Source organism: Lagenorhynchus albirostris, chromosome 16, assembly GCF_949774975.1.
Source record: "Lagenorhynchus albirostris chromosome 16, mLagAlb1.1, whole genome shotgun sequence".
NCBI classification, from domain to species: Eukaryota; Metazoa; Chordata; class Mammalia; order Artiodactyla; family Delphinidae; genus Lagenorhynchus; species Lagenorhynchus albirostris.
In genome coordinates, this window is record NC_083110.1 from 83,505,394 (window position 1) to 83,645,796 (window position 140,403).

General features: G+C 55.8%; 1 protein-coding gene across 1 annotated transcript; it reads right to left on the reverse strand.

Moving 5' to 3' along the window:
- Positions 1 to 384: 384 nt before the first annotated feature.
- On the reverse strand, positions 385 to 89,908 carry CFAP46 (cilia and flagella associated protein 46). Its single transcript, XM_060126142.1, has 59 exons — positions 89,833 to 89,908; positions 89,239 to 89,363; positions 88,955 to 89,086; positions 88,235 to 88,299; positions 86,494 to 86,658; positions 85,291 to 85,414; positions 84,730 to 84,824; positions 83,688 to 83,798; positions 80,530 to 80,629; positions 74,328 to 74,426; positions 72,309 to 72,499; positions 67,597 to 67,825; positions 67,316 to 67,436; positions 65,934 to 66,057; positions 65,593 to 65,723; positions 64,928 to 65,055; positions 63,775 to 63,908; positions 62,297 to 62,509; positions 60,999 to 61,164; positions 60,141 to 60,290; positions 59,182 to 59,289; positions 58,517 to 58,683; positions 50,430 to 50,561; positions 49,894 to 50,056; positions 48,026 to 48,110; positions 45,785 to 45,923; positions 45,238 to 45,421; positions 42,357 to 42,546; positions 41,698 to 41,903; positions 40,545 to 40,826; positions 39,782 to 39,931; positions 34,744 to 34,892; positions 33,623 to 33,721; positions 32,851 to 32,983; positions 32,001 to 32,147; positions 30,164 to 30,364; positions 29,957 to 30,063; positions 28,569 to 28,730; positions 27,564 to 27,699; positions 23,814 to 24,002; positions 22,895 to 23,083; positions 21,092 to 21,226; positions 20,831 to 21,010; positions 20,232 to 20,402; positions 15,556 to 15,653; positions 14,990 to 15,066; positions 14,699 to 14,829; positions 14,281 to 14,405; positions 13,424 to 13,503; positions 12,332 to 12,493; positions 5,817 to 5,887; positions 5,655 to 5,715; positions 5,549 to 5,584; positions 4,957 to 5,059; positions 4,330 to 4,442; positions 2,984 to 3,065; positions 2,201 to 2,337; positions 2,022 to 2,102; positions 385 to 1,254 (listed from the first exon to the last, which is right to left on the reverse strand). Exons 1-59 carry the CDS (start codon positions 89,879 to 89,881, stop codon positions 1,130 to 1,132), a joined length of 7,938 nt encoding a protein of 2,645 aa, XP_059982125.1. The 5' UTR covers positions 89,882 to 89,908; the 3' UTR covers positions 385 to 1,129.
- Positions 89,909 to 140,403: the final 50,495 nt, after the last annotated feature.

Here is a 140,403-nt window from a genome sequence, read left to right on the forward strand (position 1 = left end):
AGGAGGCTCTGCTGCATGTCCCGTAGTAGTGGGGGCTCTGAGATCAGGGATGGGGCCCCTCCCCACTCCCGTCTCTGGAAGCTGCAGTCACCCTGCAGCCCGTGACGCCCTCAGCCTCCTGGGCTCAGCCTCCGAGGTGCGCCCGCTCATCCCTTCGCTCTGCAAGCACCTGCTGGCCCCGCCACGGCCTGGCGCTGGACAGTGCCCCTCTCCAGGGATTCCCAGCCCGGTGGTTGGAGGTGACCACAGACTGTGACGCACCAGGAGTGGTCAGCGAGGAACAGAACAAGCAGGGCGTCGCAGGCCCGCCCCCGCCTCCCCGAGGATTCCTGGCATGTTCACACGGCCATTTCTGGTCCCGTGATTCAGGGGAAATGAGGTCCTGGACCCAGTCTGCCCACTGGCTCTTCCCACCTGCCCCCTGCCCGGGACGCCAGGGCTGGCAAGGGTAGTGCCGGCCACTCCACTGAGAGGCATTTGCAGCGGACGTCCCACCCCCTCACATCTCCTTGGCAAAGCCCCGTGGAACTGAGTGGGCGAGGTCCCGGGCTGGGACCCTGGGAGCCCTGAGGATACGGTCGCCTCTGCCCGGGACCGTGAGTCCCCACCCCGTGGAAAGCTCTGGGCAGGGAGGGGAGGCCTGGGGGCTCATTTCACACAGCCACTTCCTCTCTTTGAGTTTTGAGGTGCTGGGCAGTGCTGGCGTCTGCGTCGGCCGGGGGTGCAGAACCAGAGCTGGTCCCTGCTTCCAGGGGCACAGAAACACAGCTCGGAGGTGACGCAGCTGTTTACTAAGGCACTTCAACAGACTCTGCCTCCCAGCGATTCTGGTCTAGCAGCCGGGGCACAAGGGACCCGGGGGCCCAGGCCGCTGTGGGGTGGGCCTGGACGCATTCCTCCCCCAACCTGTGCTGCCGAGCCCCCCAAGATGCTCTCCTCCTGCCGACAGGGCCCTGGCTTCACCGTGGAGGGAGAAGCAGGTTGCTGCCCTGTGCAGAACGGGGGCCGGGCGGGGTGGGGGTGGGCTCTGGCAGCGCAGCCTGGGAGGAGGTCACGGGCGGAGGGGCCGGGGACACCAGGGAGGGGGATGGCGGATGGTGGGGACGGGCTGTGGGGAGGCGCGGCCCCATCACACGATGGCCTGGTGCGGCAGCCCGTAGAGGACCAGGTTGAGGGTGACGGGGAGCCGCTCCGAGCCCTGCGGCTGCGGCCGGAAGAGCACCAGCCTGTCCTCCCAGGTCTGCAGAGCCTCATCTGTGGGGAGAGCAGGCGGGCTTGTGAAACGCGGGGCTCACGGGGACAGGATGCCTGCGGCCCAACCAAGGCTCACGGCGCATGCGGGGAGCACAGCAGAGGTGAGGGTGCTGCCGGCCCTGCCGCTGGTCGCAGCCCGGACGGGGACGCCGGGCGCGGAGGCAGCAGCCAGAGGCCAGCGCTCGCCCACCCCTCACACCTTCACTCGCTCATCTGCGCGCTCGCTCCACGAGCTTTTGTTGTTCGGCAACTACCTCCCGGGCACCCGTGGGCCATGTGAGTTTTGAATTTGAAGCCCCTTTCGCCTTGTATATTTGAAAATTTCATGATTTAAATGACCCTGGGATGAACCTTTCGTAGTTACGGTAGATTCTCCATCAACGTATTGCTAAAGCTCAGACTCCCTCGCGCTGCATTTAAGGCTTTTACACCAGAATCCGCGTGTAAGGCCGCTGCCACGCATGGCTTCAGGGCTCCATTTGCCTTGAAGGGGGAGTGGGTGGGCTCCCCGCCCCCCAGAGAACACACCAGGGCTTTTGGATTTGTGGGACTCGAGCTGTTTTGAAGATGAAGACGTGCCAGTGACCCATGTGTGTTTCCGTAAAGACATTCGAAGCCAGATCTCACTGTAGGCAGTGGCCTGTAGGAGGCTGAAGGTCTCTGTCAGGCAGGCTGACCTTCGGAGGCTGCACAGAAACGGGAGAAGTGGGGGACCCCGACCCTGCAGCCCGAGGGACGAGCAAGGAGGGAGGGCCGTTTCTAATCACCGTGGTGGACCGTTTCACCGGTTCCCCTCTTCTGAAGGAGGCGGGTCGTTCTCCCGATCGGCTTGCCAGCTGTCAACAGATCTGGAGAAGAAGCAGCCCTTCAGAGGGACCGTTAACAGCCCACAGGCTTCCGGGAGCCCCGCGGGGCTGCAGGACGGGCGGCTGCCGGCACGACTCACTTTCCCACAGGATGCTGGCCCGCGTTGCGTTGTCCCGCAGGACCGTCGGCCACTGGTTCGCCACAATGCTCCTGACCCCCACCAGACTCAGGAGGACGGCCGTCTCGATGGGCCCCTCCAAGGACAGTCGGGGTGCGCTGCAGGGGACCGAGCTCCTGGGGGCCGGGCCAGCACCAAAGGGCCCGGTCCGAGCCCTCCTCCACCCACAGCCCGAAGAGCGCCAAGTGTTGGACCGGGTATTTGGACTGACAGCTCTTAGGGTTCTCGAAAGAACCGAGAATTCCTCCCCCGCCCCCACCCCCGCCCCACACACAATTAAATACCATTTAACAAGAAAAGTCATTTCCAAGCCCTGCCAAGTCCCCCTGGGCGCTCCCAGTCATGGGGTGTGGGGCCAGGAGGGGAACCCCGCCAGAGGGTGTCCTCTGCTCCGCCCGCCTGCAGCCCACAGAGGCCCTGGGTGGGGGGGGTGACAGGTGACACGGGGAGCCCTGAAGCCAGGGTGTCCTCCCAGTTGCCAGCCATCTGCTTCCTGGCCCAAACCCAGCTGCCTGAGGTTCCAGGCAGGCCTGTGGTCTGTGCCGGCGCCGTCCATCCATCCCCCCGCCCTGGGACTCTGCCAGGCAGGGTCTGGGGGCCGGATGACGGCATCCCAGCTGCCCAGGGGGTGCAAGGACAGTGCCCCAGGCGGACAGCCGTGGCTCATATGCCCCCCCAGGTCCCTCGTCAGCTGCCGGAGGCCAGGCTGCAGGCTTGAGCCCGAGCGGAGGGGACCCCGGGCACCTCTTGTTCTGCGAGGACTCCACGTGGCGCCGCGTGCTCTCGCAGGACCGCGCCAGGTCCAGCAGCACCACCATCTGGCACTCTGTGGTCACAGGAGGGGCGGCTCAGTGGCAGGGCACCCAGGGTGAGGGCGCCGTGCAGGCGGGGGTGTCGCCCAGGGCGAGGAGGATAGCGGGAACTCGGCCTGACCCGACCGAGGCTCCGACACCACTCGTCCCCGTCCTGGGTCGCGTGGGCTGCACGGGCAAGCCGGCCGTTATTTGCCTTGGCCGACCCACACCCTTCACGTCCTCCTTGGGTGACCGGGCCGGGCGAGGGAGGGAAGCCCACCCCGGGGCCTGCCACAGCTCTCCCTGCCTCGCAGAGGGGTCTTGGCTCCCAGAGGCCACCCATGAGGCACTCCGGCTTGCCAGGGGCTAGGCGTCGGTGGCCCTGGCCCCGTGTGCCCACTGAAACGGGGCCAGTGTCCAAAACGCAGCTCTTGGATGTGGGTGTGCGGAAAGCCCCACAGATGCTGAGGCCAAGCGTCAGGGGCCGTCCCCAGAGGGGGCAGAGCCTCCAGCTGTGTGAGGACAGGCCTGGCTGGGAACGGCGGGGCACCCAGCGATGCTGTCACCCCTACAGGCGCCTGGGAGCCTATGATTTCTTCAGTGTCACTCACCGCTCGTCTGAGAAGGTCTAGAATTCAAGTTTCAGAGAAGCCTGTTTCTACCTTCTCCTGGGGTAAGAACGTGCGGACCCCGCCCATATCGGCAGGGCCTAGGGAGGAGATGGGGTGACGGGCTGGGTTCAGGTATCCCGACCACGGACCGTGTCCACCTGTGCCACACAGCCCAAGGGTAGGGGCCTCTCTGAGGGGTCCCTGAAAAGGCCCCCACTCAACCGTGCACAGTGGCCAGCTACCCAGCAATCCCCTCAGGAGAAGGTCACCTGAGGGCAGGCCAGACGACACTCACGGGCACCCTGGGGTGGGCTGGGTGGCGCAGGGGCCAGTGGACAGCGGGAGGGAAGACGGGGCCAGAGTGCCCGCATCTCAGGTAGAACAACTGGTGGGAGGGGCTGCGGCCAGCACTTTCCAGAGACGCCCACCCGGCCTTGCTGCGCTCTGCAGGCCCAGCCCTAGAGGGGCGGCCCCTCCAACGCCTGACCCTGGCCAGGCCTCTCAGAGGAACGGAGGAGGGGCCCCCAACCCAGGCCCCGCTGTGCCTTCCTAAAGCGCCCCCCAGCCCTCCATCAGAGCACAGGGGAGACACCTGATAAGACACGGGCGCCCTGCTCTGTCCCCGTGTGGATTCGACTTGTACCGGCGGGTCTGGCAGAGAGGCGGGCTTTTGGGGGGGTCTCACCTTCCAAGTTCATGGCGGCCAACCTTTCTACCAATATGTGGGACAGGAAGCTCTCCATCCCGTAGAAGAAAAAGCCTCCGCAGCTGCCCAGCAGCTGCTCCCACTCTGCCTGGCTGCCAAGGGAAGGAGAGAGACCCGGGGTGGGTGCCTGCGAGAGCCGCGGGCTAAGGACGCGATCCGGAGCAGACTGTCCCCGCGTTCCGTTCCACACCCTGCCCCCGGGGCGGTTGCTCTGAAAAGCCGCAGAGGGCCTTCCATCCGGCCAAGGAGCGCAGGTCCCTGCCCCAGAGGGCCCCGCCCCTCCTGGGCCCCGCCCCGACAGAGCCCCTCCCCTCCATCGCGCCCGGCCCTCTGGGGCCCCCGCCCCTCCGCGAGGCCCCGCCTGGAGGGGCCCGGCCCTTGTGCAGGGGCGCACACACGGCGGGGGCCCAGGTCCGCATCCAGGATCTGGGGATCTAGGTGCCTCCATGCACCAGAGGGAAGGGTCTGACAGGACAGAAGTGGGGGTCAGGGCAGGAGGGAGCCTCGGCGGGACGGGGAGGGGGGAAGGGGCCGCATGCGGAGCGCCCCTCGGGCTGGCGCACCCCAGCCACCGCAGGACGGCGTCCCAGGAACCCAGATGCCAACCTGGGAAACTGCTTCTTCCCCAGATGCCCCGCCCATCTCGCAGTGAACGTGTCTCGGTATCTTTCCAAAATTTCCCGGGTCACGGAGACAGGAGTCAGCATTTCTGCAGCCAGAATCGGATGGTGAGAAAACTTAGGCGCACCGCGCGTGTGGGCACGGGCCGTCCCGGTGCCCTTGGCGGCTCTTGGCGTGGCAGGGCGGCCTGGGCCTTGGGCCCTCACAGACGGGGGCCCCGGGGGAGTGGAAATCTTAGTACTCCTTCCCTCCTTTGTGGAGAGATGAAAACACCAGCTCAGCAAAAGAGGAGCTGAGGAATCCTGTCCCCGAGCGGCAGAGGCAGCCCTCAGCCACAGCCGCAGGCCCGGAGTGGGGCACGGCGCCGCCTCGGGCCCAGGTCACACAGCTGTCGCCCTGACTGGCTGCAGACGGTGAGGGCGGGGTCTCGGGGCACACCAGTGTCCCCCTCCCGCCCACCGTCAGTGTAGCAGGAGGTGACGGAGGGCCGGGTGGCAGCAGAGGCCGAGGCACCCGGTCCACGATGCTCCGAGTGCTGTGGGCAGCGTATGGCTTGTGCGTGGGCGGGAGGGCTCACCTGGGCCTCGGGCCTCCTCGTAGGGGTCCACAACGACTGGGCCTTGGTTAAGGAGAAACAGGACCCCACGCTCGCTGTCTGGGGCAGAAGCAGCAGCAAAGGATACATCTGAAGTTGTCCGCATCGACCGCGATGCAGTCAGGGGGGATGATCCGGGACACGACGCGCTGCAAAGACAGGCAGGCGTCCTTGGGGATGCGTCCTGGGGGCACGGCCGGACCTCCGGCCCCGCCCGGCTCTCCGCCTCAGCGGGGCCTCGACCACCTACCTTTGCTCCCTTCTTTGCTGTGCCTCTCTTTCTGTGATCTTTACCTCTGCTCTCCTTTTTCACATTCCCTTCTGTTGAGACAATAACAAGAAGTGGTGATGTCCTGGAACTAGACAGAGGCCGTGGTACACGACGTTCGAATGCTTAAATGGTTAATTTTATATTACGTGAATCTCACCTCAATGAAAAAAACAAGAAGTTGTGTGAACAGTTGATTTCCATTTTTGTGAAGTTGAAATGGCAGTAATCTCTCAAAGGTAAAGGCTCACAGGGTTGGGAAAGGCCCGGGCCAGGAGACCTCAAGAAAGGAACGGCCGCCAGAGGTTCCCGGGCCCATGCGGCTGCCCAATCACACACCACGCTGGGCACCTACCGGTGCACCTGCTGAGCTGGCCCAGTCGCAGAGGGCTGGGCCCTGCTGGCCCCTCTCCCTCTTGCAGGAGTATTTACACCTGCCCCCGCTGTGCTCCCATTCTGGTGAAGGTAACCGAAAATAATGCCAATTTCCTTCATTCCCGTCTGGCCGCCTCAGAGATGTAAGCGCTGATGTGGGCCTCTCTGCCGTGTCCCAGCCTTATGGGGGCACCGCTGGGAAGCAGCTTGCCCTAGATTTGGATGGCTTTCTCCACCAGGATGAGAAGAACTCCTGGTTTGTTAAGAATTTCTATTACGGATGCATGCCTTTTTTTTTTTTTTTTTTTTTTGCGGTACGCGGGCCTCTCACTGTTGTGGCCTCTACTGTTGCGGAGCACAGGCTCCGGACGCGCAGGTTCAGCGGCCATGGCTCACGGGCCCAGCCGCTCCGCGGCATGTGGGATCTTCCCGGACCAGGGCACGAACCCGTGTCCCCTGCATCGGCAGGCGGACTCTCAACCACTGCGCCACCAGGGAAGACCCGAATGCATGCATTTTATCAAATGCTTTTTTTCCTGCATCATCTTGGATGTTTGTAAGTTCGATTTCCCTTTAATCTGTTCCTCTGTGATACCTGTAAGTTTTTAAGGTCAGACTGGGTGATGAAATGTTACATGTTTCTTTCTTTCTTTGCTACTCCTGAGAAGTTTGGGTGTCAGGGTCTGGACTGGCCAGCAGAAGGATGGCTTTTTTTTCTTCTACCTGGGGAGACATGTATAGACTGACATGAACGGTTTCTTGAAATTTTGGTAGAATTCAACAGAAAAATGGTAAAAGCAATATTTTTTGTGGGGAAATGTAAATGTATTGATCGTCCTTTCTTCGCTATGAGGCCGCTGGGTTTTCTTTCCTTCTTGAGTCTCCGAGTATTTTTGAATATATTGTCGAAAAATTGTTCATAATATTCTCTTAAATCTCTGATGCTCTTTAGAGCTGGTGTCTCTTGTATTTCTCACATTGTTTATTTATGTCTTGTCTGTTTTTTTCTGGATCATTCTCACCCAAATGTGTCTATTTTATGAGGTTATTTTTTCCCAAATAACTAATTTTTGTCTTTGCTTCCTATTTTGTTTTAGGGTCTGTTCGTGATCCTTTAAGCATTTAAAGCTAAAGGATCCTTCTAGATTCTGCTGTGGTAACATCCAGCCATCTTTGGCATTCCTATCATTGCTTCTTCTGAGTCCCGGGAGTTTTTAGAAGTCAGTGTTTTAAAATTTCCAGATGTATGGGAGTTTAAAAAATCCGTCTTTTGGGAATTGGTTTCTAACCTAATCACATGTGGCCTCAGCCAGTTTCTGTGATTGTTTCACGTGCACCTGAAAAGAATGGGAGTCTCTAAGTTTTAGACGCAGGGCCCACGTGTCTGTTAAGCCAAGTCTGTTAAGCGTGTTGCCGCAATTCTCGCTGTTGGCGCTCTTTCTGCTTGTCTGACCTTTCAGTTGTGGGGGCGTGCGGGAATCTCCCATCGCGGGAGTGGCCACCAGCCTCGCCCCCGGTGCTTGTTACTTGCTGCCTCCCGTATCGAGGCTCTTTGATCCTGCCACGAACTTCACCGCTATCACTGTGTGATGACCCTACGGACGCCCGCGGCGGTGAAGTCGGCTCCGGCGGACAGTGCGACGGAGGCCCTTTTGGGGGCTCGCCCGCCCGGCTCCTCTTTCCGCTCTTCTGCTTTCTGGCTTTTGTGCCCCCTTTCTGTTCAGGAGAGTCTCACGTGGCCGGCACCCTATCTACGTGCTCTTGTTTACGGTGTCTTTAGTCGGCAGGTGTGCTGCACTCACTGGTTCGGTTCCTGATCTAATGGATGGGCCACAGCACCTTTTCACCCGTGGGTTCTCCGTCCTCCCTGCTCCGTGTGTGCGTCTCCACCACTGGCTCTTTGTAACTCGACTGAGGGGTTGGTTCACTTGTTTTTCTTATTCATTTTCCCTCTTTACTGGTTTGGAATTTATACACCAGTTATGCTCTTTCGTGATTATCCTTAAAGGTTTGCCATGAATATTTAACACTCAAAGGGCATTCCTCCAGCCTGAAGGGTTCAAGGCTCTGAGAACACTTCACTCTGGGACCTGCAGAATCCTTTTTATCCCCACTCCGTAATGCATTGAAAAGACTTCACTCACATTTATGCAGTATTTTTGTTACTTTATGGTGAGAGTTTGTATTAGGGTCTAGTTGCTGCTGTAACAAATTACCACAAATGTTGGGACTTAAAACAACACCAATTTATTACCTTACAGTCTGGAGGCAGGAGTCGAAAGGGGTCCCCCTGGATTAAAGTCCAGGTGCGAGGGAGGCTGTTTCCCTTGGGAGGCTCCGGAGGAGAATCGGCTCCCTTGCCTTTTCCAGCCTCCAGAGGCGCCACGAGCCCCTTCCGCTACCGCCGCACCCTCCTGCCTCCCTCTTTTCAGAACCCTGGCGATGACACTGGGCCACCCAGACAATCAGGACTGTCTCCCCATCTCAGGACCCTTCACTGAATCACATCTGCAAAGGCCCTTTTGTCACATCAGGGCACCTCCTCTGGGGCCCGGGGTCAGGGCGTGGGCACCTTTAGGGCCGCTATTCTGCTAACCCCACCAGGGGGTGGTCTGCTCTTCCAGACAGCGCTGGCGGCGCAGAGCGGTGGGGACAGGAAGGCCCTTTCAGTAAATGGGGCGTGCACAGCGGGGGACTCACGTGGGAAAGAGAGACCTGCCCCTTATCTCACACTGTGTGCAAAACCGATTTCGGATGGAAGGTACGTGAAGACGTGAAGGACAAAAAGAGAGACACATTTAGAAGACATCATAGAACCTTCATGATCTTCAGGTAAGAAAATATTCTTTATAAAAAGACCCCAAAAGCATCAGCTGTTAAGAGAAGATGGATACATTGGACTATATTCAAATATTTTGTTCACCAAGAGGTACCACGTAAAGGAGTGAAAAGACCAGCTGCAGACTGGGAGGACATCTGTAGTTCATAAAATGATCAGAAAATTTATACAAACCTAAAGAACAAAAGGCAGATAACCCAAGAGAAAAACTGGCCAAAGACTAGAACGGATTTTCACAAGTGAGGACATCAAACGGCCCATAAAATGTGGAAGGGCTGGGCTCGCCAGCAGCAGGGGCTGCAGATAGGCGGGGCTTGAGCCCGAGGCCCCGCCCGCAGCTCCTGGTGAGCCCAGCACCGTGGCCTCTTGGGGGCGCAAGACCTGTTCTCTCTCCGTCCTTTGTATCTGGCCCATTAGCGTCCTTTTATTTACGCTGGTTTCCTTAAAGAAGCATGTTTGGGACCTTGCGTTTCCATTCCCAAAGGTGATCTTTACCTTTTAACTGGGATGTTTTGACCTTGTGCGGAGACTGTGATTACTGATGTGGTTGGGTGGAAACACACCATCTTGCTGTTTGTTTTCTATTTGTCCTGTCTCTTCTTTGTTCCATGTCCCTTCTTTTTTCTGCCTTTTTCTGATTAATCATATTTTTTTTTATGATTCCATTTCGACTTCCTCGTTGTGTACTAGCTGTACCTCTTTGTTTCTGTTTTCAGTGGCTGTGCTGGTCCAGTAGCCCGAGCCTCCATTCTCCACCCCCCACCAGCCTTTGCTGCCCCACAAGTTACATTTATATAATGCTGTAGAACCCCACGACACGTTGCTATTATTTTTCACTCCAAGCTGTCAAAATCTTTTTTTTTAATTAATTAATTTATTTTTGGCTGTGTTGGGTCTTCATTTGTGTGCGAGGGCTTTCTCCAGTTGCAGCGAGTGGGGGCCACTCTTCATCGCAGTGCGCGGGGCCTCTCACTGTCTCGGCCTCTCGTTGTGGAGCACAGGCTCCAGACGCACAGGCTCAGTAGTTGTGGCTCACGGGCCCCGTTGCTCCACAGCATGTGGGATCCTCCCAGACCAGAGCTCGAACCCGTGTCCCCTGATCGGCAGGCAGACTCTCAACCACTGTGCCACCAGGGAAGCCCCTGTCAAAATCTTTTAAAGAGATTTTAAATTAAGAAAAAAGCTTTAAATATTGACCCACCTAATTCCAGTTTCTGGTGTTTATTTCTCTGTGCAGATGCAGGTTCCCATCCTTTTTTCTCCTGCCTGGAGAACACTCTGCAGCATTTCTTGTGGGGTAGGCAGGCCTGCTGGGGAAGAATTCTTTCAGCTCACCTATTTCTGAAAAAGTATTTCACCATTGTTTTTGAGAGTTATTTTCAAAAATATCTGCATTGATAGATATTTTCTTTAATAATTTAAAGCCGTTCCTCACGGCTTGCATTGTTTCAGCCGAGAAGTCTGCTAACTCTCTTGTATTTTTTTCTGGATATATAATGTGTCTCTTTTCTTGGCTGCCTGGAAAATACTCTGTCACTGGATTTAATCACCCTGACCACAATGGTCCCTGGTATGGTTTTATGTCTTGTTGGGGATTCATTGAACTTCTTGGGTCTGCAGGATTACAGTTTCCATCAAAATTGGGAAAAGTTGGCCATTATTAACTCAAATGCTCCCCCGGCAAAGACTCCAGTTACAGGCAGGTCCGGCCGCTTCACTTTGTCCAGCAGCGCACTGGTGCTCTGTCTCTGTTTCTGTTTTTGTTTTTTTTCAGTTTTTTCCTGCTGTTACTTCTTCAGGCTCACTAGTCTCTTCTCCTGTCGTGTCAAGTTGCATGAATGCTGCCCAGGGCATGTCCCTCCTCAGCAGAAGTTCAGTTCTGGTCCGTTTTACATCTTCCGTGTCTTTGCTTACCACCTCCTGGAACACCTGGATTATAGTTCCAGGAACTGTCACCTGGGTCACCTCTGGTTCGCTTTCGATTGGCTTTTCTCTCAACCACGGGTCTTTGCATGCCAGGTGGTTTTTGATCGGACGTCAGACATTTTGAATTTTCCCTTGTTGGGTCCTGGATTTTTAAAAACACTCTACCCATCTTGAGCTTTATTTCGAGATGCGGTTAAGTTACCTGGAAATAGTTCGATCCCTTGAGGCCTGTTTTTAAGTTCTGTTGGTGGGACTAAAGCCAGTCTCCCTAGTGCAGACAGGCAATGCCCTCTGGTTCCCGTACCTGATAGCTGTGAATTATAAGATGTTCCATTCTGGCTGTAGTCTCCACACACGCTTGCACTGACCGGCTCTCAGCAGAAGACTGAGGGGGACCCTCTGCAGGTCTCTCCTCCCAGGACCGCCTTGGGTGCCCAGTCCCTCATCTCCTCACCTCGGGGAGACCGCCAGGCTCTGCCTGGTCCCCCCACCCCCGCCACCATGTGCTACAGCCTGTAGACTCTCTCCAGGCAGAAAGCTGGGGCTCACCTGCTTGTTTCTCTCTCTTGGGGATTTCTGTCCCCCACTGCCTGTTCTCCAATATCTGAAAACCGCTGTTTCATATATTTTTCAAATTATTTATTTATTTATTTTTTGATGTGGACCATTTTTAACGTATTTATTGAATTTGTTACAATTCAACATTAGCTCCCCGACCAGGGCTCGAACCTGCACTCCCTGCATTGGAAGGTGAAGCCTTAACCACTGGACTGCCAAGGAAGTCCCTGTTTCATGTATTTTTGTCTGAGTTTTTGTTGTTCCAGCTGGAAGGGCAAATGTGGTCCCTGTCACCTCATCTTGGATGAAAACAAAAGTCCAATCTATCTACTTTTAATGTAATTTGATATTTATCGTAGTGCAACATACATGCAGAAAACTGCACACAGCACCAGTGTACATCCTGGAGAATTTTCACACCCCAGGCACATCCAAGTCACAGAACATGATCATGCCTGAGTCCCCAGCCACCCCCAGGCCAAGCCAGGTCCCCCTTGTCCTCTCCCTCATTGCCTCTCATCATCTGATTGATGACTAACTGTGTAGTTGGTTGGTTAGCACCAGTCCCCTCCTTTGAAACAGAAGTATGTGAGGCCAAGAACAAAGTTAAATTTCCTGTTCAGGGCACGTTTGGCACCTAACAGAGCACCGGCTCATAGCAGGTGTTCTCTGAATGAACCAGGGCCTCGAGAAGTATGGTAACATCTGATAACTATTTTTTGACAAGAGTTACATTCTCTTATCGTGAAAGTCACTTAAATATTTGCATTTTAAAGTCAAGTATCAGTGTAGCTCTTACCTGTCTCCTTTCTATGCAGGCGGTTCCACAGCATCTGGAGAGAAAACTCTCGTGACACGGAGGAGACCATCCCTTCATCGAACACAGAGAGACCTTCTAACGGCAGCTCCAGAAGGTGCCTGTCAGCGATCAGGATGACGTTGTCTGCGACCTCGGGCTGCACTGTGGGCGGGAACGCCAGCGGCTACCAAGGCAGCGGCAGACACCTGAGGGCCAGGCTCTGCCCCTCGCCACTGAGGCCGTCTGGCTGCTGCGCAGCCCCCGCCTGGCGGGAGACGTGGAAAGGATCTGAGCCGGGCACAGCTCGCAGGCACGCCAGCGCCGTCTTGGGGGTACACGCTGGTTTTGACGGTGCGGCCGGGTCACAGCCAGGACCTGGACAGAGGCCAGGCCATGGGGACATCGGGTCTCCTGAGGTTCTGAGGGCCGCCCAGGCTCCGCGGCCTCACCAGGGAGCCCCTTCAAGGGACGAACATCTGCACGAACCCCCCTCCCCGAGGGCCGTCCAGGCAGGGGCCACGGCCTCTGGGGACAGCTCCATTCAAGGAAGGGTAGTGGCGCTCCCCTGACACCACGGCTTCTCCAGCCGTCGGGAAACCGGTGCAAAGGCTGAGGCCACCAGACATGTCAATGGAATTGATGTGTTTGCAAAGTCAAGTTACTTAAAGTCCAGCGGGTTTTCATCTGGGAACGTTTAGGGCAGAAGCTCCGTCACACAAGTGGTCACTGGGCTCCCGGCAGCTGCACACCTCGGCGTGGCCTGGGACCTCGGGCACCGGGTGGCTCAGCCACGGGGCAGGTGGCGGGGAGCAAACAAGAGCACTTCATCTTCCACGTAGGAAAGCAGCAGACTGCTGACCTGGGAGGCCCGTCTGCCCTCCTGCCGTCTGACGTGCTCAGGAGGGTGACGGCGACGTCACCATGGTTTCTGCCTGGGCATCCGGCAGGGCAGGGGCATCTGCGGTCGCGTGGGCAGTGGCGGGGTGGCGCGAACCTTCCGGGAAGGCTGCCCCCGGCGGCCCCGCTGCAGCCCCAGAGAGCGCAGCTCTGCCGGCCTCCATCCCACAGACACGGACCTGGGGCCCCACTCACCCTGCGGCAGGGACTCTTCCCTCTCCTTGTCTTTGCCCTTGTATTTTCCCAAATCCGCAACAACTGTGGGAATCGGCGCTCTGAAAGGCAAAGGCAGAGATTCAGTTTTAAAAACTCCATGAAAATCACTGAGAACAGGGACAGCATCTCCTCAGGCTGTTCCCACCAGGGCAGTGAGGGCCACAAGACTCTCCCGGCCCGCTGTTGGGGACCGGTCTCCTGAGATGCGGGCAGGGACAACAGGCAGGATGTGAACACACAGGATTCAGGATGCTCTGGCCTGCTGGCCAATCAGGGAAGTTCACCGGCCCGACCCCTACCTTCTCTCCCACCAAACACAGACCCAAGGGGCCAGGTACTTCACCGTGCTCTCCCCTCCTTCTCACACCCAGGCCAGCGGCTCAGAGGGCGGCAGGGGCCCGTACAGCGGGGACGCCCCCAGAAAAGGTTTCAAGCAGGGCCAGACTTCCTCCCGACGGCAGGCGGACAGAGCCCGGGCTTCTGTTCTCAAAGAGCCTGTGCACGTCTCCCGTTTAATCGAACGGTCCGATTCAGCGCAGAAAGAATCCCACCAAGCCTACGGCGCTGTGGCCTTAGAGATGCGAGTTTCCACGAAGGAAACAGCTCTGACTTTCCCACGCCCACAGCCAGTCGCTCAGTTGGCCCTGGGACTCAGGGAGTGCTTGCAGGCCGCGCCCCGCAGCCCTGGGTGTCCCTGTACCTGTGCACACCTGGGTGCACCTGTGGGGACAGAGAGACGACACGGCCCTGTACCTCGAGGGCTCGGGCAATCCAGACGGCGCCTGCTCTCCGCACCCTGTCCCTGAGCTCCTCAGGAATCAGCCCTCGATGGGTACCTGGCTTCCGGGGGGCAGCTGAGCAGCGGGAACAGTGGCCTCAGATACTCCTCCATGGGCTTCACGACCTCCGCGAGCCTCTGCACAGCGTGTTCTTCCCCTCTCAGGGCCGCGCCCTCTGACTCCTTCTTGCCCCAAAGACAGCCGCAGTCAGAGGCGTCAAAGGGGAAGAGGGGCGAGACCCTGCAGGCGACCCCCCAGGACAGGCCCAGCTCAGCAGCCAGCAGCCCCCCACCCCCGACTCCTCTGCCAGCATCGCGGAGGCGTCTGCAACAGACTTGGCTCAAGGATTGGTCCCGTGCCTGGTCGGGGAGCCTGACCCGGCGTCCAGCAGCGCCTGGGGGGTGGTCCTCGCCCAGGCCTCCCCACCCTGCCCTGTGGGGTGGAAGCAGCCCTGGCACCGGGCTCGGGGCCTCACCAAGCCTGGGCTCAGGGCCGTGTCCTCACTGTGTGCCTCAGCCTGGGTGTGCTCCCGGAACTGCTGGGCGCTGGCCAACAGGGAGGAGAAGGCGGCTGGGCTCACGGCCATACGAGTCACCTTGCAGGAGCCTGCAGAGACAGACGCCGCCGCTGTCCCCACACGCGGCTTCGCAGAACGCCCCCCGGGGCTGAGGGGACCGCGGGTGGGAACGGGTGCGCACGCTCGGCCTTGGTGCCGGTGGGCGCACCCCTGCACACACCCCGAGGGTGGTGCTCCGGCAGAACTCACCCCCGACCTGGGGCAGTTTGCCTTTGGCTGCGGGGATGAACTTGGATTTCTCGTAGGCAGCGCCATACAGATGGGTCCTGTTGGCAGGACGTAGGGTGGGGTCAAAGCCCGGCTCCGGGGATCCCAGAGGAGCCCCGACGACGAGGCCGACTCTGTGCCACATACCCACCCTGCTGGGAACAGGAGCCTCCTCCCTGCGGTGCCCCAGCCAAGTCAGACACAGGGTTAAAACCGGCCCCTGGGGGGGGTCTGTGTGCGGTGCTGTCAGAGGCTGGGACACCAGCTTCTCCCCAGACCAGTGGGTTCTGCGCCACTTGAGCAGTGAACTTCAGACCAGGGCCACGTGCTGGCGGGAGGTGGCACCGTGCCCTCTCCCCTCCCCGGGTCGTACGGGCCAGCCTGGCCATCGTGGCAGAGGGACAGTTGCCCCCCGCCTCCCCCCTGAGCGGGCAGCCCCCGCCGGCCTGTCTGTCCCTCGGCTTGGCAGCCCCGTGCTGTGTCCACAGGGACCTTAGCGGACAGAAGCCTGGGTAGCAAGCCCGAGAACAGGAGAGAGAAGGCCTCACCTGTCCCGTGAGTGGTGCAGAAAGAGGATCCGAAAAGTGGGAGGGATTTCACTCAAGAAGTTGAAGTGCTGTTCGGTGACCCAGAGATTCTGCCAAGCCTGCGGGGGGCAGTCAGGAGTCAGCGCCGGGCGGCGGCTGCGGGGCCGGGCGCCGCCACAAGGGGGCAGCAGACGCACGCGGACTTCACCGCTGCCCTGGACACTGGCTCCGCCGGTACCGCCAGAGCCCGACCCGCCGCCGCACACCCGCAAAGGCACCGAGTCCAAAGGCGCACGGAAAAGCCCCGGCACGTCCTGCAGCACAGCTGGCGCCCTCTCCCCTCCCCGCGGTCCCAGCGCCCCCCGCGCAGACACCGGCAGGGCACGCGCAGGACCCGCGCTGCCGGCCCGCAGGCCGCGGGGGGCGGGGGCGGCCGGCGGTTCAGCCTGCCCGGACCCGGGTCCCCCTTCTCTGCGGGGAAGGGTCCGCAGCGGGGGCCACACAGCACCCCGCGGGCCGCCTCCCCGAAGAGCAGCGGTCGCTCAGAAGCCCATTCCCCACTTCCGGATGAAATGAGCTTCAGCTTTGCCCAAGCCGACCAGCGTCGGCACTCAAGCCCACGGAGGTGCGGAGGGGCTTCTGGGACGCTTGCCCCGGCGGCGAGCGGACACACGGAAGCCGTGGGAACGGCGCTCGGGAGGCTGCGGGCTGCTCACAGGGGCCACGGCCTCGCTCCAGGGGAGGCGCCGGCAGGCTTCCGCAGCTCGGGCGGCCCGCTGTGCGAGGCCCGGGCCCTCCGCGCTGGCGCACGTGGCGGCTGACCCCGCTGCCCTTTGCTGCCTGCAGAGTGTCCCATCGGTGAGGGCACCGCTTCTCGTCCCTTCTGTGGCCACTGGGCACCTGGGTGGGCTCCCTTTTTGGGCCACAAATGCTGCTGTGACGTCTGTTCTTTGGGGACCACCGGCCGCAGGGGAGTTGCTGGGGGACGTCGCTTCCAAAGGGGCCACCGGGCCCCACCCCCGCCAGGGCCCCGCCTGCTCTCCCGCCCTTGGGGTTTGCACCTGTTCCCTTTCGGCCCTTCTGGTGGGTGTCTAGCAGTACCTGAACGGGGCTTTAAGTTTTCCATCTTCCTGATGAGCAGTGAACTTGCGCGTCATTTACAGAGTTTACTGGCCACTTGGGTATCTTTTGTGAAATTCCAGTCTTGTGATTGTTTTCTGTGGGACAGTCAGTCTTTCTCCTGCCGAGAGGGGACACCTCCTGTCTACACACAGGACACCAGCCCCTGGCCCCCCGCGTGTGTTGTATCTCCTCTGGGGCTTGCCTTTTGACTCCTGGGCTATGGTTTTGATGAACACAAGTTCTTACTGTCAGTGCAGTACAACTGATCATTCCCCCTTTGATGGTTAGCACCTCTGTCTCCTGCGTAGTAAGTCTTCCCTACTCCGAAGGCATGAAGAGGTCCCCTTAAAGCTTATTCTGAAAGCTCTGCTGTGTTACCTTCTCAGGTAGAGCTGCCCTTCGTGCAGGGCTGCACCATCCGCTCTTCTGCCCTAAGTGTCGTGCTTTTCATCTGTCAGGTGTGGGTGGTGGGTCTGTTTCTGGGCGTTTTCTTGTCCCATCGGTCATTTTCTCCATTTGTGTGCCAATGCCACGCTGTCTTACCTTCTATAGTTTTAAATACGTCTTGGTATCTTGTGTAGTAAGCTGGCGTTTCCTTACAAACATCTTAGTATGGAGCCTTCCCCCACAAATACAGCTGCCTCTGGGCTTACTTAGTTCTTCTTGAATTTTCCTTCGGATAGGTTTGCAGTTTTCAGGGTAGAAGTCATGTGTATCTTTTGTTAGATTTCCCTTAGGTATTTGATTGTTTTTGATGTTACTGAAAACGGTATTATTCGGACATTGTCATTGCTTGTTTGTAACTGGCATGTAGAGATACAAGTCATGTTTACAGCCTTCAGCAGTGACCTGCCAAATCTGCATGTTAAATCTGTTATCGAGAGACTATGATTTTCAAGGCCCACAATCATGCTGATTGTGAATAATCAGTTTTACTTCTTCCTTTTCAGTGCTTCCGCCCTTTATTCGTTTTTTGAGTCTAATTGTTCCATTGAATAGAAGCAGTGATAGCTTTCTTGTGTCATTCTGACTCAAGGAGAAAATTTTTCAAAATTTTAGTATATAGTATGATGTGGGGGTTTTTTTGCGGTACGCTGGCCTCTCGCTGCTGTGGCCTCTCCCGTTGCAGAGCACAAGCTCCAGATGCACAGGCTTAGCAGCCATGGCTCACGGGCCCAGCCGCTCCGCAGCATGTGGGATCTTCCCAGACCGGGGCACGAACCCACGTCCCCTGCATCGGCAGGCAGACTCTCAACCGCTGCGCCACCAGGGAAGTCCTGTAGTATGATGTTTGATATGGAGTTTTAAAGACATTCTTTATCAAATTAAGAAAATTATCTTCTATCTTGATATTTTGAAATCACAGACTGGTGCTGAATTTTGACAAATGTTTTTTTTGCGTCTATCAAGATGATCTTATGATTTTCTCCTTTTCCTCCTGTTAATACGGTGAATTATATTGAATGATTTAAAAGTATTAAACCACATGGAACACAGCCATTTGATCCTCATGTATTATCCCTTTTATAACCGCTGGATTTTACTTGCTAATACTTTGTGTCCACGTTGATGAGAGAGATTTTCCTCCCATGTAACGTCCTTGCTAGGTTTCTAGTATCGAGGCTCACTGGGCCTCTTTAAAGACAGTTAGGAAGTATTCCTTTTATTCCTATCCTCTGGAAGTGTTTTGAAGGATTACTTTTTCCTTCAATGTCTGGAAGAATTTATTGGCGAAGCCAGTTGGGTCTGGGATTTTCTTTGTGGGAATGTTTTTAATAAAAGCTGCCATTTCTTGAAGCGATATTATTCAGATTTTCCATTCTGTCCGCTTTGGTAGGTAATATTTTTGGGGGAATTTGTCCATTTCATCCAAATTGCCAAATTTATTAGAGTAAGGTTATAAAAAATAGTCTCTTACTAGCTTCTTGATGTCTGAAGGATCTCGTGATGTCTTTTTATTACCGATACCGAAATTTTTGTTTTCTTTCTCTTTTTTCTTTATCGGGTCTTTCTAAGTGTTTATCAATTTTATTAGTCTTCTCTTTGGAACCAACACTTGTCATGATGATTTCCTCTGCCGTAAGTGTGTTTTAATTTCATGGCTTCTGCTGCTCTCGTTCTTATTTGTTTTCTATTTTTCTTAGGTGTTTTTACTCTAGCTTCTTGAAATCACAGCTTAAATCACTGTAAGACTCTCTTTTGTATTCAAGGCTGTATTTTTCCTCCACGCCCTGTTCTGGACAAGTCTCCTAGGTTTTGATATACAGTATTTTTATTCTCCAAGTCAATTTAAAATATTTTATAAATTCCATCGTGATTTCCTCTTTGACAAACTGATGATGATAGACATGCTGGTTAATTTCAAGGCAGTTGTGTGTTTTACAGGTATCTCTTAGTTACTGATTTCTGTTTTAATTTCCTTGTGGTTAGAAAACAAAGTGAATGACTTCAGTGCTTTGGAACTTGTTGAGGCTCCCGTGGCCCAGGGCTGGTCACATTCCAGGCCGGGTCTGTCCAGGCCGCCTGCACGCACAGATGCCCCACGCGCCCTGCGGCCACTGCCCTTCGTCTGCGCATCGTGCCAGCAGCCAGGAGGGCGGCTGCAGCCCCCCCGCAGAGCCGGGGGTCCGTCTGCAGCTGCTCCGTCTCTGGCGGTTCTCTTCTGCGCCTTTGAAGCTGCATCACCGGTGCTCATGGATTCAGGACGGTGGTCCGCGCTGCCCGGCTCCTGGGCCGTTTCCCTCCAGTAAGGCATCTTAGCAGAACGCTCACTGCTTCTCACCTGGTAGTGTTTTCACGGTTCATGTACTGCTTCTCACCTCCTGCAGGCTGGCCTGGCCCAGAGCAGCCTGCACCCCGTCTTGCCTCCGCCCCATAGGAGGGAGGATTCCCATCCCTGGGTCACGGCACTGGCTCTCGGCCTGGTGACTTTTTTGGTTGTCACACCTGGGGAGGTGCTGGAGGCCAGGCTGCCGCTGAACACCCACGGCGCACAGGATGGCCCCACCACAGAGGGTCATCCTGTCCTCAGAGGTCAAAAGGAGGAAAGCAGCCGGGTCAAGGGATATGAGGTCGGCCCATGCAAGTAACCGTGGAAGCCCCATGAAGGAGGAGGGTGGGCTTGACCAGAGCATCCGGGCCTGTTTTCTCTGTTGAGTTGCATCAAGTTTAATTTCTTTAAATCTCCAATTCATATTTGCTAGTCCAAATAAAAGCAGAGGTGCTATTAGCTACCATGCTCTGCAAATTTCTTTCAAAATTAAACTCTAAGACTTGACTGAGTATAAAACTTTTCTTCAAACACAGTGAGGGCTGAAAGCAGAGCCCCGGGGTACTGTCCCCCTCGCGGCCTGCTGCAGCCCCTGGGCATTTGTACTTGCGAGCTCGCTGACTCTCGCTGTCACCGAGGAGGTGGGCTGCTATCCCCCCACCGGGCCCATGAGGAAGCTGCAGCTCAGAGAGGTTGAGTGACCCTCCCAGAGCCACACAGCAAGCCAGGATTTGGACTCGGTCCGAGTATGTCTGCAGAGCCGCGGGGCCAGGGGCAGGGTCAGGGGCGTCCCTAGCTTGGTCACCTTGGATATGGCGGCCAGTCTCTGCTCCACGCTGGCAAACAGGTTGGTGGACGTCCTCTCCTGGCACCTCAGCCTGTGCTGCAGCTGCAGCAGCGCGGCCAGCTGTGAGCTGCTGGTGTTGGCCGTGGCCGTGAGCAGGACGTCTCGCATGCCCTCTGAGGCTGAGCAGCTCTGAAACAGACCACGGAGGCTGCAGAGGGGCCCGGGCGCCGTCCAGCGCGGGTGGGCGCCCAGGTGCTCCTCCTGGCAGCCGGCACAGCTGCGGGGCGAGGCCAGGCCGGATCTTCACCGCTGTGCCCGCAGGCCTGCAGCTCAGGACGCAGGGAGGAGGGCTCGACGCTCTTGCCCTACGTCGCAGGAACACGAGCTTGGAGGGCTTCTGCTGCTCGTGCACCCGTGAGCCTCCGGGCAACCTCGGGGGGCCGGCCCCCTTCTCCTGGTGCCCACGGTGCTTCCTCCAATGAGCGCCACCCTTGAGGCAGAGCCCAATTGCAGCCTGGCTGGCAGGGCCACCAACGGAGGGAGCACCGGGGTCTCGGGGACCCTCCTCCCCAGTGGCTAAGAGGGACCTCGTGGAAGGCGCCCAGAGCAGAGCGCACCTGAGACAGCGCCAGGAACTGGCAGGTGGCCGCAGGGTCCAGGGTGCCGACACACTCCACCATCTCCAGGCTGGCGGCTGCGGCGATGTCCAGGAGGTTGCTGCCCAGGGCTACCTGCAGGCACTGCAGCAGCACCTCGGACGCCTGGGCCAGGTACCGCTGGGCCAGCGCCATCCTCCTCTGCGGGGAGAGGCTCAGGCTCAGGCCGGCTCCGCAGGCAGGGCGCGCCCGGGGCGGGGCTGGGGGCTGGGGCAGGGGTACCTTCAGATCCCAGCCTTTCCTGCTGTGCCCCTCGGGGGTGGCCCTGAGGGCCACCAGGCCGCCGTAGGGCCCCTTGCGGTCCTCGTCCTCCTGGATGACCTCCAGACACTCGCGGCTGTTCAGCTCAGCGCCCCCCTACGGAACACGCACCTCCAGTTGGCCCGCACGTCAGCACGGACGGCAGTGCCCGCCGTGGCCAGGCATCTCTGTAGGACCCCTGGGTGAGGGCGCTGTGGGCACTGGGTCGGCATCTCGCTGATTTGGGTGACCGGCAGGACTCTGGCCCAAGAGCCTGGCGTTCGGCAGGTACAGCCAGGGTGGGGCCTCGGCGCGCTCAGGTCAAGGGCCTTCTGTGCTCACTGCCCTTCAGTCCTTCAGAATCACCTCCCCCGGCATCAGGCCGGCCAGGACCCGGGGAGCCAGCTGCCAGTCTGCCCCAGGGGCCCGGGGGGCGAAGGCACAAACAAGGCCCTCCTGTCTGCAAGACAAGCCCCCTGACGGGGTCCTCAGGGTGCCAAGGGAAACTGCCCCTAGGGGGCAGCAGGCCCAGGAGGACTCGGGTTGAAGGGGAGCCCTGGGTTTGAGGGGACATGACACGAAGCGAGGCCTGGGGGGCACGTTTCCCCAGCGGCCCCTGCGAGTTGGGGTGTGGTGAGGGCCGCTTCATAGATGGGATGCCCGCTCAGAAAGGAGCTGTGTATCTGGTCCACGTCTGCCTGACTCAGAGCCACCTGCTCTGGTGCTCAGTAAATACAGGTTGAACGAGGGGCCAAACGCCATCAATTCACTCAAATGTGAGTCACGTCCTGCGGCCTGGAGACCCAGGACAGACAGTCACGGGCTGACCCCGGGGCCTGCACACCCAGCTGGGTCAGGGAAGTGGAGGCACCAGCCCCAAATCACACAGGGGTGTGGCGCCTGGCTGCTCGGGGCTGGGGGTCTCCTGAAAGAGCAGGGTCTACGGGGATAAGCCTGGCTGCACCGCCAAGCAGGTGCCTTCCAGTTGGAGGAGGTGGCATCTGCAGAGGTGGTTAGGACGGTGACCTGGAGCTTCCACGGCCAGCGGTGGCAGTGGCTGTCACCAGAGCTCCTTCCGAGGGGCGCCAGGCCTGCTGGGCAGCCTTGTGGGGGGTGAGGAGTGCTGGAGAGAAGGGTGTGGGCTTCTGTGCACTGATGCAGCTGCTGGGGTCAGGGCTTCACCTGACCGTATGGGTGGGGAAGGGGAGTGAGGGGGCGGGGCAGGGGAGTGAGGGGGTGGGGGAGGGGAGTGGGGGGAGGGGAGTGAGGGGGCAGGAGAGTGAGGGGGCGGGGCAGGGGAGTGAGGGGGCGGGGGAGGGAGCGAGGTGGGCGGGGCCCCCCACTGTGCTATAGGATGCAGGTCCAGTGCTCAGGTGCAGGCCAGACGCCCAGGTGCAGAGCTGCCAGGGTGAGGGAGACACCAGGGACACCCACATTTGGGGTGGGGTGGGATGCCCCACTTAGGATGGGTCCGTCCTGCCCTCAGACCAGGACCAGCCGTGTGCCTGCCCTTCCTCTCCCACCCGTTCTTTGCAAAGGGCGGCCGCCCCTCCTCGGGCCTGTCCCCAAAGTCCCTGTCTCCGTCCTTCCCTGCAGGCCCCGGGCAGGGCTGCTGCCGCCCTTTCCTTCCTTCCATAGCCCACATCGCCCTTCTTGACGGGGATGATCAGAGACCTGTTTGCTACCTCAGTTCTTACTGAGGTCAGGTGAGCTCTAAATATCTTGTTTCTGTTTTTTAAGCGCAGGTGGTAGGTTTGTGAACCAGCCAGAAGCAGAAGCACATACCAAGAGGCTCTCCTCCCAGTAGAAGGCGGGGTGCAGGGGGTCTGCGTGCACGGCCAACAGGTGCAGGGCCTTCCCGGCCAGGCTCAGGAGCTGGGCACGGAGCTCCATGCAGCCGGTGCACAGTGGCTGCAGGCTCCCCAGCTGGGCCAGCACGGTGTGCGCCAGGGTCCGCTTCAGGGTGAACCACTTCTATAGGGACACAGACCGCCTCAGTTACTCCACCCCCGCCCCAGAAACGCAATAGGCCCGCCACTGCTGCCCCTCCCCAGTGGGACCCACCCTCTAACACCCCATGCATTGTGGCGAGGGTCTCCAAGGGTCAGGTGTTGGGAGGGTCTGAAGTCTGCTGATGGAACCTTCATTTGGGGCTGACTGACAAGGACATGAGTTTGTATGCAGCTCCATTTCAGGACTAATTTGATCCATTTAGAGTTACATCAAATTATTTGATTCATACTTCATGAAATCTAAGACAACGTCTAAAATGCCAGGACATGTTTCCCTAAAACAAATATTTTGCAAATGTAACTTATTTTCTCAACAGACTGCAGCTGACCTTTATGGACTCCTTACTGTGACGACATGACCGTCAGAGCAAACTCGCGCCTTGGGAAGGGAAGCCGTCTGTGCACGGGGGTCTCCCCCTAAGTACGACCCCCGCTTTCATTAGCCAGTTAGACGGGGCCTTTCTGAGGCCCACCGAGCTGCCGGGGGCTGCCGGGGGCTGCCGGGAGCTGCGGGGGCAGGGGACCCACTCTGAGGGTTCAGAGACCTCGGGGGAGGCCTGTGAAACCCGGCCTCCGGGACTCCCACTGGCTGGCCTGCAGTTCAGGCACACGGAGGCGGAGGCCCCACCGCAGCAGGGCAGCCCCCGTTGGTGGGGGCCCCGGGGGACTGGTGAGTGTCCGCGGACGGCTACCAGGCCGACAGGAGTGTAGTCACTGGGGCTCTGCAGGTAGTCGGCCAGCAGCTTGTCCACCGAGCCCTGCTCCAGCTGCCGCTCCAGGGTCTCCTCCCACGTGCGCTGGAGAGTGTCCAGACACACCTCCACGAGGCTGAGCTTGAGGTGCGCCAGCCTCCTCCCCAGAGGGGTGCTGACGTGCTGCAACTGAGACGCGCGCAGGCAGTCACGGCACGGGCGCTCCCGCCAAGGCTCCGCCTCCACCCAGTCAGCCCCGACGGGCGCGCGCGTGCCGACGTACGGATACGCACGAAGATGGCGGCTGCACCCTCGCCCCCAAACCCCCTGCCCCCTCCGACTCCACCTCCTCCTTCTCAGGCAAACACGTGGCTACTTTCTGGGTCTACAAGTTAGCTTGCACTTTCTCGGAGTTTACACGAATGGAATCGTATAGCATGTACTCCGCCTGGCGAGCTTCACTCGGCGTGGTTACGTTAGGGTCCAGCCACGTTGCGGCCTGTATGTTAATCCCTTCGCACAGCTGAGCAGCGTTCTGTCGTGTCGACGTGCCAGTGTGCTTACCCACTCACAGTCCGGGGTTGTTACAAATGCCCCTACGTGTGTGTGTGAACACGTGCTTTCACGTCTCCTGCGTAAACAGCTAGGGGCGGGACGGCTGGGGCATACGGCGGGCCTGTGCTTAACTCTTCCGGAAGCTGCCAAACCACCTCCCAAGGTGGCTGCACACGTTGTGTCCCCACGGCAGCGTAGGAGAGTCCCAGTTCCCCAGGTTGTTCTAATATTCAGTGTGGTCGGTCCTTCAAGTTGTAACCATGTTAACAGGTGTGCGGCGGTTTTTCACTGTGGTTATAATCGGCATTCCCCTGACTCACTAATAACGTTGGCCATCTTTTCACCTGATTATCTACCATCCACATATTTTCTTTGGAGAAATGTCTGTTCAAATGTTTGGTCTGTTTTTATTGGGTTGTTTATGTCTTACTAAGTTTTGAAAGTCCTTTGTATACTCTGGAGACAAGACATTTGTCAGATAAATGATTTGCAAACATTTTCTCCCCGTCATTGACGTGTCTATTTGTTCTCTTACTAGTGTCTTTTGAAGAGCAGCGTCCAATTTATACATTTATTGTTTGATGGATCACACTTTTGGTGTCACACGTAAGAAAGCTTTGCTAAACCTAAGGCCACAAAGGTATTTTCCTGTTTTCTTCTAGAAGTTTGATAGTTTTAGCTCTTACATTTAGGCCTATGATCCATTTTTGAGTTAATTTTTACATATGGTGTGAGGTAAGAATTGAAGTTTATTTTTTGGATGCGGACGTCCAGTTGCTCCAGCACCACTGTTCTAAAGATGGGACTTTGTTCACTGAACTCTCTGCACCTTTGCTGAAAGTCAGTTTTCTGTCTCTGTGCGTGTATCTATTTCTGGATTCTCTATTACGTTCCACTGATGTCTGTGTATTTTTAACCCTAAAACCACACTGTCTCAGTTCCTGTAGCTTTTATAGTGAGTCAAAATCAGGTGGTGTCAGTCCTCCGACTTTGTTCTTCTTTTTCAAAGTTGTGTTGGCTATGTTAGGTCTTTTGAAATTCCATATAAATTTAAAAATCACTTTGTCAATTTCTAAAAAACAAACAAACCCTGCAGTATCTTGATCAGGATTGCAGATAATTTAGGGGGGAACTGACATCTTAATAACGTCAAGTTTTCTGAGCCATGCACTTGATATATCTTTCCATTTATCTAGGTATTGTTTAATTTTTCTCAGCAATGTTTTGTAGTTCTCGGGGTACGAGTTTTCACTTTTTTGTCAAATTTCATATTTATGCTGTCATAAATGGTGTTGTTTTAAAATTTTTAATATCCAATTGATCATTCCTAGTATATGGAAATACACAATAATATTTGTATATTGTTCTTGTATCCTGCAACCTTACTAAGCTCATTCCTTAGTACTAACAGCTTTATTATTTTGTAGATTACAGAGGATTCTCTATACAGATGGCCATGTTAGCTGTGAACAAAGACAGTTTTACTTCTTCCTTTCCAGTCTGGATGCCTTTAATTTCTTTTTCTTGCTTTGTTGAATTGGCTAGAACTCTAATAAAATTCTGCATCAAAGTGGTGCAGGACGCATTGCTGTCTTTTTCCTCACCTAAGGGGAAAGCATTCAATCTTTCAACATGTGAGCTCTAGTTCTTTTCATAGATGCCCTTTATCAGATTGAGGAAGATCACTTCTATTAATAGTTTACTAAGAGTTTTTTTTTTTAATCAGAAATGGATGTTGGATCTTGCCAAATGCTTTTCCTGCATCTATTAAGATGATCATTTATTTTTAATTTTTAAAAATATATGGTGAGGGCTTCCCTGGTGGCGCAGTGGTTGACAGTCTGCCTGCCAATGCAGGGGACATGGGTTCGGGCCCTGGTCTGGGAAGATCCCACATGCCGCAGAGCAACTAGGCCCGTGCACCACAACTACTGAGCCCGTGAGCCACAACTACTGAGCTTGCACGTCTGGAGCTTGTGCTCTGCAACAAGAGAGGCCGCGACGGTGAGAGGCCCGCGCACCGTGATGCAGAGTGGCCCCCACTCGCCGCAACTAGAGAAAGCCCTCGCACAGAAACAAAGACCCAACACAGCAAAAATAAATAAATAAATTTTTTAAAAAAAGAAAATTCTAAAAAAATATACGGTGAACAAAATTGATTGATTTTTGAATGTTAAACAAGTCCTGGGATAACCTCAACTTGGTATATAATCCTTTTTATACATTGTTGGACTTAATTTTCTAAATTCTGTTTAAAATTTTTCCATCTATATTCATGAAGAATAATGGCCTGTAGTTTTTTTTTTTTTTTTTTTTTAATATCTTTACCTTGTTTTGGTGTCAGCCTCATAGAAGAGTTGGGATGTATTCCCTCCTTTTCAATTTTCTCAAAGAGTTTGTGCGGAACTGGTATTAATTTTCCTTAAATGTTTGGTGGGATTCACCAGTAAAGCCATATGAGTCTGACATTTTCTTTGTGGAAAATCTTTGAACTACAAATTCGATTTATTTAGTAGACAGAGGGCTATTCAGTTTCTGTTTCTTTTTGAGTGAGCTTTGGTAGTTTGTGTCTTCCAAGCCATTTTCCATCCATTTCATCTAATTGTCAAATATATTTTGGCATAGAGTTGCTCATGATACTCCCTTATTATCTTTTTAATGTGTGTAGAGTCTGTGGTGATGTCACAGCTCTTATTTCTGATATTGCTTATTTATGTCCTCTCTCTCTCTTTTTTTTTTTTTTGATCAGTCTGGCTACAAGTTTATCACTTTACAGATCTTCTTAAAGAGACAGCTTTTGGCTTTATTGATTTTCTTTTTAATTTTTGTGTTTTCTATTTCATTGATTTGTACTGTGATCTTCAATTTCCTTTCTTCTACTTATTTTGAGTTTGATTTGCTTTTTCTCCTTTCACATTGCAGAGGGTGGTGAGATCATTGATTTGGGATCTTTTTCTCTTCTCATACAGGTGTTTAGTGCCACAAAGTTTCCCCTAAGTATTGCATTAGAGATATCTTAAACATTTGGATATGCGCCCCCTGCAGCACTGCAGTTCAAAATAATTTCCCTTTTGATTTCTTCTCTGGCCCATAGTTATTTTGATGTACGCTACTTACTTTCCAAACATTTGGGCATTTCCTCCATAGCTTTCTAGGTTTTTTAAAATTGAGGTAAAAATCACATAACACACTTACACCCTGAAGGGACAGTAAGCCCTGAATACGGTGAAATAGCTCTTCCTCTTCGGCAGCAGCTCTCTGGACCAGGTCGTATGCCTCCAAGTAACACGCAGTCTTCTGTTCTGCATCTTTCTCATTTTGGGCAGATAACCTTTATTGGACGGAAGAGTGGAACTTAGAACAAAAATGTCAAAGCATTACGTCGTCAGTACTAACAAAATGTGTAGCATGTAATTTTCTTGTAATTATGATGTATATTTTATTAGTACTTTAAATTTTATAATTAGATGTTTTACCTGGAAATATATTCTCAATATATCTCAGAAAAAAATAAAAAAACAGGAGCGATCTGGAGGAATGCAGTAAGCACAGCATGACACTATGCTCATAACTAAACTGGTGCTGATACATCAGGTGAAGCAATGCCACAACATTAGCTGTGCTGGTTTAAACCCCTAATTTTCCTGTCTGGGTTTTTTTGCATTTTTTAAAGTTCTACATATACTGCTTCTATGATAATATTGTGTTAGGTTGGGTTTCACAGGCGTCAGGTTGCTTTTCCCGCATAAAGGCTGTTTGTAATACCCTGCCCTTGGTTTGCTTGTTGTGTCTTGGACGCTTGCGTGGCCCCGACCGCGGGGGGGCCCTGGGCGGGGTGCGGGGACAGGGGAGCGTCACGTGGGAGGGTTGTCGGCCCGCTGGAGCGGGGGCAGCGCCCGGGCCTCCCGAGGTGACGTGCGTGTGGCCGCGTGTGCACACTCGTGTCCGCGCCCGTATGGTCGTGGGAAGACGCGCGCGCCTGGGGCCAGGGCTGGGCCGGGACGATGTGGGCGGACGCCCCCCAGAGGCTGCGGACCCCAGTACGTGTCTCTGGGGGAGGGTCGCGGAACCCCGCGGCCAAGCCAAGCCGTAGGGAGGCCCTGCTGGCGGCCGGCGGGGGTGGCCCGGGAGGAAAGCTGGGCGCGTGGGGGAAGCAGGGAAGCGCTGCGGAGGGCCGGGAGGGGGCGTGGGCCCACCCACCTCTTCATCTTGGCGCGCTCCAGCTTGATGTCCACACACTTCTCCTTGTGGCCAATGCTGGTAAACTTCTCCTCCATTTCCAGCAAGCGATTTTCCATTTCCATCAGCAGAGGCTCAGAGTCCCCCGGCTCCTGGGCGGCTTGGAGCTGGAGGCTCACACACCTGAGGGGGGGGGCGGGGCGGGGAGGCGCTTCCCTGAGACTCGTGGTCAAGGCCACCACCCACCTCTAGCTTCCCTCTGGGCGCAGGGAGAAACACTTTCCCCAGCGTTTCTTGACACCAGAAATCCTACAAGACACGCACGTTCTTTGGTCACAATGCCATAAAATTAGAAAGTAACAACTCCCCACCCCACCCCTCTCTTAAAACACTCAGGGGCAGAAAAGAAAACCCACTGGAAATGGAATCCGTTCACAGGTCACACCTGCAGGCTGCTGCAGGAGGCGTCAGAGGTGCCTCTGCTAGGGGCAGAGACAGAGCACAGGGGCCACGGAACCCATCCCAGAGGGAGAGACAGAACAGCCACGACAGAACAAGCCCTCTCCCAGCACAGGAAGAACTCAGCAAAGACCAAGAGAGAATACAGAAAACCAAAATCGGGCGAAATCCACAGTTCTCTGGTCAGTGAAGCAGAAGCTGCTCTGAGAAGGCGGATCCAGCTGGAACCTGCAAACCCAACTCAGGAGACAGACCTCGCGGCTTCGCGCAGCTACGAGAAAGGCACCCACGAACGTCCGTGCTGAAACCGCGAGGAAACCACTCTCTGGGAGAAGATAAACGACCAGGAGGATGGCTCGAAGATAAGCTGCTGATCTGAAAGCTGATGAGCAGAGGAGCAGACAGACCAACAGACCCCAGGAGGACGTCTGACCGCCTGGCAACGTGGGGAGAGGAGAGGCCGGGCCTGCCCCAGCCTTAGAGGCTTCCCGGAGACGGAGCCACTTCCGGGGGAGCTGAGGATCCACGGGACAAACAAGGCCACCCGCCCCATCCCGAGAGAAATGCCTGCTGCCAGGAAGGGATGCGGACGACGCTGTGGGCACAGGGCCCTGTCCTGGGAGCCTCTGAACTTCGTAGGCTTGAAATTTGGCTTAAAAATTAATAGATGGAAAAAAGTAAACCACTATTTTCATGTTGATTAACATTTTTTTTTTTTTTTTTTTTTTTGCAGTACGCGGGCCTCTCACTGCTGTGGCCTCTCCCGTTGCGGAGCACAGGCTCTGGACGCGCAGGCTCAGCGGCCATGGCTCACGGGCCCAGCCGCTCTGTGGCACGTGGGATCTTCCCGGACCGGGGCACGAACCCGTGTCCCCTGCATCAGCAGGCGGACTCTCAACCACTGCGCCACCAGGGAAGCCCGATTAACATTTTTTCTTACAAAAAATTACCTGGCTTCTAGGTCTGTGGTCATGAATTCCAATATGGGCATTCGGTTCGGTCTCTCCTTCTTAAGAACGTTGAAGGTATCTATGAGCTTCTGGAACAGCTGGCAGACCTGAGGCAGGCCCAGCAGGGTCACGGCGGCCCCCGCTGTTCCACCCCCTCCCCCCCGCCGCAGGCTGCACCGCCGGGCGGGCACGTGGCCGGCCCCTCACCACTGCCTCTCTCCTCTCGTTCTCGGTGGACAGGAGTGTGTCCGCCAGGGTCAGGGTGGACTCGTACCAGAACTGCTCACTGCCCCCCAGGTGCTGGGCCCTCTCGGCCATCTTCCTAGCTTGGCCGTACTTCTTTTCCTTGTTTGCCAACCGTGCCAACAGGTGCAGGCATTTCGATTCTGCACAAGGATCGTCGAGCTCCTAAAAAAGAGGTGCGTGTTGAGACAGGACGGGGAGTGGCGGGGGGAGAGTGAGCGAGAGAGAGACAGAGACAAAGAGATAGAGAGACAGAGAAACTGAGACAGAGAGAGAGAGAGAGACGGCAGCCGTGGCACCAGGCCTCTGCACACACTGTCTGAGCTCTTGTCTGGAGACATGCCTGCAGTGTGAGGGCGCAGGGCCTGGGCTTGATGCCTGTGTGTGTGTTAAAACCTACTCCCCTGACTCTGGAAAGCACTGACAGCCCTGGAAAGCCCGCTCCTGGCAGCAGGAGGGTCGGGTGGCGGCCAGGTGGAGGTGAGGGCAGCGCGTGGATGACTCTTTCGTGAGTCTGGGGGAGGCTGACAGGGAGGGTCACGGATGCACGGCCACAGGCCAGGAGACGGGACTGCGGCGCCTGTGGCATGTGGGTGTCGGCTCACAGCCCCCCACCTCCTTAGGCCACCTGTCCGCCCTCTGGTCCCCACTCCTGGCCCCCGGGAGCCCCTCCGTGCCTGTGCTCCTCTGCACCCCCCCAGGGCCCACCCTGGCCGCTTCCCTTCAGCAGCCGCACGGCCTTCTCGGTCCCTTCCCAGGCCACGCTCCCTCTTGAGTCTGGTCTGCACACACCTGTCCCCCTGCCTAAGACAGAGAGCTGAACCTCCCAAGGCTGTGAATTTTTTGTACCTTTATTAGGGATGCTTCTCTCTCTGGAGTTCCTCTACAAAGAAAGTGTCAGCCTGTGTGGCTCTGTAGCTTTGCCCCACCCTCCCAGGGAACAATTCTGAACCGCCCGGAGACAGAAGCATCCGTCTGAGGCCCTGGGAGCCGCTGACACTGCAGCTGAGCTACCACCTCTGGGGAGGGAGAGACGCACACACGGGTGGTTCCGCTCTGTCCTGGGTTTTTCCCGAGGGCGTCTGTCCTCACGGGGGACAGAGCCCAGGAAGAAAGCCACATCTGAGCTGGGGGAGGAGGCAGGAGCCTGGGGCTTCCAGAAGTTGGCACTGGAGGGGGCGGGGCCGGGGGAGGGTCCAAAGACCTGTTCTCAGGGGCAGAGCAGGCTCAAGAAACCCAGCAGACAGTAGTGGGGGCCTGAGGGGCTGAGCTGAGATCTGAGCGTCCAGGCTGGAGTCAAGCCTTTCTGAGGAGGCCGGGTGAACCCCAGGCTTCCAGTGAGACCCCGGAGGTGCCACAGACACCTGCAGGGCCCACACCGAGGAGCGGCAACAAAACAACCAAGCGGGTCGGGGCCCCGGGGCCCCATCTATCTATCTGCCTCTTGGAACAAAACCGAAGCCCTCGGCCTCGCCAGGGGCGCCCATCCACACGCACATCGGGAGGCCGGCTCACAAACAGAAGGGGCCCCCCAGCACAGGAGGAGAAAGAGGCTCTAACACACTCTGATGAAGGAGCTCGAGAAACCAGAGGAGCCGACAGACAAAGGACGTGAAGGACAGACCTCCGGCAGAGCTGGATCTGCACATGGGAGTGGGACGGGTGCTCTAGAAGAGGCTTCAGCAGAGACAGGTCCCTGCCTCCCAGAGAGAAGGGTCTCAGCGGGGGCACGGAGCTGGGGGGCTGCCACTCGGGGGAAGAGGCCCCACAGGTGCAGTGGGCCGGGCAGGTGTGGCCTCACCTGGAAGGCCAGGTGCGCCTCTGACAGGAGCAGCCGGGCAGGCCGGCACAGGTCCATCTCCAGCAGGACTTCAGCCTTGAGGGTCCACAGCTGCGGGAAGGACATTCCATCCAGGCCCCTGCCGGTCTCTCCGTCTATCTTCAAAGTCTGTAAGACATGCAGGCCCGCCGGTGCTGCGTGGGTGCAGGGCCCATGCTGTCGAGCGAGGTTCCCCACTGGCCCCACACCCGCCAAGCCCAGCCCCCACTCCAGTGCCCGTGGCCGGGCTGTCCCCCGGGAAGTCTGTCTCTCCTCACCCACCAGGCCCACCAAGCAGTCCCGGGTGCAGGTGGCTCGCCTGGCCTGTCCTGCAGGAGGGCTCTGTGCACTCCGGGTCCCAGCCATCCCCCACCACGAAGGGAGTCCCAGGTGTGGCACTCCCATGGTAACAGGTGCTCATGACCTCGGAGCATGGGGTGGGGATGGTTATTTCCTTTACGGGCGAGCCCATATGAGGCGAGCCCAGCACCGGACGGGGTCGGGGGCAGGCCGGTGGGCGCTCAGGCCTGCGAGGGCCTCGGCCTTTCCCCCTTCTGGTTGGCGTGGTAGCTCTCCCGGGGGGGCACCCGCTACTCCCAGCCCGGCCTCTCTGAACTGCAGCTCAGGCCCTGCAGTCCCGTCTTCCCTGGGGACTTCCAGGGCCCGCAGGGAGGGGACACATCCCATCAGTCCCTGGATTTCCCAGGAAACCCCGCACCAGGATTTGCAGGCAGCAGGCAGTTAAGACAAGTCCGAGCTTACTGGCTGGAGCGGGACCTGTCACTGCCCCCGCTGGGCTAGGAACCGAGGTGCTTCTGCAGAGAGAGGCTACCTTATCCTTTGCTACGAGGGGCTTCATCTCTGCTTGCTGGGCTGGAGTGGGGGGCTCCCTCAGTGTTGGCAGACTTTCTTCTAATAGAGGTTCCTTATTTTTCTCCTTTTTCAAGGCAATTTCTTTTCTGCAGCTAATATAAGTAAAACAGGCATTATGCCAAGGAAGAAATACCATGGCCAGAGACACCTGAAAATGTTCAGTTTCAGTAGGAATCAAAGAAATACAAATGAAAATAGCTACAAGAAGCCGCTATCCACTCACGTGTTTACAAAGATTTTTTTTTAATTCCCATGGTTTAGCAGCATATATGACTCCCAAATCTGCACTCCTAGCCCATTCTCTCTTCCAGACTCCAGGCTCATGCATCCAGCTACTCGTCTGACATCCCGACCTGGATGTTTAACATGCATCTCAAACTTACATCCAGGCCAGAACTCCACCCCATCTGGAAAGGCAGCCCGCAGAGGCCCCTGCCCAGCCCCTGCTTCTTGTGGGACCCTCCTTCCCCGTGTGCCCTCAGGACGCCGCCTCCTTCACCCGTCCCGCTCCCCCTGGCCCCCTGCACACGCCTGGTGTGCTGTGTCCCTCCGCCACGCGGCCCCAGCCCGGGAGACGCCCACACACGGGAGGGCAAGTGAGGAATGAACTGCCCCTGCTGCCCAGCCGTGGTGGGAGACGGGGCCTGGGGCTCGAGGAGACGTGGCCGAGAGCAGGGCCGGTGCCTGAGCGGCACGGCAGCAGGCGGAGCTCCGCGGCTCGGCTGACTTACCTCACCTGCTCCACGTCGCAGATGTAGGCGTGCCCGACCACCTCCTCGTGGAAAGTGGCTGCTTCCCTCAACTTCAAGTCAGAACAAACTAGGGCAAGTCTGGGGGGGCGAGAGGAGCGTCAGCCCTGAGTCGGGCTGCCCTGGGCTCAGCCAACTTGATACAAGTTGGTAAACGGGAAAAGGAATGGATAATCTGAGGCTATTTTCTGTAACTTGTAAAGCTAAGCCAGATTACTAGGGAAAAACAACAGACAGCTCCATCAAGTTCCAGCTGGAGCACGTTTCTACACTCATTCATGAACTTTACTCCACACGCATTCATGAACTTTACTCCACACACATTCATGAACTTTACTCCACACACATTCATGAATTTTACTCCATTCATTCATGAACTTTACTCCACACGCATTTATAGCCTCAGGGTCATCTTTCGAGGTCAAGACAAGGTGCAGTGGGTGGGGCTCTGACCCGTTACAACTTTAAGCAAACAAGCTCTGCTTTGATTCTTGTGTAAAACAGTTGTATTGTGAAATGATTTCAAGTTTCCAGAAAAGTTACACAAACACTACAAAGAATTACTACATCCTTCACCACCCAGGTTCTCTCTCTCTCTCTCTCAATTTTATATATGTAAAGATCTATTAAAATTTTATATAAAACTTTATAAAAATATAAAAATTGTATATATAAAAATTATTTCCTGAACTATATATAAACTTTCATATATAGTTCAGGAAATAATCAAAACTTATTTACACATAAATTTTATATAAAATTTATATATATCAAATGTTTTCCTGAACTATCTGAGAGTAAGTTGGAGACACAAAAATGCTCCTTTTTTCTACTTATTCTACTTCAGTGTGTATTTCCTTGGAATAATCATATTCTCTTAAGAACCAGGCAGAAATTTTAAAACTAAAAATACTATTTTTATGTTTAAGTATTCTGATTTATTTGGCTTTACAAATCGTAGGGACTTTATTATTTATATAAATCGTCAACTACAGAATTAATATTTTAAAATCTTGTTTGGTTTTATATTGCTTTGGGAAATATTCACTTTAGCCACTTAAATGTCTCCCAGTTCCCCCCAAAATAAAGCAGGTGGTACCAACCGGAGGTGGTAGAGGTCCTTGAGGCTCTTGCTGTCGACCACGGAGGCTGCAATGAGTACCTCCAACTGCAGGACCGGGATGGTGAGCTCATGAAGGAACACCTTCTGCAGGGCCTCGACCAAGTGGTCCAGATAATATAAACTGTACGTCTACATCAATACACAGCAAACATGTAAGGTCAAAGACGGGGGAAGGGTGGGCCCCCAGCTCACAGGGTCTTCCCTCCAGAAACTCTGTCCACACAGTGCCACGTGCACAGGGGCTGAACTAGTGTCTGTTGAGGGAAGGAGTGATGTGCTCTCTGCCTCCTGTCCTTCAGTTAATGGCTTTCAGCTTGTCGTGTGCAATCTCCTGGAATCTTCAGCACCCAAGTATAAAGACGCTCACAAGAAAAATCCACCTGCTTTCATTCAAATTAATGTCTTTGTTTCATTTCTTTATATACACATACAATTGCTTTCAAATTCAATATAGACAGAGACGAACTAATACTTCTTATAATGTCACACTAGGTTTGATATTCTCAGTAGAAAATTAGAGAAGTTGGATGAGCTATTTTAAAAATCTGCTTAAAAGCACTGAAGAGTGAACAATGCAGGCAAAAATGACTGGGCCGAGACATGGAAGAAGATGTGAATCGAGAGATGTGAACCTGGCACCTTGGGATACACGTGTCCTGGGATGTCTAATGACAGAAGAGGCAGCTGAGAGCCTGAACAGCACCTGTGACTCTTCCTTTGCAGGTGGAGTTGAGGGCCCACTGAAGGCTAGTGCCCCGACTGGGTCCCCAAAGCCCGCACCTGAGGCTCAAGGGCAACGAAATAAAACAGCCCTGTCAGGGGTTACGTCCCAGCCCAGTGGCATTTGGGTGGCCTGGAAAGCGTGTGTTTTTTGAGAGACTAATAATTGATCATCCCTGGTGAGGCCGACACTACAAGATGATAATAGGGTATTAAGGGGCTCCCCTGGTGGCGCAGTGGTTGAGAGTCCGCCTGCCGATGCAGGGGACGCGGGTTCGTGCCCCAGTCCGGGGGGATCCCACATGCCGCGGAGCGGCTGCGCCCGTGAGCCATGGCCGCTGAGCCTGTGCGTCCGGAGCCTGTGCTCCACGGCGGGAGAGGCCACAGCAGTGAGAGGCCCGCGTACCGCAAAAAAAAAAAAAAAAAAAAAAAAGGATAGTAAGAACCACATTATGCCAATAAATTAAAAATTTTATATTAACTGGAAACATCCTAGAAAAACACAACCCACCAACATTACAAAAAAATTATAACATCTGAAGCGTTCTGTAACTATTAAGTAAATTGGATCCACATTTGAAAATCTTCTCAAATAGATCCAGGCCCAGAAGTCTTCACCAGGGAATTCTTCCAAACGTTTAAGGAAGAAATAACAGCTAATCTTATACAAATTCTTCCCAAGAAGAGTTCAAAAAGGGAACACTCTCTAATTGACTAAAAGGTCAGTGTGATATTGTGATATAATAAGACACATACCTCTGGTCTTTGTTCTTGGTTCCTGGCACTGAGCTCCTACAACCCTTGGGATTTTGTGGTTCACAAGTCCCTTTCACCCACACCTGAGTTTACACTCGCAAGGTGACTCCTGGCCATCCCTACAGAGCTTCAGGATGGGGGCTGGCGGTCGGAGGAACCAACCACATGATGGGAGAGTGAAACCCTCAGCCCCGTCCCGACATCTGGGGCGGGGGGAGGGGCTGGAGGCTGAGTTAATTCCCAACAGCCCGCGAGCCGATCAGCCGTGCCCTGTCCCGGAACCTGCAGGGAAACCCTGCGGGAAGGGGTTTGGAGAGCTTCTGGGCTGGTGAACGTGTCCACCTGCCAGGAGGGTGGTGCCCGGCACACCCCAGCTCCACGGGGACAGACTCTCCCGTGCTCGGGACCCTTCCACACCTGCCCCATGGACCCCCTCATCGGGCTGCTCATCTGCATCCTTTACAACATCCTCTGTAACAGACCAGCGATCTAGTTAAGTCAAGCGTTTTCCTGAGTCTGGGAGCTGTCATGGCAAACATCGAACCTGAGGAGGGGGTGGTGGGAACCCGATTCATGGCCACACTGCATGGAGTGCGGTGGCCTGGGGACCCGACACTTGTGACCGGCGCCTGGCGGGGGCCGCCTCGAGGGACGGAGCCCTGACCCTGTGGGGCCTGCACTGACCATGGCACATAGTGCCAGAACTGAGTTAAATGGGGGTCACCCAGCTGGTGTCCACGGGGAGCGGAGAACTGGCTGTTGTGCGGAAACCCGCACACCTGCGGTCAGAAGCGCTGGGAGCAGAAAACAGTTCAGAGTCAGTGCAGCCTCTTACCACTTCCTGACAAGCGTGTAGTATGAAAGGAAAATTAAACACCAATTTCCTCATGAACGCAGAGGCAAACACCCCGAACAAAATACTAGCCAGTTGAATCTGATGATAAGTGAAACGAATAATATGTCTCAACCAAGTTGACATTATTCTGATAAGCATTAGGGAATAAAGTAAGGAAAGAGAAAAAAGCCATTATGTGATAGATGGAGAAAAATACTTGATAAACATCTGTAGCCATTTGTGATTAAAACTCTTAGCAAATAGAAACAAAGGAACTTCCTTAATCAATAAAGAATACCTATAAGCACCTACAGCAAACATCGATGACACTGAGTGAAATGCTGAAGCCCCCTTGCGAAGCCAGGGGGCAGGATAAGGAGGTGTCACCATCTCTGTTCAGCGCTGTGCTGGTGGCAGCCAGTGGAATAAGGAGATAAAAAGTGTAATGATCGGAAATGAGGAAAAACATTTGCGGACGAAATGCAGACTCTGTGTATACACATAAGATCCAAAGAATCTACAGATCGATTACCAAACTTATCTAGAAGTTAACTAAACTGATGGCTGCAAGGTCAAGATGAAAACAATTATATTTCTAGATTTCGTCTGGAGTTTAAAAAAATGAAACAAAAGAGGTATATTTATAACAGCAGCACAAACATCAAATACGTAGAAATAAATCTAATGTGTGTAACCTCCATGCATAAAACTCAAATCCATTATCAAGAGAAGTTACAGAAGACCTACGTCAATAGAGAACTAGAACATGCTCATTGACTGGAATATTCAATGTGGCAAAGATGCCAGTTCTCCCCCAAACCAAAAACTGATCTCGAGATTCAGTGCAATCACAGCCAAAACTCCACCAGGGTTTCCAATGGAAGCCAACAAGCTGACTCTAAAAGACACATGGAAACACATGGACAATGGAAAGGACATCCAAGACCTTCCTGAATAACAAGGTCAGGCAATGTTCTCTCCCAAGCAGTCAAGGTGACGAACCTCAGGAGCTCAGACAGTGAGGTGTTGGTGCAGGTGTGGACGCCTGATTCGTGACAAGCGTGGCAAAGAAGCCCGGCAAGCGATTTTTCAATGAGTGGTGTTAGAACATTCAGATTATCCAGATCGGAGAGCTCAGAACCGGATCCTTCACCTCACAGCACACACATGAACCAACTTCAAGTGGATCTAAATCTGACATGTACAAGTATAAAGCTTTTGGGAAAATACCATAAGAGGACATTTTCATGACCTTTGGGAAGGAAAACATTTTTTTAAACAGGACACAACAAGGCACTAGTCATAAAGGGAAAGATTACTACTTTTTCGTACACTAAAACTTGGAATCCGTATTCACAAGAAGACCTCAAGACAGTCAAGGCCCAGAGTGGAGGGTGACCTGCTGTCCTAAACTGTCAGAGTGTTTTTTCCAAGACAGATAAGGAACTCCTTCAATTCAACAAGGTAAAGACAGAGGCTTAATAAAATATGGGCGACCGATTGCACACGCAGGCCATGAAAGAGGACATTCAAGTGGCCAAAAGGCGCTGAGAGGCGTCCGGCCTCACCGTAGTCAGGAAGTGTCCGGCTGAGCCCAGTGAGAGGCCCACACCCCCCAGACGGCCAGGTGAGAAGGCGGGCCTCACGGCACGACCACTGCCAAAGGCAGTTTGTCAACATGCTGTAGTTGGAGATACACGTGCTCCGTGACCCAGAAACGCCGCTGCCGGGTGTGCCCTCCAGGCACGTGGGCACGTGGGCCCTGAGACATCTGTAACAGGCACGCTGGAGACAGCCCCGTGCCTTCCGTGGCTGAAGGACAGACAGGCCGTGGTCGAGTCACCAGACGGAATACTCGTCACCGACGATGTGAACACAACCAGACACACGAAGCAGCGCGGAGGATTCCCGCGGACACCGCGCTCCAGAGAGAAGCCAGCCATGGGCGGTTAGAGGCCGAGAGTCTCTATTTCCACAAGCACAGAAACCAGGCAGGTGCGGGGCTGAAAAACAGCCCCCGAAGTAGCCCGGCGCTACCCCTGGAACCTGCGCACAGGTGTGATCGAAGTAAGGATGCCGAGCTGGGGAGGTTGCCCTGGATGATACAGGCGGGCCCCACGTGTCATCGTATGGGCCCCTGTACGTGGGAGATGAGACACAGACACAGCGGAGAAGCCACGTGACGACGGAGGCGGGGGGTGGGGGAGGTGACGCGGCCACAAGCCCAGGAGCCCCCAGGAGCTGGAAGAGGCAGGAAGGACCCTCCCCTGGGGCCTCCAGAGGGACTGTGGCCCCGCCGACATCTTGACTTCGGCCCGGTGATGCTGACTTTGAACCTGTGGCCTCCAGAACTGTGAGGAAACCCTTTGTGCTGCTTTAAGCACCTGGTTTGCGGTGGCCGGTCACAGCAGCCGTGGGGCACTCCCAGGCATGGCTGAATTTCACGTGCAGGAGTGTGACCTGTGCGGGGAATGCGTGAGGAAAAGTCTCCGGGTGCTCGGGGAGGGGGAGGGGGCCGGGGACGGGCCTGTGGGAGGGTCTGGGGGCTCATGCCCGGGAGGCCCTGCTTCACAATTCCCTGAGCAGAGCCCTGTTTCTGCGCATCCCTCTCTGGTCCCACTTCACACCAGAAAGCGTCAGCTGTGACGACAAGCCAGGAGGCAGGACACGGACACAGGCCTGGGACGGCATCTTCAGGTCCACTCACCGGCTTCTGGAGAGTTGACCGGTTGACGGCAAAGTTGCTCTGATCCTGTTTAAATACTGATATAGCTTCTTCGGGGCAAGCGTAGGAAGCCCACTCTTCTATGCTTGCGGGTACGTCTTCAAGGCGTTTGCCAGGAGTGGGGCTTTGAAACTGCAAAGCAGGAAGCCAGGCTCTGCTTTAGGAGGTGGAGCTCACAGCAGACACCCAGGTGGCCCCACGGGAAAGGACGGGTCGGCAGCGCCTCTGGGGACGTGCGTGGCGCCCTCCCTGGGCTGCCAGCCCGACGGCAAGCCACGCCGGACCCACACGTGTCTCCACTTCCTGGAGAGCAGTGATGGGGGAGGGAGGCGGGGGCGTCCCCAGTGGGGACAGTGAGGCGGGACAGCCGGGAGGGGTGCTGCCGTGAGCACAGCCCCAGAGACAGGCAATTCCTCCGGTGACAAGGTGACGTGCAGCACGGGCCCCCAGTGGATGGAGAGAAGGTGCTGTCCCACCCCACATGGCCAGGGCCCAGATGCACCTGGGCAGAGGGAGGGACCCGCTCTGGGAACGCAGACGACAGACCACAGGGGAGAAGCCAGACCCTCCCCGTGTCACCTCCTAACACCCGGGGCAGGGGGACAAGAACCACTGGCTCCACTTCCCAGGGGGAGAAACCGGACAGAGCAGCCGGGACGGCTCTGCCCCCTGCGGCCCAGCCTCTGGGACGAGGAGCCTCAAGGGCGGCTGGGGCAGAGCCTGGCCACCGGGAGGGCACGGTCACCTGCTTCGAGGCCCTGCCCTTGTCCTTGTCTCTGTCCTTGTCCTTGTCTCTGCCCTTGTCCTTGTCTCTGTCCTTGTCCTTGTCTCTGCCCTTGTCCTTGTCTCTGTCCTTGTCCTTGTCTCTGCCCTTGTCCTTGTCTCTGCCCTTGTCCTTGTCTCTGTCCTTGTCTTTTTCTCTGTCTTTGCTTTTCTCCTTCTCCTTTTGAAGCAACAATGAATGTGAACTCGCTGCTGCTGGAATTCTACTTTCTGAAATTGATTTTCCTGCTGTTAATAAAGAAACCTGGGGAAAGAAAATCCGAATTTCAACACTGATAACAGAAGCGGGTCCCCCTCCTCCCACGCACTCAGGTATGAGGGCAGGTTGGGAGGGAGTGGCCAGGCCATGAGCCGCCCGGCGCAGAGGTGGCGGCAGTGCCCCTCGGCGGGTGGACACGCGGCCGCCCTCCTCTGCCCTCGGGGGCTTCCTCCAGGACTCTGGGCCTGCGGGGACGCACAGCTGACCCTTACGAAGAGCTTGTCAGCCCCATAAAATGAATTAACGTCTCTAATGAAGAACACACTCAAGTGACTTTTAGCGGTTCTCAAAGAATCGCAGAGCCGCTGCGTGGTGGGTGGTGGGTGGTGGGTGGTGGGTGGTGGGTGGTAGTGGCCTGGGGCATCTTCAAGACCCAGGACGGCCTTCCCAGTCCTTCCTGCTGCCAAAGGGCGATGGCCCTGTTGTCCCCAGCACATGGCTGAGGGCAGGGTGCAAACCTGCCCCCAGAAGAAAGGCCTGTCCTGCCGACACTGTCCCACTGGGCGGGCACCGACGGCGGGAGGTCCTTGAGAACAAGAGTCGACCAGGAGCTGCCCCGGGGGCCCCGTAAAGAGGTGGTGGGAAGGAGGGCAGCTCGGAGGCCGTGCAGGGGGGCATAGAGAAGGTTCTGGAAGCCCAGTGGCAGCGCGGTGGAAAGACAGGCTTCTGCGGGTGGTTGGGCAAAGGCGCTGGGGTGAGTCTTGGGGAGGAGGGGCCACTTCGTAGGGAGCAGCGAGGCCCTCCCTCCTCCCCTGAGTCCCCAAAGCAGGGAGGGTGCTGCTGGGAAGGAGGGGAGAGGGACGCTGTCCCGGGAGAGACATAGGACCTGTGCAAGTGCAGGTTCCCGGGGCCTCACCTGCCAGATGCGGCGGAGAAAGGTGTAGGCCATGAGGCAGTAGTCCTGGTGGCTGGCGGCGCTCGGGGTCACCACCAGGGCCAGCAGCGTGTAGGCGCGGGCCAGCATCTCAAGCTGCCGTACATTCCGAAGCTTCTCCAGGGAGGGGGGCCCCGAGCCCTCAGCCCCCAGGACCTCCGGGGCCGCCGGAGTGGACACCTGCTCTTCTGGAAGACAGGGGCCGCTGGGTGCCCTCCCTGACCACCCCCTGTGCCCGCCTGGTCCCCAGGGGCCCCTGCCACCCGGCCTGGGGTTGAGACTCTTCCAGAGGGGCGTGCCCCCTTCACAGGGGCCACCCTCAGGGACGGGCCTCCCAGGGCTCCCCCAGCGGAGACAACAGGCCCATCTGCAGGGACGCTGCAGTCACCTTCGGGGCAGTGAGGGGATGCCGCCCCTCCCTCCGTCCATCTGGCTGGCTCCCACCACCTCCCTATCACGCCTGGGCTGGGCCTTCCTGGTGGATGAGCTCTGCTGGAGCGGGAGGGACCAGCAGCCGGGGAGGCAGGGCCCTGACCTCGCCAAGCCCACAGGGCGCTGGCCTGCAGGGGCGTCGCAGGGATAGCGGAGCCCAGGAGCCCCTCACGGCGGGCGGCCCCTCCGCCCGCCACCGCGCCGCTCACCTGTGGCCCCCGCGCCTGCGGCTCCCGCACCTGCTGGCTCCGGGGAGCCCCTGTCGGGCCGCATCCTCAGCAGGATGTCGATCGCCCACTCCAGGTGGAAGACGACGTCTTCAAGAGGAAACTGGTTGTGGTACAGCCACTCGCTGAATTCCATGATGTAGTCAACCTTCTGCCACTCACTCTCTGGCTTCTTTGGGATTAAACAGAAAAGGGTGGTAAAGACACACACCTGCCGCTCAGCAGCCCGAGGACCACACGGCAGGTGTTGTGTTCCCCCACCTCCTAGAAACAGAGGGGCTGCTTCTCACCCGTCTCTACCGTCACGAGACCACCAGGCTCGGCAAGACCTCCCACGTGCAGCGGGCAGCAAGACCAGAGCCAGGCGAGCGACCCCGGCCTCTGCTCCCTGCGGACGCCCCGCCACCTGCCCGCCGGACCCCTCGCGGGCCCCGCGTGTCCCTCCCGCCTCCGGGGCGACGCCGGCCTGAGGGGCTCTCTGCGGGCGCTCCACCACCAGCCCCGGGTCTCCTCCGGCACTTGGAGGTATGGACGGTTCTGTGGCTCACAGGGCTCGGAGGGCACTGAAGATGCTGCACCATGCAGTGTGCAGCCCGAGTCAGACCCAGTATCGCTCATCAATCATCACTGCACGAAGGGAGGAAGCTGCCCTCCCTGCCCCCCCGAGAGCGGAGCCAGCCTGCCTTCCGCTTGCAGGGCCCCAGGCCCCACACCCCACACCTCACGCCTCACATGCCAGGAGGATGCGCGGGCGGAGGTGAGGGAAGGGGCCGGTTGGTGGGACACGCAAGGTCAGGGTGGACTCTCCCCAGGACACTGCCTGACGTCACCAGGGAGCGGGGGCATCCCAGCCCTGAGTGGGGTCCTCCCCCTCATTAGCAGGTGGGCAGAAGGGAAGAAGGAGTGGCCCTGAGCAGTGGGGCCTGGAAGCCAGGTGACAGATGACCACGAGTGCCAAGGAGGGGTCGGATGGGGCCTCAGAATGACCGTGACCATGTGGTCACGGGTGGCTTTGACAAGAGCTGTGCGAGAGAGGCGATGGGGACAAGGGCGGTGGAAGAGGGAATGGTCATCGTTTCAACAACGGTGCTGGGAAAGCAGGCAGCCACACACTGAGGAAAGGAGCAGGACCCCTAACTCGCACCAAACACAAGGCTGAGCTCAAGACGGATCAAAGACTCAAATGTGAGAGCTGAAACTATGAAACCCTTGGAAGGAAACGTAGAAATCTTCGTGACCTTGGATTACACGCTGCTTTCTCAGCTACGATGCCATACGCGTAAGCAGCAGAAGAAATAGACAAGTTGGACTTCATCAAGATTATAAACTTTTGTGCTACAAATGACATCATCAAGAATACGAGAAAGCAGTTGAAAAGACAAGCCACAGAATGAGAGAAAATATGTACAAATCTTATATCCGATAAGGGACTTGTATCCAAAACACATAAAGAATTCCTACAGCGCAGCAATAAACAGACAAGAAACCAAATTTTTTTTTAAAAGGGCAAAGGATTTGAATAGACATTTCTCCAGAGAAGATGCACAAATGGCCGATTAGCACAGGAAAAACATGCTGCCACTTACTACGTTAGTTACTAGGGAAACGCAAGTCAAACCACGACTCAGGTAGCTAAAGACAGTCATCACGTGACCTGGGAGTTCACTCCCAGCTATGTGCCCCAGAGAACAGCTGTAACGTGTCCGTGCAAACACTCGCACACGGCTGTCTACAGCAGCCCAGTCACAAGAGCTCCTAAGAGGAAGAACACCGAGGCCCGTTGGCGCAGCCTCCGTCCACACGGTGGAGGACTATTCAACCAGCAGCAGTGAAGCCCGGACATGCGCTTCAACAGATGGAGCTTGGACGAGACGTCCAGGGAGGGCAGCCGGACACAGAGGACCCACCTCGTCTGGCTCCATGCGTGTAATGCTGGCTCACTGGGGCCGGCGGGGGTAGGGGGAGGGACACAGTGCCCACGGACCTGGGTTTTGGGGGGCTGGTGAAATGTTCTAAAATTGATTGTGATGATGGCTGCATAACTCCGTGAATTTACTATAAAGCACCTTGTACCCCTAAGAAAAAGGAAGCGAAGGAAGGAAGGGGCAGAGAGCCTTTCCACGGAGTCTGTGCAGAGGGTTCCGGCAGCTCGGCTCGGCCAGCAGCCGCCCCGTCCATAGCACCGCCTGCTCCCCCGGCACAGCTGCCTGGCCCCAGGAACCCTGGCCTGGGCTCCAGGCGCGAGACGCAGGGGCACCCACGGCCGCTTGTAGTGGGCCCGGGCCTCTGCTTGACCGATGGGTCATGACCGCACGGCCATCGATGGAGCCTGTGTTCGGACCCCTTCCTGGGGACACCCCGACCCTGGAGCGCTCTGAAAACCTCGGTGGGATCTGCTCCGTGAAGGGGAAACGTTCTGCTCAACAGAAAAGCCTGTCAGGTGCCTGCCGCAGGGCACGTCTTTGGGGGCTTCAGTCCCACAATCAAGGGGCCTTCTTTCCCCCGAGGCAAGTCCCACAAGCTCTGCACCAAATCAAGGTGCCCGCCCTCCCCCAAATCTCCAAGCGCGTCGAGAGGAACACATGTCTTGGCTTCTCGGGGGCGGGGGCCGTCCCCAAGACCCCGAAACCCCAGAGGCTGCAGAGCCCCGCGGCCCACCCCCTGCCCTCCCCACACAGCCTCACAAGGACTGCGTCCCTCATGTGGGAGGACAGGCTCCGTCTGCCGCCCCGGCTCGTGTCCCGCTGCCCCCCCTTCCTTCCGGTTCTCCCAATGGGCTGGGCTCCGCACCGCCCCCCCTCCCCCCGCACCTTCCCACCCCCGGGGGCTTCATCCGCAGACACACGGTGAGTCAGAGCCAGACCTGCAGGGCCTGGATGGCGTGGAGGTAGCAGGTCAGCTCCCCGGGGACACTCGTGGAGTTGAGGGCCAGGCGCCGCCACATGTGCGCCAGATACTCCTCACTCTGGTCTTTGAATCTCTGAATTTCCATCACGAAGTTCTGGCCGAGTCTAGCCTTCACCACGACCATATGTTTGAAAATCAAGCTGAAGAAAAGTAAAAGAGAGAAATTAGCGCCTGGATGGTGAAGGTCGTCCCTGTATAGAAGGCACACCCACTGGAGTGTCTGCGCGCGCTCCTGCTCACGCAGAGAAACCAGGAGACCTGAGTGCCTCGGGGGTCTTGGGTCGTGCTGTGTTTTGCTTTTTCCGTTTATCATTTGTGTGTGTTGGGCTTAAATCCCCTCCCTTCGTGTGTTGACTTCTTGGTAGGGAAATAAAGTCACCAGGGGAAAGGGGAGAGTGGGGGGCTGAGGAGGGAGCCACCCTGTTGGGGGGCTGCAGGGGAAGGTACCCCGGGGGGGGGAGGCACGGGGAGGGGAGGCGCCCTGGGGGGCCTCAGGGACTCACAGGCGGTGCGCCGTCCGCGGCAGCACCTGCAGGGCCTCGTCCAGCACCTTGAGGCAGCCCTCCCAGTCATGCTGGTCGGCGTGGCTGTGGAACAGCAGGCCATACAGCGCGGCCCTCAGCGTCAGGTCATCCTCGGCCCCTGCGGTGGGAGAGGGGGCTCAGGAGGGGCACCGGTCAGGGGGTCTGGGGATGGAGGTGCTAGCAGCTGGGGGTCCACAGGACCAAGAGGCCCCCAGGGAGCACTCGGGACACGGCCGCCTGTCTGGGACACCCCGGGCCTCATGCCGCAGAGCCGGACAGCAGGTGGGACCACGTGGAGATCCAGCCACAGGACCTCGTCATCTGCGTCCCTTAGACACACGCAGAGCTGCCCTTCCAGGGCCGGGCCTCGAGCAGCGGGAGTGACCCCGATCGTGGGAAACACATCAGTCCTTTTGGGACTGAAGGCTCAGGGGCTCCTCCCGGGCGACACCTGCGCTGCTGTCCTCCCTCCCCCACCTGCCTCACCTGCACCAGGTGCCCCCAGCTGCCCCTCACCCCACCCCGCCAGGCTTTCTCGGGCCCCGCAGTCCTCTAAGCCCTTTCCCTTTTGGAAACTCCCGTTACTCTTCCGTAATTTTAAAAATACACAATGGGAGCGTCAGGAAAGAAGAAGCCTCTCCCCACCAGCCTCCCCAGGCCGCTCGAGGGGCCGCCTCAGCCGCGCCGTCCAGCAAAGCAGAGCCCCTGCCCCTGGTGCCAGACACTCATGTTGTCCTGTTTTACCTCGTTGACCGTGTAGCTCTCTTTCCCGTTTTTGAATCGTTATAGCAAAGGGCTGAACACGCCCGTGGATCCTGCCGGCATGTTGTCCGGCTGCTGGCTAAGAGGACAGCACCAACTCACACCACTCGGGGCCTGAGGGCTCGCCGTGGCCCCCCACTGCCAGTGCTGGGACGGAACACAGGTGCCCAGGAGCAGGGGGATTGAGGCACATGACCAGATAAACTGGTCAACGTCTTGACACTTGGGAACGTGGGTTCCATAGCGTGCTTTCCTCCTCTCATCTCGGCCGGGCCAACTCGGAACCACACGCCGCGGTGGTGAGGGCTCTTACAGTCAGGGCTCTGCACCCCCTGGTTGGCAGCAGGGCCACATGCCCCTGGACGTGGCAACCCCGCTTGCCAGAAATTCCAGACGGTGCCTCGGACGAGCAGGGAGAGACTGCCCGTGCGAGTTCACCTGCTGAGTCGTCGGGGCCATTTGTTACTGCAGTGTGGCATCTCGTAGCCTGACTAATGCAACTGCTCGTGCATTACAGAAATGGATCATTTAGCCGCTAAATTTGATGCCAGTACTTTTCCAGTGTTTACTTTTTAATTTTCTCATTTCTCATTATTTAAATTTTCACGTATTTTGAAAGTGTGCCTCTTTGATCACTCTAAACTTTAGGCAGGAATCTTTCCTCAGAACATTGCTTTGCTCAATTCTACTTTCCCATTTTTTCCTATGGCTTGAATTGTTAACGCTGCTAAACCATTTAGCTGAGTATGTTTCAGCACGTGGAGTAAAGCGTACACGGGCTCCACGCGCTCCGGGCGGTGCCGGGACCCCAAGCAGCCGGCTCCTCACTGGCCCTTGCAGTCCTGCGGGTCTGGGCTGCTGTCTGCATCTCCCTCTGCGGCACCAGCAAACAATCTTACCTGGGGGTCTAGAGTTCAACTCAGTATTTAATTACACACGGTCACATCTTTGTTCACTATTTTAAATCGACTTTCTCTCTCTCGTAGACTCTGAGGCACCTGATGGAGGGCCACGGCTCTAATCCACACATTCACGCTTTGCAGTACACACCGTGGCCCTTATTTTAGAAATAAATTATACAATATGTTTCATTTTATTAAGGTCACTACTTTTTTTCGCAGAAGTATATCTCCACATTTTTATGGAAATGGAAAAGTGTGATTTACCTGTCAGAAAAACCCAGAGGCTAGATTTCAAGGCTGCCTGGGAGGGCGCAGGGTGGCCCTGAACTGGGGGGCCACCTAGGCTTGTGGGATTTCCTCATGCTTACAGTGGGGGTCCCCGATTGCTCACGAGGAGCCCTCACCCTCACCGTGCCTGCCCGAGTTCAGGGCTGAGCAGGCATTTCCCGTGGTCACTGCCACGACTTCACCTGTTCTACACAAGGCTCGGGATCTAACAACACCAGGCCCTGCCCGGCCTCATGTCTGCGGCTCTGTCTGTCCTGCATCTACAAACCTGAGAGAAAACACCCTTCCATCGTCCCTCCACTTTGGAAGTCGGCTGTGGGCCACTGGTGCAGAAGCAGCGTCTTCCCTTTTTCCTAAAGCAAAAACAAATCAACAATACAGACGTTTGAAAGTTGCAGTTTCTTCTTTCACCAGTTTGTTTTTCATTTGGTTCAGCATTGAATTACGGAAGCTGCGGCTGAATTTCTGAAACACTAAGTCACAAAAAGTGGAATCACATTTCCCCTGTAAGAGAAGGCGCTCCAGTTCAAGGTTCACTACCTTAAAACACACACACACACGCACAGACTAGCCCTGCAGCACAGTCTACGGCTTATAATGACACGAAGCAGACAAGTCAGTTGTATAGCTTTGAGTCAATAGGATCAAAAGCACGTTAGGAAAACTTATGGGACACGAAAAAGCAGGGCTCAGGGGGAAGTTTACACCTGCAAATGCCGACACTGAAAAGGAAGAAAGATCTCAAACCAACAACCTAAGTTTACACCTTAAGGAACCTGAAAAAGAACAAACTAAATCCGAAGTTAGCAGAAGGAAGGGAATGTTAAGGATTAGAGCATAGAAAATAAAAGGAACAAAATCAATGAAACCAAAAATCGATTCTTTGCAAAGATCAACAAAATAGACAAACTTTAGCTAGACTGGCAAAGAAAAGAAGAAAGAAGCCCAAATAACTAAACTCAGAAATGAAAGTGGAAACAGTACTATCAACCCTACAATGATAACAAGAACTATAATAGAACCCTACTAGCAACTGTCTTCCAACAAATGAGATCGCCTACAAGGAACGGAAAAATCCCTCGAAACACTCAAATTGCCTAAGCTGACCCGAGAAGAAATAAAAAATGGCAACAAACTTCTAACAGTAAAGACTGAATCAGTAATCAGAAACCTTCCAGTTAAGAAAATTCCTGGACCAGCTGGCTTCCCAGGTGAATTCTACCAAACATTAACAAAAAGAATAACACTTATCCTTCTCAACTCTTCAAAAAATTGAAGAGGAAGGAACATTTCCTAACTCATTCTATGAGACTAGCATTACTTTGATAGGGGGTCCAGATAAAGACATCACAAGAAAAGAAAATTATAGATGAATACCCTTTATGAATATAGATGCAAAAATTCTCAACAGAGTAAGTTGCTGAATTGCAGATCAAATCCAACAACACAGTAAACATATTATTCACCACGACCAAGGGAGATTTGTCCCAGGAACACAAGGCTGGTCCAACCTAAGGAGTGTAACCCATCGCCTTAATAGGACAGAGGAGAAAACCACACGATCAGCTCAGCTGATGGAGAAAAGGCATGTGTCAAAATCCAAAAGCGCTTCCTCACAAAATCTCTCAGAAAACTAGGAGTGGTGGGAAACTCCCCAACACAGCGAAGTTATGAAAACCCACCGCTAGCACGATACTCAAAGGCGACAGACTGACGCTTTCTCTTTCAGATCAAGGGAGGTCCCCGGGCCGCGACCTACCGCACTCCTGGGTGACGGCAGAGGGGGAAGGAGGCCTCACTCCCCGAGGCCCACCAGATGCCTGTCCACTGTCAGGCAAAACCGCCCTGGGCCCCGAGTGGGTCTGCGCCCCCACCCTCCCTCCTCTCCCCTTTCCTACTGGCGCTTTCTAGGTCTGAGTTAGGGTTCCCTCAGGGATGGGGGAGGACAGAGCTGAGCCCCGAGCGCAGCCAGGAGCCGCCCCGCCTGCCCCACTGGGATCTCACGGGTGTCAGCGTCCCCTGTCCCCCATGCAGCCGTCGTGTTCATTGCCTGAGCGCTTCCACGGGGCCCGTCTTTCCTCGGGAGCCTCGCCCACCGTGCTGGAGGAAGGACGCGAGAGGCAGCCCAGGGCACACCTGCTTTCTGGCCTCCGTCTTGTTGATGACGCTGATGACCTCCTGAGTGGCGCTCTTGCACTTCTTCCTGTTGACCGCAGAGGACAGCAGCGGCAGCCAGGTGTTCCAGAAGTGTCGGGCGGCCTGCATCACCAGGGCGCTGCTCCCCGCGATGCCCCCAAACCTGGAAGGGAAGGTCTGACCTGGACAGGTATAGGCGCCGAGGGGAGGGGTGGGGCCCCAAGACATCTCTGCAGGACCAGGACGGGCTCTGCTCAGGGCAGCCCCGCCGTGACCCGCTCACGAGCTCCGGCTCCCCGTTCCTCGGGCCCGTCCTGGCTCAGACACTCAGGGCTGCCGGGAACCCCCGGGGGTGAGGTGGGTGTCACCGCACGGGGCAGGCGATGACCCTGGTCACAGGGCCACTGGGGGAGGGGCCGGCCTCGGGGACAGTCCCCAGCGAGCACCACGCCCCGCAGGCACCATCGTCCCCACCCAAAACACGCACCCCAGACGCGCCACGCACACGACCCTGGCCACCGGGGGCCGCAGCCCACCTCGCACTCTCTACGAAGGCATTGGCGGCCGTCAGGCGCAGCTGCTTCCAGCCCTTGAGGTTATCCATGATGCTCCTGCCCTGGATGCAGGCTGCGGTGCTCAGCATCTCCGCCACCAACGCAGCCTCCACCCTGCAGACAGACAAGCGCCACGGCTCCCAGGAGGCTCCTAGGGGAGGGAGGTGCCGCCGAGAGGGGAGAGCCCTGGGGACACCCCACCCCGGCCCCTGGAGAGAGCCCTGGGGAGTCCAGAGTAACGTCATGAAGGTCCCCAAGCCAGAACTAACTGGCTGAGTCCAGTCAATCCGCAGAACCATGAGACAGAATCATAAGCTGATGTTTGAATGACTAATACGTAGGGTGTCCTGTGCGGCAGCAGCAGCAGAACAAGGCGCCCACCCCAAGCGAGGCCGGGCCCTGCCGGAGCGATGGGGCCCCGTTCCCCGTGCCCCAGAGCACGTCTTGTTCAGGGGGCCTAGGCTCTGCGCTGAGAGCTCAGAACGTACAATTTAGACCGAGCAACGTCAAGGGTGCCGCGAGCTCTCTTCTCTCAGCCAAGCCATGGCTTGTGCACGTAACAACCACACGCACATCCCTGCGACTCGGCTCAGGGGGCACCAGGCTTACTCTAGGAGAAAAGCACTGGTTTCTGGGTAGACCTCCCCGCCATGGCCTGGGAGGACCCAAAGGCAGGTACCCGCCTGCAGGAGCCAGCTGCTCCGCCACCCTGCCCGTCAGGAGTCTAGGGGAGAAAGAGGCTGTCCCTCCGCCTACAAGGATCTGCAGGGCACGGCCAAGCTCATGCTCTAGGGGTGAATCGGAGGCTGGCCCTGTCCCCCAGGATGGGCGTGCCAACCCAGCAGGAGGTGGAGGAGAGCCTGGCCCCGCTGGGCCCTGGCGTTGTTGTCCTGGAGACCTGGATCTTTAGGACGTGGTCCTTGGGGAGAGTCTGTCAGTGACAACTGGGTGATCTGCTGATGGCGACCACCTATATGCTTACGGCTTACTCTGTTCTATCAGCCACTGAGAGAGGAATGTCGAGATCTGCAGCTATAATTGTGGCTGTATCTAACTTTCTGCTTCTTGAATTTTGAAGCTCTGCTGTTAAGTGTATACACATTTAAGATTCTTATGTGTTCTTGCTGATGGAACCCCTTTATCTTTGTGAAACGCCTCTCTACCTCTGATCGCACATCCTGGGAGCCTTACTCCAGCCCCACGGCGTTCTTGCAGCTGGTGCCGCAGAGGCCATCCGTCCCCCTCCTTTTACTTTTCACCTGTGTCTTTGTATTTGAAGAGTGTCTCTTGAAAATGGCTTCGAGTTGGGTCTTGCTTTTTGGGTCCAGTGGGATAAACTCTGCACTTTAACTGGAGTGTTGGTCCATTTACATTTAACGGATCTGTTGGTGTGGTTTTGGGTTAAACCTTCGATTTTGCTATTTGCTTTCCTTCTGTCCCATACGTTCGTCCTTTCTTTCCTCCCCTCTTTTGGATTAATTGAATATTTTTAGTGTTCAATTTTATCTTCTCCATTGGATGTCTAGGTATAATTCTTTTATTGTTTCTGTAGTACTTGCTCTAGAGACTGCAACATACATTCCTAACTAATCACAGTCTGTGGTGAATTAATATTATACCACTTCACAGACGGTGTAAGAACTCTCGATATACCCCTATCTCTCCCATTCCCGTCCTTTGTGTTACCACTGTCATACATTTTATTTCCACATTTGTTAATAATCCCACAATGCAATGTATTTTTGTTTGAAACAGGCGTATGTCTTTTAAAGAATTCAAGAACCGAAGGGGGGAAAACCTTTTATGTTCAGCCACACAGTCACCACCTGGGGCGTTCTTCACTACTTCCTGAACTGAGTTTCCATCTGGTACCATCTTCCTTCAGGCTGAAGAACTTCCTTTAGCATTTCTTGTTCTGTGGGTCTTCTGGGAATGGATTCTCTTAGTTTTAATTAATCTAAAATGGCTTGATTTTGCCTTCATTTTTCAAAGGCTATTTTTGGTGTATACAGAATTCTAGATCGACAGGGTTTTTTCTTTTTTACCACTTAAGATGGTTTACATTGTTCCTGTTGAGAACTCGCCTCTCATCCCTGTTTCCCTGTGTGCAATGCATCCTTTTCCCCTTCCACCTTCCTTCCAGGGTTTTCTTGTCACCTTGGTCTCCAGCGATTTGCCTACAATAAAAATAGGTGTGGCTTCCCTCGTGTGTATCCTGCTTGGAGTTCATTGAAAATCCTGGATCTCTGGGTTGATACTGTTAATTCAATTTGAAACAATTTCAACTATTACATTTTCGAATATACATATTCCCACCTCGCCCTCTGGCCTCTGTCCTTCTGAGACCACACCTGCACTTGTGCTGGCCCATGGGCTCTAGCCCACTGGTCCCCAAGGCACTGCTCCTCCGTTTTTCAGGACTTTCACCCTGTGCTTCAGTTTCCATAGTGTGCTGACCTGTGTTCAGAGTTACTGATCACTTCTCCAGTGTTCAAATGTCAAGCTCTCCCACTGATATTTCCATGTCAGAGATTGTACTTGTCATTTCTAGAATTTCCACTTAGTTCTTTAATTAGAGTTTCCATTTCTTTGTTGGAATTCACCACCTGTAATTTGCCCATTAAAATCCTTTCTTTCCTTTCTTGTATTTACAATAACTGTTTTAAATCCATCGTCTGCTAATTCCAACATCTGTGTCATGTCTGAGTCGGCTGACTGCTTTTTCTCCTGGGATGGGCCACAGTTTCTTGTTTTTCCACATGCCTGGTGATGTTTGCTGTTACGCTGGGCGGCGGGCGGGGGGCAGGATGGAGGGCTGTCTTGCTGAGAGTGTGGATTATGTTGCCTTCCTTTCAAGGAAGGTGGGGTTTCATTCTGGCAGGCAGTGGATTCACCTGTGGCTCACCCTTATCTTACTGAGATCTGGACTAGGCGTCTTAGGGCAAGACTCGAGTGGCCCTTAGAGCCCAGCCCCTAAGGCGTGGTCTTCCTGAATGCCCCGGCGGTTCAGCGAGGGCTCCCTGACTCTCCTGGGTCAGCACGGGGCCTCCGGCATCTCTGTCGCCTGCTTCCTGCCAGGCCTGCGGGATCTGGCCTTCTCTGTCCAGGAACCTCCTCGCTCGTCTTGCATTCTGTGGAGTCCAGAGGCCCCAGCAGCCCCAGGGTTTGGTCTCTGTCTCCCGCGAGCATTTCTTCTGTCTGGGCTCCAGCTCCCGGAGCTGCAGTTTGGGCAGTGCCCCGCGCCCCCAGGCAGAGCGCGAGGGTGCACGTGGGGCTCACTTCTGATGGCCTCTTCTTGCAAGAAGCGTGGCCTTGGGCCATCTGTTGGCCAATGTCTGGAAGCAGTTGTTTCATGTATTTTGTCAAGTTTTACAGTTTTTTAAACAGCACAAGAGTATGAGATCCACTGTGTGTCATGGCCAGAACTGGTAGAAAAAGTGACTTTTAAGTTCACATAAAAACCCAACAGTGATGATGATTATGTCAAATAAAAGTGCTAAACAAAGTAGAAAGGTAATCTCTGTTGGTCTATTTTAGGGATCTACATGAAATTCCTATTAATATATATTCCTTTACATTAATAGTATAAATATGAACCTGATTCTGGTAATTACACACTCAGGGGTGAGAATACTAATTGATTAGTAACTGCACTATTTTTCACCAAGATCTGAAAACTATTTTCACTATTACTGTGAAATGCTATCATAAAAATTACTGTGACCAATTCCACACTGAGTTTCTTTACATAACTTGCAAAATAGAAAAAATGAGCATAAAAATTTGAAATATGTATAATTGTTTTGAAAAAAGGTGCATCACCTGCGGTACACGCCAGGTGCTGAAGTTGACCGCGGATCCTGCTGACTGGGGACCGGGTCCAGGGCTCTGAGGGGCCAGCAAGACCACCGTGCGGTCGGCATCCCCTAGAGAGCCAAGGGCCGCCCACCTCTGCCTGTCCAGCCTCCCAGCACCCAGCTCCAGGCCTAGACACAGCTGGCCCTCAGTGTGGTGAAAAACGGGTCAGGTCCACAGTCAAGCCCAGGTAGGGGTGACCCCACTGAGAGTAGTGACACCGACCACCACTAGAGGACAGCAACAGTCTACAAATGAGTTCTCCAAGGTCTTGAGGTGAAAACCGAACTTTTACATAGTCTTGCACGACCTCCCCTTTCCCTATGTAAACATTTATATTTTTAGCCTATTTTATTATAAGAATTGCTGTTTTAAAATAAAAGTGAATTTCAGGGTCACTGAGGAAAGAACGGCGAAGCTGGGGCACACACCCATCACCACAGCAGGTACCCTGCCACCCCGTCCCCTGACAAGCTCTGCGGTGCCGGCAACGAGTAGCGAAATCAGCCTTAACTCCGCTATAGGAAGACGAGGCAGCAGCCCTCACACACCGACTCTTTCTTTATGAATGCAGTCTTTTTCTTTCTTTTAGAATTAACCTTCTAATTTTTATCAAAGTGGTACCTACCACATGGTTGAGAACTACTCCCCTACCCAGCCCCCAGTCCTATTCCCAAGAGGGAATGACTCCTAGGTCTTCAGCTCTATCTTCTAGCAGGTATACGCTTTCCTCCAAAAAACTGGCTTCTATCTTGATTTCCCAATTTATGAATTTTAAACATTACCTACAGAAGTCCCTTTTCCCAACTTATGAATATAGCTGGTCCCAGCATTACTTTTAATTCCCTTATTATCTTTGTACCTCAGAATATCTTGTGGACCCTCAACAAGTGACACCCGACTATTCAGCTTCTCAGATGAGGGTCTCACGCCACCTGTCCTCTTCCCCCTTCCCGCTGCTAAAGTATGTTATCTGTGCTTTTACTTTACTTTCGTACTGTCAAAATTGTAACATTGATATTTTACTGGGTAACCACAAATAAGCCTTCTTTGTCAAAATGCTAATCCTAACACTGGAATATCAATAAACACCAAGATAATGTCTGTGTTTCTCACTGAAGAGGCAAGCTATTACCTTTGTTATCTCCTGGCATTTCCAACTGGCTGTTCTCCCTCCCTCCTTTACCACAACACCTGTAAGCTCTCCACCACACTGGGCCCTCCTCTGGCCCTGCCCGCACCCCCAGGGCCCTCCCCTGCATCCTTGCCGAGGAGGCTGTCTCAGCAAGCAGTGCAGCTGGGCACCTTTTCTGGACTGCATCTCCATTTCCAGCATCCAACATCTTTCTCTTTTCTGGGTTACTCCCTTGTTTTTCTGGAGTGTATCCTCAATTAACTTTCTAAAAACAGGTGTGTGACAAATACATTTTCTAGGTCCTCATCTGTTTAAAAGTAGCTTTCTTTACCAGGATACTTGAAAGTTTGGGTGAGTTAGAATTACATGTTGAAAACTACTTCCACTTAGAACGTTCCACTTTCTTTTAGCTGCTAGTGATGGTTTCTGAGAAGACTGATGCGTTTCTATTTCCTTCTTCTTTTTCTTTTCTTCTAAACGCTGTAGGATAGTCTCCGTATCTACCGTGACCTGATGACCCCATGACGTATCTGGATGTGAGTATCTCTTCATTCTTCTCGCCGGTCATTTAGTGGGAGGGTCAGTCATGAGACGGTGTCCTCTGCTCAGGGAAGCTCCTGCTTTTCACCCCTTTCTTAAGAACGCTTTCTCCCCTCTTTCTGGAATTCCAATAGCTGGGTTTAGGACCTCCTACTGTTTCTTCTGGCTTTTCTGTCACATTTCCTTCTGTCCTTCTTCATATATTTCCTGCACGATTTCCTCACACTTTATCTTCTAGCCCTTCACTGACTTTATTTTCAACTTCAGAAATTACCTTTTTAATTTTGAAGAGCTCTGTAGTCCTTTTCCTTTTATTCCTCATTCCTTTTCCAAAACACACTTTAACTTCTAAATGCTGCATCTTCTCAAATACCTTGGACGTTATTATTATTATTTTTTTAATACTTCTTCTGATCATCATGTAATCTGTTCTGTGGAATGAATTACAGAAACCTCAGCTACAGCTAGAGTCAGGCCAGGCCTGTCAGGGAGGTCCCACGTCCACCACGCAACGCAATTACCCCAAACAGGAAGGGGCCTCGCCTACATCTCAGACAGGAAGGGGTCTCTACTCACTGTGCAGCAGGAGGAAGGAACCTTCCCTCCACCCCCAACAGCCCGGCCGATCAGAGTCCGGCACAGACAGCCAACAGGAAGCCTCGGTACTTTGGACCCCCAACTCCCCCAGTGGACTCTGGCTATCACAGCCCCCCCTGACTCCCCCTTTTTCCTAGAAAAGCAAGATCCCCCTCCTTGTTTTCCACATTTCCTGTGGTCCACCGAAGTTTGCATTTCCCTAATTGCAATTCCTCTGCTATTCCTGAATGAACCCGCCTCTCCTGGTGAGATAACTGGACATATTATATTATAAAAGTTGACAGTTTCTTCCAGAGTAATTTTCCCTATTTCTTCTCGTTGGTCTTCTCTTCAGAGTTGAGGGCCTCTCAAAAGTCTGAGGAACCTCGGTTCACACTGGAGAGTGTGTATAAGATGCTGTGGGGAGCTCGGAAGGGCTCGTCTGCTGACGAGCACAGCTTTACAGTTGTTGGTGGAGACCAGTGTCTGGTGGGGACCCCTGTGCTAAGGACCAGAGGCTTCCGGGAATAACCCCGAGTCCCTGGCTGCTATCAGATGTCCTGCCGGGGGGCCGGGTGTTCCGTGCGCTACCGCTGCGCCTTCTCCATCTCCGTAGGCTGGGCACCTGAGCCAGCGGCGCCCTGGCCGTCACGGAGCCCTCGGCCCCCACCTGCTGCACAGTGAGGCCAGGGCAGGACGTTCGAAAGCCTTTCAGAAGCCAAGTCCTTCTCAGGATGGATTGCTGAGCAAAAGCCACCTCCATTTTGGAGGAAAGGCAGTCACGAGGGAAAGCCCCTTGCGGGGGTGGGCGCAGTGAGACATGCTGGGCTGGCCTGGGGGCTCCGTCCAGCCTCTGCTTCAGCTGCCTTGGTTTTCACGCCAGCAGCTGCCGGGGCTCCCCGCTCCGCCTCCACCTGCTGGGTGGCCTTGGCCAGGGCCTCAGCCTCTGCCTGCCTTGGTTTCCTTGCTCCCAGTGCGGGCACGGCAGCCCCTGCCCAGGAGCCGCTGCAGGGACAGATGAGGTGCGGGTGGGGCCTCCACGGGAGCTCGGAGCAGCCTGTGGCCCTGGCTGCATGCGAGGCGGGTGACCACAGCTCGGGTCATGGTCACTTGTCAGCCCCCAAACACCCACGGGGGTGTCCCACGCAGGCCCCAGAGCAGCTGCTGGGACGTGGCGGCCGCGCTCCCGCAGCTGGCCCCGGGATCCTGACCGGAAGAGGCTCAGGCCTCCACTCCCATCACCCAGAGGCAGGAGGCCAGGCCTCCCTGGATCTGGCCTCGAGCGGTCAGCTTGGCTGTGCGGCCACGATGGGTATCTTCCTGGCCTGGGGGCCAGGATCCCGTCTTTCAGGAAATAGACTCAGAAGAAAGGCAAAGAGAAGAGCCTCAAGGGAAACAGTCTTTACAGCAGAAATACTCACAACAGAAACAACTTTAAAACAACCTCCTGTTTAGGAAGACGGAAGGATCAGAAGCCCTGATTACCGACGAGCTGAACGGGGCCCGGGGCACAGGAGCAAGCGGCCTGGAGCGCCTGCGGCCATCCCGGGCGCCCTGGAGAGCCCGCCGCCAGCAGCGCTCGGGCGGAGAGGAGCCAGTGGCAGGGGGGCTATTTTCATTTCACTGAAATCACCCTTCAGTTACTTCCGAATTTACGTGGCCTCCTAAGTCGCCTGCTCAAAACTAACTCAACAAAGCTGCCTGCCTGTGGGAGCGGCCGCTGGTCGAGCCTTGCGGCCCTTTCGGTCTCTGAGCCCCCGTCACGCCCGCAGCTGGCGGGGCTCGTGGGGCCTCGGGACCCTGCTGAACACGGCTCTCCAGGGGCCGCAGCTGAGGCGTTGCCCCGGCCGGCGCGGGGCTGGCGGGGCGGCTCCAGGGCCGAGCGGGTGAGGCTGCCCCGCCTGGCGGGCTCAGAGGACGCACCGCGCCGCAGGGACACAGGTCGGGCGCTGGGGCGACTCACGGACTGAAGGCCTGCAGGTGCTTGATGCCCGTCTGGATGGCCTTCTGCGAGCAGGCCATGGTGGCCTCGTGGTCCCGGGCCACGTAGGTGAAGTGGGTCAGCCGCGTCAGGGTCTGCAGCTCCACGAAGGGGTCCAACCAGCTGCACTCCAAGGCCACCTTCACCAGCTGCCGGTGGCGGGGGAGACAGGCGTCTGTGAGTGGGGGGGCGTCTCTGCTGCCAGCTCACGGCTGACATCACATGGATGGGTCCAGTGGTCACCCGGCCTAGGCCGAGTCACCTGCAAGGCTGAGGCTCCAGCTGCCAACTGCGGCCAAGCCTGGGTGGGGCTGGTGGGTTGAGGACAAATGTCCCCGTGTCCACACTGCGTTCCTGCCACATGGGCAGCCCTGCCCTCTGACGAGCCAGGAGCAGACTCAGGGGCCCTGAGGGGACCCTCAGCTCTGTTGGGAGCGCTGTGCAGAGAACACGGCAGGGCCGCTGGCCACCTGGGGCTCCTTGTCTCGACAGCACAATTCGAATAAGCACCTCGAGTTGGGGAGCCTTGTCGGGGCACAGCCCCTGGAATGCCTACCAGGCGCCTAGTGACACCTGCGTGGGCCAAGGGGGAGGAAGGTGACTTCTGGGGGGACGTGACACCTGTGGGGTGAGGGAGCGACAGCTACCTGAGCCAAGGGGGGCACCGTGAAGTCCATGAGGCCCAGCCCGTTGCAGGAGTGCATCTCCAGAGCAACGAGGACTCCGGTCACCGAGTTGATGCCCTCGTTGGCGCTCTGGTGGGAAGGAAGTGCAGAGGGCCCGTCAGCCCCGGGGCTGGAGAATCTGGACTACTCGGGAAGTGACCCTGTGAAACATCAGCTCTGCGGCAACGATCGGAGCTGTTTGTGTAAGTGTTTGTCTCCGAGCTACCTCTTCACGTAATAAAGAGGAGTAGGCGCTGCAGCCCCCAAGGTGGCCCGGAGGCTGGCTGAGCCGGCCAGAGGTGGAGGGCAGGTGGCCAGGCACAGCGGTGGCCCTCTGCCTGGAGGCCCCTCCCTTGGTCCTGCTCCAACCCGGTGCTCACTCCCGGCAGGCTCAGACGCCCCTCCCTGATGGTCCCTGCCTTGCCAGCCTCACTTCCCACCTGAGCCACGTGTCCTGGCTCCAGCTGGGGCCCCAGGGAACCTCCCACTGGCCTCCATCCACGGCCCACGTCTGCAGGAGGAGAAGCCGTGGGGCTGGCCCTGCCCCCTCCCCTCTGGGTCCCTGCATCCTCACCCTGACGGCCTTGCGTTCACAGCTCAGGTGGCCCGTGGGGCCCTGCCAGGGAGGTGTCCCCCTGTGGCCTAGATGCACCTCCAGATAAAGCCACAGCGAGGTGTCACCGAGGGTGGACAGCGCCCCCAGAGGCCCAGCGGCTCTTGGTGGACAGTTAGAACCGTGGCCAGTCGGCTGGAGGAACAAGGGGATGTTCCAGCGGCCAGGCAGGCAGAGGAGGCCTCACGCCCCACCTCTCAGGGGTCGGCCTGGGCAAGGACGGACCCTCCTGAAGGGAAGCACCCCTTCCGCAGCCCCGCCGCCCCGTCCCCCAGGCTGCTCGCCCTCGGGTGGGGAAGACTTCAGTGGGGACGCCCCCGGCTGGCACCTGCTCGTCCGTGCCCAGGCGCGGCCCGATCTGCTGCCACAGCAGCTGCTTGGCCTTCACCCACGTGGCGATGAGCTGCTGCCGGATGCTGACGGGCACCGCCTCCTCAGGCACCGTCCCATTGGTCAGGTTCAGGGCGAACTCGCAGACCTGAAACAGAGGTGTCCTTGCTCATGACACCTGAATCCAAACAGGGGACCCGAGCCAAGACCCAAAGCTGCAAAAACAAGCAGACCCGGTGCTGGGTCCAGAAGGGACGGTGGCCCGAACACGCCCTAGTCCTGGGGCTGAGGCACAGCCTCAGCAGGAAGGAGGCGCCGCTCCCGGCCACCCCCGGGGCAGCCGCAGGCTCTGCGCCTCCCTCAGACTCACTACGGAACTCATCTTCGCTCACGTTTACTAGGAATGGGTGAGGGGTCATCCGTGCTTGCCAGCACCCATCAACATCCCTCCTCCTCGACTGGGAAGGCCGCCACACAGTCCACGTCCCCGGGAGGCGCAATCAGGGCGCGAACAACCCCCTCGGCCACCGTGGAACCGCCCGTAGCCCCGGCCTGTGCGCCCTTCCCTCGGTGTTGCGGCTTTCCTGTTCTGAACTGACACTGGCCCTATTTTTCTGGCCTTATGTCCACCCTTTTCTGAGCTCTGGGACTTGCAGGGACGTCCCCACCACTGACACCCAGGTGTTCTCGTCTTGTCTCCTCGCTCTTAGAGAAAGCGTGTCCCCCCACCCCACGCCCCACTTCTGGGCAGCTGAGAATGCCTGCAGCTTCCTTCCTGAACCGCTCTCCCACTGACGCCCGCACTGCCCGGGGTCCGCCACTCCCCCGGCTCCGATCCCACCCTCGGGCGCGGCACCTCCACCGCGGTCCTGACTTCAGAGGCGGCCTCAGGGTCTAGCGGCGTATGAAGTGGGTTTGAGCGTGTGTGTCTTCTAGACTTCTCTGGCGTCAGGGCTGGGATCCAGGCGATGATCAGGCCTCGTGCCAGGGTGCTGCAGAGCGCCGCCAGCAGCGCCAAGTCTCTGGAAGAGAAGCATGTCCGGGCCAGGCCATCCCAGGGAGGAAGCCATGGTGACAGGACTGCCTGCGGTGAAGGCTCGTCCTCCACCAGGCGGCCTTCACGCCTGGGAGACACCTGTGCCGTGTGGGCTGGACTCCTCAGGGAGTCCTGCGGGGCCTGGACAGAAAGGCCCACCTGGCCACCGTGCCCACTGCCAGGCCGTCCAGCAGGCCCTCCACTGGGCGACAGATGGAGCGGGCTTGGACCAGAACCTCCCTGCTTCTTCCTGAAACATCTCAGCACCAAAACATTTAAAACCATCAAAAGGGGTCCGAGCTGTGTCTACGACAGAGACACGGACACCCGCCTAGAAAGAGAGGTGCTCCCGCAACCCCTATGGTCCTGGGGACCCTGCCTGGGCCTCGCGCCCAGAGGAGAGGTGAGGGCACTGGCAGGCCGTCCTCCATGGCTGCTCCGTCCTATTCGCAGTGTAAAAGTCCCCATGTGCACATGTAGCTGCGTCCTGACTCACTCAAGCCTTTCTGCTTCGGGATCTGGCGGAAAACTTTAAAGCTGAGTGTTTAGACTAAATGCCCAAGCAGCAGAGAACACAAAGAGGGCTTCACACAGTCACCCTCATTAGGTGAAGGTCTGGCCTGACTTGACGCTTTCACACTTCCAACTTCAGGTAGTGAAAACATCGGTCTCTCATGAGTTCACACCACCTGGATATGAAAACTCCCGGACACTGATTTCCAACCCGCCCCAAATCAGACCAAGGTCGGTTTCCACCCCTGTTCCTACGAGGCTTGGGCCTCGCCAACCTCCCTCAGAATCGCACTGTTTGCAACAAGAGTGTGACAGGCCGGGAAGCTGCGTGGCAGTGGTGCTGCTGGGAATCCGTGTACGGGCCCGAGGGCGTCTGAGCACCTCATCGATCCCCACACGGTGCCCTGCGGCTTAGAGAGGGTGAGTATCTTGCTCGGGGTGCACGGCCAGTACACAGAGGTCCTGTCACTGCTACGCACTAGGTGAGGGTGGCCCCGCACGTCCCACCCCACAGCTCCCGGCCCGATCCCAGGGTCTCTGGCAGGGGCAGGATGGGGCCCTCCTGGGAAGCCAGGATGCACACAGCGACCGGCAGCCTCACCCACCCGCTGTGGCCCATGGCCTTGACGATGCCCAGGAGGTGGTACAAGGCGTCCACGAGCTCCCTCTGGCGCCCGGCCGTGATGAGGTGCTGGTTGTGATTCAGGACGTAGACCGCGGCGTTCTGCACGAGCCACGCCTCCTGTATCATCTGCCCAATGTCGGCTGAGCGCAGCCAGCTGTTCATGGTGTACTGCGACAGGCCCTCTATCCAGGTCCTACAGAAGGCGTGCGTCAGGCTCTCCCCGGGATTAAGACCCTTCCCAAAGCGGCAGGAAGACACCAGTGTGAAGCCATCCCTAGAGCCCAGGGGTCAGAAAGTTGCCCTGCTGGGGGCTGCCCGCCACTGCCGCTGAAGGACCCAGCCTGCCCATCTCCTCCCACCTCCACCCCATCCGCCTGGCTCTCCCATCTCCCTGCTGGACGCCCCTCGCCCTGCCCCTCCCTGGCCGAGGACGGACCCCTGGCCGAGGCTTGCAGGCCGCCAGTCCAGCTCTGCACCTGCCTGTGCCCAGTCTCCCCGGCCCATCACACGCAGGCTGCCCTCCTCCGTCCACATGGGCGCGTGGGACCTGCTGGCCTCAGACCAGCGCCTGGCAAGCCCTTTCTCTAAAGGGCCAGACAGTTAGTACCCTGGGCTTCGACAGCTGCATGGAGTCTCTGTTGTGTGTTTCTCGCTATTTAACTTCACAAACTTAAAAGCCATCAAAACCACTGTTAGCTCGTGGGCTGTACAAAAGCGGTGGTCAGGTGTGGCCTGGGCCCTCCCCCAGGCGTGGGGAGCCCGGCCCAGACGGAAGTGGCGGCGGCCCCTGGGGAAGGCCGCGGGCTGCGCTCTCACAGGCGACTTAAAACACCAGGACAAACCCCATCTGCGCAAAATCAGGGCCCTCCTCCCTGTGCCTCTCGTGGGCAGAGGGAGTCCGGCGGCATCCCCAACCCCTCCACAGCAGGCGGGTGTGCGGGCCCGTCCACTGGGTGCAACAAACAGGAGAGTGGCCCCTGTCCGCATTCAGCGGGAAGCAGCCAACAGCCTCGGCTCCTGCGACACCGCAACGCGGACTCTCACTCACCACCGCGTTCACCTCTCGAATATTTAATTTTAGATGAAACAATGGCTAAAAACTGTGGTTGTTTCCACAGCACCTCGATTTCATGATTAAACCGCACTTGGCATCTCACGTGGGCAAGTCTCTGGGGGTTCCCTGTGGACCCTCTTTCCATGCACATACTTCCCGGGACAGTTTCCCATGGCCAGCCCCGACTACCGCTTCCCTCCGCAGACACCAACTCCCTCACATCTCGTTTCCACCAATAACGAGGAAGACTAACCACAGCGAACAACGACGTGAGCTAGTGAGCCGTGCTGGACAGCTGGCCACTTCCCTCACATGTCTGGGCGCGGCCTGCGTCCCAGCCTGTGCCCCCGGGCCACACATGAGCGGTGCCAGGTGCATAGGACGCGCCCCCGCGGCTCCCCTACCGGTACGTGATCCACTCGGCGTTGTCCTCTGGGGACTCGGGTATGTAGCCCACCGGGTGCTGACTCAGGTCCTCGGGGGGCATGGGACGGTCATTTAGCTGCACGCCCTCTGATCGCAGCAGGTGGACGGTGGCCTGCAGAGGAAGTGAGTGGAGTGGAGGAGAGGTCCCGGGAGCACAGACCCAGCGCAATGCCCCCAGGGACTTCCCAGCCCCTGGGTCTTCCCTGCCTGCAGCGACACTTCCCCCACCCCACGCCGTTGCTTCACCCATACACGCTGCATCTCAGAGAGAGACCGGCTCCTTTCGAGAGCACAGCCTGAGCCCCCAGGGACACAAACGTCCCCTTGTCACACCACAGGCGTCCACGGCAACCCAGTCCCCGTCCCTCCACGGCTGTGCACGGAAGCCCTGCAGGCTGACAGGACCAAGGATGGGGGGCAGGTGGCCTTGCCTGCCTCCCGGGGGTGATGCCGGCTCCATCCCTGGCTCCGCGGTCACCTGCCCCCAGCTCTCAGCATGGCCTGGCCCTCAGGAGGCGCTCAGCAAACCCTCACTGAACGAGCCGGGGAGTTCTGTCCAGGTTACCCCATCGACCCCCAAAATAAACAACCTCGAGTGGCCCCAAGAATCCCGAAGTTACAAAGTATCACCAAAATCACCACCACGTGCAGGTGCAGAGATGCCAGTGCCAGCTTAGACCCAGCTCAGCCACCTGGCTGACGCTGGGGTCTCTGCATGCTCACTGCAGGGGGCGGGAGCGACCCCAGGTCAGGGCTGAGGGGGTTGGTCGCCAGCAGCCTTCAGCGGCCTCTGAGGGGCTGAGATGAGAACTCACGCTCCTCCCTTACAATGGGTTCAAAGTGCTTTTGAAGCTATCCCCATGCAGAGGGCACTCCCAAATCCAGTAACCATCAGCCTGCGGTACCTACGTCACCGTGGATTCACAGTTCAAACATTATTTCTAAGGAAAATTAACATCTACACCCCTCACGATACATTCTGATTTATATCTTTCTCCCAGAAAATCTCCCAAGAACCCGGGAAAACTTCCCTAAAGAACAGGCTCCTTCGGGAGCAGGGCTGGGGTATAGGGCCACGTCCGTGCAGAGGCAGGTGACACGGGGGCCGAGGGGCCGTGGGCAGGGACGCACCTCAGCGTTGATGAACCCCACCTCCGCGAACTCGCGCAGCAGGCTGGGGGACACCGGCCTATGCAGGGTGGCGTCTGACTGGCCCGAGGAGTCCTGCTCCGCGCCGTCCCCGCCCTTCTTCTTCTTCCCTGGAAACAGCAGAGCGGCAGGATGCTCAGAACCCGAACAGCCTTTCAGGGAACGCGGCGCAGCCCCGGGTGCGGCGGCGGGGTCTCTGCGAGGTGGCACTGTGCCCAGGAGGGGCTGGCAGAAACCTCCCAAGCGCAGGGGCCCCACGGGGTGGCGAGGTGTCCCCAAAGCCAGCTTGGCCATGGCCAGTCTCCCACCGATTCCCTGACAGCTGGGCTCTTGGTTCTGTTTGCGCTGTTCTGCCCCTCAAGAGGCCCCGGCCCCGCCCCCAACACCCAGGCCCTGGGCCTCCTGGGACTGCCTGCAGGTCCCCCCATCCTCACCGTCCACAAAACCAACCTCTTCCAGAGACCTGCAGGCCGGACTCGTGCGGACCCAGCGCTGACGGGGGAGCCGGCCCAGGCCCACGCTCTGCCCGCAGGCCCCCGCCTGCAGCCCTGGGTCCCCTCGCTGAACCCCGCGGGCCCCGCAGCAACCCCAGGTCGCCTGGGGAGATCCCGCCAGTGCGGGCGCCCAGGCGTGGCCCCGGGGCCTACCTCGCCTGAGCCTCGCCTGCCGCTCCACCTTGCCGACGTCATACGCGAGGCAGAAGCGGCTGGCCGTCCGGCACACATCCCACACGCCCTGCTTCCGGGCCACCTTGGCCAGCTCGGCCCAGATCTGTACCCTGCACAGGTGCACGATGAGCTCTCTGCTCGGGAGAACCGGCGCAGGGCTCCTGCCACGAGCCCAATGGACGCCCCAGCCTGGACGCGAGGCGACGGGCAGACCCGCGGGGGTGCTGCCCGGGGCCAGGCGAGGCGGCAGGCAGCGGTCCGGTGCCCCCGCCGCGACGACCCAGGAGCCCCCGCACGCCCCCCGGCCACCGCCCACTCACCTCTCCTTGGCGTTCCGGCCCTGCAGGCGCTGCACGTGCCCCGCGGCCTCATCCACGCTGAGGGAGTGGTGCTGCGCCTTCGCGTACAGGTAGGTGAAGCGGCCCCGCTTTTCCCCGGTGGAAACTGAGGGTGGACAGCGGGACGGGGCAGTGACGCGGCGGGTCCCGGGTCAGGGCACGTTCCCGCAACCCCAGCGCGCAGGACTCTGGACGGGTGTGGTGGTGCCTCCCAGGCGTCTTTTGACCTTTTCATGAAGATTAGGTCCCACTAGCTGTGCCTTTGTAGGGGAGGGGCGCCGGGCACTAGGGGCAGCTGGTGCACAGAACGACCCCCTCTGCACCCGCCAGGCCGGCCCCAAGAGCCTCCACCCGCGCCCAGCACAGTGGTGGCCTCTGTCCCCACGGCCCCCCACCTTCAGGAGCCGACTGGCGGGGACCCCGCGGAAGGCCCCCGCCTGGCCAGGTACTCCTGCCCGGCCCCTCGCCGAGTGAAACGCACCAAGAGAGCCCGAGCGTGTCCGGGGCGGCTGCCCACTGGGCCCGTGCCCCTCACACCCAGCAGGACAAGAAGGAAGCACGGGGTGGCACTGCCACGCCCCTGACGGGGTGACAACAGGACCTGGTGACATGCGGCGGCCACAGAGACAGCACAAGGTCCGTGGCCCACCGAGGCCAAGGGTCACATCCTAGAGCCATCCCCCAGTCCACATCCCAGATCCACCACACTGGCCACCGTGGGATCCCTCCGCGGCTCCTATCTGCAGACGGCAGGGGCTGCCCGGCTGAAGGCTGCTGGGGGAGCCAACATTAAGGGAGCCCTGGGCGACCTCAGGTGGGACTCTGAGAGGAAGGACGCCGGGGTGCTCCAGAGCCGGGCGCTAATCTGCCATCTGCAAGGGTTCGATATACTTGGGGGTAATGCAGAGAAGCCCAGGACCCCCATCCTCGGGGGGGACGGTGGCATGGGGGCAGTGCCCCCTAAAGTATACGAGGAAGCCCTGACCCCCAGAACTCCAGAATGTGGCCTTGTTTGGAGATGGCTCTTACCAGGAAAAATCAAGTTAAAGTGAGGTCATTAGGGTGGGCCCTAATCAATTACGACGGGTGTCCTTAAAAGGGGAAATTGGACACAGAGAGAAACGGGTGCAGAGGCAAGCCAGCCGTGTGGGCCCCGGAGACAGGCCCAGGCGGCCCCTCCCTCCAGCCCCCCGGTCTCAGGCTTCGGGCCTCCAGGCTGTGTGAGCCTCCCCCCTCGCCACGGGAGGTGCTCTGTCGCGCAGAGTGGGGACAGGAGGCTGCACACCAGCACCTGAGGCCCATGTGGGCGGAGGTCGAGGGCGGGTGGGTCAGGCGTGTGTGTGCTGCTGAGAGAGCCTGCACACCTTTGGCCTCGTTCTCACTGTCGAGCACGATCTGGAAGGTGTCAGGGGCCAGGGCCAGGCCCGCGGTCACCAGCAGCGCCCGCTTCTTGCGCACACTGTCCTCCGGCATCGCTTTCTTTGCCTGCGAAGGGTAGATGGCGTGATGAGCACCCGCGTCGTCCAGAGCAGCTCCGCTGCCCGTCTCTGCTGAGCGCTCCTGGCCTGACGGGGCCCCGCCCCGGACGCCTGCCCTCCCCAGGCGCAGAGGCCCCAGGGCCCAGGTCCGGGGGGGCGGGGCGCACCTGCTCAATGGCCAAGGTGGCCTTGTCCTCGGTGCGCTCGGGGACCTGGCACGGCGTGGCGCAGAGGTGCAGGCGGTTGAGGGCCATCCTGAGCGTGTCCTGGTAGAGGCCCAGGGTGTCCAGGAGCATGGCCTTCCTCAGGTGCCCCATGGCAGGCTCCAGCCGGTCCGCACCCTCCTCAATGTACGCCATCTCCATGTGCACTTGGCAACGGAACAGGACCATGAGGCTGCGGGGACAGACAGCATTGCAAGAGCCCGGCGGGGCTGTCGCGGGACACCCCTGGTGCCTGGTTTTCCAGCCCCGCCTTCTGCCCTTCGTTACCCCAAGGACCCACGGAGGACCAAGAGGTGGTCCCTGCAGACCACAGGAGACCTCGGAGCCCACTGGCGCACCAGGGCCAAGGAGCGGCAGCTGGGCCCAGCCAGGCTCCATGCTACAGAGAACGACTGCGGCACGAAAGCCAGGTGGCAGGCTCAGCAAACGCGGGGCGCCCGACGCTGCATCTCGTCCAGCACCCCGGGAGGCTCCTGGCGTGGCCAAGCAGGTGAATTTAGCACAACCGAAGCCCAGGTTTTGCCTCAGCGGATGGGCCGTCTCGGCTCTGCTCTGAGTTCTCTCCATCTCATCGGCCGAAGCACACACACCCCTGCTCAGAACGCCTCTCGTGGACCCGTGGCCCTGCCTGGCGTTTGCTCCTGCTGCTGCCTCTGCTGGAGCCTCCTGGGCTGGGCGGGGCTGGAGACGGCCGTGTCTAAGCTGGTAACACAGTCTCCTCAAAGCCTTTCATCCACAGCACGCAGAGCCCCATGCCACAGCCTCCACCCTGGACGCGAGCATCAGAAAAGCCAACAAAATTGGTCGAATTAAAGTTCTAGGAGACCCACGAGCCGACCCTCAGCCACGGCAAGGCATCAGCGTCACACGCTAGGCCTGTGACCTCAGGGAAGAGGACGCAGTGCCCAAGGCGCCTGGAGGCTGGCGCTCCGCTGCTCGGGGGCCGGGAGTGGCGGGCAGGAGAGGGCACCTGGTTGATGCCAAGGGCGAGGTCTGCGCTCCCGTCAGGGAAGCAGGTTCCACGGACTCTGCCCGGAAGCCTGGACAGCAGCCAGTAATAGGCCACTTTCTTCTGTGTTGAGGCAGTGGAAGAGGAGGCCCACAGAATGGGAGCTGGACCAGCACCGAACTGTGTGCTCTGGGCAGCCTGACCCTGAATCCATAATGCGAGACTCATCCAGGGCTGGACCACGCGAGGAGCCATCTGAGGCAAGCTGACACCACAGAGAGAGGGCTACACGGAGGCACAGCCCTGGTCAGGAGCAACCCGGCAGGCGGAGAGGGCTACACAGAGGCACAGCCCTGGTCAGGGACAACCCGGCAGGCGGAGAGGGCTACACAGAGGCACAGCCCTGGTCAGGAGCAACCCGGCAGGCGGAGAGGTCTACACAGAGGCACAGCCCTGGTCAGGAGCAACCCGGCAGGCGGAGAGGTCTACACAGCGGAACAGCCAGCATCAGGAACAACCTGGTAAACCATTGGCTCAAGGAAGCCACAGAGATGATGGTGAGTAAGCACAGCAGGCTCGAATGAGAGACTCCGTCCCTGCCAAAACAGGATGAATGGGACCAGATGAAAAGGATTAGAAATGAGTAATTTTCAGAGTTCCTTCTGTTTCCAACTGTGATCAAGTCTCTGCCATGAGTATCCACTGTGAAGCTGGACCAAACACAGCACTGGGTCTGAGCAGCACAAGCCTGGGGTCCCTGGAGGCGGGAACTCAGGAAGGAGCCCGCACCCTGCCTGGAGACAGTGTCCCGTGGCATCGCGGGCAGAGCACTGGGCCCAGAACCAGGGCACCTGCCGTCCACAGGGAGGGTCTCTGCTCTGGGCTGGGAAGGCTGCTCCAGGCTGGAGAAGAGGAGCCGGGTACCAGAGCAGCTGTTGCTGGCCTGCCCACCAGAGAGGAGAGAGCTGAGTATCCCTCACTCACACCCCGGATGTCAGCCGAGCCCACGGAGATCGCGGGTGCAACCGGGCTAGAGGTTGAGCCCCACTGAGACAGGCTGGAAGACACTGTAACCTTCTAGAGATATGGCCAACAAAACAAGAAGCCAGCTCTCAACCAGTAACTGAAGTACCCAAGAGAACAAAAAGCAACACTCTCTTTAAAAAGATCACAGAATCCACAGACTCCACAGTGCACCAACCACAACATTCGGTACACAATAAAAAACTACTGGACATGCAAGGAAACAGGAAAAGGTAACCCACAGTCAGAACGTAAGAGGGGCCAGATGCTGGGTTTTTATCAGAAACTACGAAGGCCAGAAGAAAATGAAACAACCTCTTCAAAGGGTTTAAAGAAAAAAAAATCTGTAAACCCAGAATCCAGCAACTGGTGAAAATAATCTTCAAAGATGAAGATGAGGTGAAGTCATTTTCAGATCAACCAAAGCCAAAAGAATTCATCACCAGCAGTCATGCATTACAAGAAAAAAATAAAGGAAGTTCCTCAGGCTGAAATAACAGCAGAAAGAAATTTGGATCTGAGGGTAAGAAAGAAGAGCGAGCCTGTGGGATTGACAAAGAAGTGGGCAAATATAAGAGACTATTGATTTTCTCTGTAATTTTCTTTAAAAAACAACTGGCTGCTAAAAGCAAAACAATGACCTGTAAGATGAGGCCCATAACACATTGAGAAGTAAAAGACATGCCAACAACCACACAAAGTGGGGTAGATGAAGGGAAATGCGTGAGGTTTTCCCTTTGCCGGGTGGGAAGCACCACCTCACACAGACTTGGCTAAGGAGGATGTGCACTGTTAGCCCTACAGCAATCCCCCCCACCCCAAGGGTACAGTGGACAAAAAAGCTGATAGAGGAAGTAAATCCAATGGTAAAAAATTCAATTAACCTCAAAGAAGGCAGGGAAAGAGCAGCAGCAGAACAGAAGGGACAACTGGAAACAAATGATGAGATCGTAGACAAGTTCAAAGCTACACTAAACGCAAAGAGACTAAACACTCCAGTTAAAAGGCAGAGATTATCATACTAGACAGAAAGAAGTGAGGCCAAACTACATGCTATTAAAAGCTGTGTTCTACACTTTAAATTGGAAGATCCACAGGGATGAGAATTGAAAGGATGGAAAAAGAAATGCTTCAGACGGGCCCAGATGGTTTCACTGGATTCTATCAAACATTTAAGGAAGAAAACACCAATATTGCACAAACTCCTTCAGAAAGCAGAGGAGGAAGAATCCTTCCCACCTTCCCAATTCATTTAATAAATTCAGCATGACCTTGATGTCAAAACCTGACAAAGACATTACAAAAGAAGAAAATCACAGGCCAACGTCCTCATGAACCTACACGTAAAAATCCTTAACAACACGCTGACATATGTCAGGACCATGCAGAGAATGCAAGGTTGGTTCACCACTCAAAGTTCAATCAGCATAATTCACCACATTAAAGAACAAAAGAGAAAAGTCACAGACCTTTTAATAAATGCAGAAGAAACATTTGACGGCACTCAACACCCACCCATGATTAAAAAACAACACAATGAAGGGACATTAACAATGTTTGTATTCTATTGTGTGCAATTATATCTCAATAAAGTTAATCAGAAAAAGAACTGTCAGAGGAAAAGAGGGCAACTAGAAGACATTATTTTTAAAAATCAGGCAAATATGAAAATAAACTAAAAGGATATTTTGGAAGAAATAGTCATTAAAATTTAAAAACATAGGCTAAAGAAAGGAAGGAAAATTAGAGAATTTGTAAAATAAAAGAGTACTAATGGCCTGGAGGAAATCTGTCAGAATTCAGCGTGTCACACATGGGGGGTGGGGCCATGAGTGTGGAAGGTTCGCTGGGGGCGGGGGGGGGGGGGTTGGTAGCTGGGCTAGGAGCCTGTCATACATCCCCATGGGATTCCAGAAGGAGAAACTATTTTCAAAATGGGTAAAAATCCCAGATTTGAAGAGAGATGCACCTCTTCACAGCCAAGACCCCCAGGTGCCGGCAGGAAATGAACCATACCGGAGACCCTGGGGACCCCCCTTGCCCACCCTCAGGCTGACAACCAGGCCCCTGGCTCCCCTGCCGAGACCCCTGTTCCGAGGGCTCAAGTAGGCGACGAAACCCAACCCTAATTAATCACAGGAGCAGACGGGGCAGGGCAGCTCTCCCCACCGCCCCTCCCTGCGGCTGCAGCCCCTCCTGGGTGACCCCCCACAGCTCCTCTCTGCCCACACACCAAGTCCCCGTCTCCCAGACCCCTTGTCTGCCAGGGACCAACTGCAGCATCCCCATGGGCTGCGACCCCCAGCCGGGGGGCCTCACTGACTCACCGCCCACTCCACCTTCCCTCCTGCGCCTGTGCCCACAGGCCCTGTGCCCTGCCATCCCCCTGCCATGCAGCCCAGGACCCTCCTGACAAAGCCCTATCTCCTCAGCCCCTCTCAACCTCAGATGGGTGCCGCCCGGGTGCCCCCCAGCCTCCCCCCTGCAAGGCCCTGCCCCTCGCACTCCAGACACACCTCCCCCACGGCCTGCCGGCCTCTCAAGCTGGCCCTTCTGCGGGGAGCCGTGGAGTCCTGCTGCCCTTCCTGCCCACTTTTTTGGGAAAATGAGTTGGACTTCGTCCTTACCCCAAGGGTCTCCCGCCCGCTTGTCTCCCCCCGGGGGGAGAGCCCAGGACCGCCACCTGTCCACCTTCTCCAGGACCTCCGCGATGCTGGCCAGCGACTTCCGCAGATGGTGCCGCAGGTCGTGCTGCAGCAGCGGGAGGCAGGTGTTCCACTGCGTGGCGCACACCACGTGGATGACCCGCGGGTCGCCCAGGCGCACAGCTCGCTGGAGCACCACGTCCAGTCTCTGTACTATATTCAGCTGGGTCTGCACAAAGGACAGTGGCCCATGTGTGAGGCTGGGGGCAAACGCGCAGCACAGGGCGAGCCAGGGCAGCCCCGGCCGACCCTGAGCCCAGGAGGCCGCGGGGGGGCCCGGGCCCACAGTCTGAGTCTGTCTGTGGAAACGGCCTGCATGATTTTCTCTAGAAGGGCCTGGCTCGGTCGAGACCCTGCCTTAGAACGGGCTCTGCGCCCTCTGGGTGCGTCTCTCCTCTGTGAGCCCATCTGAGCGAAGCTGCTGATCTCCTGGCCCTGTATATTTATGGGGCCCACGCCCAGTGACGTCCAGTGAACAGCTCCTCCAGTCCGTGCCCCACACGCCCTGCCCAGCAGACAGGCGCTGGCCGGCCTCAGCCTGTGCAAGGGGCCTCACCAGCTCCATGCCTCCCTCAGCGCCCACTAGGGCTGCCTTGGCGCCTAAGCTCAGCCATGTCCATGGGCCCTGGCTTCTGGCACCTGGGGGCCTCCCCTCGTGCTGCTCCCAAGCCACAGGGACCAGCACAGGCTTGGGGTTCAGACCCTGTGACTCCTGCCTGCCAAGATGTGTCCATCAAAGCCTCATTGAACCGGTGCCCCTGAAGGGCCCCTGGCCCGAGGTCCGAGGCCGACAAAGGCAGAGGGACACAGCCCTGCAGTCTCTGCGCCACCACCAGCCAGCACCAGCACGCGGTCAACAGGTAGCCCACGACCTCCCTCGAGAAGATCAACGCCGGCAGGGGCAGCCACCTGGGCAAGTCCAAAGGGAACACGCACATCCCCCAGGTGGCCTCAAACTCGCAGAGCCCCGGCCCAGCTGATCGTCCCCTGGCAGAGCTCACGGCACCGACGCTGCCTCTCCTGCTCCAGAGGGGCAGCACAGCCCGGCTCCAGGGCTCCAGAGAGGGTCCCAGGAGCTGAGCCAGGGGGCGGACACCTGGGCCCCAGAGAAATGCCAGCCGCCATCGCTCTGTTTCAGGGTATTTTGGTTCCCTTTTTCCAACTGCAGGATTCTTACTAAAGAACATAAATGATCGCTGGATTCCTTTTCGGGCGGTGGCTGCTGGACCAGCTCTGACTGCATTACATAGGACGCTGAGCTCACATGGTCTGTCACTTTGCCACCATGTTCACCAGGCTGCCGTGCGCCAACTCCTCAGAGAGACAGCTGCCTCCTCAGTAAATACCAGTGGAATATTCTAGACAAGTCAGGGGTTTCCAAAGGGGGCAGCGAGGGAGGAACGTTCGTGCGGGTCCTCTGGACCTGCCCTCCACCCTCCCCGAGGTCCCCCTCCCCCATCCCGTGATGACCTCACCACTTCACTGGAGCCCCTCTGTTTCCCAAGCCCAGCGAGGCCGACAGCCCCGCACTAGAGCCAGGGCAACATGTGCCTTCCTGGACCTGAGTCAGGATGGCAAAGTGCTCTCATGGAGACTCAGCGATCACCAATGGCAAGTGTTATCAGTGTGCTGGGGTGGGCCACTCCACACAGGCCGCAGGAGGGCTTGGCCAGAGGACGGTCCCACCCCAGCCCCTGGCCCAGAGAATGGGCTGCATGAACCCAGACGTCCGCCAGGCCAAGGTGGCCCTGGGAGCCGTGGGGGACCCAGCTCCGTGCCGCAGAGGAGGACGGCAGCCGGCCTTGGCAGCTGGGGGCCACCCAGGCCCCTGGAGCTCCTGCCAGAGAGGCCACAGTCACGGGTGGGAAACCAGGGCACAGGGGGCTGGCCCGTGCCTGTCAGGTCTCCCCCCCGAACCTGGCACCAGTCAAATCACAGGGTCCAGGGAACCTGCACAACAGTTCAGCATCTGCTGCGGCTCCCAGTCGAGGACTTACCTCCACAGCCTCTCGGGTGTAGATTTTCATTTTATTTGCAAGTCTTTCAGCTTCCAATTCATACTCCAGGCATTCGATTTCAATTAGCTCCCCGGGATCCTGCGGGGCACAGGAGTTGCTGTGTAAGACGGAGAGTTTTAACGAAAGCGATCACGCACATTCACTAACTTCAAAGACCATTTAAAAATATGACTCGTGTACTAGGTAGAAATTCAACAAATAAAAATTAGATGATACAAATATATATAAGAAAAACTTAAAATGTTTCCAAAAGATGCAAAGATTTGAATGAGAAAGCTAGAAAAAAATTGTTTTTCACCTTTGATAGTTAATTTCACTGGACACAGAACTTTTAAATAACTACACCAACTTCAGACAAACGCTCTGTTATGAAACTTGGCCGATTTCTTTCATTGAATCCCTGCCGGGTTTGGACGGGGCGTCCTGCTGGAGGCGGCGGGGTGGCGGGGGCCTGGGATTTGCTGGGTGGGTGGCTGACACACACTTTACTTTTACAAACTGCTCAGCTGTTTTCCCAAGGGGTTGCCGTTTCCCATCCCACTCCTGGCCATCTGGGACGGTTAGTCTCCAGCTTAGCCGTCTACTAGGTGTGTGCTTGTGAGATAATAGCTCACAAAGTTTCCTCTTATTGTTTTCTCTTAACGTTTTCCCCAGAAGTTTTATCATTTTAACTCACGTTTTGGTTTATGATGCATTTTGAGTTGATTTCTGTCCACGGTATGAAGTGCAGGCCGATGCTCACGTTCTCGCACGTGGTTGTTTCCTTGTCCGGTACCATTTGTGGATGAGATGCTCTGTCACCCACCGGAAGCCTCTGCACCTCATGCAAGCTGGAGGCCCCGCGCTTGTGGGTCTCTTTCTGGACCCTGTCCTGTCCCTCAGTCTCTGTGAGTCTCCATGTCAAGGCCACCCTGTCTCAACCATGGAGACTTTATATCAGGCCGTGCTCGTCTTCTGACATCGTTCTGCTTTTTCAAAGCTGCTTTTAGCTATTCTAGATCTTTTGCATTTCCACATAAATTTTATACTCAGCTTGCCAATTTTTGAAACACTCCTGCCGGGACTTTGATTGAATCGCATTGAATGTACAGTTCAATCTGGAGAAAACTGACATCTTAACAATATTGAGTCTTTTGATCCATGTTGTTACCTTTGCTTTAAATAGCCAATTATCTTTTCAAGAGATTTACAGATTTTTCCGTCTCTGTGTGACTCATGCGGCTCCCCTTGCTGGTCCTCCTCACTATTTGTGTGGATCCAGATTTCCGCCTGGCATCATTTTCCTTCTGCTTGAAAAAGTCCTTTAAAATTTCTTGTAGTGTAAGTCAGACTCTTTCAGATTTTGTATATTTTAATAAATACTTATTTTGCCTCTGATTTTCAAAGATATTTTCTCTGAGTGTAGATTTTTTAGGTTGATAGTTTTTTTGGTTTTGTTTTTTTATTCTTTTTCGGTACGCGGGCCTCTCACTGTTCTGGCCTCTCCCGTTGCGGAGCACAGGCTCCGGACGCGCAGGCTCAGCGGCCATGGCTCACGGGCCCAGCCGCTCCGCGGCATGTGGGATCCTCCCGGACCGGGGCATGAACCCGTGTCCCATGCATCGGCAGGCGGACTCCCAACCACTGTGCCACCAGGGAAGCCCGGTTGATAGTTATTTTTAATTTTATTTTAATATCTTAAGGATGTTGATCTTATGTCTTTTGACTTGTATTATTTCCTACAAAAAGTTTGCTGTCATTCTTCTCTCTGTTCCTCAGTACATAATTTCCTGCTCTTTACAGACGATTAAATTTAGAATTTTGAGCCATTATTTCTTAAAATATTTTTTTTCTGTCCCCTTCTTTCTCTATTCTTCAGGGACTCTGATTACATATACATTAGAGTTTGCTTCAAGTCGTCCCAAGCTCACTGATGTTCCCTATATCCTCCTTAGTGTTTCTTCTTTCTGTCTCATTTTAGATAGTTTGCATTACTATACCTTCGAAAGTCTGCTAATGTTTTTTTCTGAAATGTCTACTCTGCTTTATTTTTATGTAAAAATTTTAATTTAGGTATAATTGACAAATAAAATTGTATATATTTAAAGAGTAAAGTGTAAAAGCATAGACATTGTGCAATGATTCCCATAATCAAATGAATTAATACATCCATCACCTCACATTGTTATTGTTTTGTTTTCTTTTTGGTGAGAATGCTTAAGATCTTTCTTACCAAATTTCAAGTATACTCTACAAAATTCTGAACTGTAGTCACCAAACTGTACATTAGATCCTCAAAACGTATTCGTCTTAAAGCTAAAAGTTTGTCCCCTTTGATCAGTGCCTCCCCACTTCCTGCACCCCCAGGCCCTGGCAACCCCCAGGCTACTCTGTTTCTCTGTCTGGCTTCTTTCACTGAGCATATTAATCCACACTGTCACAAATGGCAGGATGTCCTTTCTCATCGCTGAATAACACTGCATTACACACACACACACACACACACACACACACACACACACACAATTTTCTTTATCCATTCATCCATCAACTGACACCTAGGTTGTTTCCACATCTTGCTTTTGTGAATAATGCTGCAGTGAACATGGGGGTGTAGGTATCTCTTTGAGATCCTGATCTCATTTCCTTTGGACATACAAACAGAAGTGTGATTGCTAAATCATATAGTAGTTCTATTTTTAATTTTTTAAAGAACTTCCTTACTGTTTTCCATAATAGCTGTATCAATTTACATTCCCAACAACAGAACACAAGGGTTCCCTTTTCTCCACATCCTCATCAACACTTGTTATCTCATCTTTTTGATAACAGCCATTCAAACAGGTGTGGGGTGATACTCACTGAGGTTTTGATTTTATCTCCCTGATGATGTTGAGCACCTTTTCATGTACGATTTGAGTATCTTCTTTGGAAAAATGTCTATTCAGGTCCTTAGCCCATGTTTCCCATTGGATGATGATGATTTCCTACTGATGTATGAGTTCCCTATATATTTTAGATATTAAACCCTTATCAGATACATGGTTTGCAAATATTTTTCTCCTATACCATAGGTTGCCTTTTCATTGTGTTGTTTCCTTTGCTGTGCAGACACTTCTTAGTTTGATGTAGTCCTACTTGTTTACTTTTGCTTTTGTTGTCATATTCAAAAAATCATTGCCCAGAACAATGTCAATAAGTTTTTGCCCTATGCATTCATATAGGAGTTTTACGATTTCAGGTCTTAAAGTCTGTAATCCATTTAATTTTTGTGGGTAGTGTAAGGTACGGGTCCAATTTCATTCATCTGCTTGTGGCCAGTTTTCCCAGCACCGTTTATTTAAGAGGCTGTCCTTTCCCCACAGCGTTTTCTTGTTGCCCTTGTCAAAGATTAGTTGACATTATGTGTGTGGCCTTATTTCTGGGCTCTCAATTCTGTTCCATTGGTCTGTGTGTCTATTTTCATACCAGTACCATATGTTTTGATTACTATAGCTTTGTGGTATAGTTGGAAATAAGGAAGTGTGATGCCTCCAGTTTTGTTCTTCTTTCTCAAGAGTGCTTTGGCTCTTCCGTGGTTCCGTACAATTTTTTTTTTTCTATTTCTTGAGAAATGCCATTGGAATTGCAATAAGGATTGCATTGAATCTGTAGGTGATTTTGGGTAGTATAGACATTTTAACAATTTTCATTCTTGCAATCCAGGAACATGGGATATTTTTTCCATTCTTTGTGTCTTCTTCAATTTCTTTCATCAATGTCTTCTAGTTTTCAGTGCACAAGTCTTTCAATTCTTTGGTTAAATGTATTCTTAAGTCTTTTACTGTTTTTGATGCTATTGTAAATGGAATTGTTTTCGTAATTTCTCTGTCAGATAGTTCATTTTTAGTGAACAGAAACATAACCAATTTTTGGATGATGATTTTGAATCCTGCAACTTAACTGAATTTGCTCATTAGTTCTAATGGTTTTTGGTGGGGTCTTTAGAGTTTTCTCTGTATAAACAGGTTATGCCAAATGCAAACAGAGACACATTTACTTCTTCCTTTCTGATTTGGATGACCTTTATATCTTTTTCTTGTCTGACTGTTGTGGCTAGAACTTCCAGTACTATGTTGCACAGAAGTGGCAAGAGTGGGCACCCTTGTTTTATTCTTGGTATTAGAAGAAAAGCTTTTATTCTTTCACCATTGAATATAATGTTAGCTGTGGGCTTGTCATATGTGGTCTTTGTTATGTGGAGGTACATTCCTTCTATACCTAATTTGTTGAGAGTTTTTATCATGACAGGATGTTGAATTTTGTCAAATGCTTTTCCTGCATCTATTAAGATGATCGTATATTTACCCTTCATTCTGTTAACGTGATATATCACATTTATTGATTTGCCTACATTAAACCATCCTTTCAACCTCAGGATAAATCTCACTGATCGTGGTGTTTGATCTTTACAATGTTCTGCTGAATTCAGTTTGCTAGTATTTTGTTGAGGATTTTTGCATCTGTGCTCATCTGGGATATTGGCCTGTAATTTTCTTTTCTTATAGTGTCTTTGTCTGGTTTGGTATCAGGGTAATGCTCACCCTGTAAACTGAATTGGGGAGTGTTCCTTTCTCTTCAATTTTTTGGAAGAATTTTTGAAGGATTAGCATTAGTTCTTCTTCAAATGTTTGGTAGAATTCACCAGTGAAGTCATCTTGTCCTTGTTTGGAGATTTTTTGATTACTGATACAATCTCCTTACTCACTGGTCTATTCAGATTTTCTATTTCTCCATGATTCAGTCTTGGTAGGTTGTTTGCTTCTGGGAATTTATCCATTTCTTATAGGATACCCATCTTCCTGGCATATAATTGTTCACAGTAGTCTCTATGATCCTTTGTATTTCTGTGTTATCAGTTGTAATGTCTCCTCTTTCATTTCTGATTCTGAGTCTTCTCTTTTTTTCCTAGTCTAGCTGTTTGTCAATTTTGTTTATTTTTTCAAAAAACCAGCTGTCAGTTTCAATGATCTTTTCTATTTGTTTTCTGGTCTCTATTTCATTTGTTTTTTGCTCTGATCTTTGTTACTTCCTTCCTTCTGCTAACTTTGGGCTTTGTTCTGTTTTTTTGTTTTTTGTTTTTAGTTCCTTGAGGTATAAATATAGGTCATTTATTTGAAATCTTTCTTTTTTCTTATTGTAGGTGTTTTCGGCTATGAACTTCCCTCTTAGGACTGCTTTTGCTATATTCTATAAGTTTTGGTATGTTGTATTTCCATTGTCCTATGTTTCAAAATCTTTTTTTCCCTTTTGATTTTTTCTTTGTTCAGGAGTATGTTGTTTAATTTCCATACTTTTGTGAATTTCTAGCTTTCCTCCTGTTGCTGATTTCTGGTTTCACACCACTGTGGTCAGAAAATCATCTTAAATTTGTTGAGACTTGTTTCATGATCTAACACAGGGGTCCCCAACCCTTGGTCCGTGGACCAGTACCAGTCCACAGCCTGTTAGGAACCAGGCCGCACAGCTGGAGGTGAGCGGCAGGCAAGCAAGCGAAGTGTCACCTGCCGCTCCCCAGCACTCGCATTACCACCTGAACAACCCCCACCCACCATCTGTGGAAGAACTGTCTTCCTTGAAACTGGTCCCTGGTGCCCAAAAGGTTGGGTACCGCTGATCTAATGTATGATCTGTCCTGGAGAATGTTCCATGTGTGCTTGAGAAGAATGTGTATTTTCCTCCATTGAATGGAATGTTCTACGGATGTCTATTAGGCTCATTTTGTCTAAAGTGTAGTTCAAGCCCAATACATACTTATTGATCTTCTGTCTGGATGATCTATCCATGTTGAAAGGGGGGTATTAAAGATTCCTACTATTGTTGCATTGCTGTCTATTTCTGCTTTCAGATTTGTTAGTATTTGCTTAATATATTTAGGTGTTCCAATGTTGGATGCATATACATGTACAATTGTTATATCCTCTTGACAAATTGATCCATTTATCATTAATGATACTATTGATGCAAAACTGCAAAAATCACATCATCTCAACTGTATGAATTGCACTTAAAAAAGACTGAAAGGAAATTTACCAATACAACAATTTAGGCCCTCCTGGTGACGGGCTTTTGAATTCCTTTCCCGTTTTTGTTTTTGTTTTTTTGCCTTTCATGTCAAGATCACAGTGAGTAGGGGTGGTGCACCCAGTCCCTGACCACCTACTTTGCTGTCCATCTTCTTCAAGTCTGAGAGGCAGTCAGAGGTGATCTCCCCACATTTCAAGATCAGAGAAAGATGAGCTAATTCAAAAAGCAAAAGAATTCTGGAAACAGAAACAAAACAGCATTGGGTCAACAGGAGACAACAAGAAACACCCACCTGTGGGTAGAATAAGTCTTCAGCTGTCATTTGCGGGAGGCAGGAATAAAATGGAAGAGAAGAGAAATCCTATGGTGAGGGTCCCTAAGCCCAGCCCCCTCTGGCCCTGACACAGGATTTGGAGGGACTTCCACTGACTCAGGGCAGGTGCAGGTGCAGCCTGATGAGGGGCTGTGAGCCCTGGGCATCACCATTTGAGCCCTTGGTGGGGGGCAGGGGTGACAAGAGACAGACACACATTTCCTCGGGGCCGGCTCTTCCTATCCTGTGACCAGAGCATTCACAGTCACCAAGTGCCAATCGTGGTCTTTGTGGAAATCAGCAGGTTGATGCTAAGATGTGCACGGAAATGCAAAGGACCTAGGCTCTCCTAAGCAACTCCGAAAAAGAACAGTCAGAGGACTAAACTGCCTGATTTTAAGACTTAATATAAAACTGCAGGAATCAAGGCAATGGTTCCCAGCCTGACACCATCACGTCTTGATGAGGCAGTTCTCTGCTGGGTGGGGACCCGTCCTGCACACGGTGGAGTGTTTAGCAGCACCCCTGGTCACCAGCAACAAGTGGCCACCAGCAGCGTCCCCAGACATGCCAGCCTCCCTTGGGGATAAGCCAACACCTCCCTGCTCTTTCCGAGGCAGGCATCATAACCTGACTGTGGCTGGACCACACGGGCTGCACTTGGTCAGCTCCTCTCAGGCCCGCAGTCTCACCCCCGCCTCCTTCTAGTGACCGCGACCCAGCTTCCGCCCACTCACAAGGAATGCGTCCAAACCGGAGGAGCCCCGGCAATGCTAACCCTTGCCTTCACTTGATACGAAAACTGAAGAGTGCCCTGTGCTGACAGTGGTCACGGAACCCCCAGGGGAGGTAAACCCTCGGTCCCACTGGTAGTCAGGTGCCAGTGTTAGCTCTGCCCCTTTAAGTCCTCCTTAAGTCCCCTGCGCCCCTTTTGGTGGCTCGGAGCACAGCTGTGGATGCCTCTGGATTGTCGTCCGCAGACCGGTCCTGCCTGTGTGTCAGTCCCCACAATGAACTTCCTAACTGCACTTTACAGAGCTGCCTGCTTTGTTTTTCAGTCTCAGAGACGCTTCTCAGCCGGGAGAACATTATCCAACACCTCCACCTCCCAGCACCCACCCCGGAAGCAAGCACCCTGTCCGCTGCAATAGGCGCCCTCCCGTCTCCCTTCACGGGGGTGGGTGCAGGTTCCTGCCCTCTGCCCCGACCCGTGCAGCCCGGACCTCCAAGCACCCTGGTGGGGCCTCCAGACCCACAGCCCCTCTGACCTCCCCGAGCTCCAGCCACCTGGGCCTGTTGTGCAGGGAAGAAGGGAGAACCCACACAGGGAGCCAGCACTGATTTTCAGTGCTTTTTCGGTCTTAACCTCACAGAACTTTTATTTCTACCCGAATTCTAGATACAGACGCTCAGGTGGGGAGGGGTCAGCGGGCGCCTCACAGACGGCTGGAGCCTCGGGGCTGAGGAAGGACCTGACCCCACAGACAGCATCTCCAAGCGGCTGAGCCTGTGACCCAGGCCAGCAGGGGCCACGCCCCTCCCAGGCCTGGGGAGCAGCTGGGCTGAGCACTCAGGAAGCCACATCACAAGCCACATGCAGTAACCTGGCAACCGCGAAGCCACAGGCCCACAGGCGGGGTGGGGGAGGGGGGCGTGTGGCGGGCGCAGGAGCAGGGGCGCAGCTGGCTCCGTGCAGGCCACATGCCGGGGCTCCTGGGGGAGCCAGGTCAGCGCCCACCGACCGGGCTGCTGGGCCAGAAGCGTGGGGACTCCCTGACGGGTCCAAATGGAGCCTGGTCCAGGATGCTGGGGGATGAACGTCAGCTCAAATTATTCTTATCTTAAATAAAACACAGCTGGGGACTTGCCTGGTGGCGCAGTGGTTAGGAATCGGCCTGCCAATGCGGGGGACACAGGTTCTAGCCCTGGTCCGGGAAGATCCCACATGCCGTGGAGCAACTAAGCCCGTGCGCCACAGCTACTGAAGCCCGCACGCCTAGAGCCCAGGCTCCGCGACAAGAGGAGCCACCGCATTGAGAAGCCCGTGCGCGGCAACGAAGACCCAGTGCAGCCAAAAATAAATAAATAAAAAAATAAAAATAAAACACATCTGTACATCAAAAATTGTTTTAAAAGACCTAAAAAGTAAACATACTGACACAATTGATAACTATACTGGAATTGGAGGGCTCAAATTTTGAAACAGAAAAAGCTTTTGTAAGTCCTTAGTAAAATGATTTACAACCTACTTTTTAAAAACTGGGCAAAAGAAATCATTGGAAAATTAATGAGAGAAAAAAATGTCCGTAAATATATGAAAAAAAGTTCCACTTCGCCAGCAGGGAGTGGACCTGCAGTGGAGTCAGTGCAGTCCTAGGAGGCGGGGCAGGTGTCCTGGTGTCATGTGGTCCCCTCTGTCCCCACGGTCCCCCCTCTGGAACCTCCCAGGGCCCCTCAGGGAGGCTGTGCCCAGGCACGGGACGAGCAGGACCTGCTCTGAGTTAGAGCAACTCAGAGAACCTGATGAAAGAGCTGAACTGGGGGTACATTCCAGACCCTTCTTTCAGCCTCTGGCTCAACTACAAGTTCCCAGGAATCCGATCCAGGACTGAGCTCTGAGCAGTGCTCGCAGGACTCAGGCAGCAGAGAGCTGACAACGGAACTGCTCAGGGAGAGGCACGCTCCTCTGCGGCTCAACTGTGAGGCGTCTATTCAGAAGGTGTAAGATGGTGTCGTAACTTGAAAAGCACTTGTGATTAGAAGTCGAATTTGACCTTTAAAAAGTATGATGTGAAGTTTCATAACCCAGGTGCTGCCAAGCAGTACACACCTCAGGACATGAAAAGACTAGAGGGAAACACTGACACCTCCACGATGCCTGACACTTGCTTCCGTAATGATGGTTGTGTGGTTTTCCACATTTTCCTATAGCTACGAAATGCTGTACATAGATGTGAAACTGCAAAAACATAAACACTTACTTTTCCTCTCTGACTGAAGGCAAGTTCTGGTGATCGTAATAACTTAAACATTTATAGGTATCCTTCAGAATTTTGTTGGTATCTTCAGATAAATCATTTTTATCCAGTTTTCTAGAATATAGATTGATTTAATCAAATATTAAATAACCAAAAGATCCTGTCAGATTTCTTTAAATTATCCTAAAAAATCTGAAGTCCATGAACTTGTGTCCTCACTGAACAGAAGGTCTAAAGTAACACCTTCTCCTTCTCCATTCTCCTGATGACCTCTCACGCCCTCCTCCCTCACTGCCAGCCCAGGCTCTATCTCCCTCCATCACTAAGGACGGATCCCGAGGACACCGTGCACAGGCCCTGTACCCAGAACGAGTCCCACACCAAGAGCCCACCGAAAGGGAGGCTTGGCCCTTCCCATCTGCCCAGATCCAACCCAGACCAGCACCTGCCTCCCCCTGGACAGCTGTCCTCCCCACTCACACCAGGATCTTCTCACTCACACGCTGGAATCTCCTCACGCACCCACACCAGGATCTCCTCACACGCCGGGTTCTCTTCACTCACACACACCGGGATCTCCTCACCACACACACCAGGTTCTCTACCATCTATTTCCCTCTCGCCACAGCAGGTCTCTACCTCGGTATAATCTCCCCCATGCACTGTCACCCAGTCCCATGAGGGTCTCACCCACGACTACTCTCTTTTTGTTCAAGCTCATGGCCAGGTCTCAAGCTTCCTCTGGCAGGGCCAACTGAAGCATCTGACATGGCTGCTGTCCCTCTCTTCTAAAACCACCCTCCTCACTGCTGACGAGCTGCACTCACTCTGGCATCCTCCCCGGAGCTTCTCAGTAAAGGGAGGCAAGGCCGAGCCCACCATCCAGCCTCACCATCCCTGCACATGTGCCCCCCCACCCCACCCCACCCCCCACCCCACCCACCCCCACCCCCACCCCCACCCCCCCCACCCCCACCCCCACCCCCCCCCACCCCCCCGGGCACAGAGACTAGTCGGCGCCCATCCCCCTTCCCAAAGCACTTACGCTTTTAGCACATTAATCTGGAAAGTGACAGACAGGCTAATAGAACTTCTCTCTTCTTCCTTTAACTGAAGCTCATCCATTAATTCATGTCGGACCTGTTGTAAGATGAAAACAGAATATTAACAGAGATTTGAGCAAATAATTAGGGAAAGACCAGATATCTTATTTAGCTATTATTTTACAAACATTCCTCCTTTAAAAGTAAAATTCCGTAATTAACAATTATTTTCTCATTTATTATGCTTTATGTTTAGTTTTTCTTATACAATTTGATTCCTATATATAAAATTAATAGGTGATGAATGCTCTTTACACACTGTTGCCGTAATTACTTAAATTACTAATTTTCTGCTAACTTTTTAAAAAATTCAGTGCTGTTAAAAAGGAAATATTCAGTCACAACGAAGGAAAAGATTTTGTTTTGTTCTGTTCATGCTGGTACATATGTATGTATGTTTTTGTATCTCTCAGTGGATGGTCTTGTCTGTTTTTTATACATAGTTTCCTGAACAATGGCTTAAGAAAATACTTCTTTCTACAGTTTGGAATATTCCAACTTACCATAAGAGCAAATATTTGTCGATACTTCTGTGGCGCATTAGCCTTGATGAACGGGGCTGCAGTGGCACAAAACTTCGCGGCCTCCTCGTTTCTTCCAGCTTGTAGATAACACTCCAGAAGCTCCCTGGATAATACAGAAATCATCCATATTAAACCTGGATGAAGTCATTTTCTGCTGCAAACGCCTAATAACCCGGTTATTATATTTTCATGTTTTACAAATTTCAGAAAGATGCAGGGATTGGCCAGCTCCTTACCCCACGCCCAGTATGGGGCTCACTGAGCTGAGGCCGGGGCTGGAAAGCTCGGCCACTGCCTGCAAAGGGAAAGGGGACTGTTTGGCTGTGAGTACCAAGGACTCAAACAACGGTGTTTTACAGAAAGAGCATAGTTTTACTTATTTTCGGTTAAAGCCTCCCCAAATAGCTGTAAGGCAGGTGAGGAACGCCTGCACACTCTGGATTCCAACTTCAAGGCCGACCCTCTGGGCCCCGCCAGTAGCATCCACAAAGTCACTGGCCGCAAACAATGCCACCCAAATACAGGAAAGTGTCACCGAGCGCCTTTCAGCCCGCCTGGGGACCACTTGCTGACATCCACGCAGGGCTGTCTGTCCCTGGGGTTATGCGCTCAGGGCAAGCTTCCCTAAGTGGGGCCACCTGGATGCGTGAGCACTCGGGCCAAGCTGTATGTTGCTAGAATGTCTACTAGATTCACAACTTATTTATTTTCAAAACCACGAGCTAGGGGCTTCCCTGGTGGTGCAGTGGTTGAGAGTCCGCCTGCCAATGCAGGGGACACGGGTTCGTGCCCCGGTCCGGGAGGATCCCGCATGCCGCGGAGCGACTGGGCCCGTGAGCCATGGCCGCTGGGCCTGCGCGTCCGGAGCCTGTGCTCCACAACGGGAGAAGCCACAGCAGTGAGAGGCCCGCGTACCGCAAAAAAAAAAAAAAACCACGAGCCAGGACTATGACACAGGCTCCCACTTCCTGGGTTCTGAGTAGAAGCACGTGTTTTGTGGTAACACCTGTCTGATCAGGACACTGTGATGCCATCTGCAGAGTTTAGAAACATGTGCAGACAAGACACACAAAACCTGATTCTAACTTCGGGCTAGAGAGCATTGCCAGGGCTGCGGTGTGAGATGTGGTCACGGGAGGGGGGAGGGGAAGGCCAGCGTCTGCCGGGTGTCTGGGGACTCACAGCATCAGCTCGGCCCGCCAGCCTTTGTCATCCTCCTCAGTCTGACTCAACACGCTCACGATTTGGGAGAGGCTGGGGATCAGGCGGTGGTGATACCCAGGCTTGCGAAATGGCCTCACCATTTGCCAGTAGAGGACCGATGCATTATACACCAGGAAGTAATACCTGGGGCACAAGAAGAGGGTGGGTGAGGCTCACCCAGAGCCAGTCCGTCCTGAGCCCCTTCCCGAGGGAACCCAGGGCCTCTGTCTCGGGCAGGTGCAATGGCCCTGCCCGAGCCGCCCTGGCCTGGCCGCCAGATGTGCATGCCGGGTGGACGCAGCACCCCCCAGAGGCAGCCACGTGCCCCGCTCAGCCGCGTGGGTGGCTCTAGTTCAGACCCTGCCACAGGCTCCTGGGCCCAGACCACAGATCCCGTCACTCTTTTGGCCATTCTGGAAAGCGATCAGCTCCCCATAAAAGTACCCAATGAGGAGGGCCTCCTTCGGCTTTCAAGGGACAGACAAGAATGGGCAAGTGCAGGGGGCATCGAGGAAGGCGCCTGGAGGAATCAGCCAGGAGAGCAGTACAGGGAAAGCGGCTTGGGTGGGGTCCCCGTGCGAGCGGATGAAGTGCACGGTGGGTAGGAGGAATGCTGGAGCAGAAGCAGAGCGCCCCGAGAAGCTGGGCCTTTCCCTGAGGGCTGCAGGAGCCCCCAGGAGAACCCGAGTGAGGGAACCCAGGCGCCTCTCTGGAGGGGCCACCTCTGCCTTGCAGGACCCAGGTACCTGGCGGTGCTGGCTGTCTGATGGACGGTGCTGCCGATGACCGCTGTGACCCAGAGGAGGGCGGGCCAGGCCCAGCAGGAAGACAAGGCTGCCTGCTCCTTCGTGGGGTCTACTCAGACCCCTCATCAGCCCCCAAGGCTCCTGGTCCTCCCCAGGCAGTCTGCACGTCCCCCCAAGACCCCTGCAGTGCAGCACTGACCAGGCCCCTCCCCAAGGGTGCCCACAGCGTGGGCTCAGGGCTCCAGGGCATGGTCCCCCTGAAACACCCACTGTCCTTAGAACCTCTGGCTCAAGGCCGGGCCTTGCCGTCCAGATGTCCCCGCTGAGGAAGGGTCTGCGGAGCTGGGCCCTGTATCCCCTGCACCTACGACAGGGGCTGGCCAGCGGAGGCCATCCACAGCGACACTGGGAGAAGGAATGAATGAACCTAGGGTTTATACTTAAATGTGCTTTAAACGTTGTATCCTGTTTAAATAGGCTGTATCAATACCAGTTTGTATGCAAACTTAACAATTTCAATAATATTTAAGCAGTAATTAAGTAGAAAACTGTGCTGGAGTTTCAGAGGAATCAAACCTCCAGACACGAAGCCGTGGGCCAGGCGATCTGCCAGGGGGAGCACAGGTCGGTGGGGGCAGGGCAGGGGGGGAGCCCAGATGCCAACCCCCCAGAGAGGACAAGAAAGGGAGGTGCCTGGGGACTGGTCAAAGGTGAGGTTCCCACAGAGAAAGCAGGCAAAAGGCATCTGCAGGTCATAGAGTCCTTTGCACAGGGAAGAGGGTGCAGCTAAAGGGTCCAGTGTGCACGCGGCCCAGCTCCAACGCTAGAGACGTGAGCCCACAGCCATAGATGCAGTAAAACACGAACAAAACAAGACAAAAACCCCGGCGTCCAAACAGACAGAACCACCTGGTAAGTTCTGGTTCTAAACCTTGTACACACTCAGTTAGAAACGGCCGTTCCGTCATGCTCACCTTGGTTCTCCTTTTGCAAAGTTGATTGCCTTCATATACTGAGTCACGCAATTTTCAAATTCCTCCTAAACAACATAAAGAATGCACAATTAGATCAAATTTGCTACTAGAACATCAATCACTGTTCACCGTCACTCCCCTGAACGTTAAGCCTCTCTGAAGACGGCCTGGCCCCCAGGGTGTCAACAGGGGGAGTGGACGCCCACAGAGCTCTCAGGAGCTCCGCCCCCTCCCTGGAAGCCTGGACGCCCACCCCCACCCCACCCTGCGCCCCACCTGTGCTGCAGGCACCACCAGGCACGGGGACACAAAGGGCAGAGGTCAAAAGGACACAAGCCAGACCCCTCCGGGAAAAGCACAGATGGGAAATGCGGCATCTCACTTCACTGAAGAAGAATCTGGTCACCCAACTCCCAACAAAGCCGTTTTAAGGTGAGTCTAGCCTGACGCCGGCTGGAGGTGGGGGAATTTTAACTGCGGCGGTACAAGCCGTGGAACTTTGAGGAGAACGGAAGCAACCTCTCAGGGGAAAACACAGTAGGACAATTACATATTCATTTCAGGATGGCAAGCTAGCTAAGGGCGCGCTTCACCTCGCCAAGACACTCAAGGCTGTGCACACAAAGCCTTCATGATCCAAAGGACAGTAAAGAAAATCCGGCGGAAGCAGCACGCAGGGCTGGCGGGGACGCTGGGACAGGGCCCGGAATCGCCTCTCACCATGTTTTCGGTGGACTTGGGCGCACACAGCTGGGCCCTGCACAGGTGCGCTCGGCCCAGAAACTGGGTGACCGGCCCCTTCACCTTGAAGTACATCCGGATGCAGTCCTCGCTCATCTCGGGCTGCCCCATCTGCGCAAGAACACAGACCCCCCCCCAGGAGGTTCGCAGAGGGGGCGGCCCAGTGGACCACCCACCAGGGGCTGCCGCTTCCCGATTCTAGTACAAACCAAGAAATCGGGGTCCCCTGAAGGCGCCTCCCTAGGACCCCTGGGATTAATCACCTTCAGGGCCTGTTCTGCACACAAAACAAACAGGTCGGGGCTGAAGCTTTCTGTGGGGTCAAACTCTGATTTCCCCAGGTTGGCGGACTTGATCAACTGATAAGCCCTCTTCAGGGACGCAGCATCTATCAGGACAGGAGTTGAGGCAGATTTGGTCATCACGCAGCCATTGCCCCACCAAGCAGCAGTGGGGACGGTCAGGAGGACCCGGGACAGGGCTGGGGTCGGGCAGGCAAGCCCGTGCTGGCCCCCGCGCTGGCCCGGTCCTCTCCGGGGAAAGGAGCCCCGCAGCGAGATGCCCCGAGCTCAGCCCTCCGGGCCCCGCAGCAGCTCTGCGGCTCCGGCTTCAGGAGCAGCGTGAGGTGAACAATCCTTGAGGAACGGTTAGGAAGGACGAAAGGCTTCCTTTTAAAAAGGCGCCTTAGTTTGCCCAAGTCAGACAAATCCTCGAAGCGCTGGCTTCAAGGGGTCACTGGATCAGGCAGGGCGGGGGTCAACAGGGTGGGGACAGCCTCCCGGTGGGAGGGCGGTGACCGGCGGGTCCCGGGATCTCCCCAGGGGCGGGGAGCGGGCGGGTCCCGGCCCCCCACCCACCCTGCTGGCTCTCGGCGCGGGCCAGCTCCTGCATTATGACCGGATCCATGGCGCCGGCGTCTGAGGCGCCCGCTGCCCAACGTCCGCTGGCTTTATCTCCGCGGCCCAGGGGTTGCCTAGCGACAGAGAAGGGCGCCGGACCTACGGGTCGGCGGCGGGGCCATACTTGTCCGGAGGCGAACCGCTCCGGCGCCCACCCGGTGAGAGCGCCTTCAGCCCCTCGGAGAGGACGTGAGGGCGAGGCGCCCGCCTGACCGGGGTCGCGTCCTCGCAGGCGGGTCCGCAGGCTCCGCCCCGCCTCCCGCCCCTGCTCACCCCCGTAGCGGGGCTGCCCAGTGCAGCTGCCGCGGGTTCCGATCTGGGTCCCTGCCGGTCCAGGATGCCCAGGGTTCGGGCCCTGACCCTCTGCTGAAACCCCCTCGCAGTCTCCCACAAAGCGGTCCTGCATTCCTTAGCTCATTCATTCATGTATCCTGCAAATAGTTAATTGTCCCCTGCCACTGGCCGGGGCTGAGCTGGGCCTGAAAAGGCAGCCGGGTGGACGGCCGCCCCCGTGGGGAGAGGACATCACACCCGCACGGAGTAACTGTGCGCCCGGGGCGCCGCCAGGGCAAGCGCGGGAGCCAGGCCACTTGTAGAGGGGTGTGGTCCCGAGGGGGGTGTTGGGGAGAGTGCCCCAAGCTCAGGGCAGTTGGGCTGAGGTCTGAAAGAGGGGCCAGGTGCTGGACAGAGAAGGAAGGGGAGAGGATGTCCAAGGAGTAGCGCTTGCCAAGGCCTGGGGAGGGGCACGCGGGGTGGGGGGCACAGCAGTGCGGATGGGGGTGGGGGCAGGAGAGCGCGACTGCCAGGGCGGTTCTCGTTCCTACTGCTTTAAGCGGTGTGCGTGGGTCTGAGCATGTTCCGTGGGCGCCAGGTGAAGACTGGGTGATGGATGTGGCGCCAGGGAGGGCCAGGGGACTACACACCTGGGGGTGGATGGGCCAGCCTGGGGAGCTCCGGGAGAGGGCGGGTGGAGTGGGGCTCAGGAGGACGTCGGGCCTTCTCTGTGGGACATGTGGATCGGGTGCTCAGAGCCCACATTTGTGGGAGGTGTCTGAGCTGGGAGGAGAGGTCCGGGGCTGGAGGCTCAGGCCTGTGAGCAGGTGTGCAGAGGTGACGGTGTGCGGGTGAGCTTGCAGAGGGGGAGCGTGGCGGGGCGAGGAGTGCTGGAGGCAGCTCTTGAGACCCCTGGGCCGTGGGCAGGAAGCAGGTGCGGGGGAGACTGGAGAGGTGGACAGGAGGCCTGTGCAGGGCTGAGTCCACAAGCCAAGGCAAGGGGGAGAGAGGGATCGGCCAGGTCAAATGTGGCCCAGACAGTGGTGAGGTGAGCCCTGGGAAGCCAGTGTCGGGTTTAACAGCACCCGGGGGAGGAGGCCGGTGACTCAGGAATAGCTACATCTCTAATTGGAGGGGGGGAGGGGGCGGGTGTTGGAGGGGGTGGAAGAGTGAGCGAGGGAGAGGAGGCAGAGGGAAAGACTTGGGTACATAATTCTTTAAGAAGTCTGGCTCTTAATGGGGAGGAAAGAGACTTGGGGGAGATGATGTAGGGCCTTTGGTGTCTGGGGAGGTGTCTTATTAAAGGTAAAAGACAATTAAGCACTTTTCAAGTTGATGGGCTTTTATTCGTAAACAAAGTGATCATGGGTGTAAAAAATCCTGTGGCATCTACAAAACTACTACAACTACTACTAAGTGAACTTGGCAAGGAGCAGGATACAGTGCTATGCGTGGATATCAATTGTATCTGTGTATACTGACAACCAACAGAGAAGGGCAGAAACGTACCATTTAAAATAGCATCAAAACCAACTACCTTGGGATAAATTTAACAAAAGATGTGTTAGTACTGTTCCACTGAAAACTACAACATCTTGCTGTGCGAAACTCCAGGAGACCCCCGTGAACGGAGAGGATCGCTGAGCTCGTGAACTGGAGCTTATCTGTGACATGTCCTTCTCCCCAGGCTGATCTTTCTACTCAATGAAATCTCAGTCAGAATCCCAGAAGTGCTTTCCTGGAAATTGAAAGCTGATTCTAAAATTTATATGGAAACACAAAGGCCTAGAATGGCCAAGATAGCCTTGAGGAAGAAGAACAAAGTTGGGGGACTCAAACTCCTGGATTTCAACACCTACTCTAAAGCCGCGGTGTGGGCTTCCCTGGTGGCGCAGTGGTTGAGAGTCTGCCTGCCGATGCCGGGGACACGGGTTCGTGCCCCGGTCTGGGAAGATCCCACATACCGCAGAGCGGCTGGGCCCGTGAGCCATGGCCGCTGAGCCTGTGCTCCGCAGCGGGAGAGGCCACAACAGGGAGAGGCCCACGTACGACAAAAAATAAAAAATAAATAAAGCCGCGGTGTTTCAGACAGTGTGGTGTTGGTGAAAGACAAATGAATGGACCGATAGAACAGAATACATAGTTCTGAACCAGACCCACATGGATTCGGTCCATTGCTTTTGCCACATGTGCCACTTCAAGGGGGAAAAGGAAAGTCTTCGCAACAAGTGATGCCAGAACAAGTGGGCCGTGAATTGCCTGGAACCTGCATCACACCATGGACAGAACTAATTTGAGATGGACCATAGGTAGACTTTAAAAGGAAAATTTAAGTGCATACAGCTTCTTGAGTAAAACAAAATACTTCACCACCCTGGAGCAGACAACGGTTTCTTAGGTAGGAAATAAAAAATGGCATCAAAGGAAAAGAAAGAAAGCTGTCCTCATCCAAAGTGAAGCCTCTGCTCTTCGAAAGGCACTGTTAAGATGAAAAGGCAAACTACAGGGTGGTTGAAAATAATCACAGTGAACATCTAACAAAGGACATGTATCCAGGTTATAGAAAGAAAGCCAATAGACCAATAATAAAAAGACAACACAAATTTTGAAAGACGGGCATAAACTTGAATAGACTCTCAAAAATACAAGATATTTGAATATCCAATAAGCACGTGAAAAGGTGCTCAACATCGTCGGTAATCAGGGAAATACAAATTACAAATTTTCAAAAAGAGATGATGTCGCCATAGACCCACTAGAACGGCTACAATGGAGACAGCCGACAAAGGTGGAGGCTGGGATTCTTCCTCACTGCTGTGGGGATATGAAATGTGCTATCACTGGAAAACGATGTTTTTAATAAAGTTGAACATCCCCCTACTCTCTGACCCAGAAATCCTTCTCCCAGGCATTGACCCAGAGGAATGACCACATGTATGCACAGGGACGTGTACGAGAAATTTACACAGCAGCCTTATCCTGAATGGCCCCAAGGTGGAGACAACCCCAAACGCCCAACGGTAGACAGTTGTGGCACAGCCACGGTGGACCACAACTCGGCAACAAGAGTGAACCAGCCACACGACCCCGAGGTGGATGAATCGGGGCAAGAGCACCAGGCGTGGAAACCATCTGCACAATCCCGTTTCCACGAAATTCTAGGACAGGCAAAGGGACACTAAGGTGACAGAAATCGGGTGGGGGCCTGACTGGGGAGGGGTGGCATACAAGGTCCACGTCTTGACTGGACAGTTGGGCACGTGGTCGTATGCATTTTTCAAAATGCAGCGAAGCGACATTTAAAGCAGGGGCATCTTCTTTTACTGTGATGACAGCCAAGCCGGAATGAACCATGAGCTGGGCCCACTCAGAGCCGGGGTCCGCGGGCCGGGCGGGTGGACCAGAACCATGGGTCAGCCGGCGGGCGCTTTGCCTGGGAAGCTGAGAGAGGCCAGGTGGTCTGGGGAGGACTGGGCGTGGAGGAGGGTGAGCGAGTGGGTGACAAGAAGCTCCTGTGGGCCCTGCGTTGTGGGGCCGTGAACCCCGAGTGGCACCCCCATCCCCAAGAGGCTCCCGCAGGGCACAGCTGCTCAAGTCCAGGGTGAGAGAAGGTCCCCTGGGGCCCCTGTGGGTGGGAGGCTGAAGGAGCAGGGGAGGTAGGTGCGGGCATCGGGCGGAGGTGACCGGGAGGGGAAGCTGGCGGGCAGGGTGGGGTGGGTCTTGGTGCCCTGGGCGGGGCTGGGCTCTGGTGCCGTGGCTGCCAGAGCCCAGAAGGCCAGCCTGCAAACAGGAAAGTGTCGTGGATGATTTGACAGTCGGCAGCAGGGGGGCAGTAGAGCAGATCTCCTTCACCTGGCCTCCCAGGCTTCGGGGAGATCTTGTCGTACTCTGTCTTCTCCCCTTCTTCCTCGGGAATAGATCCCAGCTTTTAGCAGGCACAAGACGTCCCCAGTTCCTGCCTTCCTTATGACCAGTATGGCCGAGTAACCCAGGTCTGGTCACTGCAATGCAGCCTTAGGGGAGTGTGCTCAAAGGGAGAGCAGCCCCTTCTTTGGCCCTTTTGTCTGCTGGTGGGACAGTGGCTATGAAGGCTGGAGCTTGAGCATCCACTTTGTGCCATGAAGAGGAAACCTCTGTGCTGGGGTGAAGGAGCCCGGGTCCCCTTCTGTGGTCAGCTGCTCAGTCCTGGGTAGCCTCATGTGAGAAAGAAGTAGACTTCTCTCTTGTTGAATTCACGGCTGCTTTGTGTTTCCTGAGACACCCCCAACCGACATCCTCACCAGGGCTTTAGCTGTGCCCGTTGGTGAAGGTTAGGACGCAAATGCAGATCACAGGGCAGTAGGAGGGAGGGAAGACGTCTGACACATTTTCTGACAAGTGTCTAGGTTTTCTTAGCTAAAGTTTAGAGCCCAGCGCATGATGAAATATGGATACACATGTACACACATGACAAAAGATGTTCTCCCTGGATATCACTTTGAAACCTAAACACCCTTCTTCCTCGGCGTCCGGAGCCGTGCACCACCTTGGAGGGAGAAGGCTCCAGTCCCTGTCAAATTAGCCAGCAATTAGTCCTCACAGATGGTTCTCAAACATGTCTTTGTTTATTCATAAAGACATCCGGCACCATACGCATAGCAGTTATAAAGTATTTATTCCCACCGAGGAAGTGTCTCACAGACATTGTGTAGTAAGACTTTCAGAGTCCTAGAGCATTAAATATTAAAACTCCTGTTTCCAGTTTTACAGCAGCCTTAAATATTAAGAGTGGAAAACAAAAGTTATTTTTTGCCGGATGGTATTTCATTTAGCAAAGACAGTTCAGGTCAGGCCCACTCTTTGCTTTATCTCCCCAAGAATCAAGTTGGAACTTGTGGGGCACCACGCGTTTCCCCCTGAAATCCTCCTCCGCTCCCTCCAAAAGCTGAGCGTGCAGAGGAGCTTGGATAGAAGGCCGGGCGTCTGCCCAGGTGGGGCCCACTGACCGCCCAGGAGGCAGCTCCGCAGAGCCCTCCGCGTGGCTGCTTCCCGCCTGTGCCCCGCAGCCCCGTGGGCTTCCCTCTGGGCCGTGAGGAAAGGTCCTGCTCCTGCGAGCACTGCGCTTACAATATGCGCCTCAGTACGTAAGGTTGTCCTGCGGTTTCTTCTCAAACAAATAATTGGGAAGCTTGTCCTTTTTTCCTTTTTTTCCTGCGCTCTTGAACTGGTTTTCATAACGTTGTAATTATGTGTTTCTTAAAGGTTCACTAGAGCTTGTGAAACTGGACATTTTCTCTTCTTGTTTTGAGCAGGTGTGTGTGTGTGTGTGCATGTGTGTGATGTGCGTATATGTGCTTTTGTGTATGTGTGTGGGGGTCTTTGTATGGATATGTACGTGTGCATATATGCTCGTGTGTGTGTCTGGCGTATGTGTACATGTGTATGGATGTGTGTGTGTGTGTGTGCTGCACGCGTGTGTACTGTTGCAGCTCTTTCACAACACTCTCATCTGTGGTAACTGGCTCCTCCTGACTCAGTTTGGTAATTTATATTTTCCTAGAAAAGCATTCATTTCATCCAAATTGTAATATGCATGGGGTTGAACAAAGTAGTCATTTATGGTTGTTTTCCATTTTCTCTGTATCTGGGGCTGATTTTTCTTCTTATTTCCTTATTTTCTGTATCTCTCTTTTTTTCTTGATTAGGCTAGCTAACTTATTTTTAAATGTTATTGTTTTCCTATTTTTAAGAACCAGCTTTTGGATTCATTTATTGATCCTATCATTTTTTATTTTTTAAATCATTAATTTCTTCCTTCGTTCTTATCTCATCCTCTGTGTGCTTAACTTAGCTGTATTTTTAGTTCTTATTGAATTGGATGCTTGATTTATTATTTTCAGCTTTTCTTAGTAATTAATATAAGTAAAAAAGAGTGACTTTTCATCTGAGCGCTCTGTTAGCTGTATCCCATGATTTCTGATATATAATGCAGAAGCCTGATTCTCAAACTGTTGAATTGTGTTTTTTATACAAATAGCTGGGGGTGTGGCAGAGAACCCGCTAGCCCATTGATGAGGAAACTGGCGGATGGCCATGAGGTCCGAGGTTGCAGGACATAGAGTCCCGCCAGTGGACCAGGGACAGTGAATCAGTTTCCTGCCTCAGATCCACACCTGGTGCACGTCACACGGGACGATGAGTGTATAGCCTTGGGGTCACTTCTGTACCCACACGCCATCCCCTTTCCACAGGGTGACCTCTGGCTTCCCAGGTTGGCCGGCCAGCCCTGGGGTCACGACAGGAGCCCCCAGAGCTCTGCCCGCTGCACGGGGCGGGCGAGGGCGTGGCCTGATGCTGAAAATCAGAGCCCCTAGCTGCCTTACTTCCAAATTCTGGATGCATTTTCTCAAGCAGCAGGGATTACCCTAGGATTGCTTTCTAGATATTCTGTAATGAGAGTTCTTTCTTCTCTGGCTCAGGAGTTTCTTATGCAAGTTGAAAGTTTTTTGTTTCCTGCCACTTCAACTTCTCGTGGTGTCGCATTGTGAGGAGAGACCACTGTCCCGGCTGCACCTGTTTTGCTCTGCACCTTTGGGCCCAGATATGCAACCGGTTCTCAGGACGGTCCCGCAGGCACTGGAAACATCATGACACGTCAGTTAGAACCTGGCACCGATTCTACTATCCAGGTCTCTGCATCCTCACCTTTGAAAACACGGCATCACTGGTGTGCTTCTGCCTGGGTCTCCGTGCTCACCTGCGGGCTTCCCTGCTTTCAGGGCCTCTGGTCCTGTGTCACGTGGCACATTGGGTGGGCAGCCTTTCCACCTGCACTGTGGGTTATCACCTCTGTCGTATTGTTCATTTCTTTTGCCTGGAGTCCAACCTTGTCTGATGTGACGGCGGTGTCCATGGGGTGGGGAGGTGACGGCGGTGTCCCTGGGGTGGGGAGGTGACGGCGGTGTCCCTGGGGTGGGGAGGTGACGGCGGTGTCCATGGGGTGGGGAGGTGACGGCGGTGTCCCTGGGGTGGGGAGGTGACGGCAGTGTCCATGGGGTGGGGAAGTGACGGTGGTGTCCCTGGGGTGGGGAAGTGACGGCGGTGTCCATGGGGTGGTGAGGTGACGGTGGTGTCCTTGGGGTGGGGAGGTGACGGCGGTGTCCCTGGGGTGGGGAGGGTGATCGCTGGCATCCTGGGCTTTGGATGCAGCCTCGGGTGGGGTTGAGGAGTGTGAGCCCTCAGGAAGTGGCCACCAGAGGGAGATGATGCTCTGATGGCAGCCGTGGGCCCTCCTGCCGGTTCTCCACCAGGCTCCTGACTGCACGGCTGGGATCCCAGGGCCGAGCATCACTGAGGCGCTCCTTGGGCTGGGAACCTCCTGGATCCCATAGGCTCGGAGCAAGGCCCCGAGGGCTCCCAGGCTGTCCAGGGGGTCCTTTGCTGCTTCTGTGGTGAGGACTGGGGCAGGATTGGTCAGAGAAGCTAGTCTGTGGACAAGCCTGTGAGAGTATGATGGTGGCGGCTCCTGGGCTCCTTCCTTGTCGGCTGGGCAGTGATGGGGGATGACATTGCAGAGCAGAGACTCTCCCCCCCAGAGGGGACACCACAGATCACCCCGGAACAGTCCTGGGTGGAGACAGTGGAGGGCACGCGGTCGGGGGATTGGAGGTGGGTGCGGCCGGCCCTTGCAGGCTCTGCTCTGCAGCCCCAGAGGCACCTCTGGATCCTGGCATCGCCCGCACCCACGGGTCCCTCACCCTCTGCTCTGTGGCCAGGCCTGCCCCTGCCGTGGGTGGTCCAACTCCCTGATGCCACAGGGACCTTGGACCTGTCGTTGACTTGAGATTGTTTTTTTGGGGGGGTGGTGCGAGGGCCTCTCACTGTTGCGGCCTCTCCTGCTGCAGAGCACAGGCTCCGGACGCGCAGGCTCAGCGGCCATGGCTCACGGGCCCAGTCGCTCCGCGGCATGTGGGACCTTCCTGGACCGGGGCACTAACCCGTGTCCCCTGCATTGGCAGGCGGGCTCTCAACCCCTGCGCCACCAGGGAAGCCCACGTCTAGCATCTTTACTGTCAGAATTCAGGTGCTATATCTGTTTTTAGTCCTTAACATAACCTCTGCAATAAAATATTTGGGCTCCCAAAGTAGGGGCAGAAGGATTTTTGGATACTCGACAGCTGAAAGGATTTGAAAGTGTCCAGTTTTCCTGTTTCAGCTTCAGTGTGACACATTAATTACAAGGTCACCTTTGGCCGAATAGAAAACTGGCGGTTCCTTTGTGCAAATGAGACATGAGAAAACTCTCTGTGATGTTTGTTGTGATGCAGAAGGACCCAGGCAGAGCCTTTTATGGGAAGAACCGGCCTCGGGCTCCACCGGCCTCTCGCAGCCTCTGCCTCGCCCCGACAGAGGCCGTGAAGTGAGTTTGCCCCCAGAGCCCTGGCAGGGAGGAACCCGGCTGGGGTGTCCACGCGCTCACGCACGCCTGCTTCCCTGGCCCGTTTGGAGGCCTGCTTCGGGGGGCCTTGGGCGAGACCTCCCTCCTCCGACTCAATCTCCTCTCCCAGCTCCCCCCCGCTCCCCTTGCCGGCAGGTTCCAGGGCAATTCGGGGCATTCAGTGCATGTTCACAGTTGCGCAGCCATCACACTATCCGCCTCCAAGACCCTCTGATCCCCGAGCGCCAGCGCCCGCCAGCGGCCGCTCCGCGTGCCCCTCCCCCAGCCCCTGACAACACGGATCTGCTTCCTGTCTCTTTGGAGTCACCTTTTCTGGACACTTCGTATACGCGGAATCATGTAACACGTGGCCTTTGGTCTGGCCTCTTCTACGGAGCACAGTGTTTTCAGCGTTCACCCCCGTTGTAGCGAGTGTCAGGGCTTAACTCCTTCTCGCGGCCGAGTCACGTTCCGGGGGTTTCATCTATTCAGTCTCACCTGTTGATGGACATTCGGGCTCTTCCCGCCTTTGGGCTACTGTGAATCGTGCTGCAGTGAACATCTGTGCACAGTTTTTGTTTGAATTCTTGTATTCAGTTCTTTGGGTGTATACTCAGGGGTAGAATTGCTGGGTCTTATGGGGTTCTAGGTTTAACTTTCTGAGGAAATCTCATCTCTCTCCCATACAGGAGCGTGACTGCATGCACTCGGGTGTCTATACAAAGCACACAGTTTATAAATATGCTGCTGACATAGGTTCAGTCATGTGTTACCTTATATTTAAAATAAGCATTAGCGGAGCTCAGCGTCAAGCAGCCCCTGTTATCTGTTTATCAACTGTCATTCTGATGTGAAAATTCATACCATTTGAAACTCTCTTAGCTGCGCTGAATTATGAGGCAGAGCAGGGAAGCTGATTCTTTTTCATTTAAATACATCTTGGGCTTGAGCGGTTTTGTATTTATAAAATAAATGACTTGTGTGTTTTTTCAAATTAAAAATCTTAACAAACGTTATCACTTAGATGAACACAATTAGGTGAGATCCTCAAAATAATAAAAAGGCCTCTTTCAGAGCACTTTGGGTATAAAAATAAACCAGCGCCTCTTGGGGGAAGTTTGTCATCTTTGCAGCAGGAATTCCCCAGGGGCTGGTGGAATGAAAGCCGCGTGCAACCGAGGCAGCAGGTCCATCCACGGTTGCTTCTAGCTGGACTTGGCTCTCGGGGGAGGGTCTTAATTAATAGCAGTTTTGAGGAATGGGATTATACACTGTGTTTCTTCCTTAGCTGGTCGGGCTTTTTCTGTATTTATCTCAGAACAAAGGATTGTTCGGGGGAATAAAGGACTCAGACCCCACGAAAACACGTTCCCTGATTGTGGCCGTGGACACTTGCCCCGTGGGCAGCAGTTCCACTTGTCTGGTGTCTCGGGTCCCTACGCAAATCGTCTCTCTTTTAGATGCCACCCCAGGTCCCTGTGTGTCCCACCTGTCAACCAGGGGCACCTCATTCGTCTGAGGGAAGCTGCAGAGCTCAAGGGTTTCAAAGGACTGTCTTGGCTCTGGGTGGGCGGAGGGAGGGTCCCCAGGAGTTGCCACGATGGAGACCCCCGTCCCGGGAAGCGCACGGGGCCCACATGGGGGCCGAGGCAGAAGAGTGACAGTCCCAGCAGCGGGTCACCTTTGACCCAGGAGACCAGAAAGGAGCGTGTGGGTCCGTCCAGCCTGTGCCGGGCCCGGGCTTGGCCCCCACCTGGTATCTGCCGGCTCCTCCCGCGATGGCTGCAGGCCTTCAGCTTCCACGTGGGTCTCTGCAGGGCGAGCTGGCGGCCTTTGGGGACTGGGCCCCAAACGTGAGCTTGTGTCAGGGGAGGGGGTCTTCGGGCCAGGGTAGAAAGCCAGGGCTCTGGTCACCCGTTAGAGGAAACCTGCGTCCAGACTGCGTGGCCCGTCACCAGGTATCTGGGGCGAGGACGGGTCAGGGTGGGGTGGGGCTGACTCCTCCTTACTTGGGCCCCCACTCAGTGGTGACAGCGCTGGAGGAGGTGGTGGCTGTGTGTTTGACCTGAGACAGGGCTCTCTGAGCCCGCGAGCCTGGCTGTGCTGGTGGACGCGTTAGGGTTAGGGTTAGGTTAGGCATTCACTTTCTGTAGAAAGAGCTATTTTTCTGAATGTGTGTACAGAAAAGTTGTCAAAATTCCTCCTCTGGAGACGCTGGGCTCCAGCCTGTGCCCGAGAAGCTCGGCACCCCTCGCCCGACTGAGGCCATCTCTGCTGGGAAGCGTCTGGCTCCATGACTCACGCGGCCTCCTCTCCCGTTGCGCCAGCCTTGTCTGGCCTGTCTCTGTGGGAAATCAGCCCAGGGTAAAGTCTTTGCTGTCAGAAGAATAAAGCAAATGCAGACGATGATGACAGCTCAGTATTCAGAACACGTTGTCAGAGGCGTTGGCCTGGCCTCCTGGCTGAGCTTAGTTCGGCCCGAAGACGTTATCTGTGCTTCGACGTTGATAAAACCAGAACAAGCGACCACCATGCTCCTAGCTGTCGTCATGGGGACTAGAAATCCAGGATCGTGTTGTTTGTTGTTGGATGGATGCCATCCTGGCCCACTGCACTCACCGGGCTCTCTTCACCCCCAGCCCTGCCTGGTGCCCACCTCAGCTGGACGGCAGGTGAGGGGTCAGTGGGCAGTGGAGGGGAGAAGCCCACCCGAGCTGGCTTCTGTCTGCGGGAGGAGTGACTGCAGCTGACCCAAGCCCGGGCGGTGCCGGAGCCGCTGCCGCCGCCTCCGAGCCCAGGGGCCTGGTCCTGCCCTTCCGTCTGTGCGGGAGCCCAGCAGCCCTGCCCGCCCACGCAGAGCAGCCACTTCTCTGGGACCCGCTCTGCAGGCCAGCGCCAGGCCGCATCTCTGATTCCCTCCACGCCCACCGTCTGCTTTTCCCAGGAAGCCCCTCACCCCCCCGTGAGGATGCTGCCTTCCGTCAGAGCAGTGCCTCCTGGGAGTCAGCTGCCGGCCTCTGCGTACCAACGCTTTGATGCTGATGTGTGGCCCCGCCCGTGACCAAAACTTGCCGAGCTCGCTCTGACGTGCAATTTCTGCCACTTTGTGTTTTCATTCTCTGAGTTTAAACACGATTCCCCGCCCCCTCCGTTTTTCTTTGAAGACCCTGGCCCTCGTCCTTCCTGTTCTGCTCCTTGCTGGCTGAGCTGGTGCCGACTGAACCCCGCCAGCCAGGAGGCGCCCTCCCGTGCCCAGGGCCCCCCACTGGCCTCTCCATCCCTAGCTTCCCCGTGGGTGAGGGCCGGCGGTGTGGGGTGTGCCTCCCTGCCAGTGTGGGCGCCGAGTGGACTTGGCCTTGGGTGTGGCCCCACTCGGGGCTGACCAGGGACGATGGGCAGGGAGGTGGTGGATGCCGCTGTTGTCAGAGGTCGCTCCTGGGGACCCTCTGTGCAAAGACCTGCTGGGTCGTCTGTATCTGGGTTTGCATGAGTCGGCTCTGTAATCGTGAAAGACGTGTTTTCACTGGTTTTAAAAAAACGTATGAAAGGGAGCCTTAAGACACCCTGTTCTGAGGTGGCGGAGGACGTGGTCTTTTCCTACCACGCTGATTTCCAGGACGAGCGCGGCAGCTTGTCCAGCACGTGGTGGGGGACACTTGCAGTTCATAGATGGCATGAGGCCTGGCCCGCGGCTCCCGAGCTGCTTACCATGGGCTCTGCTCGCCTGATGATGTCGTTCTGACGGGTTGTGCAAAACTTTATTTTCAGTTAATTGAGTTATATTCTAAATACAGCCCATGGAAGAGCTCTCTATTTAAAAGGAGCTTTGCTGAGCCTCGATGCAGGAGATGATGCAGGAGCTGATGCAGGTGATGCCAGCTCACTTTATTTTCCTTAAAACCAGGAACAGGCTTCCACAAGTGACTGACACAGACCCTGTCACTCCGGGTCTGAAGGAGCCCCTCCCACAGGCCGGCTTCCTTTCGCACATGGAGCTGGTCCAAAGGAACCGTGTAAAGTAAACACTCTCCGAGCCGAGTCCTGTTGCCCCATTCCCAGTGCCACTGCAGACATGGACTTTTCCAGAAAGCACATTGGCCCCAGGACATAGTGAAGTCATCTGTCTCGGGCCAGGCACCAGGAGTGGAGTGGACAGGCGGGCACCCAGGTGAATAACTGTGCACGCTCTGTACATGCACAGTGCATGCACACTCACACACCTGGGCACGCCTACATGCACACACTTACGCACAGGTGTGCACACACCCATGCACTCACGCACCCCCACACGGACAGGTGTGCACACGTGTGCACACGAGACACACCACACTCACCTGCAGGCCCAGCCACACACGGACGTGTGCCCTCCCCCCACCCCCCTCAGCTCCACCAACTCCTCATCTCTTCTCCGTTTCTGCAGGTTTTCCATTTCCAGAATGTTACAGAAAAGGAATCACGCCGTGCGTAACCCTGGGGACTGGCTTTTTTCAAGGAGTGTGGCTGCCTGGAGGCTCACCGGGTCGTCCCCTCGTTTCTAGGGCTGAGTAGCTGTCCGTGGTCTGGGCGCGTCTCAGCTGCCTTATTGTTGAAGAGCATCTGGCCTGTTCCTACACTTTGGCTGTTATAAATAAAACTGTCATAAACATTCGTGCCCAGGTTTTTTGTGCGAAAAAAATGTTCGTTTCTCTGGGATAAACGCCCAGGAGTGCAATTGCTGGGTCATATAGTAATTGCATGTTTAGTTGTTTTTTAAAAGCTGCCCAATTGTTTTCCAGAGGGCCCCACCATTGTACCTCCTCAGCAGCTGTATCTGAGGGATCCATTTCCTCTGCCTCCTGCCAGAATTTGGCATTTTTTATTTTAGCCATTCTGAAAACCGTGTAGTGATACCTCATTGTGGTTTTAATTTGCATTTTCCTAATGGCTATGATGTTGGACATCTTTTCATGTGCTAATTTGCCATCTGTAGATCCTCTTGGTGGAAAGCCCTTTGTGACTTTAGCTCATTTTATAACTGGGTTATTTGTTCTTTCTTTTTTTAAAAAAAAAAAAAACTGTTGAGTTTTGAGAGTTCTTTATATGTTCTAGATACTAGTCCCTTGTCAGATATGCAGTTTGTAGTTTTTTCTCCCAGGCCATAGCTTATCTTTTCCTCCTCTTAATGGGTCTTTCATAGAGCAAATGTTTTTGATTTTGATGAAGTCCAGCCCATCAATGTATCCATTTATGGACTGAGCCTTTGATGTCAAGTCTGAGAGCTCTGCTTAGCCCTAGATATTGGAGATATCAAACATTTTCTCCTATGCTTTTTCTAAAAGCTTTAAGTTTCATGTTGAAGTACATGGCCTGTTTTGAGTTCATTTTCGTGTAAGGTGTGGTTTCAGCCAAGGTCCTTTCTTGCCTGGGTGCCCACTTACTCCGGTGCCCTTTGTTGAAAAGGCTGTATTTCCTCCGTGGGATTGTTTCTGTGTCTTTCTAACAAGTCAGTTGAGCACATTCGTGTGGGTCTGCGTCTGGCTCCTCTGTCCTGTCCCACTGATCTGTGTGTCCGTCCCTCCATAGACACTATCCAGTCTTCCGAATAAGTCTTGAAATTGGATAGACAAATACCTCCACTTTTTCTTTTCTTTCTTTCTTTTTTACTTTTCCATATACACTTTAGAACAACCTTGCCTGTATGTATGAAAAAAATTAACTAGAATTTTAATGAGTTGTTGTAAGCCTGTATATCGATTGGAGAGAGTTGATATCTTTCATTGATTCTTTCATTATCATTTTGTAGTTCTTACATAAAAGTTCTGTACATGTTTTGGTAGATTTATTACAAGTAAATCTTTCTTCCTCTCACCCTTCGTTTTCTTCCTTTCTTCCTTCCTTTTGTGATTTAAATGTCATTTTATCTTTAATTTTGATTTCCATGTGTTTATTGATAGTATATAGAAATATAATTGATTTTTGTTGATCTTGTATTCTGAGAACTGCTATTAGTTCTTGTAGTTTTTTGTTTGTTTTTGTTTTCTGTGAGGTTTTTGTTTTGTTTTGTTTTCTGGGATTTTTTTGATAGTCATTGGGATTTTCTACATAGACAGTCATGTCATCTGCAAACACGGACAGTTTTATTTCATCCTTTCTGGTCTGTATGGCTTTTAATTCCTCTTCTTGCCTTATTATGTTGACTAGAACTCCCAGTACAACGTTGAATAGGAGTTATGGGAGTGGACATCCTTGTCTTGTGCCTTGTTTTAGGGGGAAAACATTTAGACTTTCACCATTAAGTATAAAGTTAGTGCAGGTTCTTTTTAGATGCTCTTTAACAAGTTGAGAGTTTTTCTCTATTCCTATATTTCTGAGAATTTTCATCATGAATGTATATTGACTTTTTCAAATGCTTTTTCTGCATCAGTCAATACGAACACATGATTTTTCTTCTTTAACCTGTTCAGATGGTAGGTTACACTGATAGATTTTCAAAAACTGAACACAGCCTTTCATTCTTGAAATAAACTGCACTTTCGTGCTGTATAATTCTTGTTATGTGTTGCTGAATTCTATTTACTGATTTTTTATAAGGATTTTTGTGTCTATATTTATGAGGGATGATGGTCTGTGGTTCTCTCTTTTTGTACGGTTTTAGTATTAGAGTAATTACTAGCTTTATAGAATGAATTACGAAGTCTTCCCTCCTCTTATTTTCTGGAAGAGTTTGTATAGAATTGGTGTTAATTCAACTTTAAATGCTTGATGGAATTCTGTAGGGAAACCATCTGGGGCTGGAGATTAATTTTGGGAGAATCATTTAATTATAAATTCAACTTTCTTCATAGTTATAGGGCTATTCAAATTATTTATTCATACTGAGTGTGTTGTGGTAGTTTATGTTTTCTAAATATTGGTCCATTTCATCTAAGTTCTCAAATTTATGTGTTTAATTTTGTTTGTAGTAGCTCTCCCTTTATTACCCTTTTGATGTCTGCAGGCTCTGAATTGATATCCCCTGTTTCACTCCCAATATAAGTTATTTGAATTTTCTCTCTTTTTAATCATTCTTTATAGAGATATGTCAATTTTATTTATATTTTCCAAGAATCATCTCTTTGTTTCATTGATTTGCTCCATTTTACTATTTTCAATTTCATTGATTTCTGCTCTTTAGTATTTCCTTCCTCTGTTTGCTCTAGATTTATTTTGCTCTTCCTTTTCTAGGTTCTTGACGTGGGATCTTAGATTATTGATTAGACATCTCCTCTTTTCTAATATATACATTTTAGTGCTATAAATTTACCTCTCAGCCCTGCCCTAGCTGCATCCTACAATATTTGATGTGTTTATTTTTATTTTAATTCAGTTTTGTGTATTTTTAAAATTTCCCTTGACACTTCCTCTTTGACTCATGGGTCACTTAGAAGTGTGTTGTTTATTTTCCAAGCATGTATAGTTTTACCTGTTATCTGTTTGTTATTGATTTCATTGTGGTTGGAGAACACCCCCTGTATGGATTCAGTTCTTTTAAATTCGTTGAGGTTTGCTTTATGGCCTGGGACATGGTTTATGTTTGTATATGTTCCGTGGCCACTTGAAAGAATTCTGCTGTTGTTGGGTGGAGGTTCTTTAAATGTCAATTAAATCCTGTTGGTTAATGGTATTGTTGAGCTCTTCTATATCTTTGCTGATGTTCTATCTTTCAGTACAGAGAGATAGATGGGATGTTTAACTCCCCAACTGCAATTGTGGATTTGACTATTTCTCCTTTAAATTCTATCAGTATTGGTTCAAGCATTTTGAAGTTCTGCTGTTTGGTACATACACATTTAAGACTGCTATGTATTCTTGGTGAATGGACCCTTTTATCATTATATAATATCCCTCCCTGTCTCTCTGTCTGTAATTTCTTTGCCCTGAAGTCTATACTATCAATACTAATATAGCCACTTCTACTTCTTTTGATTAATGTATGCATGATATAGTTTTCTTCATTCTTTTACCTTCAACCGGCCTGTATATTTGAAGTGAGCTTTTGGTAGACAACAAATGGTTGGATCATGTTTTTTAAACTACTCTGCCAATCTCTATCTTCTATTTGGTGTATTTAGACTATTTATATTTTTAAAATTAAGATATAATTCACATACCATAAATTCATCTTTTTACATGTACAATTCAGTGGGTTTTAGTAAATTCACAAAGTTATGTAACATCACCACTATCTAATTCCAGACATTTTCATCACCCCAAAAGGAAACCCCATGAGCAGTAACCCTTCATCCCTTCTGTTCCCCAGCCCCAGACAACCACTCATCTACTTTGTGTCTCTATGGATTTCTCTATGCTGAGCATCTCCTGTAAATGGAGCAATACAAATGTGGCCTTCTACAACTGGCACTCTTCACTTAGCCTAAGGTTCTCAGGGTTTACTCGTGTTTTAGCATCAATCAGCGATTCATTCCTCTTAATGGCTGAATAACATTCCATCACTAGAGATGGCATATTTTGTTTATCCATCATCAGTTGAAGGATTCGCGCACACTTTCTTTAATTCAAAAACTTGGACCTGAAAAGAAAGGGCTTCAGTCACACAGAGGCTGCTTCAGATGAACGTAGATCATCAGAACGTGAAGCTGCTCTGTGTGCTTGCCAACGTCTTCTTTAGAAACCGTGAACACTAGCCATTTCTAAAAGCCCACATGGAGGTAAATGAAGAGTGCTGTTTATATACAGTGAAAACGAGCCTGAGGCCAGAGCCTCCTTGAAAGAACGAAAGCACCAGGTGACCCAAGCACCCTGCAGTTTGGGGCACCCTGTGTCTGGAGTCCTGTCCTCCCCGAGCATCCTCCTCCCCCAGACCTCACCAAACCCAGCAGGAGTGCAAGGTCACGCCAGAGGGGAGGGTAACCTTGGGGGCCCCTCTCTGCGGGAAGAGACTTGGCCCAAAGGGCCTCAATGAGTGGGGAAGAGGGGACTGGGCGGTGCCTCGAGAGGTGGGGAGTGTTCGGAGGAGAGAGCAGGGGAGAGGGGGCATCCTCTTGAAGAACAGAGCACTGGTGAGGATCAGCTCGTATACCGTCTGGGGAGACCCTGGGGCCACTGGAATGGTGTTGGGGTGAGGCTGCCGACAGCGCTGCTTCCAGGTGGGTCTCTGACGGGTTCTCAGATCAGGGACCTGACCACGCCCCACTCTGCCCACGGGGAAGATGGGAGCGCCCTACTCCCTGAAATTACCTCTAGTCGGGAGACAAACAAATGAAGTGAATGCGTCCAGAAGTGAGCAAGAGAAAACCAGGCAGTGCCCTTGAGCCGTGAGCGCCCCTGGGATGTGCTGGGAGGTGGGCAAGGCCTGACTCTGGTGGGCCAGAGCATCTCTGTGGCCAGAATGAAGATCAGAGACCAACTGGGGCGTGGAGCCGGTCCCGGGTCCCAACCATGCAAGCATGTTTCCAGAGGAAACACTTAACAGCCCTTGGGTTTTAATCAATATTATTCAAGTTACAAATTTAAATGTCTTTCCTTAAGCCTCTAGGCTGAACTCACAGACCTTGTTATATTATTTATGGATTTATTAATATTGGCATAAAATAATAAATATCAGTCATCTTACTCGCCATTTGATTAATTCATACACACGACAGTTTCCCTAAGCATTTAACGTCGTTTACACATTCAGACAATCTCCTCCAGCAGCTGAAACTGCAAGCACAGATTGGATTGGCCACTTCTTTCAGACCCTCAGACCCTCTGGGGCAGCCCCCCAACCTGGTGAAACCTCCCTGCACGGCGGGAAAGCTTGCACGGCAGCCCTGTGGACGGGCAGGGGTCAGCGAGCAGAGATTCCTCGGGGCGTGTGGACACAGAGCGCCTTTGGGAAAGCACGCTTGGTGGGGGCAACTCTAAAGTCACCGCCGGCCACAGTGTAGACTCGCGTCCTCAGGGCAGCTGGGGGTCACCCAGCTGAGAGCCTCCGCAGCTGCCCGGGGTGCAGTGTCACCCCAGGGGCCCAGGGTGGGGCTCCAGCCGCTCCCTGCTTCACAGGTGGCTCTTGGAGCCCCTCGTCTTCCCAGAGGTGACGTGCGGGCAGGTGTAGGGCCGGAGCACGTGGCTGGAAGGGCCCCCAGCCTGCTTCTACAGCGGCCGGAGCAGGGCTCACTGTGACCCCGGGGGGGGTGCCTGGGGCGGTGGGCTCTGTGCAGGGTCCGTGCTGCCTCGCGCTCAGGGCCCCTGCCCGATGCAGCCTGTCCCCGGGCCCGGGGACCCTCTGGTGCCCAGACTGTGCTCGGCTTCATCCCCTAGGGAGAGCTTTGCTCTTTGGGCCTAGAAGGAAAACACCGTGGACAGAGCAGAGGGAAACAGGACTAAATGCCACACCCTCCTCGCAGACTCGGAACCGGAGGGTGAGGCCCCGAGAGCTGAGGGCGTGGAGCCCCCAAGGCCAGCGCGCAGTGGGCGAGGGCAGCAGCCCTGTCACAGGGGCCCCGAGAAATGTGACCCGGCTCCACCAGTTCCGGGGGTTCCCGGGGTCTCTGTGTGCGGGGGCGCCCTGACTTGCCTCCCCGTGTGAGGCCCTGGACTGAGCAAGTCTCCTGCCCTCGGCCCCCCTATGGCTCAAGTCGTCCCCCTCCCCCGGCCACTTAGTTAAAACTCCTGGTCTGGAGCCTGGCGGGTATTTGAGAACAAAACTTCTTGTTTCACGAGCTCCTCGCAGTAGAAGCCAGTGTTTCCGGGAGCTCATGCCATGAAACCCTGCAGGATTCCCACTGGTCCTGCGGAGCCCAGGCAACCGGAGGGAGACAGCCCGTCCCCTTTGGGCCCCTGGACAGTGCCTTCGCCCTCCCTGTCCAGCCGGCCTCCCGCCCACACTCCGAGCCCAGAGGGGCTGCGCTGCAGGGCTGGGCCTGGGGGAGGTGATGCCCACGAACTCTGCTGAGGAGGCCCGAGACCACCTGGGGGAGGGGCTGGGCAGGGGCGCCTGGCCGGGGTCCCGGCACCTGGGGCCTCCTGCTGCCCCAGGGGTGCGCTGGCCCAGCTCTGTGGTCGCACACAGACCCCTGCACCCAGGGTCAGGGAACAGGCCGTGCGAAGATGGGCTCCCCCAGCAGCAGGCCATCTTCCACTCTCGCCTCAAGAAGAGAAATGAAGCCTCCTGAATGTTTCCGTATTAAGCCTGAGCAGGTGCAGGGAGACAGAACCGTCCCCGCCCTCCAGTTGCGAAGACCTCCGTGCTGAGATGGGTAAGTGGGGGCTGCACGGACTCGCAAAGACCTCGTTTGGGAGGGAAGGGTCCGCAGACTGAGGGGTGAGGGCCCTAGGAAGGGTCTTCCGGCAGCGGCCCTGGGGACAGGGCTGTCCACCCTGTTGGACTCCTTCCCGTGGCGGGGAGCGGAGGGGTGGGTGTGGACGGGCCCCTCCCACGGGCGCCTCTGCAATCCCCAGCAGGCAGTGCCTCTCACAGGGGACTGGGGCTCATGGCAGGCCCCGAAGGTCAGCGGCTGTGTCTCCGAAGGTCAGCCTGATGCCCTGAAGGTCAGCAGTTCTGTCACCGTCCCCGCACATGCCGGAGGAGGGCAGAGACACACCGCAAGGGCCCCCAGGACCTGTGCACCTGAGAGGCCGTCTGCCCAGAGGAAGCCACAGCCCAGCCCACACGCTTCAGGGACCTGACTGCGCTCCACAAGACCCGGCTTCACCCAGGGTCAGTATTTGCGGGCGATGGGAGGTGAGATGAGCTGCCTCTCAGCCTGGCTCTGGGGAGCGGGGGGCGGCCGGGGTGCCGTCTGTACGGGGCTGCCCCAGACAGCCGGGCTAAGTGGGGGGTCAGTGGGCACAGGAGCGGGAGGGGCCTCACTGCCTCTCTCCAAAGCTCAGCTGAAGTGCCCTGGGGCGAGGTGGATGGAGGGGCCCGGTGGGCCCAGTGGGACTCCACCCGCCCGTATGCCCTCCAGACCGAGGGGCCCTCGAACACACTCTGACAGAAGGGAAAAGCTGCGATCTTTGAAGCCACTGCTGTCGGGGATGGCGCAGAAACCACCGGGCCACCCGCCCTCCTTCCTCCTCTGGAAGGACGGACGGAGGACGCAGGGCTGGTCTCTCTGCAAACAGTCCGACCCCTCTTCCTGGGGCATTTCTGGGACACCTAGGCCTTTTCCATACGTGCCGACAGCGGGTGTGCCTTTCCCGGGGCTGGGGCATCAGGGAAGCCTGCAGAGCTGAGAGGGTGAGGCCTGCTCAGAGGGCCCCCCAGAGACTGACCTCTCCATTCTGACTTCCCACCCCCACCTGAACCCGCCTTTGGGCTTCCAACCCCTCTTTTCAGTGAACCCCTTCCCAGGGTTGTCTGCTTTCGTGAAGTTCCTGGGTGAGTCAGACCCCGTGAACGCGAGGGCTCCCCTTCCAGGGTTTCCGAGCTGGCCTACGGAGGGGCGGCGTTGGCCCCTGCATCCCTACTGGTCCTGCTTCCGAGCCCATCACTGGATCAGCCAGCATCTGCTGTGGGACAGATTTTGAGGGGTAGGGGTTCTGGATCAAGGAGCACCAGCTATGATTAAACATTGGGGGCCACGGTTAATTCCACAGATAGAAGGCCAGCGCCCAGCCTTGGAGGGAGGGTCAGCAGACAAAAGGTGGCTCTTGGTCAGGCGCCCCGAGGAGCTTCGCCCTTTGGTGTTCCAGAGCCACCTTCTAAAATCAGAAAGGATCAGAGCACGTGTGCTGATGAAACGCCACATGCTTCTACAGGGAAGAACTGTTCCCGGCTCATCCGGGCGGTTCGTCCAGGGATGGATGTGTAAACACGAGGCGCATCCCTCTGGTCCTAGGGAGACCCGACTGGGGGCGATCTGGTAAACGTCAAGTTCCCGTCACATCTCCCGAGCCTGTGAGCACAGAGCGTCCTGTGTGTCTGTCACCACCCGCCCAGCTACATGGCCAGTCCAGGCAGAGAAACCCTGGGTGCGCGTAAGTGCACACAGAGCGGCTTCTCCAGGCTGGACCGTGGCAGGGAAGCGGAGTGCCAGCTTCAGGATGGGCTGGTTCAGGCTGAGGAATGAGGACGAAGAATGGCAAGGGCTCCTGAGAGGGTGGGCTCTGATAATGGCTTCCAAGGGCACAGTGGTCTGAGCATCTCCCAAGGCTCTCCTGAGAGATGCTGCTGGTCTGGAGGCTGCTGAGCCCTCAGCTTGCCCCGGGCCGACAGCGAGGGGACTAGAACCTCCCGCTCTGCCCCTGCTGCGCACAGCTCCGGCTTCATCAAATAATCCCCCGAGGCTCTGGGGCTCACCGGCCAGACGGGGGCCAGGGCTGGTGAGCAGCTCCCCCGCTTGGAGTCAGCACTTGTGGCTCCTTGGTGAGCCTCCCAGGCCGGATCCCCCAGCTGGGAAAGGCGGAGACAAACAAGGCCATTTGAGGGTTAAATGAGGAAAGAGGCTTGGCGCAGCCCGGGGACCAGGAAGCAGTGTGTCCTGCGTGCACACTGGGGACATGGTCTGTGCCCGTTTAACGCGGCCTCTGGTGCCAGTGCCACGCCGCACACATGGCACGGAATGAATGATCACGGATTGCGTGCAGGGAGGGGTCAGGGAGGGGAGCAGGGAGGGGGGTGGGGAGCAGACTCCAGAAGCAGGTGACACTGCTAAGATCTCAGCATAAACAGCCAGGACCTAGAGCCCTGTCAGATTACACGTGTCAAGAGGTCAGCCCCGTGTGCTGCACCGTCAGACAAGGGCCGGGGCTCTGGACGGGCTGGTCACAAAGACAGCTCCAGCCCTGAGATACGCTCCTGCCCCAGAAGCAGGAGTGGAGCTGGGTGTGGGGGGACTGCCCCCCAGGGTAGCCGGCTCCGTCCCTCTCTCCCACGGGGGGCAGAGCCTAGTCCTCAGAGGCAGCCAGCTCCGTCCCTCCCTCCCACGGGGGGCATAGCCTAGTCCTCGGAGGCAGCCGGCTCCATCCCTCCCTCCCACGGGGGCACAGCCTAGTCCTCAGAGGCAGCGTCCTTCAAAGCCTGCGTGCGTGGATTGTAGCTGTGCTTGGAGTCTTGAGAAAAGACCCTGCCCCTCAATACTGTAATAAATCACTCGAATCAATACTTAAATCAGTCACCTGAACCTCCCAATGGTATAATAAATCAGCATCGTTACCATGTGGGGAATTGCATTATATTTGAGGAAGGATTAAGAAAAGTTGGTGTGTGATAGAGAACGAGACAGAATCACAAAGAATCCCCTGGAACCAGGGGCCTGTGCTGCTGCCCGTGGGGCTGACACGGTCTGGTCAAGGGCTAGGTCGAGGTCCAAGAAAGGACAGGAGGGGTTTCTGCGCCGCCCCTTGGAGTCTGTTGGGATTTTATTGGTGGCTTTATCACAATCGAAATGAAAAGAGCGAGTTAGCATTCCTTAGACAAGAAAACGCCGTAATTTTATAACAAGAACAAACAAATGCTTTTCGGACCTTTTACACATAAACATATTCTAGGCCCGTGCCCAGGGGAGAAATGGGAGCCCTTCATGCGTGTGGGAGTCCTGTGGCCGTGGCTCAGAGCCTGTGCAAACTCGGGGCTTGGCTCCCAATTCTGTGCCACCACCACGAGGCCTGGCTCCATCCTGGGGCAGGGGTGTGGCAGGGGACACCCTGAGGGCAGCTCACTGCTGGCCTCTTGTCCTGGGGTGTTTCTGTAGCTTTGATTCTGAAGACCCTTAAGCTGTCCCTGGAGAGGACTCCCAGCGGACCGGGGTTGGAGACAGCTGCTTTGTCTCCTAGGGACCCCTCCCGCCAGCCCCGAGGGCCTCTGGCAACCACGAAGGGGGCATCCTTCATCCCACACCTGCAGGACCCTCACTGCCTGTCAAATGCAAGTACCAGGACATGTGTGCGTACACGTGTGCACCTGTATGTGTGTGCGCGCGCGTCTATATGTGCACGTGTGTGAGGGTGTGCATGAGTGTGTACGTGTAGGGGCACCAATCATGTGTGCACACGTGTGAGTGTACGTGTGTGCGTCTTATGTGTAAGCGTGTATGCACACACGTGTAGTTTCCTCCCGCACCTGGGCGCTGGGTTTTGGGCCAACGGCACGCAGTCTCGCGGGCCCAATTCCCGCAGAAAGCAGAGCCGAGACGGACGCCTGGGTCGCTCCCTGTGCGCCTCGGTCGCTCCCTGTGCACCTCGGTCTCAGGACAGTGGGCTGGAGCGGGGCGCGGTGGCTGCCTATCCCGGGGCCCCCATTAAGCCCCCTAAATGCAGGAGGAGAGCATTCATCCGCTGGTGCTGGCTTCCATCGGGTAGTTCTGGGGTCCACAGCTCATGGCCAACAGGGCGGCCCCGGAGAGCAGCAGGAGGCCCGCACGGGGTCAGGAGAGGCCCGTCGTTCTGGGGGGCAGTGCAGGCGTCCCCGGGTGGCAGGAAGAGCAGGGAGGGCTCGTCAGGTGACCAGCAGAAGTTCTGACACGGGGGACCCCTCGCCTTGGTTCCCTTTGCAAAGGGGCCTCCACCTCTGGGAGGACCGGGTTCCGGCCCACCGCTGAGGGTGCTGCCAGCTGATGGTAGCCGGTGGTGGCGGCTCTGGACGCACCCGGCTACGGCCCCGGATCAGCGCCACCTTGTTCCCGTGCCCGGAACTGGAGGGTGGGAGGGCAGCTCCGGTGCCAACACCCCCTGCTCCCTGCCCAGCAGTGTGGGTCCCTGAGAAGCCAATTCAGTAAAGGAAGGACAAACTTTCCAACAGCTGGTGCTGGGACCACCGGACACGCAAAGAATAAACTCGAAACTCACTCAGAAATGCAAAACTGTAAAACTCCTAGAAGGCAACATAAAGGAAAATCTATATGACCTGGGGTTTGGTGATGAGGTTTTAGATACAACAGCAAAAGCATGATCCCAAAATTCCTGCGTCTGTGAAAGACACTGTTAAGAGAATGAAAATACGAGACACGGAATGGTAGGAAACGTTTCAAAGCCACATCTGATCAAGGATTCAGATCCAGAATGTACATACAACTTTGAAAACTCAAAAATAAGAAAACAAACGGCATGATTTACGATTGGGATAAAGATCTGAACAGACCTTTCCAAACAAGATATAGGGATGGCAGATAAGCACGTGAAAAGATGTTCCACATCATGTGATATTAGAGAAATGCAAACTAAAACAAGATACCTCTGCACACCTATCAGAGTGGCTCAGATCGAAACCTGCCAACACCAATGTCTTGAGATTGTAACCGAAAGTGGGGGTCCAAGCTGCTCGCTGCTCAAAAGCCAATAAACAGGCCATTTGGTAGAAAGCAGAGTCTGCTTTATTTTGGGTGCCGGCAACGGGAGGGGAGGGCTAACGCTTGTTCAAAGGCCAACTCCCCCCACTGACAGTCAGGGGGCAAGAGCTTTTATAGGTGGACGGAAGGGGCTCCATGCAGAAACAGCACAGTCAGCTCTGGCAGTCATCTTGAAATTGGTCATCAGTGGTCTGACCAGCGTCATCTTGATTGTTTTAGGTACAGTGAATCTTCAGTTCCTGGGTCGTTTGTTTCCATTTCCTTGAGGCCAGTTCTCAGAACTGTGGCAGCTTATGTCATGGCTACAGCCTGGTCATCATGGAGTTAACTTCTTCCACCCGGCAGGGGTTTCAGTATCTACAAGACAGCTCACGGGATACGGCTCAGAATATGATCTATAGCCCTTGAGGAGGAACTAAAGGTCCTTGACTTTGTTTAATGACTAAACTATCATTACTCTGTGTTTTTTGAGTGCTTTCCTTTGCTTCTGCGTTTTCTCACCTCTCTGATTAAACTTATTTTTGGCTAGAATTTTTCCACAAGCAAAAGGCAGGTGGAGGATGGGGCGGGGGGAAGGACCCTAGGGTCCTGCTCATTTCGAGTCAGGGCAACAGGAATCAGCATTCCTGGTGGGGACGCAAGTGATGCAGCTGCTGTGGAAGACAGTCTGGAAGCTTCTTTATAAATCTAAAGGCAATGTTACTATATCATCTAGCACTTACTCTCCTAGGTATTTACCCAACTGATTTAAACGCTTTTGTCCACACAAAAACCTGCACATGAGTAAAAAGGTGTAACCAAGCAAGACCTGGGGGGCCTTCCCGGGGCAGACCCCCCTCCGCCCATGTCTTCCACCTGCCTCTTGTCTGTAGAAAACTCTAGTCTCCCAGGCTTCCCTGAGTTCCAAAGAATAAATTTAATCAGAGAAGTGAGAAAATGCAGAAACAAAGGAAAGCGATCGAGCAAGACAAAATAATGATAGTTCAGCCGTTAGAGAAAGTCGAGGAGCTTTAGCTGATGACGTTGACTTCCAAATACCTCACCATCAGCAAGTCAGAAGAGCGTCCACACCCCACAACCTCTTGCCTCACCCTGTCTTTAAAAACCTTTCCCTGGGAGCCTTCAAGGAGTTCACTCTTAAGCACTAGCTACCTGGACTCCTTGCTTGGCCCCTGCAATAAACACTGCACTTTCCTTCCCCACAACCCAGGGTCAGTAGATTAGCTTTACTGAACAAGGGTGAGTGGACCCAAGTTTGGTTCTGTAATAATTTTGGCACCCCTGGTGGGACAGAAGTCTGGAGCAGGCATCTTGCCCGTGGCACATCGGCCCCTGGCCAGTGGCAGCTCTTGGATCCTGTCTAGCAGCTGCCTGAGCACCTCTGTCTCAGGGACAGGCCCAAGTGTTTGCCACTGACCAGGCGTCGCTGGTCCACGTGCTCTCAGTTCTGTGGTGAAGGAAACAAGGCTCTGGTCCTGGTCGGTCTGGTCTGGTTTGTGAGCCTCTCTGGTAAGTGACGACACCAAGGTATTCCTATCTCATAGGCTTCACCTATGGTGGAGTGTTGGTTGGGATTTTCCCTTTTGGACCAAGGTTTGGTCATTTGGCTTTGTCTCTGGTGGGGCATTTGCATCACCCATAAAATGGGAGTAAATATTTGCAAAGTATGTTTCTGATAATGGATTTAATACTCACAATATAGAGAGAACACTTAAAATTCAACAACAGCAAAAAGAAACCAAACAACTTGATTTAAAAGAGGGCAAAGGATTGAATAGACATTTCTCGAAAGACAACATACAAATGGCCAATAAACATGAAAAGATGCTCCACATCACGGGTCATCAGGGAAGAGATCAAAACCACAGTGAGATACAACTTCACACCCATTAGAAAGGTTGCCATCAAAAAATAGAAAATAACAAACATTGGTGAGGATGTGGGGAAATTGGAACCCTTGTGCACTGTAGTGGGAATGTAAATTGTGAAGCTGCTATGCCAAACAATATGGAGGTTCCTCAAAAAATTAAAAATAGAACTAACACATGATACAGTGATTCCACTCCTGGGTATACACCCCAAAGAGCTGAAGGCAAGGAACTAACACATGATACAGTGATTCCACTCCTGGGTATACACCCCAAATAGCTGAAGGCACGGAACTAACACATGATACAGTGATTCCACTCCTGGGTATACACCCCAAATAGCTGAAGGCACGGAACTAACACATGATACAGGGATTCCACTCCTGGGTATACACCCCAAATAGCTGAAGGCATGTACTTGAGTGGATGTTTGTACACCCATGTTCATAGCGTAGCTAAAATGTAGAAGCAAATGGATAAACAAAATGGGATCCATCCATACAAAGGAATATTGTTTAATCATAAAAAGGAAGGAAATTCTGACACAGGCTGCAACGTGGATGAAACCTGAGGACATTATGCAAAGTGAAATAAGTCAGTCACAAAAAATACACTGTGTGATTCCATTTATGGGAGGCACTTAGAACCGTCAAAATCACAGAGACAGAAAGTAAAATGGGGGTTGCCAGGGGCTTGGGAGGGAATGGGGGCTTGGTGCGTAATGGGGACAGAGATCCAGTTTTACAAGACGATGAAAAGGTGGAGTTTGTGATGTCGCACAACATTCTAAATGTATTTACTAACACTGAGCTGTGCACTGAAAAATAATTAAGATGGTAAATTTTATGTTATGTGTACTTTACCACAATAAAAAAATGTCAAGGTCATCACTAGCACTTGGTGTTGTCAGTGGTTTGGATTTTGACCGTTCTAATAGGTGTGTAGCGGTATTGTGTGTTGCTTTACATTTTCCTGAGGACATATGCTGTGGAGCTTCTTTTCATATGCTTGTTTGCCATGTGTATAGCTTATTTGGTGAGGTGTCTGTTAAGGTCTTTCGTCCACTGTAATTGGGTTGTTTTCTTTTTGCTGAGTTTTAAGAGTTCTTTAAATATTTGGACAGCAGTCCTTTATCAGATATGTGTTTTGCAAATGTTTTCTCCCAGTCTGTGGCTTCCTTTCTCTTTTTCTTCCATCATCTTGAGCAGAGCGGGAGTCTTTCATTTCAATGGCGTCCAGCTGATCAGTTATTTCTTTCATGGACTGTGCCTTTGGTGTTGTATCTAAGAGGTCATCACCAAACCCGAGATCCGTCTCAGCCCGAGCAGAGTGGATGCTGCGGGTGCCCTGCCCACCTGGGCTGCATCGATGGAGATCATGGCCTTGCTGCCGACAGCGGGTCAGCTTGTGGCCCCCAGAGCCCCGCAGCCCAGCTCTCCGGCAGGATGGGGAGCTGCCTCCAGCTCTGGGCTCCCCCCACCGCCTCTGTCCCTCACGGCCATGTATTTCTTTGGTTTCTGATTTGTCCATCTGCCTGTGGGTTAGTCCGAGCACATGAAAGCTGTGTGTGTGTGTGTGTGTCTCCCTTCCTATCGTCTTGGAAAGCCTGCAAGCCGTTTCTAGGGGTCTCAGTTGTGTGGAGTGTGCCGGGCAGGCTCCAGGCGCCCCATGACCCCTGCCTCTTGCTGTCCGCCGGCTCGTGTGAGCCCCTCCCCTCGGGTGAATGTCTGGGGGTTGGCCTGGTGCAGGGGGCCCTTGGGCCTGGCCTCCCACCCTGCCTAACAGATGGAGGGGCTGGCTGTGCCCCCGCTGTCTTGGGGGCTGCGTCTCTCCAGACGCCCCCATCTCAGCTCAGATTCCTGACAAAGGCCGGCTGAGCCCTGCGGTTTCCAGCCTGTGAAGGAGCCTAGCCTGGCCCACTCAGCCTCCCATGGGCTCTGTCAGGGGAGGGGTGACAGGGTCTCTCTTCTCCAGGGGGCTCCCTCCCAGCTTCCATCCCACTAGAGGGAAGGACAGGACCCGCTGGGAGCAGGACCCTCGCTCACAGAGTAACTTCCCCCAGATAAGGGGCAGGGCAGCACGCCCACAGGCTCTTGCTCACGGGTCCTCCCCAGGTGTGTCCCCCCCGCCCTGTGAACTTGGGGAGGCACGGAGGAAGCCCTAGTGAGACCCATGGGTGGGCTCCGCACCCTGACCTCTGTGCCCAGGGACAGTTTGTCGAGTCCAGACCTCGAGGCCTGGAGTTCACGGCCAGCCCGTCCCCCGTGTGGCTGGCCAGTTCGTGTGCTGCGTTGGGCCAGGTCACTGCAAGCCCGGTGACTGTCCCAGGGGCCCTGCAGCAAAGGGGGCACGTGTTCTCAGACATGCCTGGAGCCTCAGGGTCCCTCTCCCCTCGGGGGGCACCTGGGAGTCCCCAGCGCTTCGGCCTTTGCACTGAGATGAAGAGGCTGCTTCTTGGAAGGTGCTCTACTAACACTTGGGAAGAGCTGCTGTGGGGCGCCGACCCCGTGCTGAGGTTCCCGTGACGACCTGCCGTCCAGGTTCAGGGTGCGGGGCGTGCAGAGCCGCCGGGCAGCGGCCCCCAGCCCGCCTTTCTCTGCTGAGCTCACTCTGGCGGGTATTCTCAGAAGCACCAGTGTTCCCACGAGCTCACGCTTCTTCCCCCCCGAGGCCCCGGACAAGCACTTGGAACGCTTTTCTCCTGAACTATAAACAGCGGCTAAGATTCGCTCTAAAGACATGAACTGGGCCACGCCACGGGGGTGCACTTTGCTCCCAAGGACCTGGGCACTGTCGTCACTCCTCTGGCCGCTCGGCCTGTGAACACCCACCGACCAGCCCACGCACGCAACCGATTCTGCGTCAAAGCATTTGTGCCAGGCTCAGCAGTGGTTTCCGAGGGCCGGGAAAGCACACACCTGCCTTGCGACCTGCCCATCAGTGTCTCCATTTAGCTCACCCACTGCACCGCCGCCCCGCGCCCCCCGGCCCCAGCCCAGCCCGAGACCCGCCTGTCAGCTCCGGCCCCAGCCGCTCAGTGACGCTGCGCACCTCCCCGGCCTGGCGCCCCCCCTCCAGCCCCGTCCTCACCCTGAGCTGGGCTCCGTTTCCTGCCCGGGTCCCCGGCAGCCCCTCAGGGCCCCTGGCTCTGGCTGTACCTTTCTAATCCCCACCCCGGGAGTCAGGCCTCATCTCAGTGGGTCCTGCTTCCTCCAGGCCTGTCCTGAGCCCACCTTCCCTGCGCCTGCTTCCGTAATGCCTTCCCGGAGCCCGGGGCTACCCCCTCGTCCTCCCGCAGCCGTGCCCCAGGCCCGAGGATGGGCGCCCCCGGCCGCGGCCCCTCACCCCGTCAGCCCCCCTTCTCACCAAACCCGGGACCACGAGGGGACCGGAGGTGAGGACGAGAGAGGAACCTGACGGCGGGGTGGCGGGGGAGCAGAGCCCTGGGGAGGAGGCCAGCACTGCCGGGGGCCCAGGCGGGTGGAGGCCTGTGCGGGCCGAGCTCGCAGGCGCTGGCGGTGGGGGGGGTCTGCAGGCCCCTCCCGCCTCCGCCTGTTCACCCCTGGACCTGAGGGGACACAGCACCGCACAAGGCCGCCTCGCACAAAAGAGCGCCCCGTGGACGCCTCTGTGGCAGCTTCCAAGGCCGCCCCCCCACCCCCGCCCCCGTGAGGCCTGTGACGGCCCCGCCTCCCAGCCTGTGGGCCCATCGCCTCCTTGGGCCGTGGCCTAGCTCTGTGGTTTTTCCCCGCTTCGGTGCAGGCCGGCAATCTTTGAGCAGAGACCCAGACACTGTGGATCTCACGCTGGCAAAGCGCCGGGTGTTTCTGTGCTCGAGGGTTCGGTTAAATTACCTGATCCTCGTGAACCTCGCTTCGTAAGGTTTGTGAGGTGGGGCCAGGGCAGTGTTCGCTCCAGGACTCTATTTTCCACCAGTGAGCGCTTCTGTGAGTCTACCCAGGGCCCAGGAGTCGCGAGGTTTTCTAATCTGGCTGGACGGAGGTTTCCTTTCAGCCTCTCGCTGCCCCTTTCCCGCCCTCAGGTGGTTTCCACACACACGTGCTGGAACCAGGAGGACGCACGTGGGACCCTCCTCCCCCTCCTGTGACCCTGTGGCACAGGGAGCCAGACTGCACGTTCACACCACCAGGGCCTCCCCACGGCCTGCCCACCCCCGCCTACGGACAGCTGCCGTGGGGACACAGCGGACAGACTGCAATCAGGCTGAAGGATTGTTCGCAATCACGCAGCTGTGGACAAGTTTCCCAAAATAAGGACTTGTGGAGAGAGATGAGCAACTTAGCACTCGCCATCAGAAAAGGAAGGGATGGAAAAACCCAGCAGGCTGCAAAAGTAGCAGGAGCCTCGTGTGGAGAAGCGCACCATGGACTTGCCCCTTCCCTTGGGGGTGTCGTGGCCTCAGCCTCCTTCCGCGTCCTGAGACCTTCCAGTGCGCACAGGGTTACACTAGTCCCTGCTTTGACCCTTAGGTGTCAGGGAGCCGCAGGCTGATGAGGCTGTGTCCTCACAACCCTGCTTGGGTGGCACGTCCATGCAGACCCCGTCCTGAGGGCCACGGTCTACAAGACGTTTGGACCGAGCACAGGACAGCTGCCACCTGCGAATGTTTTTCCCTGCGGAGAGGACCCTCCACAGTGACGCGGAGGAAAGCGGGGCCCCGTGGCTGCAGCCGGGGAGTCTCCAGGAGCCACTGCAGGGGGTGAGTAGGGCGGCCCCATCGCACAGCAGCCAGCTCGGCTTCAGGCCAGGACACCCCCAGGATTCCAGAGGAGCGAGTGGGAAATCTCCCCTTGGCTCCAAAGCCGGGCCCTGGAGCAGCAGCCCTGGTCTGGACACTGCTGGTCTGGACGTAGCCGGCCTGAGCCCCTCGATGGGCCAGTGCTGGCGGCTCCTCTCCGGCCAGGCCCCCAGGGGAGACGCGACGACCCTGGACCCCTGAGCCCGGCGGGGCCGACACTCTGGACCTGACGGGGCTCCTTGCCGGGTGGGCACTAAACGGGCCTGAACCGCGTCCCAGGGACGCCTTCTGACCACGGGGTGGACGCTCTGCCCCACTGAGCAGAGCTTCTCCTCAGACCCCAGCTCTGCCTATGCCTGCCCGGGACCCTGGGCTGTACGTGTCCATGGCCCTCGGTCTGGGCAGTGGGTCCCTCCTCGTGGGGCACAGGGCGCGGTTCCAGGCGGAAGGAGCATCTCCAAACCTGCACCTATGGGAACCACCTGTGTGGGCGCCAGGCCCACACCTCCATCTCCCAGGCTCCGTCATGGGGGGTGAGGAGGGCGGTGCCCGCCTCACCAATACCTGTTAGCGCCCATCCTTCCACATTTCCACATCCCAGTGCGTTTGACGTTACAGCTGGGTTTTTTTGTTTTGTTTTGTTTTTTTGCGGTACGTGGGCCTCTCACGGCTGCGGCCTCTCCCGTTGCGGAGCACAGGCTCCGGACGCGCAGACTCAGTGGCCATGGCTCACGGGCCCAGCCACTCCACGGCACGTGGGATCTTCCCGGACCGGGGCACGAACCCGTGTCCCCTGCATCGGCAGGCGGACTCTCAACACTGCGCCACCAGGGAAGCCCCTACAGCTGGTTTTGACTCACGTTTCCCTACTGACCAACAATGCTGCACCTCTTTAGTGCACGGAATAGCCATTTCTGTATCTTCTTTGATGAGATAACTATTCAAACATTTTGCCTACTTTCTATTTGGGTTATTTATCTTATTATTATTGAGTTGTAACAGCTCTTTATATATTCTGGATACAAGTTCTTCCTCAGATATATGATTTCAATTCTTTGCTTCAGTCGACAGCTTCCCTTTTCATTTTTATGTCTTTTGAACTTATTGTGCTTTCTGTATCTAAGACATCTTTGCCTAACCCAAGGGCACGAGGTCCCAAGGTATTGCTCCTATGTTTTCTTTTAAGAGTTTTATAATTTTAGTTCTTTCATGTAGTTCTTCGATGCATTTTGATCAAATTCATCTTTTTATATAAATCCTTCTTCCTGCCCGTGGATGCTCACTGTGCCGGTCACGTGTTGAGAAGACTGACCTTTCCCCAGTGAGTTACTTTTGCGCCTTTGCTGGAAATCAGCTGATGGTGAGTGTGAGGGTTTAGTTCTGGACTCTGGATTCTGTCCCACTGATGTGCGCTCTGTCCTTGTACCAGAGCCAGTCTTGATGACTGTAGCTTTGCAGTACGTTTTTTAAACTCATTTCGTTCTTTTTCAGGATTGTTTGTCCTCCCTGAGGCCTTTTATTTCCACAAAGCAGGATTGGTTTGTCAGCTTCCACAGATGCTCTTTCTTGCTGGTGGTGTCAGAACCTTCCTCCGAGCTCTCTCGCTGATGCCACCCTGAGCCCCGTCTCGGGGTCTGCGGGTCCGCAGCTGCGCTGATGCGGTGTTAGTCCCGCGGTGGTGGAGCGACTGCAGGAAAAGGGGCTTCCGCTGGTCACCGGGCCGGGGTCTGGCCTGTGTCCTCGGGCTTGGTTCACGGCGTCTCACGTCCTCCAGAGAGGCACTTGGGGAGCTGAAGGTTCCAGATAGTCTAATCAGGGCGTCTAGATAAGGCCCAAGGGGGCAGCCGAGGGGCACCCCTGGGGTCTCCTCACCAAAGAGCTGAGCATAACAGGTGGATTTTAATTTTCTCTGTAAACAGCCTCAACCCAACATACAGTGTGGAAGCTCCCACAGCCCTTAGTGCCGCCAAACTGGCCCAGGTGTGGGTCTCGGGAGAGGAGCCGCAGCCCCGTCTAGAACCTGGGGCCGATACCGGAGCAGCCTGACGCCCTGGCCGAGGGAGTAGAGGGACGTGGGCTCCGGCCCCAGCACCCAGGGCCACTTGGGGAAGCACGTGGGCGCGGCCCCGGCAAAGGCACCTCTGGGCGCGGCCCCAGCAAAGGCACGTCTGCCCCCGGCCTGTGTCTCCTACATGAAAGCCCAGCGTCCGGGTTCAGCCTGGCTTGACGGGTGTGTCCAGGCTAGCTTATGGCAGATCACCTCCTCAGAGTAGTAAATACATATGAAGATACTTGTCCCCAGCTCTCCGCCATTTTCAAGGCTTCAGTACCTTCCGTGGTCTAATGTCCACGGTCTCAAGCCCAGCGGCCTGTGGCTGGGCTTGAGTGTCTCCCGTAGGATCACCGTCACTCCTTCTCCTGTCTCCAGACATCACAGAATAACTGGGTTAGCTCGGTCAGCGGGGGCCTCGCTTGGACTTTCAGAACCAAAGCGTCTGCGAGGATTAATTCTGTCTGAACTGTGCCGCTAACTGTGTTCCCACTGCCACCTTTCCCGGGGCTCGATGTGTCGCCAGGCAGCAACAACGCAGGCTCCTCCGGAAAAGGCAGGGTGCTGCCCGGATTTCACCTTCTTTGTTTCTGCGCTGTCGTGGTTTTCTCTAGATTCACATTTTGTATACTCTACTTTCAAAGCACTTTGAAGGGAGGTTTCTTTAAGGATCATTTTTGCCTGGAGCAGAAACAAAGAAACCTCCTGTTAAAAAGTGCCAATAAAATAGCTGCCTGGATGCACGCTGAGGATTTTCTGTGGCTAATGGCTTTTAAGAGCCTGGATGTAAGAAGCATTTTTGGCAAATGGGTCTAAACTATTTATACGTGAAAAGCTGCTGTGATAATCCGGACGTTTCCCAGAGTGGGCAGTGCAGGCGAGGGGGTGGCCGGGCCGAGGCGCATGCGTCCCCCCTCTGGGGCACACGTGCCCTCCCCGTGTGCCAGGGCCCCCAGTTTTGCCTGTCCCCAAATCCAGCTGCGGTGTCCCGAGGCCCCCGTATGCCAGCCGGGGTTCTGGGCCCGGCCCGGGGCTGGATGGATAGGGTCCTGACCACGTGGCACCAGGACAGGGAGCCCCTGCCCTGAGCCCCGGGTGCCGTGAGAGGCCCCAGGGTGCTAGTCACCTGCCCTTCACCCTCACCTGGGGGGCGGGGCTGTCCATCTGAAGCCTGACCCAAGCCCCATGCCCGGTCACACCCCCAGGAGCCGGCCCTGCCCACAGGGGCCCCAGGGGCAGGACAGAGTGCCGTTAGGGGTGCCTTCTGGGCAGAGTCGGAGCTCAGCAGCACCTTCCCCTACGACCCTTGGCCTTGGCACCCAGAGTGGGGGCAGGGTGGCTCCCACCAGCACAGGGGTCACCAACCTCCGACTGGTCCCGGGATTCCTGGCGCTGAGGGTTGGCAAACCCCAGGCAGTCTCAGCGGGTCTGTGGGAGCAGCAACCTTGTTGGGGGCGGGGTCTCCTGTGCCGGCCCTCCCCCCATCGCCTCTGAAGAGGTCATCGCCATGATTACCTCAGCAAAATTCCTTTACCTTTCCTGCAAGGCTTTCACTCAAGAAAATGAATTATTTACTAAAGTGTAATTTTTCCGTACTGTGCTGAGTTTCATGCCCTCCTGGGGGTGACCCCTGAGGTTTTCTACAAAACCCACCCTCTGAGCCTGCAGGAAGCTCCCACGTGGTGATGGAGGTGCTGACCACCTGGGCCTGAGCTCCACTAAGGCCTCAGCGGTGTCGGCGCCGGAAGAGCCTCCCGCGGCCCAGGCCAGGCCTGCCCCGCGTCCCTGGACCAGCCGAGGTCTTTGTTTGCCTGGATAGGCAGCTGGCCCTGGACAGAGCAGAGGCCACCTCCTCCCCACATCCGCCCTCCGTTCCCCGCTCCCTCCAGACCATCTTGTTCGGCAGTTCAAGGCTGAGACCATGACGACAGGACAGGTCGGCCGAGAGACCAGTGTCGGGGCTGCAGATGCCCTCACGGTGTGTATTCATCAGCATTGCCGGCTGCCATAACAAACGTCCCCGAGCGTCAGCACAGCAGTGTTACTTCTCACTCACGTCCCATCCAGGCCAGTTGAGCAGCCTTGCCTCGGCGGTCACTCAGGGGCCCAGGCTCCGTCCAGCACACACGGGCCAGGACAGCCTTGGGGCGTGGTGGGCCATCGGCAGCCCAGGAGCGTGGCCCAGCGCCTCTGCCCACCCCACAGCCTCCAGGCTTTCATTGTTCTGCATTGGTGTTATTATGCTGTTGATACCATTTTGCTGCCGGTTAAACAGATCTGACAGCTTTCAGGAAGAGGGGATTTCCTCTGGATCTGTGTGTGACCAGCTGTGAAATGCAGAGCGACTGACCTCCCATGTCCCCCGCCATGGGACCTCCCTACACTGCCCCTGGCGCCTGCCCCTGGCCCGAGTGGGCTGCGAGCACCTCCCCTCCCCTTCCTCCCCCCTTCCATGTGCAGGGTGCCCCCTACGGCTGAGATGAGAGCAGAGACCAGGAGGCCCCCAGCTCCCCACCCCGTGAAGCGGCCACAGAGGAATGAGGGGACTCAGAGAAACGTAAAGCATGAGGGTGAAGGAGGGAAAGGCAAGGATTAAAACAAGTACCTGTGAGACACGTGCTTGGAACCAAAGTCACACTTAAGTTCTTGTGAGAAGTTCTAGTGCCATCAGATTGTTCATTTCCAAATTATGTAGAAAACATCCTTCTGTCTGAAGCACAAATAATTTTTAAAATCTGGGCTTCTATAGTTAATGAAAATAATGCGTCATCCAGTCATGGGTTTGCAGCTGCTGCTAAAATGCGACACAGTTTTCTATTCTTAGTTGACTCTGGTCACCCCGGCCAGTGACTGCCTTTAATTGCGTGTTGGGGTCGGGGTTTCCCCAGAGCCTTCAAGTGTCAATGGCGACGCTCCGTGTGCCACGGCTGTGGCCTCCCGACACGTGGCAGCGTTCACCCCCAGAGGTCAGATCTCGGTGACGGCGAGCAGGGGTGTCAGGGCCCGCCGTCAGCGCAGCGCCACTGGGTTTCTGGAGGCCCGGCTGCCGAAGCCAAGCGCCGCCCGCGCGCCGTCGGGAGCAGGGATGCCGGCCGCGTGTGGAGCGAGCAGAGCAGAGCGTGTGCTCCAACGCAGCCCCCGCCGCCCTTCCCGATGATGTTTTCTTAGTTAGACCTGCGCGTGGCTCAAAACGTAAAAGAAAACCCAGGAGGCCGGCGCCTCTTTCCAGGACCGTGCGGTGCAGCCCGGAGGATGCGGCGCAGCCACCCCCAGCCCCAGCCCCTGCCCTCCAGCCTAACTGCCCTTTGCCCAAGGTGCTCCGTGATCCCGGCCTTTCCATCAGCTCCAGCGCGACTGAAACGGCCCGGAGACAGCAGCGGGCATGCGACTGCCCCTCGTGCCCGCTGGGCTGGGCGCCCCGGGCCTTGACACAGAGGGAAACCAAGTCCTGGTCACCAGGGCGGCACGGGGCCTCCCCCAGTCCCGCCCAGACCCCGGCTGCAGGCTTCCCCGTTGCGGGGGGGTCTCCCCGGGAGCACGCTCGCAAGGCAGCCTCCAGGGACGGTAAAGTGGTCGTGTGGGGCTGCAGGGGTGCTCAGCAGGTGTCCCCTGACCCAAGGAGGGAGAAGGGGGCCCCCCACGGAACCACCAGCGTCCAGTGGCCTCAGCACGGATGAGAATTTCCCAAGAACTTTTCTCCTTCGAGACGATACGTTAGTATTATCATCACTATTGTTTTTAACCCAGGACAAAGTTCAGAAACTGAGGGGGAAGGCCAGAGCATGGAAAAGACTGCAGGGCTCTGGGCGAGTCAGGCCCAGCTGCAAAGCGAGCCCGGCCCCCCACCAGGCCTGGCCTCCAGCCTCCGCTGTGTGTTTACCCCAGGCAGCGGCCAAGCCCAGGACCTGCTGGTCTGATGAAGCCGGGGCCCATCTGAGGGGGCGTCTCACCACGTCCAGCGGCCCACAGATGCCCTGGCCGTGTGTGGAAGGGGCCACGAGCCCTCTGGCGTCTCCCTCTGGGCCTGGACACCCGGACGGCCCACGTCAGGACCAGCAGGCTCGTGCAGCTGGGAGAACGTCCAGGACCAGGACGAAGAGTCACCGTGAAAATCTCCAGGAAACCTTCCCCAGCTCCCGCTCAGAGGGCTTCCCACGGAAACGCCCTGAAACGCGCTCTAAACCGCCTCCAGAGACAGAAGCCGGGAGTGCCTTCCTGCACGTCATGTGGACACAGCACAGACGGGGCGGGCCCTCCCCAGTGTGTCCTTTCCTAGAGGACCTGGTCAGCGTGCCGGGCACTTGGAGGAGATAAATGACTGCGACTCTGAAAGGTGTCCTCGACCCACGCTGGGCGGCCGCCCCACCCTCTGGTCCCTGCAGACCCCAGAGAGCGTGGGCTGCCTGAGGGGCACACAGATTCCAGGAGGCAGCTGCGTCCTGAGCTGCCCGCTCTCCACGTGGCCCTGCCCCGAGGAGACTGCCCACCTGATACAGGCACGTGGCCACGTCTTAGTCCCGGAGAGCTGGCTCCGTGAAAGGCAAGCCAAGCTTGGCTTCTTGGGCCCAAGGAAGGCTCTCGTCCCTGGGATGGGCCCGGGCTTAGCACCTCCTCAGGCCCAGAGGCTGCTGTCTCCCAGCTTAGCCAAGGCTGTTCCTTAGGCCCTGATCGTCTTTGGGAGAAGTGAAGGGGCAGGTGCCCTGCTGGGCCCCCTGCAGCTGGGCCACAGGCCCGGCCACTGAGCATCCAGGAGACCACACCCTGGGCCATGTGGTTTTTAAACAGCCGGAGCACATGTCCACATACTCATTAGCTCAGCAGGTGAGCTTCTGCTTTGATGAGTCTTTTCATAAAAGGGCCTAAAGAGCGGCCGAGGGGCCAGAACGCTTCCTCCGCGTCTTGAGTGTTGCTGAGACAGCACCTGGGCAGGGATCCGGCTCGTCCCCACACGTGGGCAGAGAGGCCAGGAAGGAGGGCAACCACCAAACTGGAATTTCAGATGAACGTGAATAACTTTTTTAGTTTGTCCCTTGCAGTATTTGGGACATACTTCCACCAAAATAATGCTTATCTGAAATTCAAATTCAGCTGGGCATCCTCGGCGCTGTTGCTAAATCTGGCAGCTCTGCAACAGTCCTGTGAGGCAGAGAGGCAGATAAGACCTGGGGCACCCACCCCGTGCTTATAGACACAAAACCAGAAAGGAGAGGCTGCGCCACTGTCTGAGGGCCCACAGCCCCTCAGCAGCCCCGGGCCCACGCTCAGGCCACTGGATGGTCACAGCTGGGGGCTGGGGGCCCAGCACACGGAGTGGAGGGTCCTCCATCAGCTCTGACCCAGAGGTCCGGATGGAAAACTTATCATTCCTTCTTCCACGGGATGAAGGGGAAGCATCATCTTTCCACGTGAGCTGATCCAGGGGCCACAGCTGATGCACAGCTTCTGAGAATGCCCCCCCACCAGCCGCGTCAGTCAGGAGCTCTGGGAACAGCCCGTGCCCACCTCCCACCCTGGGACATTTGGGATTAGACTGTGAGGACCCCACCGGGTTGGGGTCTGGGTGCCAATGCACAATCTGCTGTAAAGGTGGACAGAGCAAGAGAGGGGAGGGTTCTTGACCCTCTGTCCTCCATGGAAACAGGAGAGTGGCCTTCCCCCCTGACGTGGGAGGTGGCAGCTCTGCCCAAGGCTATCTCAGCAGGCGTTGGTCACGGCTGTTCTCCGGAGCATCTGACCGTCTTCTGCTCTTGTCTCATTTGGAAAATGTGGGCGTCGTCTGTCCTGCATGTTCGGGGTTCTATTCACCGGCTCTGCAGGTGGCGTGCTGTCCCAGTGCTGCCCACCCTGTGCCTGCTGCCTGCGTGTCACCGAACCACACTCGGGTCCACTCGCCTGCCCACAGGAAAGCCAATCTACTGACCCCGGGTGGTGGGGAAGCAAAGTGCAGCACTTACCGCAGGAGCCAAGCAAGGAGTCCAGGCAGCTAGTACCCAAAAGGCCTGAACTCCCCAAAGGCTTTCAGGAAAAGGTTTTCAAAGACAGCGTGAGGGAGGATGGGTTGTGGGGTGTGATCAGCTCGTGCATGCTCTTCTGATTGGCTGGTGGTGAGGTCATCAGGAGTCAACGTCATCAGCCTTCTGGTTCCAACTGGCCTGGGGTCTGCGTGCTTGTGGGCAGCATGCAGTTAAATTCTTCCACCTGGTGGGGGCTTCAGTATCTGCAAAACAGCTCAAGGACGCAGCTCAGAATAGTATCTATAGCCCTTGAGGAGGAACTGAAGGTCCTTGATCTGTTTAATGGCTAAACAATTAATATTTTGTCTTGTTTAACTGTTTTCCTTTGCTTCTGCATTTTCTCACTTGTTTGATTTAATTTACTCTTTGGAACTCGGAGAAGGCTGAAGTTTTTCTACAGACAGGAGTCAGGCGGAGGATGGGGGTGGTGTCTGTCCTGGGAAGGCCCCCACGCAGCGTCCTGCTGGGTTACACACAGGCCTCGAAGCTCCTTGTGGATCCCGTGCCCATCCCACCCCAGGCCCTGCAGAAGGGCTGCTTCCCTTTGCTGTCCGTGGTCCCGGCCCTCCGTACCTAGCGCAAACTGACACGGTGTGACCGCCTGAAATCTGGCCCAGAGGCAGGGCTGTGGTTCCCTCCCCGTCCGGCAGCCAGAGGCAGGCTCTATGTGCACCAGAGAAAACCAGAGAACAAGCTGAAAAGAGCCCAGATTCTAAAGCAGGTTCCGCTCTCAGAGCCAACACCCGCTGGGAAACTTTCCCCATCACCGTTTCGAAGCCACTCAAGGAGGTCACGTGAGCGAAGGTGGGAGGTTAGCCCTGTCTCGACCCAGGTCTCAAGGCTGGGAGGTAGGGCGTGTGCCCATCCGTGGACGCCTCCATCTTCTGGACCGTGGTCCAAGGTTCCGAGGGTTCCACACCCTCCCCGCCTGGGCGGCCATTTCTCTGTGGGGGAGGGGCTTCTCACGGCTCCATGGCCACTCCTGGCCACCCCGCCATGGCAGCGGCCCCGCAGGTCCCCACGTCCTGGGATGCTTGCTTGTGTCTCCTGTTCAATGAGCTGTGGTCTGTTCGGTCCTTCTCTGTTTCCCCTGGAATTTATCAGGCGGTGTTTCTCCAGCCTGAGGCACAGGCTTTACTCAGAGCTCCAGCTCCGGAAGCTGGATGAGCCAGCCTCCGCTACCCTCGGGCTGGTTCTGCCCAGCGGTCCCTCCAGGTCAGGAACTCCGCAAAGCCCCATGGGGTCCCATCTGCAGAGGCCGGAGAGCCCCAACCCGGGCCTTTCCCGCCCTCACCTGTCCTGGCCGAGAGAGAAGAAAGTCCAGGAGGGGGCGACAGGTGAGGACCAGCCTGTGGGGCAGACTCAAGGGCACGAGGACCCCCACCCGCTCCCGTGTATCTGCTCCACGTGCACCAGGCAGGGCTCCTGTGACCTGCCCCCGGCCCGCACACCTCCCAGCCCTGCAGCCCAGGCCCCCACGTGTCCCCCATTTAAGGCCCCGGGAATGGGGCGAGTGCCAGACTCCAGGGCACCCACACAGGGGTCCCACCTGATGGGCACAGACACGGACTCGTGCTGGGACTGCCGTGCAGAGACGCCTCCTGAATCCTGCTGGACGTGCCAGGTCCTGCACGCTTCAACCACGGGGCCTCCTTGGGGGCTAGGATGCCGTCTGCTTTTTAGGTCCGGTCTTGACGGCAGACAGACTGTGAACTCAGAGCTCATCTTCCTGGGAAGTCTGTGCGTCTCGTCTCGCGGGCGGGGTCTTCACGAGGCCGTGCTCCGTGAAGCCCGGCAGTTCTCAGCCGTCTCCCTCGAGGGCCCCAGGTGGGCAGCAGAGGGGAGAGGGGACCCGCAAGGCCCTGGCTGTGGACGGCTGTGCCGAGGCCACCCAGCACCCCCCCAGAGACGCCTAGGAGAGCCATGACCCTCCTCACAGAGGGACATCCGGCGCAGGAAGTCAGGGAAATTCGAAAACTACCCACGAGAGGGCCGGCCCAGCTGCTGCACATCCCGACCTGAGCCTCGCGGGAAGCTGGTTAGCGCAGCTGCCAGGCCCCGCCTGCTTGTCCTCCGGGCCGTGTGGGGTCAGCCACAGGCCCGGCCACGCTGAATGCCCTGGGGCCTGGCAGTCGGAGGTGACCTGGGTCCCAGGAAGTGGAACTCATGCCAGAACCGTCGCGGAGGCTTCATGGCAGATTTCAGGTCAGGATAAGGGACACTGCTGAGCCCTGAGGACTGCGGACTCTGAGGGCCGTGGGTGGCCGGGTGGCCACGGGATCGAGACCCCAGCTCTGGAGGGGTGCCGGGCCCTCCTGGTCACCCCTCCTGGCCGTCAGCAGAACGCTGCCCCCAGGTCTGCTGGCTCCCAGGAGGAGGGCTGGGGCCATGGGTAGTGACTCTGCTTTCCTGAGGTCAGCAGATGCCCCCACTGCCGGGCCGGCCTGTCCAGGGCGGAGGCGAGGTCAGGAGAGTGGTCGGCACAGGCCCAAACCTACCTTTGCCGGGCCTGAAGCCTCAGGGATGAAGAAGGGGAGGCTAAGAGGCGAGGGGGGCGGGGGCGCAGGGCCGACTTGGGAGCCCACTGCAGCACCCACGTGGCCGGGCCAGTCGGGGGTCCCTGTGGTGGGGAGCCAGGAGGACAGAACCTCCAGGGATGCTCCACAGAGCCTCGGGCAGCAGTACAGCATGGGCGGCGGAGCTGGTGGACGACCAAGAGGTCTGGGTGGGGACCTGCGACGGGACCGGAGTGGAGCTGGCCACTCCCGCACACCTGCTCTTTGGGTCGTCCCAAGGCCCTCACCCAGGCCCCGCTGGGCCCCCCACCTGGGCTTCTGCAGGGGCAGCCAGGCCGTCCCCTCCGCGTCTGCCCGCAGGCGCAAGCCGGCCCTTGGACGGTTTTCTCGTCTCTGCTGCAGTTTTCACTAACGTCCCGCAGCCCAGATGAAATAGCTCTGCGGCCAGGGTCTCACCCCACAGAGAGCGCGCGAAATACCCGACGCACCTTTAAGCTCCCAGAGAAGGACACCTCGCCCAGAGGCTGCGAAGCGGAGCGGGACACCTTCCTGGTTCATTGAAACAGTGCATCTTACCAGCAGGGCTGTGCCCGGTTACATGAGCAAGTTCCCACTCCCCGTGGGAGCCCTGCCTTGGGCTGGGCACCGAGGGGCTCCTAGGGTCCCCCCGTGGGGTCCCAGCAGGGAGGTGAGGGGTCCTGGCAGGGGGTGCATGCCTCCTGACGCTGAGAGGGCTGGAAGGGACAGACCCTGAGGAAAGGGCACAGCCGCCCCGGTGTGTGAACCTGGCTCTGTAGGACGGACCCTGATGCCACCCAAGCCCACAGGCCCAGCCACCAGGAAGGTTCAGGCCTTTGGGAGGGTCCCTTCAGCCGGGTAATGACGGCACCTGCCCCCGACCTGCTCGGCTCTCTGGTCACAGGCCTAGCGCTCAGCCTTGAGGGCCAGGGCAGCACTGCATCCCCACCTGGGTCCTACCTGCCTTGCACGGGACCCCCTGGGGGATGGGGAAGATGGTGCGGCCACCGGGCAGAGGAGGTGCTCCCCGGGGCCCCTGGACAGAGCTGCGTGTTCCGGCTGATACCCTCCCGGCACCCAGCGCTGTTCCAGGCGACGGCGGCCACTCCTGTGCACTGAACGCCACACACAGGAGTCACCACACAGGACCCCTCGTCCACCACGGCTGCCTCAGCTCCTGGGGCGTCCCCCCTCCCCGGGCCGGCAACTCCCTCCTGGGTCCACGCATGAGGGTGGGGCTCTGTGCCATGTCACCCACAGCAGCTCAGCTCAGCTGCCACCCACGCATGGATGATGGACTCAGCCAGGGTGAGACCCAGAGTCCACGGGAGAACCCGTCTGCTCCAAACGTCAAAGACAGATGCACAGGCACAGGGCACGGAACACAAGCACACGCGCGTGCACACACACACCCCCATGTACACATCATACACATGTGCACACACCCATACACACGTGCGAACACACTGGTGCCCACGTGCACGCACACATTGGTGCACACCTACACGCATTCATGCTCCCTCACGCACACACGTGCACACTCACATGTACACCGTCCCCAGGAGTCATTTGCTCCCAGCACTGACCCTGCAAGTTGAAATTTCTCAGCTGAAACCCCAGGGCAGCTCACCTGGAGTCTGTTCATCCAGCTGCCAGGACCAGAGGGCAGACCAAGTGGGTAAGCAGGGAGGTGGCCCTGTGCGGGGATGCCAGGCCGCGTCCCCAGGGCTCTCCTTGTGGGCTCCTGTTTGGGGAAAAAAGGAGGTCTTGGCCCGCTGAACATTCTTCCCCACTGAAACCCAGACTGCCTATCTGAGTCAATGATGGTTTTATACAAGGTGGGGTTTTTTTAATGAAGGGATTTTTCGATCCTGAAATAATACCGTTTTGTTTTGTAAAGTCTGTGGCGGCGTCTCTGGGCCTTTCTGTTCAGGGCAGCTTTATCGAGCTACGAGGCTGGATCTTCCCTCTGACATCAGCTCAATGACAACCAGGGCTGCCCCAGCAAGACGCACTTTCTGCACAGATGAAAAAATTCATTTTTACAGATTGAGATAAGAGGTGATGCTGTTTTGAGTCTGAAGTGTTTCCTTTTTCATGTGGTGTAAAGGGTCCTCTTCTGCACCGTCCACACTGAGTGTGGATCACCCCCGAGGCCGCCCTCGGCGTGTGGGTCCTCGAGTCCCTTCCCACCACACCTCCACGCTCTGTCCTGCTGGTGTCCTGGGCTCGGGGACCCAGCGTCGGCTCCTGTGGGGACGGGGCATGGCCGAGGCCTGGGGCTTCTGTAGCTGGAGGTGGCAGCAAACCCGACCCCAGGTGGCCACCGGCTCTAGGAACAGACTCGAGAGGGACGTTGGCCGAGAGGGACCCCTGTTCTCCCACCACGGGAAGGGCTGTGGGCTCCGGGGACCTCGTGAGGCACCACGTTAGTGTCGGGACAAAGGCCGAGACCGGCCTCCCGGAGTCGATGCAAGTGAGGAAGAACGCAGGCCGGAGGTGCTGCTGCGTCCCCAGAGGGGCCTGGTGTCACCATGTCCTGCAGGGAGCAGGGTGCCCTGCACGCGTGTGGAGTCTGCACCGGGCCCTCAGCGGAGCGCTCGCGTCCCGTGTGTTTGGGCTGGAAACGTGTGCTGAGACGTGTCTGCACGTGTGGACGGCGTCTTCGGGCAGCATCCTCTTTGGGACACAGAGGCCAAGATGGGGCCGTTCGGAGGGTGTCGGGTCTGAACCTGGGTCTTCGGGCCTCGGCCTCAGGGACCTCGCGCCTGGTGGCTTGTCCCTGCCTCACCAGCCATCAGAGCTGTGCCACTGCTCCTGCCACTGGGTTCCGTCAAGGCTTAAAGGATGGACCGCCTCAGTAATGCAGGCCTGGCAGGCCGGCTCAGCCCTTCCTTACAAAGTCTAAATCACGTTAGCACGAGTGGTCCTGATGGATGCCTGACTCTCCCCGTACACGCGTCCTGGGGAAACGCCAGGCTGGTCTCCAGCAACCCGGTCTGCATTGGGCACGTAAAGCCAGAGCGTAGGTTCCTTGAGAAGGTGAAATGCTTCCCGGGCAGGGAGTTTCTGGAGGCCGTCTGGGGGTCTCTGCCGGGCAGCAGGATGTGTGTGCACCCGCCCCAGGTCTGTGCACCTCTCCTACCGGCCCCGCTGGTGGGGCCCCAGGCCGGGGGGCGGGGTGGGGAGGGAGGACCACCTGCAAACATCCGAGGTATCTCGGGATCAGGTGAGTAGGTGGCGTCAGCCTCCTGTTTTTTTGTTTGTTTGTTTGTTTTGCGGTACGCAGGCCTCTCACTGCTGTGGCCTCTCCCGCTGCGGAGCACAGGCTCCGGACGCGCACGCTCAGCGGCCATGGCTCACGGGCCCAGCCGCTCCGCGGCATGTGGGATCTTCCCGGACCGGGGCACGAACCCGTGTCCCCTGCATCGGCAGGTGGACTCTCAACCACTGCGCCACCAGGGAAGCCCCAGCCTCGTGTTTTTAAACTTTTTTCTCCACCAATTGAACACACTGTCTCTGAAAACTCTGAATAGGCTCCTTTGTCTCCGGGGAGCGCGAACCGTCACGTAAAGCCTGTCCGGCCTCTCAGCGGTCTTCAGCCGCGGTTCTGACCACAGTATTGGGGGACGGCTCCTGGCCCAGCCCAGGCTGGGGCTGCTTCTGAAGCGCCCGTTGCTCCTCGGGTGTCGGCACCTTGTGTGCAGATTCCGTGTGTGTGACGGCAGTCAGGCTGGAGCCCCCAGGACCCACCTGCAGCCACCGCGACTTCCTCTGCCGCCATCGCTGGTGGGCGGCCAGGACGTCCGGTCTGTGTCTGTGAAGTACTTCCACCTGGACGCATCCTGCTGGGAAGATCCCCCGAGGGACACTCGGTGTGGGCTTGGCCCTGCACCACCCCAGCAAGGCTCAGGTGTGAGGGTCCCAGGAGGACGGCCTGACACACCCCCAGTCCAGCCGGGCTGAGGACCACCTTCTCGTTCCTATAAAATTCAGAGCGGCGATAGGCAAGATATGAAGAGTTCATTAAATGTTCTAGGCGACCATCTGGTTTCTTTAAAGCTGCCCTTGAATTTCTTGAAGACACTGTGCTCTCCAGTGTGATCTGAGTAACACAGGGCGCGTCTCCTAGAATAAGACAGCTCGGAATGATCATTAACCTCGAGAAAGGAGGATGCGTCAAGTGAGACCCACTCAACGAGGCGGCCCAGATTGCCCCGTGTCCCGTAGGAACATGATGGTGGCCGGCCTGTCCGGCCCTTTGCTGGGTGGTGGGGGGTTGGGATGGGAGAAGCCCTTGGCCCCCGAGGGGCACCCCTCTGTCGGGTCACGTCCCCAGTGCATGGGTCCCCAGTGCCCAGGACACGCCACGGGGCATGGGGGCTGTGGGGCACCCCTTCATCCCCCTTGGTGAGAGCCCCACGGCCCACAGCAGGCTCCCAGGGCTGCCCACCAGCTCCTTCACATCAGCAGGGGCCCAGCCCTCACAGGCACCCACGCACCGCCCCGAGGCTCCTTGTAGGACTGCTCCTGGGCTCGCTCAAAAGGACAAGCAGGCTGGGGGAGGGCAAGAGTTTCACTGGCCATCCAGAGGGCGTGTGTTTCCGCAAAGTAGCTGCTGAGTCAGGAGGGGGCGCGGGCATCTGAGCGCCAGGCGGGCGGCGTCCAGGCTGGAGCTCCAGCCCCTCAAATGGATGCGACGGGCTGTGCACAGCCCCCTTCACGGGAGGCCCAGGCCTGGTGAATACTTAAGCTTCCTAAATAAAACATGAGAGAGTCGGATGGACCCGCAGACTAGCCTTGCCTTTTTTCTGCAGTGAAAACACTGAACTGGGTGCCACGTGGCCTGTGCCGGGTCACGTGCACGGACGCAGAGGCCGCTCTCGAGTCTGACCGCAGCCTCCCCTTGGCTCTGACCCACAGGCCGCAAACCAGCCGAACCACTGGCCACTCACCTGGTCCTGAGCTGTCAGAACCCGACGGTGCACAGGGAGGTGCACGGTGGGGGGGTGCCCATCGCCTCTCGGGGAACGCGGGGCCACAGCCGCCTGTGTTAAGGTTCGGCCAGGCCTGTGGTTTGGGTTTTCACACGGATTTTGGAGATCCCCCCCACCCCCGGCACAGCATCATGCCCACAGCTTCCAGCATCCCAGTTCTTGTTCCAGGACCCGTGAGCATCCTCCAAGGCCGCTGTCAGCCCCACAGATGGCCGTCCCACGGATCGGAAGCCCCACTGCCCACGCCTCAGTCCTGGGGCGTCTGTAAGGGGTTGCCGTGGAAATCACACCCTCCCCAGACACAGCTCCAGCGATGGGCAGGTCAGGAGACACTCGCAAAGCCAGCCGGAGACCAGACTTTGGAACCTGCGGTTTCAACACCAACACGTCTCCTCGGGTGGGACCTGCCCCTTGCCCGGCCCCGAGTCTCAGGGGCTGGATGTTCTGGTTAAAAATAAAACTTTAGAAGTGCATCCCCCAAGCCGGCGTCAAGAGAGCAGCACAATACATCCTCACAGAAACCCTGGGAGCCCCGGCGCCGGAGCCCGAGCTGGTGATGACACCTCTTTTGCTTTCACACCAAAAGGTTTGTTAAAATCCTGCAGGTTCTAACAAAATCCAAGGACGTGCTGTCACCGTGTGATGATCAAATGGAGAGGAGGACACATCCCTTGTTACTGATCCTGCCTCCGCTTCATCCCGAGGCACTATGGAAAGCCCGCTGCTACCTCTGGCATCTGAAGGCCCTGCATCAGGACCATGAGACCTCGCCCCGGCTGGGCCCTCATCCAAGAAGCCGCCTTTGAGGACATGTCCGCAGTCGGGGACCCTGAGGTCCGCTGTCCTGGCAGATGGGGGGCAGATCGAGAGGCCCTAAGGCGGCCAGGTGCGGAGCGTGGGGCTGGGAGAGGTGAGGCCCGGCTGGCCCAGGGGCGGCTCTAATTAAATGGCCAGACATCTAACAGGTCAGTGTCCCTCTCACGCCCACACTTCTGCTGACCTGCCTGGGCTCCTGGGTGCTGAGGTGTGGCCCCTGTGCGTAAACATCTCATCAGCTTTCCTCACCAGGGAGGGTTCTTGTGGTTGGTGGGGATGAGGGTCATCTTTCTCCTTCACGTCCTTCCTGGGAATGAAGGGCCTCGTGAGCTGCGGGGACCCAGGTCTGCCCTCCCCTGAGATGGCTCTACCAGCGTGAACTCAGAGTTCAGGGCTCAGACAAGAGAGAGAGCTGGACCGTGCCCCCCTGCAGCCTCATCGGCCAGCACTCCACCCTCTGGTTGCTGGCCCGCTGCCCCGCCATCCTGCCCACCCACGCTGGCCATACCACCCAGGCCCGTGCTCTTCGCTCTGCCCAGAACACAGCCCCCTGCCCTGCAATGGGGGACACATGAACACTCCACTCCTCCCCCAGGCGTCCGCTGCGGGCTGTCGTCCAGCCCCCAGCCCAGCCTGCAGGGAGCCCTGGAGCCAGGGTGGGTAGGGGCACCGGGGACCAGCCCTCCTGAGCTGGTCTGTTTGGAGCTTGGGGCTGCCCAAGGGGGCGGGAGACAGCGGGATGCAGGCGTGATGTGGTCTCAGAGGCGTCGCAGGGACCCAGGAAAACACCTCCCACTGGAAACCCGCTGCCTCGGATGGCCGGGCTCTGCCCTGATTGTCCCGATGGAGTCAGCTGAGCCTGTCCTATGAGGCCAGAGAGGCTGGAGAGCTCTCACTGTCTAGGAAGGAGGGGGCTGCCCTAGGGCCCCACCTCAGATCAGGGGAGGCCAGCAGAGGGACTCAGACTTCCTGGGCCCCAAATGTGTGGGCCACTGGGGACCAGTCAACACCCCAGCCCAACCCCACCTGAACCCGTGGACCAGAGGCTGGGCCACTGGGCATCTGGTGGCTGGAAAACTCAGGTGCAGGAAACATGGGAGCCTTGCTGGGGGGAGGGGAAGGGGGACTGATGGGGTGACAGACAGGATAGGAGGGTTATTGGCTATTGGGGCTAGTGGGCCGTAGAATGTTCCAGAAATGTTGATAAGCCTCAAAGAAAGGAAGCACGCCTTTCGTGAATCGGGTGGGTGGGCCCTTCAGAGGGTCCCTTCATCCCCGTGGGCTTCTGGGGTGCGGCCGGGCCGTAGGGTCACCCTTTGACTGCCAGGAGAGGGGAGTCCACGTCCTGCTTTATGGCCCCCAGCGTAGGGTCTGGCTCCCCCTCTAGGAACTTGGAATCACCAATTCTTCAGAGGAAGCAAACTGGAGGCCATACCACCCAACGACGTGGTGACCCAAAGAAACAAAACGCTAATCGAATCGGCCTCTTCTGATGACTAGAAATCAGATTTCACACGTGGTTCCAAATTTCTGGCTCAGAAACGAGTGGCTCTCTCCTCTGGAGCGCTGGGGCCCCTTGGCAGCAGTCAGCTGAAGCCCAGGTGAGGCTGCCTGTCAGGCCGATGCCTTTGCCACTGTCCCCACCTCTCCCCCGCGCCCACCACCCAGTCAGCTGCCGTCGGCAGGGGCATTTTTGCCTGGCCCTTGGCTCCTGAATGGACAGATGGATGGAGGAGGGCAGAAGGGGGCAGAAATGAGGCCAGAGATGTTGTAGGATTTAGAATAAGAAAAGGTGTCATTTCAAACCGTGGGACAGGAGGGAAGGCTCAAGGGCGGTTGAGGTTGGCCGGCCCCTGGGAGGGCTGGCAGCGGCGGGAGCTGGCCCGCGGAGGGCGCTGGACGTGTGCACAGCTTGGCCACCTCGGTGCACAGGCCCCACCCTAAGAAGTGCCCTTGCGCCAGCACCCGGCCAGCACCGGTTTTTCAGTGAAGGAAAGTACACCTCGGGGCGCCTTCCGTGTTCCTGCCGTGCAGCCTGGGCAGGGGTCAGAGCAAGGGGCTGGGCCTCACCGCCTCGCCAAACGTTACCTTTCAAGGCGGTGGAAGCCTGGCGTCTACGGGGGTCCACGGGCTCGGCAGACACAGAGCGGCCGTCCCTGTGCCTGTGGACGACGCAGGCCCCCACTGCCTGTCCGCTCCCCCGAAGGTTCTGGGCTGAACCGGGCTGTACAGACCAGCACCCATCTCGCTGGGTGCCCGGTGACCCAAGCCCAGGGCCCACCCGCCGGCTCGCGGCCCCAGACGGCGTGAATCCGGCTCAGGTGGTGGGAAAGTCACCGTCCTCACAGATGTGGCGGGAGCTGTAGCCGTTGCTGCGGAGTGATCGCTGGGTTGTGTTTGGCTGGAAGGCAGAGCGCGGGGCCTGCCCTCCGCTCAGGACCGCTCTCCGCGGGCGCCTGGCGCTGGCCTGCAGCCTCTGTTCAGCTCTGGCCCGCGGGCTCAGCGAGGGGGCAAAGTTCTGGCCCAGAGCCTTCAAAGCGGCTTTAGCCAGT

Bases quoted from the DNA above. Each gene is read 5' to 3' on its own strand.
- CFAP46 (XM_060126142.1), bottom strand. From the start codon at position 89,881: ATGGATCCGGTCATAATGCAGGAGCTGGCCCGCGCCGAGAGCCAGCAG. The intron at 45,924-48,025 runs GTTTGTAGATGC...CTCCCACCGCAG, and splicing joins GGAAGGGTGTTTTCTCTCAG to GGGCCGAGGATGACCTGACG. The intron at 4,443-4,956 runs GTTGGCATCTGG...TTCCCTTGGCAG, and splicing joins GGGAAGAAGCAGTTTCCCAG to CCAGGCAGAGTGGGAGCAGC.